We start from the raw sequence: 143,101 nt of genomic DNA, 5'->3' as shown, positions 1-143,101 counted from the left end.
ACCACATATCATTAATGCTTTATACCTATAATCATCATTATCGTTTTCCCAACCGGGTCGGTGCTTAATAGGCCTGAAAACGGTGAAAGGAAAAGTAGGCAGAGAGAAAAGCAGTGCAGGGCTGTAGTACAGTATAATAAAGAATAGTGTAGGGAATTTAACAATATCCTGCTAGTGTTGAATTGGTGAGCCATTAGTCGCTAGGTAATTAATACCCGTCAGCGATGCATTGTCGTGCTCCGCTCCCCCTGTGCGTACTGCCTTTCTTCTGTTTCAGGCCAATTAAATTATGACAGTTCCGCCGGTGGGAAGCGTCTTGTTAAAATTAAGGGCCTGAGATGCGCACAGCAGACACCTTTGATAAACACGCCCGGTGCTCCAATTGGCTCTGACAGCAATGCTACTACTCTACACAGCACATAGAGAGGGGGGGGGGGGGGGGAGACGACGACTGACAAATGGAGGGAGAGGTAAGCAGAGATAATGTGTCTGTTCTAGCTGCCACTTCTACAAAACACTATGAGATGTTGGATCTGATTACAAGCCCTGTAACTTTCCCTTCCAAGTTTTTACTCTAGGAGACACACACACACACACACACACACACACAGAGATAGACTGGCACGATGTTATGGGACATTTATGAGCCAAGACAGACACGGAATACTGAAGCCTACTCACTGCCAGCGATGTGCGGGTACTTGGACAGCAGAGGGACAGACAGAGACAGCTGGCAGAGAAAAAGATGAGACACCACGACAGATAAGAGAGAGAGAGAGAAAGGAGAACCAGTGGATTGAGAAATAACTATCTTGAAAACAGTATAGGCTACAACAGAAGGTAAAAAAAGATCCTTTAGGATTTTAAGGATTCCGTGTTCCTTTAACGATTACCTTTATCGATTCCTATAGGGAGGTTCCAAATGGACATTATGGACAACATGATGGAACCAAAAGGACCCTGGACCCATTTGGACACTCTCAGTTATTGGTGGTCCTTGAAATAGAGTATGAGAACCACACAGACGTTAAGTCGACGTACAGTTCCGGAAACGGTTCCTGAGATGGTTTCAAATGTGATGGAACCGATTCCGGTTCCCGATCCCAAGTTCCCAAACCCAAAGAGCAGAAGAGAATACTTACAGTTTACACGTATTCTTGGTCGCACGTCTGTGTCGCTGGTATAGCCATTGTACAAGCTCACATTGAGACACGTTGTGAGCTTTGAATTGATTGCATAATTCCTAGGCCTGGCCTATAAATGGAAACAAGACAGCAAGGACTGTTTTTGGTGCTATCCCTGTGTTGGACTGCACGCTGTTACGGTTTTTACATTCCGGTCTCCGACTCTGTCCTAATAAACTATTCAATCAATCCAGCTTGTAGATTGTCTATTTTTGGTACAAATCAGGCTTTGGAGAAGTAGAGTTGTAACTCACTAAGCTGAAACGGACAGCTAAAAAAGAAAATCACACCCGTGTGAAGTGAGGGGTGCTCTTATCATCATACAGTACATCTCATTCCGGCCAAAAACAGAATTTGCGTCCTCGCTTTTGTCTTCAATGTTTGTATTTACACACTCAAAACGGCATGGCAATGGCATTCAATGTTGGCGTTTACACGAACACTCAAAGCTGGATATATAGGAGGGGGGCCAGCTCCCCTCAAAAATAAATTAAAAAAGTGTTTTAACAGAAAAGCGTAACGGATGTGGAGTCCATGAAGATGGATGAAACGGAGAGAGGAACGGCAGGGGGGACAGAGAGAGGTAGAGTGAAGGATGCAGGCGGGGGGGCACTTCTCTGCCAACATACGTCTCCATGCATCCATCCATCCAGACGTCACACTGCGCTGCCATCTGCCACACACACACCCCCCCCCACACACACACACACACACACACACACACACAAAGTGGTGCTCCAAATAACTGGAAAACACTAAATGGACGGAAATTCCACACAATGTCTATTTTCAAAATTCTACTATAATGGCCCTCAAGTGTAGTAACACACACGTACGCACGCACACACTCAGGAGGAATAGATGAGAGATAATTAGTGTCTCCTGACACTGAACAAATAGGCCTATCTGGGGATGAGATCCTGTTCGTTGTGACAAATGACCTGCGTGGGAAAGGAGGGGGGTTGTATGAGACGGTGACCTCACCATAACAGAATCATGACATCATTTAGGTTGGTCTTACACAGGGGGGGGGGGGTTGTATGAGATGGTGACCTCACCATAACAGAATCATGATGTCATTTAGGTCGTCTTACACAGGGGTCATCGTCGCCATGCTGGCTTATGGTGGACATTTTTGTCAACGTAAAGTTTTTGCCACAGACATTAAAAAGGAGTGGACAATATTACCAGAAACGCGTTAAGAGCTAACGCCAAATGCCCATAACGGGTCCGTGACTCTGAGAGTGTACTAATGGGTCCATTTGTACACTCTCAGAGTTAGGGGGGTCCTTGCGAATAACACATTTGAGAACCACTAGTACTCGTTGGAGTCCTAATATGCCATAGCATCGTACAGTAGCTAATCAGTGTCATACTGTACATATTATGAAGAACACCTGGAGACAGACATTCAGTAATTGGGTCAAATAAGAACATAATATAATGGTGTGTAAAAAAAGAAAATCTAAAATGTTCCAGACAAGACCAAGTCTTTGCCACAGACACAATCCTTAATAATAACTCAGGTAAACTCATGACTCTACTCCTGTAGCAGTGAGTAAGCTACAATACTGCCACCTTGTGGCCATTTGCAACCAGTGTAAATGGAGGCAAGTCTTGCTTAAAATAAGGCTGCCAGACTGGTTCTGGTGTGGAAGACATGCATGAATGTCTTAAAGACTTTGTTAGTTTATTTTCTTAATTATTATAACACAAACTGCTAAACCAGTAAGACTCCTAAGGGCGTCTTGCTTGGTAATATTTTAAAATATATTTTCTTGAACGGAAATGGCAGCTTCCTTACTCAGATTCTGGGAGGTGTAGTTCCACCGTATATAGCATTCGGAGATTGTAGAATAGTTGTCTGGCTACTCAAGACTAGGGAGCGCTTGTTTTAAAGCGAACTTTAGCCGAGAGAGGCACCACCGAGCAGGACAAAGCGAGCGAGTCACTGTGACGAATGTGCGAAGCCCCCCACCCCCCTAGTTCCTGTACCTCCGACATGTCTACACCGCCCGTCTCAGCCTATTATTGTTGTATATATATATTAAATCCTCTTGAGTCCCATTGACCCCGCCGGCGGGGGCAGCGGCTGTCCACCTCTGAACAGCGCTCAGCGGGTCAATGGAGACCCAATTGGTCTCCGGTTCCAACTGCGATGTATCAGATTTTCCCCCTGGGGTTTAAGAGTTTGTTAATGTCTGCGATGTTGCGGATTTTCCCCCTGGGGTTTAAGAGTTTGTTAATGTCTTGGACAGATACCGGGGATTCCTATTAAACAAACATGTTGTCACTGCTGTTGCATCTTACTGGCTCACCTGCCAGTGAGGAGCCCCCCCCGGGAGGACACATATCCTTCGTCCTACTCCTCCTGGTTCTCACCTGCCAGTGAGGAGCCCCCACTGGGAGGACACAGCCTTCGTCCTACTCCTCCTGGTTCTCACCTGCCAGTGAGGAGCCCCCACCGGGAGGACACAGAGCCTTCGTCCTGCTCCTCCTGGCTCACCTGCCAGTGAGGAGCCCCCACCGGGAGGACACAGAGCCTTCGTCCTGCTCCTCCTGGCTCACCTGCCAGTGAGGAGCCCCCACCGGGAGGACACATATCCTTCGTCCTACTCCTCCTGGCTCGCCTGCCAGTGAGGAGCCCCCACCGGGAGGACACAGAGCCTTCGTCCTAACTCCTCCTGGCTCGCCTGCCAGTGAGGAGCCCCCACCGGGAGGACGTAGACTCGTAGAGCCTTCATCCTACTCCTCCCGCCACACTCTCCTCCTCCGACAGGTGCCGCTGCCCCAAACTGGACACAAGAAGTCTCGACAAAAACACAGAACACGTAAAGCATGCTGCCCATATACAGAGATGTTTTTTAATCACATTAGAAGAAAAACAAAAATAACAAATTTCCAAATAAACACAAAGAGCATTGAAGCCTAGATTTACGTTCCGTCACACAACCGGCGTCGCACGGCAAAAAAACGACAGACCTACAAGCTCACGGCGCGTCGCGTCCGCGGCGCGTTGTGAGCTTGCAGGTCTGCAGTTTCTTTGTCGCGCGATACCGCACTGTGCGACGAGCCACGAATCGGGGCTTTTAAGAGTGCATCAAACGAGAAGTGTCTTGGTTAGGGTGTAACCACATAAACAGTCTTTATTTATATATATATAGAATATGTATATATTTACTTATAGAACCAATTATCCCAACTTCTACAGCCGTGTACAGCCTCTGATTGTAAAACATTAATATACCAACGTCCCCTGGGTGAGAGAGAGAGAGTAGAGAAAGAGAGAGCCAGAGTGAGATGGAGAGAGAGAGAGATTTCTTCTCTCAACAGTCATCATATACGTTTAGAAAACCTATAAACCCACAGGCTGCTTGGTTTCTACAGGTTTGTACATCAGTGATGTATTTATGACCATTACAAAAATAGGAATATAGCTGACCGGGGAAAGGGATGCAATGGGGGGGAAGGGGGGGGCTTTATGGTCGCGCTGATGACGGCCAATCAGTGGCGTGCACTCCCCAAGATCAGGAAGAAAGAAAATCTGCCCCGAAGAGAGAAAGGAACAAACAAAGAACACGTGCACCCCTTCACCCGCCCTGGGATGGGACGCTATCCCAGAGTCCTCTAGTGCTGTACAGCCATCCAGCCCGGGGGAAAAAAGGACATCCGTCATCGGCAGACAGGACTTAAAATGACGTTCAGGATTTATTTAAACCGTAAGAATTTAAACAAAAATCTTTAGAAAACAACAGAAGTACATTAATAATAAAACAATCTACCGGTAAACGGGGTTAGTGCATGGAGTGCAATAAGAACCAGGGAGGAGATGAAGAGAAGATGATGTCGGCCGGCTTAAGAAGCACGATTTATACTTTGCCGTAAGACGACGTCACTTTGCCCAATTATTAGCGGGTCTACTAGCGAGTAGGACTTGTAGCTCTGCTGTTTCAGGCACGCGGCACCGCTGTACGTATGTGTTAGGTCAACAGAATAAAGAAGGGGAATTGGGGGGGGAGGGGGTGTTAAGACCGAGCACAAAGTCGTGCCGCCACAGTCCTCAATTTGGCTGCTTGTTAGTGCGAGAGAGAGAGAGAGAGAGAGAGAGAGGACGAGAGAGGGTCAGAAGAAGATGAGGAGAGGTGCAGGGGGTGTTGATGGGAGTAGTGGCGGTTATTGCTGGGGCGTATTTTACGTCGTCCCCTGCCGGAGTTGCGGCGGCGGGGGAGAAAACACGAACGGGGGGGGGGGGGCGAGTGAGTGAGAGAGAGAGAGAGCAGGTTACTGCTGCGGGTAGTAGGGCTGTTGCTGGGGGGGCTGCTGGGGGTAGCCGGGGTAGGGCTGTCCGGTGGGGGGCGTTCCGGGGTAGCCCTGCTGTCCTGGCGCTGCCTGGTAGGGGTTGTAGCCCATGGGTTGCATCTGGTTGTACTGGCCGTAGGCAGCATAGGGGTTGTAGCCCATGGGCATCTGGTAGTACCTGTAGACACGCACGTACACGCACACACACACACACACACACACACGACAAAGAGTAAGTCAAATAGGAAATATATTTGAGGGAGACCCGACAGGTGAATGGTTAGGGTGGATGCCACATGGGCTCCTAGTTACGCCTATTCTCTCCTTTAGCTTTGAAATACAAAAATAGGAAATATTTTTGACGAAATTCAATTAAAAAAAAAAAAGTTCAAATGGCCTATTTGATCATCACAATATCAGCTAGACGGACTGAACGCAGTACAGTGCACACCTCCACAAACAGGATGCAATTAACCATGCACAAGATACCGTGAGTTTTATTGCAATTCTTAACCCTGCACCGTATGCCATGAATTTAACCCATTCTGACCGGGCACCCATTTTGGTGTTGGCATCATGTTATGCTTTAGCTATTGAAAAATAGCAGATCTACAAGCTCATATCGCGCCACCGAGTGGCGCGCTACGAGCTTGTAGGTCTGCTATTTTTGAAAAATTCGAAGAACGACTGACATTTTTAGAATCTGATCTCAGGTCAGAATGGGTTAATCAGACCAGTGTGTGTCCCGTGGAAACCTCGTATGAATCTGATCTCAGGTCAGAATGGGTTAAATGTCACCTATGTTATACTGTAGGTCCGTGACAAACCGTGATCTACTGAACAATATCTTCTGGGCTGCGTTTGCAAACAGGCAGGAAGGGCACGCACCGACATTGCAGAGGTGCTGACCATGGAGCAAACGACTGAAAGCCACGATGCAGACAGTATTTCACGAGAAAGCAACAGTTTCAAACCCAACAGGTCTTCTTTATTAAAGCTGGATTTGCAACAACCTTGGGTTGCGTTGTTATCGTGCCAGTCAGTGATTATGATAATAGTCTCTCTTGAGCCAGACTGGTGCCTCAACACAACGTTCAAATGCTTCCGTCACACAGTCTGTGCAAAGGAAGCGTATCCATGTTCCCTGCTTACAACACTAACCCCCTTTGATAAGCGCCTACTGTATGTACAGTAAGTGGGGAACATAAAACTCGGGGGACATAGGGATGACCCCGCTGAAAACGATCAAGGGGCAAAGTGGATGTCCCGCCCCCCCTCCCCTGTAAATCAACTTAAATCGCCAAATAAGAATTAGTCGACATATATAGCTTGATGCTTATCAGAAATGGGAATTAAAGAATGTTTCAAAGATTTCTTTAAATTTTGGAAATGGCAAACAGATGACACCTTCCTTTCTGGGCTTTCGTGAGTTATAGTTCCAGAACCCCTACATAGCATTCAGACATTGTGGAATAGTTGTCTGACAAGCACTTTGAGCTGCATTTATGTATGAAAAGTGCTATACAAATAAAGTTTATTATTATTATTACTAGTGGCTACTCGAGACTATTATGATAATGACCACATGCTTTGTAATAAAGGTTAATTATAGATAAGGTTCATCAGATTGGGACGACACTAGTTATATTCCCTCACACGTAGGGAAACACACCAGCTTTCCAAAGGCCATACCTTACGTCAGCGGCACTCACTGGCTGGGGCCACCCGGTGTAAGGGTGGTGGACCCTTACGCCTCTGGAAGAGGAGAGGTAAGGAGAGGGGTAAGGGTGGTGGACCCTTACGCCTCTGGAAGAGGAGAGGTAAGGAGAGGGGTAAGGGTGGTGGACCCTTACGCCTCTGGAAGGAGAGGTAAGGAGAGGGGTAAGGGTGGTGGACCCTTACGCCTCTGGAAGAGGAGAGGTAAGGAGAGGGGTAAGGGTGGTGGACCCTTACGCCTCTGGAAGAGGAGAGGTAAGGAGAGGTGTAAGGGTGGTGGACCCTTACGCCTCTGGAAGAGGAGAGGTAAGGAGAGGTGTAAGGGTGGTGGACCCTTACGCCTCTGGAAGAGGAGAGGTAAGGAGAGGGGTAAGGGTGGTGGACCCTTACGCCTCTGGAAGAGGAGAGGTAAGGAGAGGGGTAAGGGTGGTGGACCCTTACGCCTCTGGAAGAGGAGAGGTAAGGAGAGGGGTAAGGGTGGTGGACCCTTACCCCTCTGGAAGAGGAGAGGATCACTTAAATGTAGATCAGGGATTCCCCAACACCGTTCTACACTGCCCTTTTCTCAGATATTAATACCTGCGTCTCTATAATAACTCCACTCCTGTTCTGTTTCTGGATCCATATTTGTGTGGGTCTTCAATCAGCTTCCCATCAATGCACCGTCTTCTCCTTCATCTGTCTCTCCCAAAGCCTACATCCTTCCTTCCTTCCTTCTCTTTTTTATTTTCATCCCATGATTTTGTAACCCGTTTTTCACCCGGTGCCAATTGTCTCTAAGCTGTAATCCTGGGCGCTACTTACTCTCCCTCTGCCAACGTGGGGAGTGCCCCGAACTGAGCTCATGCATCCTTCAATGCATGAGGAGTGAGCAGGCCCCTTCTTATCACCTGACAGAGGTATACCGAAGAAACTCCCCCGGTACGCGTGGAAGGAACACCATATTCCAAACCAGTTTGTTTCCCCTCCATCAGGCTGGCCAGGGGGAGGCAGTATAGAGACCAGGATTACTGCGTGCTTTTTGTGAGGGTACCTACCCTAGGGGGACACGGGGACAACAGGGACAACTTCTCCTTCTCTCTCTCTCTCCTCAATTTCTCCACCACCAAGACGTCCATCTAATCCACCAGCTGTAATAATGACCGTACCGTTACAACATGACGACGCACACCTTAGAGCTTAGAGCAGTGGTTCTCAGCTGTAATAATGACCGTACCGTTACAATATGACGACGCACACCTTAGAGCTTAGAGCAGTGGTTCTCAAAAGTGTGTGCCATGACGTGCAAGTCCATGGCTTTGATAATATTTGGACTTCCGTTCAACAACTTAGACCCTCTGTTCTTAGTAAGACGGACCATTAAAGCTCCTCGCCAAAAATAGCCCAATCTACAAGCATACAACGCTCGATGCGTTGTGAGCTTGTAGATCTGCTATTTTTGGTGAATGTTCCCCCCAGAATAGGGATGCTGGGGTTCAAGTGGAATAAATGAATAAAAGTATGAAGTTATTTTCAATCGAGTAACTCTAGCGGTTGTCGCCATCTAACGAGATGGCGACAACTCCTAGGCCATTCTTGAGTGAGAGAGCTTAAATACCAAAACCAAGCCTGAAATAACCTGCATGACTTCTTCCAGTCAAACCCGACAAACAGACGGAATGAAAATGTGGCTTCTGTCCATCTGGTAAAAACCAATAAGGAGCACTGTAGTTACGTAATCCTAAAATGAGTCCCACCCAGAACTAAACCATACACAGACGCACTGCGGGTTCGGCACATGGAGCGGGACACGTGTGTGTGTGTGACGGGACAAACTTACGGGGCATATCCCTGGTAGGTGGGATACGGCGGTCCCTGCGCCTGGGTCATGGGGGCCATGGGGGCGCCCGTGGGAGGGGCGTTGGGCGGAGGGTTGCCGCCGGGCGCTGCGGAGGCAGCCTGTGGGGTGATGCTTGGTGGAGGCGGTCTGGCAGGAGGCTGGGGTTTGGACAGGGGCTGCTGCTGGGCCTGCAAAACACACACACACACACCATCAAATTATTGGCTTAGGAATGAGACAAAAAAAAACAAATATCTTCGAATTCAAGGCTTCCATGGCGTGAGTAATCGACAGGAAAAAAGGCTTTTGGAGGTGAACATTCCTTTTAGTTTAAACTCTACTTGGACAGATTTTTTCTGGCTACACCAACACGGTTTGCTTACAATAACTGACCAACAAGCTTGTAAATCTGCTATTATTTGGCTAATGTCTTCCCCAGAATAATATGGACGCTGGGGTTCAAGTGGTTTGCCAGACAAATTACATCTGGCCACAAAAGATCACAGGATCTACTGGATATTGAGACTATGACACACAGTGTGGCTTCCCCCCAGTAGGCTACCTTCACATTCAGTAGATCCTGTGATCTTTTGTGGCCAGATGTAATTTCTTGGGGTCTAGTAGGACTAAAAATAAATCGCTATAACTTATAGCTATATAATTTAGTATACATATTTAGCCCCATGCTCGAATGCCCCCGTGTCAAAAACAACTAAAACGAAAGAAATCAGAAAATGAAACAAAAATTAACAGTCATTTACTCATCTTTTACTTTCTCTAATAACAACCTAAAGCATGAACCTTGGTTGAAAAAAAAACGAAAGTTGTCCTTTAATGAGATAGCTTGTCTGCATTAGGTTAGTTCCTCCTTACAAAGACTGTCCTGGGTGCGGGGGTGGGTCCGGGGGCGGCGGCCATGTTGCTCTGGTAGGCGGGAACGTTGATGGACGGGGCGCTGGGCTCCCGTGCGATGCTCTGCTGCAGCTCCCTGGTGGACAGACAGCAACACAACATCAGACAGCTGCTCAACCTTTAGGGGCTGGTAGTACACACATACAAACACACTGCTGCAGCTCCCTGGTGGACAGACAGCAACACAACATCAGACAGCTGTCTGGTACACACATACAAACACACTGCTGCAGCTCCCTGGTGGACAGCAACACAACATCAGACAGCTGCTCAACCTTTAGGGGCTGGTAGTACACACATACAAACGCACTGCTGCAGCTCCCTGGTGGACAGCAACACAACATCAGACAGCTGCTCAACCTTTAGGGGCTGGTAGTACACACATACAAACACACTGCTGCAGCTCCCTGGTGGACAGACAGCAACACAACATCAGACAGCTGTCTGGTACACACATACAAACACAAGAGTGTTCTAATGGATTACGTACTTGAGCAGTTCATCCCTTTCTGTCTTGCGAGCGAAGACGATGTCACTGCACTTATTTTGGAACTTGAGCAGTATCTCTGTTAAGCCATTGTAGAACTGGGGGGGGGGGGGTAAAAAGAACAAATAAATCAATACATAAAGTAGTAGCAAGTCAAGAGTGACCACAAAGGGCAACCCATGGGTATGGTGAGAACAATTCTTCTGGAGACATCGATTTTTGATCGACCAAGATACCTTGGTGCCTTCGTGCAGATTGTTGCTGATCTCCACGTAGCTGTCGTGGGCGGCGGCCAGCTTCTTCAGCACCTCCTCTCTGGCGTTGGCCTCCGTGTTGGACTGCTTCAGGCTGCTGAACTCCTGGTGGGACGTCTGAAAGGGAAGGGCACAGTCCATGTTTAATGTCAGAAAGGGAAGGGCACAGTCTGTGTTAAAGTCAGAAAGGGAAGGGCAGAGTCTGTGTTTGACCAGCCCACGTGACAGCTAGCTCACACCTAGACATTCTTTGTCTGGGGTCAGTGGCTGAAAAGCATGCTTTACCAATTCTGACTGCAGGGCTGCAACGATCACTATAACAATAATGAATTCCGATAATCTCACAAATGTTGTATGTTTCAGTTATTTGTCATATCTGCCCTGTTTTTTTATTATTACCAGGCAAACAGAAATGTATTCTTTATTTATATGTTCAATGCCAAAAACACAAATTGTTAATTGCAATTATTTGTGTGACAATTAATAGTCAACATGAATTTGTAATGGTATAAGCCCTGTGTGTGTGTGTGTGTGTCTGTACCTGGACTTGTCCCAGCAGGTCCTCTTGTGTGCGGAGGCTGGCCTGTACCCTCTGGTTGTGTGTGTGTGTGTGTGTACCTGGACGTGTCCCAGCAGGTCCTCCTGTGCGCGGAGGCTGGCCTGGACCCTCTGGTTGTGTGTGTGTGTGTGTGTGTGTGTGTGTGTGTGTGTGTACCTGGACGTGTCCCAGCAGGTCCTCCTGTGCGCGGAGGCTGGCCTGGACCCTCTGGTTGTGTGTGTGTGTGTGTGTGTGTGTGTGTGTGTGTGTGTGTGTGTGTACCTGGACGTGCCCCAGCAGGTCCTCCTGTGCGCGGAGGCTGGCCTGGACCCTCTGGTTGTAGGCGCCGTAGAGCTGGTCGAGCTGCGACAGCGACAGCTGCTCCTCGTTGATGGCTCCGTCCTGGGACAGCGCCGTCAGGAAGCAGGAGGACATGTCAAAGGTCACCGCCTTGATCTCCCCCTCCAGCACCTCCCGCTCCCGCTTCACCTCGTCCAGCTGGGACAGCTGTGCGCGCAGCACGTTCACTACCTGGAGAGGACACACACACACACACACACGGTCAGGGAAAAGATCATTCTCTCAAGCAAGACAACTCTTCCATTATCCTTAAAACGCTACTGAAGAGTAGCCTTGTAAAACGTTCTGCACTGCAACGTTCGTCATTTCAGAATTGCGATTTCCAAGCTAAGCATCCTAAATATGAAAAAAACTCTTTATAATTAATAGCATTATTAGAACCTTTTTTTAACCAGTAGAGACACATGTCTTTTATCCAAGAATTAACTGGCCAGGTTACAAAAGACTAGTCTTGCGTGGCCAGAATGTTGCCTCCCACAATGTTCAAATGCTTCCGGTCATTTGAACATTGTGATAAAGCGATAAAGCGAATGTTAAGCCTCCTCCCCAATTCCGTTTTGTCTTTACAGTCACGCAAATGTATCCCAATATAAATCACAATCATCTAAGCATATATATTGTAGCTTGCTGCCTTAGCAGAAATGGAAAATAAAAATATAAGAAATGTATTTAAAAACATTGAATGGAAATGACGAACAGATGCCAGCTTCCCGTCTGGGATTTCAGGACTCCAGACTCTACATAGCATTTTGGAGATTGTGGAATAGTTGTGACTGCAAAAGACATAAGAGGACTATAATGTAGCCTCATGCATTACAAGGCGTCGCAATGCAATTAGCACACAATGCAATTAGCACGCAATGCAATTAGCACACAATGCAATTAGCACGTAATGCAATTAGCACGCAATGCAATTAGCACGTGTAGAACGATTCATTGTTTCGGTGCACGACTCTGGCACTGAACGCTAATGAATCTAAATAAATCAGACATAACTCTAACAGCTAAATATCTAATCCTAACCCCAACCTGAATTGTAAACCTCTGAAAAACATTTTTGACCACAAATCAAGCATTTATCTTGTGCGGACCAGCTAAATGGGTTTCCCAATGTCTCTTTCCCAAATTCTACGACACTTGCTGGGACATTTGGCCCTCACAAGTATAGCAATACAAGTACACACACACACCTCGCTGCCCTGCAGGGTCTTGGTGGGGTTGGCAGAGGGGATGGCAGCTACCAGCTCGTTCTCTGGTTTGCACAGCAGGGCGATCATGTCACAGTGGGTGTTGTAGCGCTCGCGCACCATCTGGTCCGCCTGGGTGGCCTTGTCCAACGCACCGCGGAAGTTAGTGCCCTCTGGAGGACAGGTGCAGAGGGGAGGAGGAGAGGAGGGGAAGAAGAGATGAGAGGAGAGGAGGGGAGGAGGAGAGGAGGAGAGGAGGAGGAGGAGGGGAGGAGGGGAAGAGGAGGGGAAAAAGAGGAGAGGAGAGGAGGAGAGGAGGGGAGGAGGAGAGGAGAGGAGGGTGGAAATGGTTTACGCTGCAGTTATGCATGTCGTATCGCACTGCACTGATGAAAGAAAATCACTAATCACACTACTATGCTAAAGTTTTATGCGTGTGTGTGTGTGTGTGTGTGTGTGTGTGTGTGTGTGTGTGTACCTGCTCGGAGGGGCTTGTAAAGGTCTCCAGACGGGGTTCTGTTCCAGCGCTGGCTGAACTTGGCTCTGAGGTCGCTGTCTGTGGTCTCTTCATCATCCAGCATCTTCAGAGACTGATGGACAGACAGACACACACACACACACACACAGTGCTTAGTAACAGTCAATCCGCTCCACAGTAGGGGAAATGATGTTCTCCTCTGATTGAATGTAAACATAATAATTCATATCTTGCTACACAATTTCTATTTAAATACGGGTCGCGCACACAAGACCTGTGTTGGGACCTGTGGGTACAACGCGTGATCCCGCTGCTCTTGGGAGGAGTCCTGTGAAATGCCCTGCAGTGTGTGATGCCTTCCCTTGTCGGCGATCAATCGCGTAGTGTGAAATACTACACTTCACCACTTTTCAAACTTTCTTCATATAATTGGTACGGTTACGGTGAACTTTTGAGGGTAGAGCGGCATGTCAAGGTCAAGACTTGTCGTTTGTGAAAGTCAAGGTCCTCACGCACTGCCAGGAGCGTTTGATTGGTGCAATTAATCTGCATTAATTCAAACTGCTGTTTGTGTGACGTGTATACGATTCACGACACGACATCCGTCACGCTCCAGGTGTGCTAACGACCTCTAGGCTCAACTAGAGGCCATGACAGGAACTCCAGATAAAGAGAGCTACCATCGAGAATGATAGTTTCCTCAAACATTCCCAAAACAGTAGAACTTTACATGAATTAAAAACTAAATCCAATGATTTTTTTCAGTAATGTCATGAAGGAAAAAAAAGACAAATCAAAGAAATTCCATAAATTAGAACAAATATTTAAGAAGTAGTAGTGAGAATAGATGATCTACAAGCTCACAACGTGGCGCAAAGCGACACGTTGTGGCACAAAGCGACACGTTGCGAGCTTGTAGATCTGCTATTTTCACTAGTTTGGGTCCAGGGAGAATATCTAATTTCTGATTTAGGTCACCGCCTGAAAGGTTTAGGAACCACTGTGATAGTGCATACCGTGTGTGTGCATGTGCGTGTGTGTGTGTGTGTGTGTGTGTAGCACCACCTCACCTCATCCAGGATCTCTCTGTTGCGGGTCAGCAGTTCCGGCAGGTCTCTGATCAGCTGTTCGATGCTCTGCAGCCCTCCCTGCTGGACGACGCCTCTGGCCTTCTCTGCGATGGACTGTGGGATGGAGTCTCCAGACAGGTCCTCCAGGGCCGCGGGCAGGTTCAGGGACGCCAGCACCCTGTCACGCCCACACAACAATATCCATTAGACCAGCACCCTGTCACACCCACACAACAATATCCATTAGACCAGCACCCTGTCACACCCACACAACAATATCCATTAGACCAGCACCCTGTCACACCCACACAACAATATCCATTAGACCAGCACCCTGTCACACCCACACAACAATATCCATTAGACCAGCACCCTGTCACACCCACACAACAATATCCATTAGACCAGCACCCTGTCACACCCACACAACAATATCCATTAGACCAACACCCTGTCACACAACAATATCCATTAACCCATTAGACCAACACCCTGTCACACCCACACAACAATATCCATTAACCCATTAGACCAGCACCCTGCCGCACAACAATATCCATTAACCCTCGTAAACCCATTTAGACCTGAGCTTGATTCTACAAATGTCTTCTAAATCCTGACAGTTTTCTGAAAAACCCCATGTTTCTATGTCAGTCGCTCTCAAACTTGTTCATGTTAAGGATCCCCACAATTATATGTAGTTGGCCTGCCGACCCCCCCCCCCCCCCCCCCCCGCCATCTCAAAATATGTTGTTCCAGGCACCGCCCAGAAGCAAAGAGAAAACGTTTCGCTCTGAAAAAATATATTCAATCCTTTCGCACAGACAACAATATCCATTAGTACCAGTAACGCATTTAGACCGGCTGTCCTTTCGCACAGACACAACAATATCCAGTAGTACCACTAATGCATTTAGACCGGCTGTCCTTTCGCACAGACAACAATATCCAGTAATACCACTAATGCATTTAGACTGGTGTTAAAGAGAGCTGGCTCTCAACACCCTCTACTCCTGAACACTGGTCTACTCCTGTTTGCTAAGCAGTAGTAGGGAAAGATGAACACTGGCAGGCTGTCACTAAGAATTAGGTTGTTAAATCAAACTAAATTTACCCCACGGAGTCACAGGAAAACCACGGAAAAAAACCGGACATACTGTATTATTGACTAATCAATAACACGGGAGACCATCGTAGATTACACTGAAGTATAAAAAATAGGTTTATTCAAGTCAAATCAAATTAATTTACAAAATAGTGAAAAGATAGGAGGCAGAGGACTCGGTGAGCCTGCAAAAATTAACAAGCGCAACTCCCTATTCTGGTTATCTGGCTGATAAAGTTTAGAGGCGCGCAAGCAAAAGTCTTCTGGCTGAACAAAGGCAGATTCATACTTTTAACACCTCGGTTTTCAAAAGCATCACGTTTAGAGTTACGCCCCATCCAGGCGTGCTCATATTAAGGGGCACGAGAGATCTGTCCAGCGTGAACGCGTAAAGGGTCCATTCAGTTCATTTCTAGCCAAGGTCAACAGCGTGAACGCGTAAAGGGTTTCTCCAGTATAATTCTGGGTTACTTCAGTTCATTACTGCTGCTATAGGAGAAACACAATATACAGCGACTGCAATAATGTAATGAATGCATACAGATTCAACCCATCGGCTGCCTTGCAAAAAACACTGTTTCATGAGTATAATACATGTGGGGTCAGAACACATCATTTAAAACAGTATTAGAGTAACACGATAGGTGAAAGTCATGTGCATTGTGTCACACGAGCATAACATATGTCCTCGTTACTGAGACGCTCAGGGGTGGAGATCTTAGGGGCCATACTGGCGTCACTGGTTCGCCACTCACGACAACCGTCCCTTAAGACCGGCTGCCGCGGCAGTGTTACTTTAAGCCAGGAATGCACGCACGTCTCCTTGTAGTCTATTTCGGTACTTTTCCAGATTCACTTCTATGACATTTTTCAGAAAGCTTATAGGCTTTTTAGTTTTTAAACGTTATCGCCAAGGTTCTATAACCGTAACTGAGAGAAAATGTCTGCAAAAGCAGAAAGCCTGCACACTCCAGACTAGATGAAAGTCTTTTGGTGCCGGGCTCGATAATGCAATAGAAGTGAAGACATAGCCAGCACACAATGCATGTCCTTGTGAAAATGACATGTATTGTGTTGGCCAGAGCATACGAGTGGAGTGGAGTGGGAGTTTGATAAATAATAACAATAGATTATTCTATTGTACCCCTATTCCAGCGACCAGGCCATTGAACAAAGTCAAAGTCAAAGTCATATGATTTGTCACACACGTTACCGCAGTGAAATTTGTTCTCTTGGAGCGGTGAGCCGCAGCCAAGGAGCGGTGAGCTGCAGCCGTGCCGCGCTCGGGAATCATTTGTTTGGTTGATTTGAGCCCCCAATCCAACCCTTTGAGTGCCAAGCAGGGAGGCATTGGGTCCCATTTTTACAGTCTTTGGTATGACCCGGCCGGGGATCGAACCCCAACCTCCCAGTTTCAGGGCGGACACTCTAACCACAAGGCCACTGTCTGGCCACACAGACAACCACACAGAGGGTCAAACACACACAGAACGTACCCGTTGCAGAGGTTGAACCACCACACAGAGGGTCAAACACACAGCGTACCCGTTGCAGAGGCTGAACCACCACACAGAGGGTCAAACACACACAGAACGTACCCGTTGCAGAGGTTGAACCACCACACAGAGGGTCAAACACACAGCGTACCCGTTGCAGAGGTTGGTGGCCTCCCTCATGGTTCCCACCAGTCTGTTGATGGTCTCCGCCTTCCTCTGTCCGTACACGCTCATGGACTGCTGCACGGCCATGGGAACCATCTTCTCAAACAGGTCTGGAGGACAAACGCATTGGATGAAAAGCTGAATACAATCTGACACGACTGAAAATGTTTGTATGTCCTAATGTGACTATGACTTGTGAAACAGTGTCAAAGGAGCCCCTCACACTAGCCTGGATTCCTAAACAATTAACACAGTATGTAAAATGATGACGTTTTTAGTAATATTGCTCCTCCTGTTCTACATGCTGCCAACCAGGTGAAGAAATCACAGACTGAGGCTTTAACTTTTGCTTTTATGAATCATACGAGACCATGAGGGTTTGATGGAAAATTATTCTAGTTTGACCACGTCAAATGCTCTAATCTTTATAAAAGAAATTACCTAAAATAGCCCATCTACAAGCAGGCATTGAGACGAGCTCTCAAATCGGGGCAGCGGTGGCCTAAGGGTTAGAGGAGCGCCCTTGTTGCCGGTTCGATTCCCCGGATGGGCAGGAAAAATCTGGGTGGGGAAGTGATTGTCATCACTCACCCAACACCACTGAAGTGCCCTTGAGCAAGGCACTGAAGCCCCAACTGCTCCCTCTGGAGCTGCTTAGTGACAAACAGTATAAGACTGTGGCTGTACTGGTCAGCTCCCAGGTTTTAATGTGTGTGTGTGTGTGTGTGTGTGTGTGTGTGTGTGTGTGTGTGTGTGTGTGTGTGTGTGTGCGCGCGCGTGTGTGTCTGTCTGTTTCTATGTGCAGGGCGTTGCTGAAAAGGAGAACCTGTGCTCAGCTACTTCCCTGGGTAAATGAAGAATTTAAAGAAACATCGCTTGTAGATCGACTATTTTCGCTGCGCAACACGATTCCATAGAAGACATGCATGGCTTTGGCAACACTTCTCAAAGCTTGTGTGACCCGTGATCTGAGCATCTTACCCGTGAACTTCTGGCTGAGGGGGGGCGTGATGGCGGTGGCCTTGACCAGCGCTGCCTTGCCGATGTGCTCCAGGTCCTTGACCTCGGGCACGCGGTCGTGGTAGATGAAGTCGTTGTCCTTCTTGGCGGCGGCCAGGGCGCGGTTGATCTTGTCGCTCAGGTCCTTGACGCTCACATACTCGTCGTAGCGAGACGCCACCGTCTTCACCAGCTCCGCTGCGTGCTGCGAGGGGAGGGATGAAGTCAAATTCTACCACAGGTCGTTTCGAGGAAGCAATCTGATTGGTTGAAACAGCCTTCTAGCCGTGGGTTAAACCAGCACTGTTCACCACCTAATCAAAACAAAGATTCAGCTGCTCTGTTCTCCCAGAGCGCTAGCAAACTTGGTGGCTAGGCTAGCTAGTTTCTTGTGAAGGTTGTGGTCGTAGTGACTACATCTGTCATTCAAAATATATATTCTTTCAGCGATTTTAATAGTTTTAAGGGTAACTGTGGTAGAATTGCAATATTACACTTCAGTGATGCTTGCGGAACTCGACTCCGTCTCGTTCCTGACCGCATCACTGTCGTGGCAATAATCACGTTAACCCACACCCTCTCGTGTAATATTGCTTAAATGAAGCCCTCCCAATTCAAATGGAGCTTTATTGGCATGAGAAAACATACTGAATGTTTACATTGCTAAAGCAAGTGTAAAAATATAACAAAAACTGTTGAAAAGTATATACAGTTGGAGGGGGTACAGTGAGGCATTGTGTAAATAGAGCAATTGCGTCGTTATATGTATGTAAACAAGTTTGAATTTAAATAGTATACCAAAAAAAAGCCTCAGATATAAAATGTGTTTAAAGGTAGCAGCTCTGTTTACATGTACAGTAGGTCTAGCGGTCTACCCTTCTACAATTAAGGTCCTTTTTTTCTGATTTTTAGCAGCGTTTTTCCCATCTGTTTTCCGAAAAACACGTCCAGTCTGCAAGAACCTTTAGTCTTAGTCATTGTAGCTAAGTTTTTTTAGGGGGGAGGGGATGTCAGTGACGCGTGATTATGAATCCCACCAACGTTCTAGGGTAGACCCGCCTCACCAAGTCACCATGTGTCTGATTGGCTCCCGGGAAGGCATAGTTTTACTGAGGTTAGGCCGTTCAGGTTAGGTTTAGGGGGTGCATACTTAGTTTAGACTAGTCATTGGTTAAGGTTAGGTTTAGGTGTGCTGCCCCGTGGGAGGTTAGGTTTAGGGTGAGGGTTTGAGATAGGTTGTAGTTGTAGGACTAATGACTGGTCGCAAAAACGAGAACTGTCAATCACAACGACTACTGGCCAATCACAGCAGGGCTTTCCTAGAACTGCGGCGGGATACATACAGTAATAACGTGTCAGTGACAAAAGGTATGTCGTCGAACATGTTTGGTCATAGTTTTAGTTGAGGAGATAAACACTAGTGCGGTGGGGCGTACCTGCAGGCGTGCGATCTCCTCTCCGAAGCGTTTCTTCTGCTTGGCCAGGATGCTCTGGTGCAGCTCGGCGTTGGCCTGCATGATGCAGTGCTTAGCCGCCAGCACGGGCAGGACTTCCTGAAAATAAAAATACTGACCAGGGAGAGCCAACCACAGAGCAACACACAAACACACACGACACCAACACACACGGATATATCCACACACACACACATACACACACACACGCGCGCAATGGCAAGGCAAACCACGAAACGGCACGGCACACAGACAGCGAGGATTAAACCACAAATGACACGCCACGGAAGCACAAAAAACAAACAAGCACAAGCGGTAAGGAGGAGTGCACGTACAGCCACGCGCACGCGCACACACACACATGCACACAATCACCACCACCACCACGAGGGATGCATAAAGAAAAGGAAGACAGCGAGAGAGAAAACAGAACAAGGCCATGAGTGTTTAACCTTTCAGCAACATCCGCTCAACCTGCAGCAAACGTTCCGTGGCCCTCTGCTTGTGTGCGTGCGTGCGTGCGCGTTGTGTGCGTGCGCGTTGCGTGTCAGCGTGTGTAATAATTATATTCACATCCGTTTATCAGGAAAACAACGTGAATAGAGGCTGAATTTAAAATGGTTTGTTAAAAAGCAGGAAGTGGTTTTCCTGTCGTCCGTGACCTGGGAACGCCACAGATCATTGTTTACAATGTAAACAATGATCTGGGGCTTCTTCTATTCTTGTAAACTTTATTCAATTTAACTGGATTCAACCACAGCAGCGCTGTGTGTGTAGCCTACAGGCGACTGCCCGGATATAACGTTACTGAGTCTGACCATTGTTCTCGTTACCCAATGTGCATCATTTCCTAATTTGAACCTACCCCCAAAGAAAAGGAATTCCAGTTTCACAGGCCTTACTCGAATGGTGGTCAAGCATCTTTACAGTATCAACTTGTTCTAATTGGTCTAAAAGGTGTGTGTGTGTGTGTGTGTGTGTGTGTGTGTGTGTGTGTGTGTGTGTGTGTGTGTGTGCGCGCGCGCGCGCGCGCGCGCGCGCGCGCGCGCGCGCGCATGCGCATTGGCCATGCTGTGAGAACGTCGTCAGCAAGCCGTTATCAGAATCCAGAACACCTTCATTAGACGCTACCAAACAAAAGACCCCGCCTCCCCATCAAGGGTGGTGAGAAAAGATCGAATCGCAATGCAGTTTTAATGGTAATCATCATAACAGAGACCCAATCAGAATGAGGAGGACAGGACAGCAAACAAAGAGACCAATGAGGACAGAGAGAAGTTGTGATGGGGACAGGCCCACGCCCAGAGTGCCAGGCTGCTGCAGTGCTGCACTTCATCTCAAATACACACATCACACAGTATGTACTAATGCACAGCCAGTCGCACACACACATGGACGCTCAAACATACCCAGAGCACCTCTGCACTGAATGGGACATCAGACTATTGATTGGTCCGAGTAGGTGAGATACTAGGTGTTGTGTCGTTATTCTGTGGGCTGATGATGGCTACTATTTGTGGCCGATAAAGTATAGTTTTTGACCGTGACGGAGGCGAGCTGTCTCAGGTGAACTTGAGTCATCACCGAGCGAGTTGCAGTGCTGAACGTTGTAGAGACTGCATGGTGTTTTGTGGACATCAACCCATAGAATAACGACAAAACACTGTACTGGTAGGTCAGTATCAGTATTTCACCTACTTAGACCAATCAATAGTGTGATTAAACGTGATAAATGTCCCATTCGGTGCATTGACCCATTTGAAGGCGCTGCCCAGACTCTCAACAACAATGTTGAGATATCCCTTTTTTTAGTTAGTTAAAATCAAATTCAAACGTTTTTTCAAAATAATTCGATTAAAAAAAAAACAATAATAGTGAAAATAGCAGATCTACAAGATCACAACATGTCTCATTGCAATGTGTTGAGCTTGTAGATCGGCTAGTTTCACTATTCTGTGTGTGCGTGCATGTGTGTTTGTGCGCTGTACATACCTTAGGAAGATTCTCTTTGTACTGACATTGCTTGAACGCGTCGCCATAGAAATCTGCTGCCTGATTGGCTAACTTAGCGATGCTGGCATCTTTCATTTTGTCTGTTGGAGAGAATAAACAAGAATACACAAGAATAAACAAGAATAAACAAGAATACACAAGAATACACAAGCCAGTGTTGGAGTTGCAAAAAGGCAAGCGTATGTATTTTACCACTTTTAACCCGGCATCCATATTTTTGGGCAAGTCATTGTAGGCAAAATCTTAAATAATCTTCCCCAAACTAAAACAATAGGCAATCTACGTCACGGTGATTTAAGAGTTTAGTTGTACAATTTGTTGTACGATACAAGTATATAGGTCTTAGTTTGAACGATGTGCTGTGATTTTATGTCGACTTAGATAGTATTGTAGACAGACGTATAGCTCGTTAGAGTCGTTACGTAGACAGCACTAGAATTGCATTTTATGTAGTCATAGCACTTTATAGTACACATGTATATTGTATAATATATATATATATAGTCTGTATAGTTGACATAGATACTCCACTATTACGTTCTTAGTTTAACTACTTTTTATATTATGTGATTTTGTTTTGTTTTTGCTTAAATGTAAGTCGCTCTGGATCAAGAGAGTCTGCTAAATGCCTAAATTGTGCTGTGGTTTGATGCAGGTTTATTTGGCTGTATGGACATGTGCACATACAGAATTATGATGATTATTTGGATATGGACATGTGCACATACAGAATTATGATGATTATTTGGCTATGCACATGTGCACATACAGAATTACAGCACAACCTCTCCAGTCTTTCAGAGCAGCGTTTGGCCGTGTTGCGCTGATGTGTTACTACAGAGCTTTTACATTCGCTAAACAGCAGTGAATGCAACTCACTGTATGGCCACTGCACAAATTCACCACCACGTGGCTGCGCTAATCAAATCCAACCGAGAAGGCCATAAACTGTAGACATAACAGACTGTAAGACTTCTTAAGTGCAACACTGGCACACAAGGGTGAGATGTCTGCTGTGGTTGATGTCCTTGAAAGCCTTTTAGCAGCAAGGACATAGTAGTCGACGGCCCTGATCTAATGTACTGACTGAGTACACTTTACAGAGAGTCTACTTTTGAGCAGACATTAATAAATAAATACAGACAGACATCGATGCAGTCAAACCCTTGGCCTGTAACATTGCTGTAAAAACCACTGCAGGAGGAGGTTGGAGGCTCTACAACTCCATGCAAATATTATTCTCAATGCAAATGTTGTCAGACGGCACGGCTATCTCCCGCTGTCAGAAAATGAAATGCAGTTGCTTACACACTATTCGACGTGGGTGGTGTCTAAATTCCCCTCACAAAACGAACAGCTTTACGAAATATGTTTTATACCAAATAAGTTACAATACACAGCCCAGAACAGTACCGTCCTAGTTCACAGTACTGTCCACATCCACAAGTGTGCCTTCCAAAAATCTTGTTTTTAGGCCCGATTTCACAGGAGGAAAAAGTTGGTTCCATGCAAGAGGTTGATGCCAACAATAGTTGTCAACAAGTTGAATGATATATAACATTGCATCAGGAAGAACCATGTTGTACCGTACTACTGTACTGACTGACTCATCTGATTATATCTCTGTTCAAAGTAAAAGAAAATGTAATCCGTCACGGAGCCGTGAAATATGAATATGCCTCATAGGCACGATCCTTTTCCTCCTTTATGAACACTCCATCAAGTCTCGCTTAATAATACCGCTGCCATAGCGCTATCAGAGCTATGCTTTTCCCACGACGGGAACCAACTTCCCTCATGCAAGTGTCCTATATTAACCCATTCAGACCGGGAACCCATTATGGTGTTCAGCATCATGTTATGCTTTAGCTATTTAAAAATAGCAGATCTACAAGCTCATAGCGCGCCACCGAGTGGCGCGCTACGAGCTTGTAGGTCTGCTATTTTTGAAAAATCGAAGAACGACTGACATTTCTAGAATCTGATCTCAGGTCAGAATGGGTTCATCAGACCAGTGTGTGTCCAGTGGAAACCTCGTATGAATCTGATCTCAGGTCAGAATGGGTTAATAATACCGCTGCCATAGCGCTATCAGAGTTATGCTTTTCCCACGACGGGAACCAACTTTCCCATACACATGCCACAACAGGCTGAAGCGTGTTGGACTTCTCTTTGTGACCGTGTGAAAACCACAGTGGATTTGAACCCACAACCTCAAGTGGTGGTGGGCAGGGACCTCTGCGCCACCCAAGCGCCTAAACTGTGACGTAGTGTGTGTTGTGTGTGTGTGTGTACCTCAGGTGACAGTGTGTAAACAGTGTCCTTGTAAATGTGTGTGCACGTTACCTGAGGTGACAGTGTGTAAATGTGTGTTACCTGAGGTGGCTTTGAGGAAGACGACCTCCTGGGCCTGGGCCAGCATGATGCTGCTCAGGGTGCCCACGGTCTCAGGAGAGATGTCCATGGTTGGCTCCCTGTTGAGCGCCGACAGCACTGTGTCCTTTATGTGACCGAACGCTCCGCTGGCCAGCTACACACACACACACACACACACACACACACACACACACACACACACACACACACACACAACGAAAATAAACTCCTAGTATAAACCCAATGATCTGACCAAAGTCACTGAACACTTTGCGGGTTTTTGCATAACATTATAATGTTCTTAGTTTGATCATAAGACCCAATTACTGAATGTCAAGTCTCCAAGGTTTTCTTCAGACACTGATTTACTCTATACAGTATGTACAGTATGGCACATTTAGGAGTACACATGACCCCCATAACTCTGAGAGTTACAGACTCTTCACGTGTTTCTGGCATTTTTCTCATTTGTATATCCATGAAAAAATGTAATTCAAAACAAATGTCCACCACAAGGCAAAACATACCAGTGTATGAAATAAATTTGAAACCATAAGAGAAGCTTCGAAAAAGGTAATGGCAGATAACAAACCTATTAACATAGATTTGTGGAAGACAAGTGGCGGTAAACGCGGTATAATAGCATTACAGTAAAGTATAAAGACATGCCTTTCTGGCATCGCCTAACACACGAAATCTGTTATATCTGGCTTACCAACATCATAGCAGTGGTAACATTGGTTTATGATTTCACAGATGTATAACTACAGCATATCCAACACAGATACAGCAGGCTTTATACCAAGGCTCTCCACGCAGGCACATTAAAAAAAGCTACACAGGTATATTTGACACCCATTCAAAATATATTATTTACTTATTATATGTCTGAAAAACCAACGACATCCACAATCGATTAACTAACAGACAAACTCCCATCCTGCACACACTGCAGAGTGTGAGAGACCCATCATCACACAGTCAGCGTTTTGCTTTTCTGCTTGCCTTGTTATGGTGTTATTATTCTCTGACTGGTAGAATCTGTGGATTACTGGATTCTATGCAACATTGGTAGATACAAGGCAGTCGCTTCAATACAATGACTTTGTAAAGTTGAGTTATCAATGCTAAAGCCTTGGCTTTAGCATTTAATTGGTAAAAAAGTTTTTAAGGTCAACCGCACCAATGCAACTCCGTGCACCTGCCATTTGTGGATAATGGTTGCAAGGAGTTGCATGGTGAATCATTGGTGCGGTTTTGGCTTAATATACAGCAAAGTTGTCATGGCTAAAATCTATTTTAAAAAAAAGTGTCGTATAGATTACAAATAATGGAAATATTAAGCAAGATGAAGTCCCTGACATGGTATTCGTTTGTTTTGTATAGATCGATACCTGGTAGAATTTGTTTGCAGCCTTCAGTCCTTCATCGCTGTCCAGGTTCTGCTCTGAGGCGATCTGACTGGCCAGCGCTGCTGCATTAAACAGCACACACGTCTTCTCATAGCCCAGACTGGCCAGAGCTAAAACACACAAGTACACACATTAGCAACCATACATGCCATTAGTGATGCACAATATAATCTGTGGCATATCGAAATCGGCCATCAAAATGCCATTTCAGTATCGGATCGGTTTCAAAACAATTACATTAAAATCAGATTATTTAGACAGATATTGATGACGCAATAATAATGTGACCGTCGATGGCTTTGTACTCACAGAGCAGCCAGTCTTGCCTGTCTCTGTCACTTTTGTTTGTGAATTTCTAATGTCTGAAGGCAGCAGAAGAAATTTTCAAAAGTGTCTACTAGTACATTTAGTCTAGAACAAAAGCCAAATCCAAAACATGCCTGCAATCCCCCTAGGGCCTAGGCTTGTTTCCATTGTGGTTCCAGAGTGTGCGGCTGCGCACACGCACGCACGCACGAACACACACACACACACACACACACACACACACACACACACACTTTTCAAAGGCCTAGTGAGACACACCCTGAAAGTGTGCAAAGTTTGCAGAGTTACATGCAGTTAGTTGACATACTTCAAATCATAGACATACATAATATAAAAAGGCTAGATGGCTCAAGGCAGAGTCTCTGACGTAGTTCACCCGGCAGGCATCTTGCTGAGGGGTTATACAGTACAGTATGTTCTATGGAAGCTCAAACTAAAATAGTCATAACTCGCTCAAATCTTAACGGAATTACAAACGGGTTGGTTTAATACAAACGTTATCAACGTGGCTATGATTCATATAAATATGTGGACCTCTCAGGTCTATAACAAACCAAACCGTTTGAAAATTGGTTGAAAATTGAGCAAGTTATAGGTTATTTAAAAAGTATATGCCCCATAGACACAATGTTATGCTGCCCCTCGGTAAGATGGCCGCCACATAGCAAGCAACGTCGCTCTCATTGGCCAGCAGCGCGGGTGAGCGATCTAGCTTTCTTATATATATATATATATATATATATATATATATATATATATCTATGCTTCAAATTACTTGTTCTGTGCTAGCAGTTATACAACCACGTGCTGTATTATTATGTTCAGGGTTCTGTATGTCAGATACCGACAAGATGTGTTCACGCCTGAAACAAAAGTATGACAATGTTGCTAGATTCCCAATCAGTGAGCTACCTGTCCGTCCATGTGACTTTTGTTTACAACTTTTGGTTCATTATGTAATGTGGCAGTGACTGAGAACCATAAATCTTTGTTTGGCATGATTCAGATCAGGTGTGATAATGCTCTAGTCTAAACCTCCCGCCTGCTGAAACGGAAGTAATCTGCCGACACATGTGTGATCACAGACCATTCACCGTTCACGGTAACAAGAGAGGACATGGCTTACTGAGCTTGACTGAACCTCCAAACAGTGACCCTTTGTCGAACGCATCCTTCCATGTGAAGGTTAGGCACAGCTGCAGAAAGAAAACAGAGGAGCAGTGTTGATTTTGACAGGACGTTTTGAATAAAACTACATTTAGTTATATTTAGTCATATTTTAGTCAATTGAAATGTTTTAGTTTTAAAATGTATTTCGCCAGGCCTTTAACCCATTTTGGGGGCGGGAACACCTTTTGGTCTTTTAAACATTATGTTATAATTTAGCTATTGAAAAATAGCAGATCTACAAGCTCATAGCGCGCCACCGAGTGGCGCTACGAGCTTGTAGGTCTGCTATTTATTATTTTTTTATCGTGAAAATGTGGCGCAGAAGACATTTTATAAATTTCGACGTCAGGCCTAAATGGGTTAATGGACTCGTAATGCTTGATTCACTTGGTTTGCATACTGAAAATAGCGGATCTACAAGCTCACAATGCACGTTGTGAGGACATGGTGTTCCCTCTCCAGTTGAACAAGTCTAACACACTAGCAGACACCACCTGATCCTTTTACCTGGTTCTCAGAGAAGGGGAACTTGGGTTCGACAGCGCAGAGCTGGTCATAGTACCTGCGGGGAGAAGTGGAGAACAACGTTCAGACTCATCATCAGTATCTAGTACCATTTATTGTGCTTTCCCAGATTACAGATAAAATAAAATAACAATGATACAAATATTACAGAGCAAACTGTGTGTGATAACTCAAAAGCTGAATATATATACAGATGCTGTATGACTATGACATAACTGTTGTGGTTTGAGGAAGTTCTGATGATTCAGAGACACATGCCAGTGCGTCAGCAAAAGGTGGTGCCAAAGGAAAGTGCAGGGTCAGCTCAGCTGTGAGCAAAGCACTACTCAGCTTTGACACGGAGCCAGCGATGTGGAAGATTCTATTCTTAGGAACAATATTTAGAGGATTGTGTTCTTAGGGAATCCTCCTTTTCCAGTTGATCAACCCCCAGTTCTACTCCCGTCTCGAGACTAGTACACACGTCGTCGTACACAATGCTACGCATAAATAAAAACAAAGACAGGCTTTGTGTAGGTTTTACAGCACTAGGCCTTGTCATCAGTGGCATTCCCATCTGGGCATGCACAAATGCACAGCGAGAACGAAACTTAGACGAGGTGCGCCTGTGTTCAGTGTGTTGGTAAATAGATCGAGGGGGGAAAGTACAACATCCCAGGGGCCAAACAATGGTTACCACGGTGACACAATAGCTGTCTGTCTGCTGGGTTGTGAAAGGCAATAGGGCCGGTCTCCATGGCTACCTGGCACATGGCTGGTTGGAGGACATGAGGAGAGCGCCAAGGAGCTACAATGCTAACATTGAACAGTGACGGCCCACTGAGTTGCACAGCTATGCAAGCGTTCACTTCCTCCCTCCTCAGCAAAGTGTAGCCTCTGACTGCAAATGTTCTGGCATCTGCCAAGTACCAACCCACACCTTACAGCAGCAGGGAACGCCACTTATGCTGCTCTCCTGCATATCAACTATGGCAGCACTCAGCCACTTCAACGCATATCGCAAGTTGCTGGTGTAGCGTTGTTCCATCTTTTACCACCAGGGCGACGGTACATGGTACCTTCTCTGCAGGCTAGGGCCTCAAGATCGTTTGTTCCTATAAGTATAGGACTTATGCACAAGCAGGCCCCATCTCAGTTCCGTGCATAAAGTGTGATGTGATGCCTCTTGGAACTATGACTGGTGGCCTTCTGTTGGCATTGTTTCTTTATTGTCAATGTGCTGTGTGATCTGTTTGTTTGTATATGTTTTCTCTTTCTGTATCCCTGATGATTGCTGTCACGCTGTGCACAAGACAAATTTCCGAAAGGACAAATAAAGTATCTATGTTGTTGTTGCAATAATGAAAGTCAGTCTAATCTTAGTTGACAGCCGGGTGGACAATATTACCCCTTAGCACTGCAGTTAGAAAGTAGCTCACAGTGGAGAGAGAAAAATCTGAGATGGGCTGGGCTCTCTGCCTCTCTCTTACGAATCATGTCAACCGGTGGATCCCTGTGCCAATGCCAACCATAGGAATGAATCACACTGGCCACAGAGAGGAAAAAGTTCGGAGCAAAGTCTTGAGCCGTGCTCATGTCATCATCTCTATATAGAGTGGGCCTGGCTAATAAGTCACACAACGAATGCTTGACTTGTGTCATTTCTGAGTTAAAGGACCCAGGCTTGCACTTATAGAGGGCACTGTGTGTTCGGTTCACCAGTCTTTTGTCATTTCATGTCTCCAGGCCCGAGACCATAAGAGCCAAAGATTTGTTAAACAAATCCAAGTCGCACTTCCGTCACATTGCTCTATGCAAATGACAGATGATGAACTTCCCTGATACCTTTAATGTGTATACATGTAAGCCAAGGTAATTGACACCACAGTTGATTCACATAATGCTCTTTCTGTGGCCAATGCCTCCATGTAGTCTGGCTCTCATTGACATCATGTAGATCTCTAGCTAGCAAAACCATAATCTGATTACAATGTAGACAAGCTTGTGAGTTGTGGCACTTGTGTTAAGACATTATGCTTGATCAGATGCTTGTCTGGGCTAGAGGTTTCGTGCTATATGGCCCTAAATGTTGTCAGTATCTTCTCAGAGAGCTATTATGAGCTGTTTAACGTCATAAAACAACACTGGGGATTCAGAATATTGGCTTGACTTGACTGAGACACAAGACCACAGGCATTTTACCCTGGGTACTTGTTACAAATGTTGTCATAACACTGACAAACAAGTCAAATTGGTGAGCTTTTGAGGTCAGCAGGCCGGGGGTGTCTTTAAATAAAATATGAGTCATATGGTGGACACTGGAACAATGCTGAATGCTTTCTTCCGAGAAACGGGGCCTATTTACACCGATATTGATAACCCAATGAATACTGTGACTCCAGAGGTCGCTGTGAACTGAACAGAGTAGACTGGCTCTCCTGTGTGTGTGTGTGTGTGTGTGGTCTCTACTTCACACTCAGCCAGGTGACACATTTACACTGTGTAGATAGATCACCAACCCCCTAATAAATATATTTTTGGAGTAAACTCCTAAATCAAAATGACAACAGATGTTTTTAACGAGATTATTCCATTTTGTTATTTGGTTATTCAGATTTGAGGTTTTGGTGTCATTGGCCACAAAGTAAACAAAGGACAGACGTTCAAATGAAAACGGTCTCTATAAGCCATAACTCATTTCAACACGTAGTCCGTAGATATGAGGATTCGATGGCTAAAAGCATGAAATTACAGCTGTCACATCATGTAAAATGTAAGAAACGCCACAGCACACATCTCTAGTCTGGACAGTCACATAATTCGATAGGTCACAATGCCGGGTGTAAAAGACCAGTGTTAGCATGACTGAACTTGGAGCTAACAACGTTAGCAGCCACACTGTCTAGTTAGTACTCAACTAGCCCCATAATATGGTACCTCAGTCCCTGAGCGTAGAGACTGAGGTGCCATATGGGGCTAGTTTAGTAGTCAACCAACAACAAACAGCTGGCTTGGGGCGCGGCGGCGGCAGCTCTTCCACCGCAGGTGTAGTGTAAAGTAAAAAGGGGTGGCATGCGGCTAGCTGGACTTAGCGACGCGCTATACGGTCGTTACGATACGGTGTCTTGACAGCCTGACCTGAGCAGGATGTCCAGGGAGCTCTCGTGCTTGTCCAGCGGCCTGCCCAGCGCGTTCTTCCGCAGCTTGTTGAGCTCCTCCACGGCGTGGACGTACTCCCCTTGCTCCTCGCCAGCGGCGTACGTCGTCGTGACAAATTTCGACAGCGGCTTCACCAGGTCCACCTCGGACGACTTCTTCAGCGGGACGGAAATAAACGTCGCCATTTTCGGTCCCGCGACGACAACAACAACAAAAAACTAAAACACGGCGACGTTTAAATGAATGAGGGCTCAGCTGGCTGGGGGAGAGAGACCGAAGGGAAACACGGGCTCGCGAAACAAACACGGACAAAAACAACAGTCACAGCAGCGCGAGCGACCCACTTCCTGGTGTGTCTGCTCTGCTGCTAAGGAACGTCACGTGACGTCATGGTGGCATGTACAGAGAGAGGCATGTAGGGGTCGATTCGCTTTGCAGGTTGCACATCCGCCCCGGGTCTAGAGCGGATACGGCTCTAGCTCTAGACCGGATCCTGCCATTTGGGAAAACCCATAGGGGAAACCCCTATGGGAAAACCCAAAGAATAGTCTGTGACCAGGGCGTCACCTAAGGGCCAGTAAGACTAGCCTGGCTAATAAACCAGACTTGCCAACGGCTGATTCGGTCTGGCTTTTTATGTCAATGTCATATAGACATTGGTAGTTGAGCTAATGTGTAATGATATACGTAAATCGATTCAAACTTGTAACAATTTTGAATCTTGATGCAAACGGCAACGATAAGAAAATGCAGGATCTTTGTAAGATAATTGATAAGTCTACTTGCTACTGTATTGAAAAGATTTGAATCGTATGTTTTTCAGACATACAGATAAAGTAAATGCTAAGAAACCAAGTACTTTTCAACGGAATAAAACAATTCAACCACGTTTAAATGACTCAACCAATATATATTTTTTCAAACACAGAACTCACTGTTCAACATACAAATACACAGGAGTAAGGCCCATTCTTTTAAGAAAACCATTAAACGAATAAAAGTGTATGTAAAAAAAAACATTGTGGAAAGGTTTTAGTCCTTGGCAGCAGCTTAAGGGCCGATTCATACTCCTATTTTAGAGCCGAATAAAAGTCGGTTCGGCGCTGTAGAGCCTACAATTTGACGTCATTTGAGGTTCGGGGGGGGACCGTCCTAAAGTCGGCTCTTCGGTGCTACTGAAAATTTCTGACGAGCCGAAATCATTTCGGCACTACAGTGGTAAAATAGGAGTATGAATCGGCCCTAGCTCTTCACGCTTTGTCTTGGCGTGGTTGAGTTCTAATCCTCTTCTTGACAGACTTCGCGGATCATGTCCCACACAATTTTGCTGTGCTCAGGCGCAGTGACATTCTTGGTGACGGGGTGGCCTTTGTTTTTTTCCACAAGTGACAATATGTTTAATTTTGCCGCACAATATGAAAACAGAAAATGCACAAATTCCTTTAGTAGAAGGTGTTTGGTCTCTTGGTGAAGCGGGGCTTGTGCTGGCGACGAAGAACCCTGTGGGGCAGAGGGAACTTGATCTTGGAGTCGTGGAACTGCTTGACGGCAGGTCTGCGACACTTGTCGGCAGCAATTTCAAAATTAGAATAAGACCAATAAAATGTTTTTATCAATACATTTCTGTATTATAAATCCAGTTTGATTAGTCTTATTCTAATATTTTAAGATACAGGTTTATATTGATGCACTGAATGCTATAATCAAGATGGCTTGAAACCTTTAACTTCTATCTATCTATAAATTAAAACTACAACCCTTCCACTATATGTTTTTACATGCACCAACACAACAGGGGTTACAAATAAAATAGAAGTTTGTCCTCTCCATGGACTGAAAGGAGGCTTAGGGGAGATTCACACTATGGTCCAGGATGCGCACTCGGGACCACTCCCGGGTTTGCATCGGGACCGATTGAAGTGTACTTGGATACGGATCACTGCAATGTGAAAGCATTGAATGCAGTTGAATGAAGTGTACTCTGTTACGGAAGAATTAAGGCCAATGTGAATCATGGCCAGCGGGGACCAGGCAACCGTATTCGGGAACAGTCCAAATCAATCACACTCAGTGTGAATCCCCCCTTAGTCACCCTCCATGCAGCAGACTAGGAGGCAACTCACTGCTTGGCATAATTACTAAATAAAAACACAATTAGTAACCCTCGCTCAAAATATTACAAATAAAATCTAATTATATTATTAAAGGACCCTAACTCAACATAAAACAAAACGATACATAAACAAATGTATGCTGAAAAGAAACATGTTAGTCATGACATGACTCAAAGTAAACACAAATAAGGTCATAAACATAATATCGCACACAAAAAATAAATTGTGCTGCAGACCCCTAGCGCTGCTTAGCAGCGAGCGGAAGACAGGGCCCACAGCCAGTGTTAGCTGGCTGTGGGGCAGATCAAGAAAAGACAAATAAGGTCATAAACTAAATATCACACACCAATAGCAAAAAAATAAAAAAATAAAGATCAGACCCATCTGAAGTGAGTGGCGCTGTACTGTACAAGCCCTCCTCCCTAGCCTGTGTGTGTCTGTGTTAGGCTGTGCAACAGTGACACTTGGTGGTGAACAAACACTATAACGCTATTATCTAGCTCGGACACAGCCACACACATAGCTGTCTAGTGTCTATAGGTCTATAGGTTCCAGTACAAACTGTACATGTAAAGGGATTTTCCCCTGTACGTGTCCTCATGTGTAATTTTAGATTACTCTTTTGACTACAGCCCTTGCCACAAACTGTACACATAAATGGCTTTTCCCCTGTACGAGTCCTCATGTGTGCTTTTAAATCCCGATTATAAGTACAACCCTTGCCACAAACTGTACACGTAAATGGCTTTTCCCCTGTATGAGTCCTCATGTGTACTTTTTAATGCCCCATTCAGAGTACAGCTTTTGCACCACTCAAAAACCAACAAAACAATTGTGCTGCAGACCCTTAGCGCTGCTTAGCAGCGAGCAGAAGACAGGGCGGTCGGGCGGTGCATTAGCTGGCCACATGTGGGGCAGCTCACAAGAAGTACAGCTTGTCGGCCAGCTGGATGGACGGCTCGGCATGCAGATGCTGGCCAGCCAAGAATGCCAGCTTGTGGGCATACCTGCATGGTGCTGGGACACGCACGGTCCCTGGCCAGTTCCAGTACAGGTGGCACATCTTGAAGGTCAGCCTGATGGGTGTACAGAGGAAAAACTTTTTTTTTAGAGCGCGAAAGCGGTTTGCATAAACAGGGTTCTCATACATGTATCACATTATATGTTAAGTAAATACAATGTTCATATTATTCAACTACTACTATGACATGTAGTAGATGTTACTTGTAAACACAGTAATATTGTAGGTTCAATCAACAAAACTGCATGCCTATTGGTTCTCCTTACATTTTAGTGGGTGCTTTTTTAAATTGGAAGACAAAACATGACAACATCCATCATGTGATGGATTAAGCCCCACACCACCAGACAGGAGCAAACTTAAGCCCCACACCCCCAGACAGGAGCAAACTTAAAAGGTAAATTACCTTTGCAAGTGGTCTGGTGCGAGGTTGGCTGTGTTGTACACACAGACGTAGTGTGTAGGCAGCCCACAGCCCTGGCGGATTGTGTGAGCCATCAGGAAGAAGTCCACCCTGGGTTAAAAAAAACAAAACAAAGACTTTTTAAGGTTGGCTTTGAGCAACAAGGGAGGTGCAGTGGCTAACTAACCTACGACTCGGCTCGCTGGCAGAATTACTTGTATAGCATAAAAATCAGTTTAACCACGTTAACCATGTACAGCCCTTTGATCCACTACTAGTTCCAAATTATAGATATATAAGAAACATATTAAAGAAAAGGACCAGGGGACCGACCAGTCCCTGTGGGTCACGGTGTGGTCCAGAACGGTGCCAGGCGGAGGGGACCCATAGTGGTTCCCGCTGATGGAGTACAGGGTGGTGCTGATGCGTTTCTGGACCACCAGGAAGGTGAGCTTGGGCTCGTAGTTGGGGAAGGTCTCGAAGCACTTGAGGAGCTGCGGGATCTCGTAGTGCTCCACCGCGTTGAGCTGACCGTCGCCCACGCCGTCTCGGAACACCACGATCTTCTCCGGCAGGCTGTGGTTTATCTGTAAAAGTAATCCATAATCGATTTATATACCGTTATGTGACATTGAATTGGCCCTTGGGCCCTTTCGTCACTAAAGCTTAGAGGGTTATTCAAGTAAAGCTGCATTTATTTTTTCTTTTCTTAAATGTGGTGATCTCAGCGCTCAAACTTTCCAGCTTCATAAATCGCAGCCTTACGCGATATCGCAGGCACATATACAGGTCCATTAAAGTTGCATTCTTTGCAGAATATGTACCACCTAATGTTTCACTGCTTATATCTGTGTGTCTGAGGTGCAGTAGTTTTACCTCATAGTACTTCTGGAGAGCAGCCAGGAAGCACACCCGGAAGCCACTGATGATTTCCTCTGTGGCCGTCTGGAAAATGACCCTCGAATACCACTGTGTCATGAGGCTGGAAGAGAGAAAACAATGGACAATTTTTTAAATTAATATTACTACTTCTTAACGTCTACATAGAAATCATAGAGGAACCCACTTGTCAGTTTACCTGTTGAGGCTGGCCACAAAGCCCATCACAGACTGCTTCTTCTTGCTGGTGTCGTGGTTCACGTCAACTCCAATCACCATCAGTTGTTTCTGTTGTTAACAGATGAGCCAGAAGGCAAACATTTTAATATGTTCGTGTTCGGTCACGTTGGCATGCCAAATGAAATGTCTAGAGGAAACCCCGTCTTATCTGCACAGAAGGACGTGCACCAATACTCATAGACCACCTTCCTTCTGCACAGAGTTAAGACAGTAGGTGGAACACACTCTAAAATTGTTCAAACTGTCGACTACAATAAGTTAATAAGATAAGAACTCACTGTGATCAGATCTCTTAACTATTTGGAACCCTAGTATCGCTATTCTGGGGCTAACATTCAGGAATCGTAATAAGCTTGCAACGAGCCAAAACGCAGCAGACAAGACTCTGCGGTAAGAAATCTCAAAAATGCTTACTAGAGGGACATTGACGGTCCACAATGCTCCCCCAAGTTTGCAGTTCATCTGCAGAAGGATCTTCTGGGCAACACTCCTGAGTTTCTGCGGTTGGGAAATGGTCCTGACGTTGATGCACTGCAAAGCATGCAAAAAATACAGTCAAAAAGCTGACACCCAAACTCAGAACTTGCATAATATGTACTGTAGGCCATCTGGTCCTTTAAAGTGTTGCCACACCTGGGACGGCACAGGTCTCTGTATACAGCAGAGCTTCTTGATGGCGCTGTAGAGGTCATCTCGGTTCCCTGTAATGATTGCAACGACCAGCTGCACATTGGGCTGGAGGAAAAGAGACAGCATTACTTTAGGCATTGGAAATGAATACCTTATATTTGTGTCCAATTTTGTCAAAAGTTGTTGAATTGTTAGCTATTAACGGTGAGGAATAACACAACAGTGTTGGTATTAGGGATTAAATTATTGCTCTATTACTTAATGAATTACATTTGTAACGGCAACGATAACACACATGGCAATTCTTTGTTATGGTTGGTTATGGTAGACCTGTCATTCTAGACCTATCAGATTTATCATACATGAAACATAATAAAGAATTAAAGTAAAAAGCAGCAGCATCCGTAGTTCTTGGAAGCAGCACTAGAGGGCGTTATAACTCAAATAATTGAACTCCTAACTGGTTCTTTGGCAGGGTTGGGAGGATACCTCACTGGTGAGATGAGAGTGGATGGTCTTCACGTAGGTCTCAGTGCGGTCATCCCTCAGTTCCACCCGAACAGGCTTCTGTAGCTGAATTCCCATTGGTTTGCCCACCTTGAGGAAAGTGGACACTAGTTCCTCGGCCTGTTCCGCCGCACGTCGGGGGTAGAATATAGCCCAAAGATTCAAGGGGACCTGACATGAAAAGTCAAGGGAGGTTACATTCAGGAAAATGTAACCTAGAAGTACAAACATCTACACATCATTCCGGTGTGGGAATCTGGACCCGATTGTAAGACTGACCACACGTCACACACTTACACAGCTGATGACGGATTCCCTCGTAACCTCTCTGGACCAGCACACGTCGGGGCCAGTGACAAAGGATGCCGTCTGGAGACAGATGGTCTCCATGGGCAGAATCCTACCTTGGGTCTAAAAACAACACAGAACACACACACACACACACACATTACACAATGACTGCTGCAACCACAAGAAAACAGATGCATCAGCGTCTACAAGAACACACTGCAAAGTGTTTTTGTACACTAGCCCATTTAGACCCGAGGACTCATCTGTGTCACCGTATAGCTTACCAATTTAACCATTATTTTAAACTTTAGCTGTTGAAAAATAGATCTACAAGCTGACCACGCTTGTAGATCTGCTATTTTTCTTTAATCGTGTGCAGATCTTTGAATATATACTCGCTTGGTGGAACAACACATTTTCAGATGGGGGTCGGTGGACAAATCCAGATTATTTTGGCGGTCCTTGACATGAATGTCATGAGAAGTATGAGAAGTACTGACATACAAACATAGGTTTTTCAGAAAAATGCCAAATTTAGAAGACATTTGATAGAATATGGTCCTCAGCACAGGGCTAGTATGCCAAGTCAAGTGTTACCATCAGGATCTCTGTGCCAATGCCCAGTCCCCATCGAGCCAGCTCTGTCAGGGCCTCAGGGTTGCTGTTGATGTTTTTCAGCAGTTGCTTTATGGACTGTGTGTGTTGGTCAGCGCTCACGTTGATGTGGATGGTGAGGTCCTGATGGGACATAAGAAGCAATGTCGTGGTAAGAAATGTATTAATCTAAACTTCTAAAGAGTTAAGTCTTAAAAAGACAAAAGAGTGGCCGACACACACCGATAGCCAAAGTGCCGATTATTTATTTGGATGCAGAGTAGAATAGAAAACAACGTTTCGGCAGGTACAACTGCCTTCTTCAAGAAATGTATTAATGCCAGGGGGAATTAATGCTGTATATACATATTGAAACAAGGTGTAAAGTGTATTCAAATGAAATAAGTCAGTGCGCACACAATTGTCTTTTTACACACAGACACAGAGCATACAATACAGTTTTACCTTCATAGCACGGAAGTCCTGCCTCATCTTGTCAGGAATACCGGTCATGAAAGCGAGCTCAGGGACAAGTAGTATCTCCCCTGTAAGGATTTGCTGCAAAACATCAGAATGTTCTTGAGTAAATTGTGCTTTGCATCATAATTCCGTTACATACAATAGAATGTATTGTCTCGTTTAATAAACGTACTCACAATGACAAACCAGGTTATGAAATTTGCATAAGAAAAAAGGAGATTCTGGAGGTTCTGTTTCAAATACAGTCACAAGAGGGCAGTCTGTTCAATGAGGTCACACTGGTAAAATTTAATTTCTTTGTACCTTCCCTCCAGGCTTGGACCTTTCCTTGGGCCGATGGACAAGCATGGGCTGGTCCATTTCTTTGATGGTGATCCCGTAGTTCTTACTGTTGACACAGCAAGACAACAAGTTACAAATACGGGACATTTTTAATAATGTATCAGAGTTCAGTGCTATACAAAGAGACAACTTTTAAAGGAAAAAAAGGGTTTCACTGCTGGCTCTTTTAGTGAACATTTGGCAAAAAGAATGCAAACAATCAGTAAAAATAGAAGATCTACAAGCTCACATTGTCACGGTGCAACTTGAAAATCCAACTATTTTCAGCAAAAACATTTGATTTAGAGGGGGAAAAAGGACAACAAAGCGGGCAACAAAGTTGGACACTTTAACAAAGTTTTTACCTTACTGAAATTATAGAGATTTGACCAGATATTGCAACTCTCCAACTAGGAACTGGATATCTATTTACACTAGTGTACAGTACATCACTGCAGTGTTTTCAACTATGTTGGGGGGGGGGAGCCAGCTGCAATGGGAGCACTTTCTGACTGAATAATGAAGTGAAACGAAATAGAGTCTCACGCTTATAATAAGCCTCACCTGTAATACTCCACGAAGCTGGTCTCGCTGCCGTCGGCCATGGTGAAGGTGTCTTTGGGCGACTTGTCCCACTTGATGTCGTCGATGCGGTAGGTGCGGTTGTTGTAGCGGGTGATGACGATGGCGCCCAGCAGCTCCTTGGTGCAGTCGTCCTGGAAGCTCTGCGTGCTCTGCTGGTAGAACGCCGTCCTGAAGAGGAGTGGAAGAAAAGGACACAGGTCACAGCAGGTCAAACCGCGTGGCAGTGGAGGTCAGCCAGTTCTTGGATATACTGGCCATATTACCCTGAGGACGCATCCGTGTCACCTTATAGCTTTTAACCACTTTTAACCATTATTTTAAACTTTAGCCGTTGCAAAATAGCAGATCTACAAGCTCATAGCACAGCACCAAGTGCCACGCTACAAGCTCGTAGATCTGCCATTTTTGAAATATCATGAAAACGTGTGCAAATCTTTGAATATATATTCTTTCACAGCGAACGTTTTTTAACTCAAATATTTGCTTCTGGGGAGGTCCCTGAAACAACATATTTTCAGATGGGGGTCTGTGGCCAAACAATTCTGGGTGTCGTTTACGTGAAATAGTTTTGAGAACCACAGACATAGAAACAGTTTTTTTTCAGTAAACCGTCAGGATTTAGAAGACACTTTGTAGAATCTGGTCCAGAACTAGCCAAAAGAGAACTGAAACGTAACATAAGTCAGACTGCTGTAATCGTTACCATTACAATGCTATACAATGAGTAATAATAACTGAGTGGACCAACATGACATTCAGCACAGAGTCGTTGCGCAGAACTTTGTGGGACACGTCCACCGACAGGTACAGGCCTCCATCTGTGTGTTTGATGCTGGTGGCGTAGCCTGGCCAGATCTGCAGTCTGCAACCACAGAGAAACAAAACGGGTCTGAATAGGACACAGCGGCCGAAGCTAAAATTTTGGCAGCAGTCAGAAGAACATCGTTGGAACAATTATCATTTTGTTAAATATACTATTGAAAACATCAACCTCAACTTAAGATAAGCAAACAAAAAAATGAACGCTCACCGATGTTTTCCCAGAATGACTGCGCTTTGGGGATCATAGTGGTTACGTCCCACAAGTTTCAATCCTACTATCTTCATCAACCTGGAATGAATAAGAGAGCGTTAAGTGCCTAACTGACAAGTAATCATGAACAAGTCAAGTCAGAATATCAATGATGGAGTGAGTGACTGCTTATCAATGTATCAGATGTTCTGTCAGTTATGCGGTTCAAATGTTGTTGTCGCCTTTATTTTATTTATTTTTTTATAGACAGTAGGCTCACAGGAAATGGGGAGAGAGATGGGGGGGGAAGACATGCAGTAAAGGCCGTCGGGATCAGGAGTCGAACCCGCGGCACACTGCCAGACTGGATTACCAGCCAAGGTGCCTGGACCGCTGAGCCACGGCCCAGGTTCAAATGTTTTAATTGTAAGCTTGATTATAGTAATAAGCTGCTCCAGTTAATTCTGCCAAAGGGGCATTTAGGATTTAAATGGCAAATGAACTGGTTTCATAAGTGGCTGTGTGCAGTGGCTTAAAACGTTGAACTGAAGTATTATGCTGAAACAGTCTCGTCAAAAAGTAATTTAAACACTTTCCCACATTTATGCATTAGAAACGAAACCCTGTTGTACCTCCTCAGCACCACGTTGTAGAAAGGAATGCAGAGGTCCGAGTGCGGAGGCAGAATCTTGGTCATCTCAATCTTGATCGTTATTTCCTGGTTGTCAGTCCTCCTCTCGCTCTTCAGGAAAACCACCTGCGTGAGGGGACACGGCAACACGTGGTCAATGTTCGTGGACAACTTCAATCGTTACATTTTCACTTTCACCACAGGGGTGGTTACAGAGACAACTATGAACTACCAAATTGTCACAATCACATGCAAAACTCCTTCCTTCAAAGATGAAATGGTTGTACACACCTTCTCCATCTTGACAGGCAGGTAGAGTATGGAGCCATCAAAGGCCACAACCTCCCCTGTGGTGGGGCGGTGGTCTCTCAACATACCGAACCGCATTCCTATCGACTCCACATTTGGCCTGAAAGGTGATTTGGGAAAAGAGTAAAGATTACTCGACCTCACACAGTCAATGGTGTGCCAACTTCTACTAACCAATTAACAGCATTTCAGAATCTTAAAGATAAATAGAGGAGAGAATGTCATACCAATGGCGGCAAAATGGTTTCCTCCAATTCTATTTAGCACTATTTGCAGATATACATGTCAGCCCCATATTCTGTTCCATGTGAAGGATCAAGTGCAGAAGCCTGACGAATCATTCTATTCTACATTTGGTGTTATGTGTCCGCAGCCAAAAACTCTGTGGTCACAGTGAACCGATAACAGCAGACACTCGGCACGGGATAGATTTAAACAGAACTGTACTGTGGTGAAGGGCTACTGCTACAGACAAGACACAGAGGTAGGGTCCCACTTACTTAAAGGTGACATGGTACTGGTAGACGGCCTCATTTTTGCAGCAGATTGGGATTTGGTTGGAACCAATCGTCACAACGTTTCCTTTGGTTCCAATCTTGTTAAGTGGCTCACTGGTGACAGCAAGAGGCACAAAAACCATGCAATAATCGAAAAAGAAATAACGCAGAGCAAACTACATAGAAGCAAGTATCTTTTGACATTAGCGTTCTATTGTAGGGTGGGGCAGAGCGGATGTTAGTGTCCCATCAGTTTAATCACAATGCATTGTCTCCCCCCCTTATTAGTAGAAACCAGTATCATGACAAATCTGAGACATTTGTAGGATAGTAAACAGTATGACAACTATTTCCACTTTTCAAAGTTACTCAAATATGACATACGTTATTGATAAATGATTTACCGAGTTGCCTCCATTTTGAGTTCTGTCTTCGTCATGACTTGCCCAGGATCATCTGGGGTACTACTATCTTCAGACAGGGCAACGGAGGAACTGTCGTCTGGGGCATCTTTAGAGGGAAACAGGGGACACGGTACAAAGTTAGTTTATATTTAATTTCAACAACTATAGATGAAATCATACAGCCGAGTTATCCTTTTACCTTAAAATTATTTTGCGAAGTGTAAATGCTCAAAATTAGGGCGCAAGAATTTCTATTTGTTTTTCTAAATTATTATTTTCTTATTGTATTCCTCCTGTGAATGATTGCACAGTGTAGCAGCGTACCTGTATAGACGGAAGGCTGAGGGATTGGAGGTGGTGGTACATCTGAGGAAGGCGCTTTGGACATGATGGGCCCAGGGGACAGAACTTGAGTGGGTCCTCTCCCCACGCCCAGTGGAGGCATGGCTGCTCTGCCGACCCCTGGCATAATTCCTCGCCCAAGGAAACTGTTTCACAATTCACAACAATGACAGTTAGGCAATGATGGAAGAACATGTTCTTCTGCAATTATTTTATTGGCAGCCTTAGCAAGCACATGAGTCAACTTGAGAAAATATTAAATTACTGGGTTTTGTTGAGAATCTAAGTAAAATCATTTGTAAAGCAATTAAGAGCATTATTGACACTATAATCATTTTAATTATTGTATTTGGTCATTGACAACCGTCTAGATAAATAACACATTTTGGGTGGGAACCCCTTTTGGCGTTATCATTATGTTATGCTTTAGCTATTGAAAAATAGCAGATCTACAAGCTCATAGCGCGGCACCGAGTGCCGCGCTACGAGCTTGTAGGTCTGCTATTTTTGAAAAATCGAAGAACCACTGAAACATAGCTTTTTCAGAAAACGGTCAGGATATAGAATCTGATCTCAGGTCAAAACGTGATGAAGACCAGCGGTGTACCTGGTTCCTCTGCCCATCACTTCTTCTGGCTGTCCAGGACCAGATAGGACTCCCACGGGTGCAGCCTGCTCCTTCGCCTCTGCTCCAAGATACCCGGGTGCCTCCCCCCCCCTCCCTGCAACACAAATCAAAATCCACGGTAAAAAACTAATGGTGGCGAGAGCTGCTCAAACAAGAGTCAATTTTTCACAGGAGCAAATCACATACTTTCACACACATCTAGAAATTAGGCGTATGCACAGAGGTGCGTAGGCCAGTGGACATCAATTAAAAGCAATAGAATACACCCCCGCACACTGCATTTGCTCGGTACATTTTCTTATTTAATGAAGCAACGTTTCAGGCATGACCTTAAATGAAAAAGGTTGAGCACCACTGACATAGAAACATAGGTTTTTCAGGAAACTGTCAGGATCCTCATGCCTGAGGGAGGTCCAGAGGGACCGAAACGTTGTTTCATTAAATAAGAACATACTCAAATACACAGTGTGCGGGTGTATTCTATTGCTTTGATTAATTAAATACTAAAATTATTATTAAGCGTCTCCAATATATATTACACTAACACTTTTGTGAAACTCACCTACTGGTGGGCCTCCTCGCCCCCATGACGTCTGTAAAGGCTCAATGCCCATACCTCTGAACATGGCTACGAGAGCGGACCCTCTGCCATGCGTGGGGACGTCACCCTGTGTGTGTGTGTGTGTGTGCATACAGAAAAAGATGGAGGAAAATAAAGCAGTTATAATAGACAGGACAAATTAATTTCACATCTTGTAAAACAATAAACTGACTGACAGATAAGATATAAGGGCTGCACAATCACTCTCGTCTTACACTGCTCGTCTTAATGCCGGCAGGACTCCCTCTAGCGAATCCCACGGGAGGCCCAGTGGCTAGAGGGTATCCTCGTCCAATTTGCACGGGGGGTGAGCCTGTGGGTAGAGGGGCCCCTCGCCCAATTTGCACGGGTGAGCCCGTGGGTAGAGGGGCCCCTCGCCCAATCTGCACGGGCAGTGCATTGGTGGGTAGCAGAGGGGTTCCTCGTCCAATTTGCACTGGCAGTGAATCGGTGGGTAGAGGACCGGCCCCTCGCCCAATTTGCATTGGCAGTGCGTTGACGGGTAGAGGGCTCCCTCGTCCAAATTGCGCTGGCAGGGCACCAGCGGGAATAGGGGCTCCTCTCCCGATCTGCACCGGCAGGCCACCGTTGGGAAGAGGGGCACCCCGCCCAATCAGCACTGGCAGGGTGTCGGCGGGCAGAGGACCCCCTCGGCCAATTTGCATTGGCAGAGAGTCGCCAGGGGGAGGAAAGCTTCGGGCCCTTCCAATGCCGGCCCCTTCGGTCAGGAAGGGCAGGCCTCTGGCGCGTCCGACTGGACCGGGCTCTTCGGTTGGAAGCCCTCTGCCCAGCTGCTGCTGCCAGGGGAAGCGGGTGGCGCCCGGGAGTCCGGGGAACGAAGGCTTCTTGTTTGGATCCATTTAAAAAAAAATCACTTGTGGTTTTCTAACAGAAAAAAAATAAAGGAGGGAGGGGGGGGGTGAATAACATAATTAACATAATTGTAACATACAATAATTATCCTCTTGAGTGTAAAATGAAACCAAATGTACCCTCACGGTTAAATTGTTAAACATAACATCTGCATTACTTAATTTAAAAGAAGTCTACACAATTAGAGATTGCAGAAGAATTTATATTTTGATCAACGTTTGCCTTTTATCTCTCCTATAATGGTACGTACCACATCAATACAGCATGGAATTGGAATTGGATTTGGGAGGCTAAACCGTGGCTCAAATGCCCAAACAAATAGACCTCAACATGAAAAAGATTGAAAAATGAAAACCAGTTTTAGGCCATTCGAAAATGGCATAATATAATAGGCCTCTATTCAGTCAGAAAGGCAATGGAGCCATGCATGATCGTCCCATTTTCGGAAAATATTGACAAATGTCAAATAGTCTCTGGTCCTTGTCAAAACATGCTAGCTTCATGCATGTCCTCGGCGTGATGGGTAACAAAGTTATGCACACCTGATAGGCTCAGAGACGGGTGCGTGGGCAGGGCTCAAAGTATTCAAAACAAAAGGCACATAAAGTGCTCGAATACCCGCACACCGTCTGCACTTAAATATGAACAAATATGAACGCTTTTATTAAGCAACGTTTCGGTCAAAGACCTTCTTCATGCATTTCGTGTCCTCGACGTGAAAGTGAAAATGAGTCAGAGCTGGAGGCCTGGAGCCACTGTATTCACTTTTCCTGTACCCCCGAGGCTCACCTTTCTGTGGCTTATTAAAAAGAACGACATTAACAACTTTTAAAGTGGCTCTACAATCGCAAACTAGTTATGTTAACGACGTATTTACCAGCATACTTACACCGTTTATTTACCTCGGTCCATGACCCACAAAATGATCACCTGCGCCACAAGCTAATTATTGCAACACGACACACGTGCGCTCAAACAAGGCGAGGCGAGGCTCTCAATTCAAGTTACCACTGAAATCAGCAAACCAAAATGAAGCTTTATACTAAGTTTACGTCGTGATTGTTTACAATTAAACGTACCGATAGACTTTTGCAAATGGTTTGGCATAAAATTAACAAAGTCCGAAGGACAAAACATACCTTAATCTTTCTTTCACTCGATGGCGAAACGTCGTCTTGTCGTGTTGTCGTTGAGAGAGAGACAGAGTGAGGGAGAGGAGGAGTCTTCGACTCATGCTCCTTTGGTCATTGGTCATTTGGTCATTGGTCGCGATGGTACAGGCCGGGAACGAGGCTAGCTATTGGTTTACCGCACCTGTCAATCTGTGTCGTCGTCGTCGTCAGCTATATTTCTAAATACGTAGTACCACGGTGTCACTCGCCAAACTTCGCCACAGCCCAAATACACAGTCAGGCAGTGGTTAGTATCGTTACCACTTACCAGACTGTTAGTCAACTCAATCTAAGATTTGACACAGTTGTAGCCTACAGCTGCTGAGGCAGCCAGGACAACACGTTGAAGTTCAAGTTCATCTCGGTTAACTTTGTAAAATGACCCAACTCAACAGGGAGTTCTTCCAATGTGTTGTCCATCACACTGAGGTGTTCAAGCTTACTCAGGATAAGAAGGAAAGAAAGAACAAATTAATAGATAAATGTTTGACTGTGATCTTGCCCTAATATATGTTTATTAGTTATTGCCTAATGTTGCATTTGTATACAAGGACTAAGCCAATTGTGAACTAGATTTGATTGAATATCATTTGCATACTAAGAAGTCAAATGATTTGGGTCACTACAGAAACTATACATTGCAATTGTTCAAGTTGCAATGTAATGGGGAAGGGCCTACAACAAGTAACACATTGGCGATTAACAAAATGTATTTCCCTTTTTATGTTGTGTTGTGTCCAATACCTGAAAAAGAATAGTGAACTGAACTGAACTGAACATGATAATGCCTACCTTTGTATCTCCCGTGGAAGTCTTTTAATCTGATTGTGGTTCAAATTGAGAAGAATAAGATTTGGCCAGCCACCTGTAAAGCATTGAGTGTTTGAATGCATCTACTGTTTATTTTTAACACGGCTCACCACCTTACATACAATACATACTTACATACTTTGTGAAAACATACCTATCACCTCAGGCAACACTGTTGTAATTTGGTTCCTGTAGAGATGGAGTTTTCTCAAGGACCCCAAATGACCCAGGACAGCTGGAATCTCCTTTAAAGCATTATTTCCTAAATTAAGCTCTGAAAGCTGGCAAAGAGACAAGAGATTTAAGCACTTATAAGACCATTTTATACTTTGGTCTTTGGCTATTCGAAAATAGACGAAGCTCGATCGTCAACAAATTGAGATATTTAAAAAGAATCCTGGAAATGTTGACATGCTCAAAATAGGGACGCCATGGTTAATGTCGTTGTACACAACATAAAATTAAATATTAAGACTCACGTGCCGCAATGACAGAAGTTCAACAGGCAAAGTTGTAATGAGATTATTGTTGAGCAAAAGAACAGTTATGTTTTTTAATCTCGAAACCGAACTTCATACATTTTCTTTGAACTCAAATTAAGAGAAGTTGAATTTCCTTGTAATGCTCTAATAACTAGTTTAGCCATATTAACAGGACGTTTTTAACTTTTTACACTAGGTTTCCATGGATATGTGATGCTTTGAGACCTAAACTAAGCAGTTTGTCCAACAACAGTGCCATCTAGTGGCAACTTCTGGATATGGAATATTTAGCTTTTCTTTGTATCCAAGTACGGTATATAATATTACCATTAGTCAGGGGATATTATCAGAAAAAAATCCAATCTTAGAAGAAATTCCTTCAAAATAAATGTTTTCACCAATTTGTTTGATTGAAATTCAATAATTCAGTTTCCCTTAGTAGGGGAATCTGTGACAGATGCTGAAAGTTGGGGAACCATTATAAGTTAACCTATCCAGGCAAACCGTTAATAAAGTATTAAATCAATCAATCATATTATGGCAGCTGCCCAACCTACTTCAACAATGTATTTCGTTGTAGTGATGACGGTGATGGGGGAAAAAAACAAACAGCAATTAGCCAAAGAGTCTCTCTTCAGCTCATATCAGATTTTATTGTCGTTTATTTTCAATTCCACCCCAGCCCATCACTGCACAGCATTATCAAACATTCATCTATTTTTACATTCACTCTGCCTGTATATTCGTATATATTTTGTTTAATTTTATGACAGTGTTGCTTTGCATTACACGTGACATGACGATGCGATGACAAATCATTAATATTATATATTCTTTCTTACACAATGTGATACACAGCCAATGAGGAACAAATATTACTAAAACGTCATAATTGTATATTGTGTTAATGGTTTACAGTTAGTTATTTGTCTCTGTCATTTATCACATCAGTTGTACATACAATATACAAAGGTTTATGTTATACAGTTGACCAAAAAGGAAAGGGAAACAAGATTCAAGGTTGATGACAGTTTTCTAATATTTATTATCCCTTACCAACCAAATGTTTGCCCCTACCCTGCATGGACATGGACCTTTCGGACATACTATTCTAAATATGGTTTCCTCTTTTGTTAAGCAACATGTGGATCCAGAAATCAGGAAAAAGGGGTACCGAGGCCCAAAAGGTTTTTAAGATTCTCAAGACAGTTGAGAATAGGTTATCTTTTAACACTCGTGTTGTTCAAAACAGTCATGAGTAGCAAAACTCCTGTTTTCATAAATGCACATATTGTTTTTAGTAATACTGGGGATGATCGTGATACTAGAGGTTCCAGTAATGGGCAGCTTGTGTTACCTCGCCCAAAATAGAACTTTCTAAAGAGATCATTTATTTATAGATCATTGACACTTTGGAATAACCTGCCTCGGAACCTGTGTTGCATTTACAGTAAATTAACGTTTAAAAATCTAAAATTCCATTTGATACAGTGAAAGTGGGGGGGGGGGGGGGGGGGGGGGGGCGTTCACACTCTCACTTGTAATCTTAGCAATTTGTAATATTACTCTCAATAATACTATTAATATTAATGTCAATATCAATAATAATTTTACTACAATATTATGGTCTCCTCTTGTAGGCAGTATTTTTATCATATGTAATGTTTTTACTGGTTTGCAGCCTGCTATTCATTTTGTCTGCACCTCTAGACCTTTGGGTTCTAAAGAGTTGGCCTTAGTGCCACTACCTACAATTATAATAGAGTCCTTAGCTTTATATGCTCTTTATGCTGATTGCAGCCATATTCTGTCAGATGTGGTGGGCGTGTCTCGCTTATTTCCCTCATTGCAATAGAGCGCAGCAGTCCCGCCCCCTCTCAGAAAAGCGAGTGGCCCAGGAAATGAAACCCCAATGCATTCTTTCATCGGCACTTCGAATATAAATATATATATATAAATATAAATCATGACAATGAACACAATGTTTTGGGACGATCAAATCATTAGAAAGAAGAAAATAAAGGCAGGAGACAACACTATTTGTTTTGTTTTTCGTCTTATAAATTATTTGATCGTCCCAAAACATTGTGTTCATTGTCATGATCTGTCATGATCCGAATTGGCTTTGTCCGCGGCGTAACCGTCTTTAAATAAATTATATTCGAAGTGCCGATGAAAGAATGCATTGGGGTTTCATTTCCTGGGCCACTCGCTTTTCTGAGAGGGGGCGGGACTGCTGCGCTCTATAGAGCTTGTTCCCTGTTGACCTGCCCATATGTTGTTGTATAATTAAATATAACACGCCTACCTGATGCTTTGTACTCATACCTGACGAAGACCCACACGGGTCGAAACGTTGTACCACCAATAAAGACATTTTCCCTGGGAGCAGTGAAACAGTGTGCGGCCATCCCTTCCTTTTCAATATAATAATGACAATTAGTATTAATTATACTAATGATAATACTTAGTAATCATAATACTGATAACAATAATAATATTATTATTATAGGATCACTTTTTCTTTTATGTGTGCACACATATACACACCCATACACATATATATGATATGTTTATGAGACAACGCTAGCGTGCGTGGGGCTCCACGTTTTCCACAAATCGCAGAATTTAGAATTGGAACGTGGCCATACGTGGTTATTCGTTTTTATATATCGTCTTAAATCATGTGTTTGACATTTCCCGTTGTTTCAGACGTGCACATGTTGCCGGTGCCGCGGACGGTGTGCGAGAGGCGGGGGAAGGGCAGCAGCATTAGGAGGAGGTCCAGTCGTGTTCACATGCAGAAGTCATCGAGTGAGGGAAACCCTGGCACGCACCTGGAGGAGTCGTCAAGTGAGGGAAACCCTGGCACGCACCTGGAGGAGTCGTCAAGTGAGGGAAACCCTGGCACGCACCTGGAGGATTCGTCAAGTGAGGGGAAACCCTGGCACGCACCTGGAGGAGTCGTCAAGTGAGGGAAACCCTGGCACGCACCTGGAGGAGTCGTCAAGTGAGGGAAACCCTGGCACGCACCTGGAGGAGTCGTCAAGTGAGGGAAACCCTGGCACGCACCTGGAGGATTCGTCAAGTGAGGGGAAACCCTGGAACGCACCTGGAGGAGTCGTCAAGTGAGGGAAACCCTGGCACGCCCCTGGAGGAGTCGTCAAGTGAGGGAAACCCTGGCACGCCCCTGGAGGAGTCGTCAAGTGAGGGAAACCCTGGCACGCACCTGGAGGAGTCGTCAAGTGAGGGAAACCCTGGCACGCCCCTGGAGGAGTCGTCAAGTGAGGGAAACCCTGGCACGCCCCTGGAGGAGTCGGGCGCTCCTGGAGAGTTTCTGGAGGCCTTGACGGCGAGTCCCATTCGCCCCCCGGACGGTGACGCCAGGCTCCAGAACGAGACACGGCAACAGGCAGCTGAACCAGAGCCGTATGTTGTCGGCTCCAGAGGAGGGGGACCTCCGCTGCCTCAACACCTCGCAGGTAGGGATGTACCAATGAGTTATTTTGGCCCATATTGATATATCAGATTTAATGAATGCTGTTATGGCCGATAACCGATTAAACCGATGTCGATATGATCTCATTCTGTATTAAAAAGTATAATTTTGTCCATGACAAAAAGGATTATAAACACTGAATTTGTAAAAGGCAATGCCTCTTTATTCCAAAACTAGGGATGCACTGGCGTTATAATTGAGATGTATCCCCACATAGACGTATTGGGATATGTATTACTAGTGTGTAGTATTTTTATTTAAAAATGTTCCAACTTGTTGTCACGGCCTGCGAAGGTTGAGAGCCACTCTGGTAAGAGCATGTTATAAATACAATATTGAAGATGTAGCAGTGTGATATTAGAATAACATAAATTATTATTAACTGCTACATCAGCAGTGGCTGGAGGGCTTTTCCCTGCTTTTCCATTTAGTGTCAAGTAGTACTGCCTTAAGCTCTAGTCTAAAGTAAGCAGTATCTCCCCAAGTGTGTGTTCCATCTAGTGGGAGCGGTAAAAAAATGAGGTCTCCCACTTCATGGAAGTTCAAATCCCAGGTAGGACATGAAACTGACAGAGCTTTAAAGCCTGATTTATACTCAGTTGTAACACCAATGTCGCACGTTGTGGAAAACACAAAACAGCTGAACTTTAAGGTACACAACGCGTGCCGATGGCGATGGGACACGTTGTGAGCTCATAGATGGGTTCATGTTGGCCCGCGGCAGGCAGCGGTACACAACCAGGTATAAGCAGCATTATTATACCATGTATCTCTACATCACACACACGCCGATTCTGTCGTCTCTCAGCTGTCGTCTTCGTTGGCGCCGTCCTTAAGGCCCTCCACAGAGTTGTAGTGCTCTCCTAGTCCGTAGGCGTGACGCATGTATCTGCAGCGCAAGGACAGGATTTATCAAAGACGATTCTCCAAAACCCTCTTTTACGACACTAACGTATGTGTAAAGTCTGTGGTTTCTCCAACAGTCCAACCATATAAAACCATATACAGCAATACTTCTGTAGAGGTCCTACTCGACCACAGTGTACATTTCTCAATACAAGAGCAGGTACACCACCTTCAACCACCACACTCGTCTTAATTATATCGTAGGTCAAAATAACTTAAGTTATTCGCTAAAATAAGTTATGGATCGCAGGTTTAATATTGCTAAACATGAATTTTTATTTTTCAACACATTCCCACATAATAATTAAGAAAAGCGGCACACTTGAACAAAGATGAGCTCTTACATAAGGGTGATGGGGGCCTGTTTGTACTCCTCTCCGATCTTGATGGCAGGCGAGTCGGCCTGGATCACCTCTATTGGCTGCTGGAGGACTTGGGTCAGAGCTCGCAGCTGGTTGTTGGTGGAGGGGAGCACAGAAAAGCAGGAGACATGATGGCTCATTGGAAGGACATGATGCAGCGGCGACGTAGAAGCCAAAGCACAAACGACACCATTTGCATCACCTTGCTTGTATTGTAATGCTACGCCTGTGTTAAGTGCGTGTCCCACACCAAAAAAAGAATCCATATCTACAAGGTCACCTTAAAGATCTGCTACCGGGACACCGTTTAGTATACATTAGGCGTAACAGAGATGGTAGCCTGGCTCCAGCTCTGCAGCTACTAATTTACCATAAACAAAACTCGAGTTATTAAAAAGCACGATAATCCAAGGGCTGTCAAACTGAGAACACAGTATTTCTATTAACATGGTGAAATCAAATCTGTCTGTCTCGCTGTCTAAAATGTGTTGCTGGAGCGAATCTCACAAACCTATGGGACAACCAGCACTGAACTAAATATCTTGTGTAAACTGTCAGTAGGCAAATTCACATTTTCTTTTTCCCCCACACTTTATACTTTTAAAATATCTCTGTTGTCGGTCGGGCAGACACCAACTACTGGCATGTCCAAAATATTAACCAACTCATTTCTTAACTAATATTAATTCATGTTTTTAAACAACACAATACTGCCACATCAAAGTTGGTATGGCAACTTTATAACTTTATGGCTTTGTTCTAAAATAAGAACTCACTTCTAGTTGCCCGCCCCAAGCTGCTGTGTGCTCCGCGTCACTGCAGTATTTCTCAAACTCATCTGGGAAACACAGAGAACATCTCCATGAACTCACACACACATACTTTGTATCGTCTATATTTTGAGCAGTTTCAAAAACCTCATTGCTAAACACCACCGCTGCAGCCTGTGGCAAACAGTAAGATAAGACAATATCCAAATCAACTGTTGTGTTAATTTCCTAACTCCGACTAAAACTATGACGATTCTTTTTCTTCCGTCGACTAACTTTTTTCACTGACAAACAAAATATAAGCTAAGATAGGATGACTAAAACTAAGACTAAATACAGTATATTGACAATTTCGTCAACAAATATATTAACACAATTTGTGCCCAAGACGTAGACGTCCTAGGAATTATGGAGGGAGGGACTAGTAGAGAAGAGATCCAGTAGAACTAAAAGACACTTCATTTTATGTTTGGGTGTTACGCTCTGAAAATAGCAGATCTACAAGCTCACAACGCAACACATTGTGAGCTTGTAGATCTGATATTTTCAGTATGTGGCCAAGTGTAAAATCAGGCATCAAGGCCCGACAAAAACTCATAAACCAGACGAAAACCGAAAAAGAAATTCAGATGACTAAAATACGACTAAAAACTAAGTGGAATTTTATTCCAAAGACTACTGCTGTTGTCTTACCTGCTGTGTACATGTCACCAGTGTTTGTGTTGGTGAGGAAAGGGAGGAAGTCATCAGCATGCTGTCTCATATGTTCAGCAGTGCGAGACCGCAGTTCCTTCAAACTCAGAATCTAGAATAGAATAGAACCGGGCAGGATATTAACACATTTAGACCAGAGTGTCGCCTTATAGCTTTTAACCATTATTTTAAACTTTAGCTGTTGAAAAAATAGCAGATCTACAAGCTCATAGCACAGCACTGAGTGCCGCGCTACGAGCTTGTATATCTGCAATCTTTGAAAAATCATGAGCATCGTGTGCAAATCTTTGAATTATATTCTTTCACAGCAAACGATTTTTTTTTTTCACTTAATTTTTATTGAAGGAAGAACAGACAGACAAAAACTCAACTAACAAGACAATACGGGAAAGAAAAAGACAAAAAAAGACAAAAAGTAAAAGAAAAAAGGCTACATTTTTCATATTACAATAAACATTCAATGAAATATCGCAGCAAACGATTTTTAACTCAAATCTTTGCCTCTGGGGGGCTCCCTGGAACAACATATTTTCAGGTTGGGGTCAGCGACCAAAGTTCATATAATGTTTGGGGTCCTCGACATGAAAAAGTTTGATATTAAACCACTGACATAGAAACATTTCAGAAAACGGTCATGATTTAGAAGACATTTGTAGAATCTGTTCTCAGGTCTTAATGGGTGAAATCAACACGCTGTCTATCTAGCTCAGCAAACTGTGGCAACTGTAGATGTGAGAATATTTCAGGGGTTGACATTAACGGTTGCCCGAATGCCCGTGGTTAAGTAAATACATTTATGTTTGTGCAAGTGGAGTTTGCTTTCAGGTTGCCTGACGGGCAAGTGCATTCCGTCTTCATCAAATATTAATGGCTATTTATGAATAACAATGCTACCTTTTTACAACTACAACAATTGCACTCATTCTGTGAGAGTCTGTCGCCACTCTGCAGTTATCGATTGGATTTAGCATGAATTTGTTCTACAAGCACAGGTTTTACCCATCATTTTGTAATGGACAATCTACTTTGTCCATCTACTACAGGCAAGTGCCTCTGAGACCTCCGAGACCAACTGTGTAAGACTATAGATATAGATATTCTGTCCAGTTTTTAACATGTTATAGCAATTAAATGCAGCACTATACGCAGCATCAAATATAACCTAGAATATGTGCAATTGTGTATAGAGAGTTGAGCTGCATGGCTCATCAAAGACCTTGACCCTTTTTTCTCTCCCTAGCCAACATTTTGTAAACATGATATAATAACCCTCCCCACTCATTTCTGTATTTTGCCACTGCAATTTTTGTACTCGAGTCGAGTCGAGTGGCTCACCTGCAAGTGAGGAGCCCCCACTGGAAGGATGTAGCACCTCCGTCCCACTCCTCTCGTTCAACACTCCCCGATGACAGGCTGGTACCACCCCAGCCCTAGGAGTCGCTACTAGTGCAAGACCCCCTTCCCCTCCCTGCTTCCTTCCCCCTTCAACACCAACCTGCGTAGAATCAGTAAGCCCGGATGCACCATAGTGGATTCGAACCCCTAGACTCTGTGATGGTGGAAAGGTACTCTACTTTAGCCGTACCTGTGCTCGTTGGGCCAGCTGGTCTTGGACGGCGCGGTACATGCAGTGGCCGTCGGACGAGATCTCCTTGATCTGCAGCTGTCTCTGGGTCAGCTTCTGGGTCACTTTCAGGCCCTCCTGGTGCCTCAGACCCTGCAGGTTGTCCACCTCCGCCTCCGCTATGCGCATATCACGCTCCCTTTCCTGGGCCGCTCTCTTGTCCTGGAAGAAATTACGCATTTCATTTTGTAGAGAGCCTCCCAGCTCAGTGACAAAAACAATGTGAAACTAAATAAACTGCGACAAAAAGGCTGGGCGCAGTGGCAAAGTGCCCGCCCACCACCGTCTGGGGTTTCCAATCCACTGCGGCTTTGCACAATTGGACTGTTCAGTGACCTAAAAGGTTAAAACTATTTCTATCCACGTTGCAATGTTATGGCGTGGCTCTGCAGGGGTCTAGCCTCCTTGAAGACGGGCCTGTTTGTGTGTCCGACCAGCCATCAAAAGTGTGACTCCCTCACTACCCACTTTCAAAACCGGACCTGAACACAGCTTCTAGTAGCTTGTCAAAAATAATTTATTCTGTGACGCGTTGTGAGCTATTTTCAAAGTGAAACCAAGTGTTAGTTGGGAAGGAAGGGGGTTTACGATCTACTTTCACCAGCAAAACAAAAGTTCAGTAATGAGTTCAATATAAACATGTAATATATTGGATTAAGAATCGGCCGACATGACCCTGCAAATAATCGGATATCGGTGATCATTTCAATATCGTGCATCTCTACTTAGAGCATAAGTGGTTAAAAGGACATGAAGTACATCTCACCCGTCTCTTCTGGGCCTTGGTGACGCGCGGCTGCTTGCCGTCCTCTTCTTGTTCTTCATCGTCGTCTATCTTGGCGGACTCCACTCCATTGATCACCTCTTCCACCTGACCACATGGATTAAAGCCATGAACCACTGACTCCACTCCCTTGATCACCTTTTCCACCTGACCCCATGGATTAAAACCATGAACCACTGACTCCACTCCATTGATCACCTCTTCCACCTGACCACATGGATTAAAACCATGAACCAGTGACCACTGACAATGTGTGATTTGTGAGAAAGTAGGAAGGGAGACCTCCTCTCCCGCACACATACACTATAGCGCTGTTTCCTAACACAATATGTAAAATTATGTTTTAGTAATACCGTTCTTGTTATCAACCAGGGGAAGAAATCACAGATTTAGGCTTTAACCTTTGCTTTTACATGCAATTAAGGAATATTATGGAAGATGCTTCTGAACATATTGCTAGTCTGACAACTTCAAATGCTCCAATCTTTTTGTTTATTTATATAATTGAAAATATGCAACATGCTTCCATAATTTATTTAAATTTTTATTCCACCATTTTGCAACACATTTTTTCACCCATGTTCAATTATCTACTTTAATCCTGGGTGCTACACTTCCACTGCCAACCTGGGGAGGGCAGAAGACTGACCTCATGCTTCCTTCTATGCATGAATAGTCCAAGCTGCTTCTTTTCACCTGACAGGGGGAGTTTCCCCAGCCGGATGTATCGTGGAAGGAACATGTTATTCCAACCAGTTCCTTTCCCCTCCATCAGGCGCCCCGGCTGGCCAGGGGGAGGTAGTTTAGAGACAAGGATTAGGATTATTGCATGTTTTTGTGAGGGTACCTACTACCTACCCTAGGGGACACGGTCGGGGAGAACATGCAAACTCCACACAGAAAGGCACTTTCGCCAACCCCACTTCGGGTATGGGCACTGATGGAGCGGAGGAGAGAACACGCCCCCAGCGCCCACAGCGTCCCTAGCGGGAATCGAACCCAGGACCTTCTAGCCGGGAGGCGACAGCACTACCGACTGTGCCTAACATGCTTCCATAATGACTCCAAATGACTGAAATCAGTCTGAAATCAGTTGTGGTGACTGAAAACACAAATCCTCCTGGCCATATTGCGGTGCAAAAATAAAAAGGGGAATGTATTGCAACAGCACAAAACCAAGAAAAGACAACAATTTTCGCAATAATACGATTATCCAAAATATATGATTATTATCAATATCGCCCAGCCCAAAGCGGTTTACCTTTGTGTCGTCTGTACATGAGACCTGTCCCACCTCCTCTTGGTGTCTGCTTTGGAGTTCATCTTCTAGCTTGGCGACGTCCTCCATCAGCTGCTTCCTCCTCTTCTTGTCGTTTTTGGGGACAGCATTTTTCATGCTCTGGATCTTAGCTGTAGAAAAGAATGCCAGCACTCACACTATTATATCCAGTAGGATTCTTGTTTACTTTTGAGTGGTGCAACCACTCCAAGGAACAGCAATGTCCGTCCTAACCTATGTGACTAGGAGTACCAGTAGGGGCAAAAGTGGCGATGTTGTGCCAGAAACAGAGAGAGAGATAGTGTTGCACTGGTGCCTGCTAATTACAGAGAGAGAGAGAGAGAGAGAGAGGACTGGGGGAGAGGGGAGAAGGGAGTTGCACCACTCAGTTCACACAGGTGTGATTTTTTATTTTACATTCCACAGACCTCAAGACAGAGCGCTCTGGCCAGGTTCAGGTGTTTAGACAGATATCTTGTGTTGAAAGTTGCATGTACTTGCCAGGAGCAGGTGGGAAACCCTTAAGCAAAATTCCAATACCCAAAATCTCGGCCTCTCGCTCACTCACACTCGGCCACTACAGCATGGCAAATTATGGTGACCTGCCGAAATATGTGACCATCTTGTGGACTGGCATAACATGAGGATATGAGGATATGGTTTTCAATCAGTGGTCCGGGGACCACCAGTCAGTGGTCCTTGAGCGGGTTCCAGGTTGTCCCCTGCTAAATGATGGAGGAGGACCAAGATCTTTAATTCTTGAGAGCGTAAAATGAAACCAAATGGTTAAATTGGTTTAATGTTAATTACGCTCTCAGTTAAATTGTTGTTAAGCATCTGCATTACTTAATTTACAAGAAGTCTACACTCTATACAATTATAGAACGTATAATAATTGTTATTTTGATCAATGTTTGCCTGCCTGTTGTCTCTCCTAATGGTACAACAATGCAGAGTTTAGCCCTGAAACTAGCCATGGTTCACATGACGCTCGTACAATTCATGACAGTCATGTTTCAGGTCAGGGCTACCCTGAAACATGACTACTGTATGTGACAACCATGGCTAAGTTTGCATGTACACATACAGCATGGAATTGTGGACAAAATCTCACCGAACGATAACAATTAAAGTATTGCGGCTAAACGAATCTCATCAAATGGTGGTCCGTGGCTCAAATGCCAAAGAAATAATGGGCCTTGATTAGAAAACCACTGACATATATTGTGTTTTACTCATACCTTGCAGATCCTTCTTCTCTTTGCGGTGTCGCTTTGACAGCAGCTCTTCAGCAGTCTCTACCTCAGCATCCTCCATGACTGACTGACTCACTCAGTGGATCAGATTACACACGATAACAACAACTATGATGTTCCTGCACTATCATGCAGCCTGTAGAATGTCACAAAAACATCGAAACATGAAGCCCATAAAAATAAAAACATGTAAACAACGCGTCTATCTCAATGTTGATTAACGTGTGTGTGCGTGTGGTGCGGGACCGGGGCCCAACTGCTCTTCTTCTTCTTTGTTTTGCTTCCGGCAGGCTGTACACTGGCGAGTGTAATGCTGCCCTCCACAGGCGAATGGCGATGGGTTTACTTTCCCTACACTTTTGGAAGAGGCCCTGGTCTGCCAACATATTTTAAGAGTAAAGAGAACCTACAGTATATACTGCAGCTGTCCAGCAGACCAAATATTATTAAATTAAATTTCAGAATGGTAGACCTGAGGCCTACCATACCATTGCGTGGCACATCTATGCACGGAATGTCTATGTTCACAGGTGTGCGACCTAGAGGGCATCTGAGCATGGCTGCCTGGCACTACAAGTCTTACACTAAATGTGTTCGGGAAACCCAGCCATTACCTTTAATCCACCCGACACTGAAACATAAAATAATCTATCTTCATAATAACAGTACAACTATACAGTACATGTATATGTAAATTGTATATATGTATATGTAATTTGTAAGAGTAGTCTACTGTGGTTACTAGTTGTTTTATGCGTAAGCCGTGGCTGCATGATTCTGAGAGTGATGTAATGAAGATATGTAACAATGCCAGGGTATAACTGGCTTTTGATGGTGATGTAATAAAGATATGTTTCAGTGTCGGGTGGATTAAAGGTAATCTACCTGTGTGTAAACCTACCTTTACACACACACACACACACACACACACACACACACACACACACACACACACACACACACACACACAGTTGGACTCTCACTCAGGTTCTCCTTCTGTGACCTAATGTTGTTTTCTAACTAGGCTGGGTCACTAGCCTGACACTCAGCCTGAATTTTCATTTCGTTTCAATCGCCTGAACATACATTTTTAATGTGGCTAGGGATTTAGGGGCTGGAGCCAGGCTACTGGGTCACAGGTCATATGATTAAACGTTTTAAAATAATTGTAGTAGAGTAAAAGTGTACTATTTGCCTCTGAGATGTAGTGGAGTGGAGTGGCAGTAAAAGTATTTAAAATTGGAAATACTCCAGTAAAGTAAAAAAAAATGTATTGAGTATAGTACTTGAGTAAATGTACTTAGTTACTTAAATTGAACTGGCATAACACCTTCTATCGCGGAATCGCTGAAAAGCCAAACATATAGCATTGTTGCGAACACCATCAAGATGGATGGGCTGAGTGAGGTGCAGGGAAGTGTTTGGATTATGGAACCTATTACTGTATATTTTTACAAACTTTAGACCGAATGTGAGGTAAGAGTCTCTAGCCGGTGACGTATGGGTTAGGTTGTGTCGGCGTTAGATTCTGGAGGACGGGGGCTGTCGCCTATCCAACATGTGGGCCTTCAGTCTGGCCCACTCAACCAGCCTCTGGATGAAGCCTTTCTCCCGGGTGAGGATGTGAGCCGCCCTCTTCATCTTCTCCTCGTTCCTGTCCAGGTATTGGAGGCCCTCGGCCCGCAGCAAGGCAATCTTCTCTGGGCGGCTCTCGTCCAAATCGATCCCCTCGCTCATGATAGGGTTGAAGCGGAAGTAGGTGTCAGGAGGAAGGAGGACATTCAGTATGGTGTGGATCGCCTCAGTGTCTGTGGCACTGCTGATGACATTGTCCAGCTTGGTCTTGAGGCTGATGGAAGCGCTCGGCTTGCCGGGGGTTATGAAGTGGCCCGTTCCCACCGACACAACGCATTCCACAGGCGTGTTGGGCCACAGAGTCTTGCACTCATCGATAGCCAGTGCCGTGGGGTTGTTCATCAGCAAACCTCCATCCCCGTGCATATCGCCCCCCAAGGTTAACTCCTCGAAGTATCCAGGGGCAGCTGTCGAGGCACGGATCGCCTGCCACAGCTGGTGCTGGCAGCCTCCTAGGTAGCTGGAGTGTACCCCGGGCCGGAAGTTGTAGTTCCTGAACACGTAGGCCTTAAGTGGAGTGCCCCGGTTCACTATGGTGCTCACCGCTGCCACCTTGGGGCATTTGGGGTTTCTTGACGTCTCCACCATGCGATCACTGCCCACCTGTTCCTTGAGGGTGTTCTCCCAGGTCTCACTGCTGTAGAAGGCGTGGTTCCAGCCCATCTTCATCCTGCCAATGATGGCGTTCTGCTTGAAGACGTCGGGGCCCAGCTTCCTGTATCGCTCAATACATTCGTCCAGGGAGAGTTGGTTTATGCCCAACATGAAACCTATAAGTGCTCCTGTGCTGACACCACAGATGTAATCAAACTGCTCATAAATTGGTTTTCCTGTCAGGAATTCCAGCCTGTGTAGAGTCTCAAGGGCAACCAGTCCTCTTAACCCTCCCCCGTCTATGGTCAGAATACGTATTCCCCGGCCTTTCACAGGGTCGTTGTATCCGACCAGACTGAGTGCCTGTCTTACTGCTGCCCTCAGATCTGGCTCACTGTCCTGTCTCAGACGCAGCAGACATGCAATCACATTCTCCTTGACTGCCACACCACAGGTTTCTGGAAACTCCATCAAGTGGGAGTTTAAGTCCTCCACCATGTTGATGTGAACACTTTCATCTGAGGCCCTCTGCATGAGTAAATGGACCAGACACCGGGTTTGATTGTCCACACTTGCCCGGTCAAGTTTCTTTTCCCTTTGCAGGAGCACACTCTTGCCTTTATCCTCTTTTGCCTTTTGCTCTTCTGTGACAGTGGCCTCAGCAGCCAGGTTTTCTGGCTTCTTCTCAACAGTATCTCTGGACGCTGTTGCCCTGAACTTTGGGATCAGAGGAGCAATGTAGCTGCCTATAAAGTTCTGGTCAGACTGAGCTGCTTGCTCAATGCCCTTCTTTGGTGAGGATGGGGCGCTTGTCGTACCAGGCTCTGAGGCCAATTTATCAGTCTTTGACACAAGGTCACTAGTTTGTTCCTTCTCCCCCTGGGACTGTGTGGCGGCAGGTATGGTCTCACTTCCAGTCGATGATGCTGGCTTGTCGTCCAACCCTCTTGTGGTACCTTTTTCTTTAACAACGGAACCAGTGCGCCTTATCTTTTTCCCACGGCCACTTGCAGATGCAGCAGTTTCAGTTGCCTGGAAAAGGTTAGATAAAGTTGACTTGGGTGTAGGTGTTGCAACAGTGGCGTTTGGAGGTGAATGGTAGACAGTAGGTGCGTTTATTGTCTCTCTGTCCTTTGACTTAACTTCAAAGCTGGTCTCAACCTCCTTGTTCGCTTGAGAAGCATTGGGTTTGAGTCTAGCAATTTTAGAGAGGAGTTCTGTTAGGGTGTTCCTGATGTTTGACATGTATTGTCTTAGACCGGCAGACCAGCGAGAGGTCGACGTTTTCAAACATCTGACATTGGGGTGGAGTCTGAGCAGCAGTTTCGCTTCCTGACTTCCTTGAATCTGTGGGTTCTGGAAGTGCTTCCACTTGAGATAACCAAACTTGTGGCTAAAGGGCTGCTGTACACAAAGACTGTAATGAGGATTTACAAGTGATGATTTCAGAAGCTGAGCTTGCAGGTGCCACATATCAATGGCTCTGCTTACTTTCAGCACCCATGTTATTGGAGCCAGTCTGTAAACCATTGCTTTATAGGCCAATAAGGTCAGCTGTTCAAAGGGTTTATTGTTCCATCCAAACAAACATTGCGTCTAGAAGATCATAGAAACATTTCAAAGAAGTTCATTCATAAAAGTGTTGGTTATGAAGATGGGCATGGGTGTTCCACCTAGCAAATGATTTTGAAATATCTCCCATTATCAACCATGTGACGTCAACATTTCATCATCGATTACATCACCATCATCAAACATTCCATTTTTGACTCTATGTACAGCTTTTGTCCCCACACGGCTCATATTTGCCATTGACAATGAGAGAAATTAGGTCGTATGTGCCACAAATATGACGTACATTTGTGGCAACACAAACATTAAATGCCATTGATAATGAAGGGAAAATGTACGTCATATGTAGACGAGCAAATCGGCTAACCAATCACAGTTTATGAGATGATGTATGATGATGTATAATGATAAGAGCGCCCCTCACTTCACACGGGTGTGATGATTTTTTTAATGCACCAAGTCTCTGTACGTCTGTACGTACGTGTAACGTGTGTAATCCACGTAACTCGGGAACAGTTCGCCCCACCGACTTCAAATTCGACACACGCGTTCCACACCCCCACAGGGAGAGCAGTGCCTGGTGTCGAGTCGGGCAGACCCCACGTATGTCCAGAACCGCCACGCCTCTGCCCGGGATCTTTACAGGGCCCATGCCCAGGGTCCATCCATATATGGAGCCTCTTCTGACATCACAACACTCCATATTTGGGCATGCCTGACACAGAACTCCATAAAAGGTACACATACAGAATAACTGGGTGGGGCATGCATTCCAGGTTGGCCAGAACCAGCACACAAGCATCTGCCCGGGCTCTGGACTTCATCACCCCTATATCTCCATATATGGAACTGGCCTGTTCTGACATCACAACACGGCACCTCTCTAGTTTAATAAAATATAAGGATTTTATTACTGTGTAATTGAATCCATATAACAATGAGACAAATCCTCAGTGATAATAACTCTGAGAGTCAAAAAAAGGACAGGGTCTAATAACTATACTATTACTATATTGTTGTATGATTAGTATTAAAAATAAATAAAATAAACATATATATATATATAGTTTTCATAGAATCTCATTGTCACAGTGTTGTGGCTAGACGCCCTGTGTGTGTGACGTGGCACGGGAAAGGGAGGGGTGGTGGTGGTGCGATGGAGGGGTGGCGGAAGAGCTTCTTGTTTGTGTTTTGGTTCTGAGGGGAAGTTGTTGCGAGAAGAAGAAAGAAAAAGGAGGAGAGAGAGAGAGACGTCGGTTCAACATCATCGGGGCTTGTTGAGGAGGAAAAACATTCAATAAAAAGTGTCTTCTCTCTCCCCCATCATCATCATCATAACGACAACTGAACAACAACATAGGAGTCGATATTTTAGATCGTAGCGTCCGTACCGTGGGTTGGTTGGATCACTGGATCTCTCTCTTCTTCTCTCAGGTACAGTGAGTACAGTAGTTGTCAGTTCGATCCTTGCTTGTACAGCAGCTGCTGCCTGGCAGGCAGTGGCTTGCTTGCTTTGGGGCTAATAATGGCAAAATAAGTAAATAGACGATCTACAAGCTCACAGCGTATCGCGGAGGCCAAGCGCTGTGGGCTTGTAGATCGGCTATTTCCCCCCGCGCGCGACGCCGTCTTGCGGACGAAGTGTAACGTTCGTTATTATGATGTGGCTTCTTCGTACTAAATAAATGTGTGACAAGTCACAACAATAACATACATACACCGCAGCAGGCCAGCAGCACAACTCTAAGCTAGCGAACGAACGCTCGTTTCGTTTGGTTGTTGTGTTTCGGGTTGTTGTTTTATATTGTGTCTTCGCTTGGGTATTTTTTATTTTTTTATATTCTTGTCTTGTCTTGCCTTAAAGGCTCCGAACCGGGACGATCGCAGGACAGGACGCCCGATCCCTGTTCGGACAGCCTGGGTCGTTTTTAGTAGGCTTGTTTGTGGCTAACGAGCTAGCTAAATAAAGGGGCAGTGGTGTGTCGTTGGAATCGGTGACCTGTCGAATCGTGTGACTCCAGCAAATGCAAAAATATGTACTAGTCTTTTGGTCGTTCTGTCAGCATGTTAAAATGACTAAACTATACAATCAAAACTGGATAATTTCCCTATGTAATCGTTTTTCAAAAACAAAATGCTATCTAAGTTGCAAAGGCTCAACTTATGTAACTTAGATAGCATTTTATGTAGACATTTACCAATGCCATGTTTTGATCTTGCTTACTGTAAATCGCTCTGGATAATTGTAGAATGTGACATGACTGTCTGACAGTCTGTCACCTAATAAAAGATAACAATGGATTCGATTCTGGGGAAAAAACACAGGCAAACTAAACGGTGCCCCCGGGAGGCACCGTAATTGACAGGTCTCCATTGTGTGTGTAACGGTGGAAGCGGGTCAGTTCAGTGGGTGGAATGCTAATGATGCTAGCGACCTGAACGTCTGGCTGCTACACCCCGAACCAGAACAACAACATCCCCCTAAAACGACTTTGTTTAGCCGTCTAGCTGGTCAACGAGACCGGGGGGACACCGGGGACCTGTCGTTTTTTGTTGACATGTCAGCCTGAATGTGTTACCGCAGTGTGTAAAGTTGTAAAACTCAACAAAACTTTTATATTTGTATTATAGTCGCCTATTTTAGCAAGCTAGGTCGCTAACGTCACTAAAAAAACAAGAAAGCTAATATGCTCAAAACAGTTTTGGGTGGAAAATGGCGTCCTCTGTCCAAAACCAAAACACATAATATGAATCTAATCTAAACCTTTAGTGAGTTGAGATGACTGCATTCTTTTAACTGCCAGATGTTGTGGTGTTTTGGTCAGGACAGCACTGCAGTAAACATGTTGACACTTGACAGTCAGTTGACTTGTCAAGTCAACAAACAAACAAGGTTGTTAGTTTAACAGATTCAAATCCTCAAATGGATGCATAAACTTCTATTTGTTTCCTCTCTGAGTTGCAAACGGATAAAACTCATCTGTGTTTTAAATACTTAATTGTCTTCCAGTCAACAACAAAAGTTTGGAAAGTAAAAATGTAAACAAGCGTATGTCTAATGAGGTCTTCCTGTTGGAACTTGAAAATCGATTGTCTCCACTTACAGTACATCACAAACATTCATTTCTCCTAGAGAACCCTGGTGATGTGACAGCTATTTGAATACATGGTGTCAAAAGTCAACAATGACTGGTGCTTGTTTTGTTCTTTGTACAGCAGAGCTGTTGCCACTGCTGTGACATCATTTAAAGGGCTCTGTGAATTTGAGCCAAGCCACTTGCACATGTGACAGACATAACTGCAAATTACATTGACAAAAATACTGCTTTTTGGGAGTTATGTTTGCAGAGAAGCTATATAACTATCTTATTATATACTGTAGCAGAGTAGGCCTACCTCAGCATGAATCCCCAAAGCCTAATGTCTCCCCTGGCCAAGGGGGATTCCCTCCTGGGCCAAGCGGTTTCCCCATGATGCAGGAGGAGACCCAGGTTTCAATCTTTGGTGTTACATGTACGTGTATTAAAAATGTAGTGAGGGGCGCTCTTACTGAGGAAAATTATATGAAAATTATGTCTTCCCGGTGTATCGCCTATCGCATATATACACACACACAACATATCAATGTTTACCGTATGTTACGCAATGTTTGTGTTTACACGATCACTCAAAATTGTCCATTCATTGTCAATGGCATTTAATGCTTGTGTAGAACAAAGTTTGTGTACACTACACACACACACCAAAAGCTGGACGTAGGAGGGGATAGCGCCCCTCACAAAGGTATAGCTAGCTCATAAGCACCCTTTAAGAACCCCTTTGTGTTCACAGAGCCAACTACTTTGCAGGGTAACCCAGTTGCACTTATGTAAGGGATAATATCTAGCTAGGTGGTCACCTAGCCAGATATTATCCCACTTATTACATGGATACCTAACATAAATTAATAAAATTTGACCCAAAACACAACCAAAAAAGTATCCCATAAGTGTCCGCTGGCTGTATCTGGCGTCTGCCCAGCTGCAGGGCTGGAGCACTGTAGGAAAACAAGGAAGTGAGTTGATCAAATAGAATCAGTTTTCGGGTACTGCATTGTCTATTTCTCGCTCAAATGTTTTCAAACGGCAGTAAATCAAGCGGGGCGCAGCCGTTGCTCAGTGGGTTTGATTGGGCAGTGGAGCGGTCTGTTATCAAGAAATATAACACTGCTGAATTCAGTGATTCACCAATCGGAATCAAGCATTCAACCAAGCCATGTAATAATGCCATAGAACAGATAGATATACGCATGCATTACGGACTGGTGTCCTTTGACATTGCTATGAATCATGGACATGTCAGTTCTTGTTCTATACATTTATTTCTGTGGATTAGGCATTAGCCAGTTAGCCACACACTCCTCCGCCTCAAGAGAACGGCTGTTTGATGGACTCATTTTGTGTTTATTTTGACAACTTAACCATTTGGTGGAACCTAACCTTAGTGAAACATGGCAGATTACCAACTAGGCCTACTGTGTTTCTCTTACCTTGTTTGTTAGAGAAGTAAAGAGAGATCCAGCTCTATCCTTGTTCTTGATGGAGGAGGAAGGGCCAGATAAACATAAAGTCACGACATTCAGGTTTCGCTTTAGAGACAAATTGAACAAATCTGACTCATGACTCATGACAAATTGTTTCCTCCTCCCCGGAGAAACTAAGATATCTGCCACTCTTTCTATAACGGCTCAGTGTCGTGGGCGGATTAATGCACATAATTACACCCTAAACAAGTTACTAGACAATGGACTGTAAGAATGTATGGCATGTAGGCCGGCAGAGGTAGCCTACTAACTAAGAAACAATGATAATGGCCTGTAGTGCTGTGGGTAGATGAACTGAACTGCCCTCTGTTATGTGAACATGGTGGGCTCACCCATAAGCACAGAATCATGTTTATTATTACTACATTCTATAAATTCATGTCAAATAAATAGTTCTAACTGCATAGGCCTCAAATTATGTCACATCATGGTTCGTTATTTGCCCGTTATGCTCTCTGTAAAACATAACGTGACAGCACAGCGGCCAAATATTTTGTGTTGTTTCAAATGCGGTAAGGTACCACAGTATCTGCCACACAAAGCAGGAAGGAGCTTGTTGGCGTTGCCATTAGTTGCAGAAGGAATGGCTTAGATTAGAATGATAAGAGTTCTTTAAATAAGAAGAAGGGGGAGAAAAGGTTGTCACTGACTGTTGAATGTGACAAGTTAACTGTAAAAACCCCACTGTCACCGTCAGCCATCCGTTGTTGCACACAATGTCAGCTATGTGTTTTGTTTTCTTTCCGTAGGCTCTTGCAGCTGAAGTCCTGATCGTGACACACAGGACCCAGGGGATCTGACGAGGTCATGGCCAACCGGGGAGGAGCTACGAGACCCAACGGACCCAACGCCGGGAACAAGATCTGCCAGTTTAAGCTGGTGCTGCTGGGCGAGTCGGCCGTGGGCAAGTCCAGCCTGGTGCTCCGCTTCGTCAAGGGCCAGTTCCACGAGTTCCAGGAGAGCACGATAGGAGGTGAGCTCCACGCTGACTGGACACAGCCTGCTGACTGGACACAGCCTGCTCCCAGGGCGGTAGAAGCTTCACTGTCCTGCTACTAACAGATTTTGGCCAAATTCAAAGTCTGACGTTAATATCGGTAGAGGGCGCTAAGTCCACGGGTTCATGTACTTTTTTTGGTCTCTTTTGAGAGTATGTTTTGCACTTCGTCCGTGTGTGCGTCCATCTGTTACCAGATAATCTTCGGCACCGTTAACTCGGGCGATGCCAAATTTTGCACACACACACACACACACACTGGATGCCAACAACGAACCTCTGCCCCAAATGTCCACATTGGCCTATTATAGTGCCACCAGGAGGCCACACCCTGCCTGGCCTGGTGGAGACATGTGCCCCCGTCCCCATCAGGGGATTTAGATCGCCTCATATACTGTATGAACTGTGCTTGAAAAATATACAAATCATCCCAGCCGTTTCACTCATATGGACATGAAGAATCAACAACTGACTACAAGAAAACACTAATGTTACTGCTGCAGAATTTGTTACGTTTTCGCCAGAAACAGACTATGAAATATGAGTTACTGACCGTCATAAACCGTCATCGGCGCGCTATACTCACTGGGTGTCTGCGGGTCCTGAAAACGTCTTAAATTCATATTTATTTAAAAGTAGCCAAAAAGGTGTTGGAATTGAAATTGTCTTTGAAGAAGTGAGGTAGCGGTCTGCATTCTCTGTAAGAAAGCCAAGGTAGCAAGCGAACGGCTTCATAGTTAAGGATCAATGGCTTATTCACCGTGGTTAAAACCTGTGCCTATAGCCTATGTGTTTGCTTTTCTTGCAAGTTTGGTGTTAAATTTAATTACAGCCTAGGTGGCGTTAAAATTGCTAAATTAGATTTCCTGATGCACACGGACACCCTGAATCACCTAACCATATCCTGCTTTTCCCAAAGTCAACATCCGAACCACAATGTGTATTGCCAAGTGAAACGGGATACTGGAGAGTGCTAGGGTGTTGGTTCATTCATTGACAAAGTTACAGCCACTGCGCACGGCATTGTGAAAGAGTACTTGAACCACACTTTGTTTTCTGTCCTCAGCGGCCTTCCTGACCCAGACGGTGTGTCTAGACGACACCACGGTCAAGTTTGAGATCTGGGAGCGGGTCAGGAGCGCTACCACAGCCTGGCGCCCATGTACTACAGAGGGGCCCAGGCCGCCATCGTGGTCTACGACATCACAAACGAGGCATGTCTACAGCTCAAACCTGTTGTTTCTACATACGCATTGACCCATAAAGACCCGAGGCCGATTCTACAAAATGTCTTTTTCCAAGTAGTTTTCTGAAAAACCTGTTTATATGTCAGTGGTTCTCAAACTTTTTCATGTCAAGGACCCCCCAAATTATAATGTATTTGGCCGCCGACTGAGTGACGCGATATGAGCTTGTAGATCTGCTATTTTTGAATAGCAGATAAAGTATAAAATAATGCTTTTTAGCTCAAATCTAAAACATCAGACTTTCCCAGTCTTAATGGGTTAAGAATTCCTTTCTTAGCTTTTGCTCTTCAGCAGAGCACATCAACGTATTTAATCGGCGCGTACGATAAACTCAAGACTCAAGACTTCTTATACGTTGTATAGAAGTCTATACAACTTCTATACAACGGCACACCACCAGGCGGTTTCCTGTGAACATTGGTGGGTAGAAATGGCAAAAATGCAATTCATGCAAGAAAACTGTTGCGTGAAGGGGGAGTGATACCAGCATCCCCACGAAGACTAATGCAACATGGTATGAAAAACTATGAATGAAAGTGAAGCAGTGCAGTGTATTCCACTGTTTGAGTAATGGCTGCTGTGCGATGCCAAGCCACAAACCCCTGTCTCCCTGTCTTTACCCTCTTTACCTGGCTTTGACTAGTCAAGGTAACACTCCCTATCGAAGTGAACATGTCTATTAATTAGGGAGACCAATAACAGCCTTAGTTTTAAATGAGTTTCATTTATACAATCCTTCCAAATAGTTAACATTTACGAGTCTAACCAAATCCCTTAACGAGACAAGCAAAAAGAAAGGTTGGCAGAAAGGAAAGGTTGGCAGAATGCCACAGGGCTGTCGGCATGTTTATGTTCATGTTCAAAGACTTACAGTGGAGACCAATTGGTTTAGCTACGTTTGATATCCAAGCAATTGTCTGACGCAAATTTAACGTGTGGAATGATTTCATTCCAAAATGCCCGAGGACAAACTGTTGCTTATGCTCAACAATAACATACGTGTAATGGCATCAATCAATTTACCATTTTGTAAACAAACATTAAGTCTAGATAAGAGGGAGAATCCTATTTTTAAATACGGTATTTTAAAAGCATTTTGGAATTAAACTCCCATGTGTTAACCAGTAGTCAGGTCTGTACACATACACAGTTGATAACTGTAGGGACTCGGGAGGGTGACCGGGGCCCTCGGGATTCCGAAAGTCATAACAGACATCATCTTCCCTCGTAATAATAAAATAAGTGTTCATTCTTTTCACGTGATTTAGTTTACACTCCCAAGACATTAGTGAGAAGAAGTATCTCGCCAAGTTGCGTGTATTGATAAAATCCTAAGGATATCCATCCCTAATACCAACGCTGTGCGTTTTGCCTCTGTTCAGGAGTCCTTTGCACGGGCCAAGAACTGGGTGAAGGAGCTTCAGAGACAAGCTAGTCCCAACATCGTCATCGCTCTGTCGGGCAACAAGGCTGACCTCGCCAACAAGAGAGCCGTCGACTTCCAGGTCAGGACAACTTTTTTTCTTTCACTGAGTGTGACCCCATTTGATCATACTTGATCGACCCAATGCATGATACTGGCTCAACTTGACCTTGACCTGTTTGAGGTTTCCATGTGGAGAAAGGTGTGTAAAATCGGGGAGGGGGGGGGGCCCGATGGACGAAGGCTAAAGCAGCCCGACGGCGAGCCGCAGGTTCGACTCCCGGGCCTGGCCCTCCTTGTCTACTGTATTATCAAAATAAAGGATAGTACCTGGTATTTGTGAAAGTACCAAGGGAGCTGAGGCGACACCAGAAGGTGACGTGAACTGAAAACTAGCTTGCTGATATAACTTCATGTAAGCTCCTGACTTTTGCTAAACGTTAACTAGCCATTGTAAATGTGAAATTAATCAATACTGAACTGATTACTGAGCAACCATGGCCTATTTGTTGTCTAAACGTTATCAGAAACCGCCATTGTTCTTCAGCTCTCTCCTGTGCATGAGGCTTGGATGTTGTTGATCTGTGATCAGCTACATTGAGGTGGTAGAAAACCTGATAACTGGTACCAAACGCAGTGGTGAGTTGAGCCTGTACCACGCAGTGAAAAAGCTCATAGCGCGCCACTCTGTGGCACGCTATGAGCTATAAATATTTGAGAAATAAATATTTATTTCAGAAAACTGGAGGATTTAGAAGATTTTTTTTTAATTTCGATGTCAGGCCTAAATGGGTTAAATAGGTTTTACTTTCATGTACCCTTTCGACAAGCAGCTCTGGCTGTGACTTCCTTGTCTTCACCTATTTGAAGGGGGAAAAAATAAATAAGCCCTTTGCTCCTCTAGGAGTCTAGGGTGCATAGGCCGTTGATAAATGTCCTCCATTTAACTCCATGCACTTTTGTCCACAATATGAAAGCGTGGTACTGTATGTGTGTGTAATGTGCGTGCGTAACTGCGTATGTAGTTTGTGATGTAATTGCCGTGTGTCGACAGGACGCCCAGTCGTATGCAGACGACAACAGCTTACTGTTTATGGAGACGTCGGCGAAGACCTCTATGAATGTGAACGAGATCTTCATGGCCATCGGTAGGTGACTCCTGCCATTTGAGCCTGTGGTTGCTGTCGGGTGGGATGTCGGTGGCTGTCGGAGTTACACAGAGAGTATTAGCAAAAAAGTAATACAAAAAGTGAAAAGACTGGCAAATTCAAAGCCAACAGCACAGTTAATTTTTTTTTAAACAAACCCTGCTCTGAAATCATAACTGATAAAGAGACCAGTAGGAAACCACAAGGTGTGGAAATCCTTTTTTCTTTAAATGCGATGACTGTTTTAACTTTATTTTCTCTGTCATGAGACCATTGTCTTCTCATGCAGTGCAATTTGACGATACATTTTGCCGTGCACTGCAATTCTAATTTATATTACCATTGTTACGGCCTCCAAACAATACAACAACATCAGTGACTCAAATTGGAGACAACACAACATAAAGCATAAGACACCACAAAATGGGAAGATTTAACGGAAACGGAAACAGAAACATAAAGTAACTCAATGCAGGATACTTTACCAAAATTATGAAACAAAAAGTGAGGCCTGCAGATGCTGGTCAAACGCAAAAGAATAGAGGGGGGACCAGGCCACCCCTATAGAGGGTATGCACATGACATCATCGTACCTGGAAGTTATACAGGAACGCCCACTGAGTGGCAAAAAACTACTTTCTGGCCTTGACAGCCCATTCATCCAAACAGAAAAGTCCTGTCTGATTGCATTAAACAATGTTAAACTCACCAATATTGCAGCTGTACGAAAAGCTTGAATTATCCTCTATCTGCAAAGTTTTTGTTTCATAAAAATCCACCATAGAAACGTTATGAGATACTTTCTGTCAAGAAATGCCCTGCATTTGATTATTTTTCAATTTTTAAGAGTGTCAAGAGTTTGGAAGTGCTTGTTTTCAATAACACAACATTTTGTTGTCTCCTGCATAATGTGACATTTAGAAACAGGACGGTTGAGTGATTTCCAACGAGCGCTTCCAAACTATAACACTCCATGCTGCTCAATGTTTTGCCACTGAATCTAGATGAGTGTCCTGATGGGAAAATCATGCATGTGCATACTCTCTATACTATAGAGGGTTATTTAACAAAAAATAAATAACTGAAAGCCTAAATGATGAACAATGTGGGTTTAGTGCTGTTGCTGGGTCTGTGTATGAATTGGAACTGAAGCCAGCCAGCTTTTATAGCAGTAGGGCTGCGGCAGGTGATCATTGGGGAACCTGCTGCAGGTGTGCCAGTCTGAAGAGGAGAGACAGTGGGGGTTGGGAACAGCACAGTAATTGAGTGAGTGATGATGTCATGGCCACACGTCACCCTACACACATCATGCCCAAAGCTCGTCTCTAATGCACACCCACAAGTGGTTGTTTATGGTCCTGGGTCATACCAGGTCCAATATGGCTGATAAGGACATAACTAACTGGTTTATTGCAGTCATAGCATTTAGAAACTTGAGGACATGTTTGTTTATTTACGGTGACCTGAGGACACACCCGTGTCACATTATAGCTTTAACCACACAAGCTCATACAAGTAGAGATTGGCAGTATTTGAAATACTAACTATGTAATGCATTCGGTTTTTTTGGCCTTTTAACTAAAATATTTGCTTCTGGGGGGTCCCTGGAACAGCATATTTTCAGATGGGGTCGCCTGCCAAATACACAATTTTGGGAGTGCTTGACATGAAAGAGTTTAAGAACCACTGACATGGAAACATACGTTTCTCAGGATTTAGAAGACATTTTGTATAATCGGGTCTAAATGGGTTAACTGATGTTAATTTCTGCCCTTCAGCAAAGAGACTGCCTAAGAGCGAGCCTCAGCCTACAGGCGCCAACAGCGGGCGGAACCGGGGTGTGGACCTGACGGAAGCTGCCCAACCAGCCAAGGCCCCATGCTGCAGTACCTAAACGTGAAGAACCAACCCCCCCCCCCCCCCCCCCATCCCCTTCGTTTCCTCTCCTCCTCCGAGCCCAGTACAGTAGTAAAACTAATGCGACCGATGCCTCGAAACGCCACTGCGTTTACTCCACCCAGATCCCTTGGCGTGCAAAATGACAAAAGGTGCCCTCAGTCAAAACCCACACCCTCCTAAACCCATCACACTGACTTCTTTAACATTTTACCCCTCACCCCTATTGCCCCCTTGTGATTCTACTGTTGCTCATTGAGACCTAGCGATCATCCTTGCCTCTCTATAGCTTCTTTCCATATAATTGTTATTACTGATGATAACAGACCCCCCCCCCCCCCCCCCCCCATCTCCATGTGTTGGTTATGATGAGCAGATTTGAGAGGCAGGCTCTGAGTGGGCTCGTTATCTGTTCTGGGATAAACTAAAGACTCTGTCGCTGAATCTTTACTAACGGTCTTTTCTTTTCTTCCTCTTTTTTTTTAAACATTTTGTTTCAATTGTTTATTTTTGTTTGTTTGTTTTCTATGTTGGAATTATGGGTGCATGTGTAATTATGAGGCCTCAAAGAGAGTAAAGAAAAATAAAGTTTTTAACTTCTGTCTTCAGTAGCACAGAGAAGAAGAAGACAAATCTGTCAGAGAAGATGACTAGAAGAGGAGTGAATTGTTGTACGTGTGAGAGAGTGAGAGAAGATGGGGAAGGAGGAAGAGTTCCATAGCTCGCTCGCTATTTATCTGCAGCTCGGGGGGGGGGGGGGAAAGAATAACTGAGACTTTTGACGGCAAGGTTCTCTCTGTCTCCATCTCTCACACTCCCTCCCCCTCTGGTTTCTTTCTTACAAGTATATCTGTGCTCACTGCTCATCCCCCCCTCCCCCTCCTCCTAGTTCCTACTGGCCTCCCTTCAATGTCCAAGGTCCCTTCTGTTGGGCCGTGCCTGCTTTTTAGCTGTCCCCTAGTGGCATCGTGCAATGTCTCACAGTCACAGTATTTGGATCTGTGACTTCAGTGTCTGCAAAGGACCAATAACGCAACCCTAACTCCACAGGGTTGCGTGGGGTTAGGGTTAAATGGCCGATGCTAACCGCCTCAACTCGGAGTGATTGCGGTCGGGTCATTGCGGGTTATAGGTCACCAAGTCGGCTCATTTCTCATATCGTCTCCTGCCGTGGTTCCTGGATTATGCAGAAAATGTGATGGGCCAGGCTTTTTTTTGTTTTCCTTTTCTTTCAGGCTATTTGGGGTTATTTGTTTTTACACCCAGTGGCAAAAGACGGGTGATGCTATACTATAGCGAGCGTCGAGCAAGGACCTGCATTATCTTAAGATCAGTCGACGCCGACATTTGTCAGCCTCTCCAAGTTACAATCTCCCATCATCTTAACATTAGGAAGTGCTTTAGACACATTGGTTTGTGTCACCCGTGAACAGAGTGGACCCTGAAATCCATCCGTAGACTCGCTCAAACATATAGCCCACACCGATGTGCACGTTAATGACTTGATCTCTATTTTCAAGCTCGCAACGTGTTGTGTGATGTGACACGTTGTGAGTTTGTATATCACTTTACCCAGGTTTTACGTTTTAATTATTTCCCAGAGCCTATCCTTTCCTCGCTGACTTGTACATCATTGTACATAACGAACACACACACACAAACACGTATACAACCCGTTAGAGCACTTCCCGTCACTTAAGTTCCTATAGCCAGCCTCAAACTCTCACAACAACCATCATCATTATTGTACAGATGACAAACAAAAATCCCACAGCTGGTCAATAACTCTGTTCCACAGGTTTCTGTCTTACTCATGCCTTGCACTAATGACGCTCATGAATATATCTTGTCATAATTACAGCCAGTGTGATATAAATATATATAAATATATAAATAATAAACTGTAAATAGGGTGTTGCAATGTAGTCTACTTTTTTCGATTTACAATTGACAGGACTAATAATGCTTGCTAGGGAGTTGTCTAGATAATCATTAAAAAAAAACTGTACAGTTCGCAGAAAGATGAAAAAACTGCCTCGGTCTGGGTATGGAATTTTGTTGCTGATCTCTCTCACCTTTTTTTTTTTTTGTATTATTTTTCCCTTCCCACAAACAATTGTTAAATTATAATCAGTGGTGGTCTTTATAAATGTATGTAGTGTTATTAACAAATGAAATGGCATTTATTTAGTGGTATGTCTTGTACCTTTTTTTCAAAAAGTAGAAAAAACAAAAACTATGTCCAAACGTTTTGGTTTTTTAACATTCTTGACTTTTTTCCGCACTTCGCACTCCCCCCCCCCCCCCCCCCCCCCCTAGTCGGACACTCCTCATAACTAGAAGTGATCATCCAGAAATCATGGAGTCACAGGAATATAAGACTAACTATCGGATTGCCGTGTCTGTCGGAAATGTTGCAGGAACAATGCACAAACGTTTAGCCAGCTTGCTGGTGCATCAAAGAAATTAAACAGTTAACACATTATGTACTTCATGTTTTATTTTGTATTATTTCTGCGCCTCCCCCCCTCTTTTTTTTTGTTTTGTTGTTGCTGTGGACACTTAATTACAGCCGAAACATTTAAATGCAAGCATTTTGCAGTACTGTTATGTAATGACCAAATAAATACTGAAATAAATTTGATCATATATTATTGTACTCATGTTCATGTATGTATGTCAAATTGCGGAAATTACGAAATTGCGGAAATTGAAAATTGCGGAAATTGCGGAAATTGTGGAAATTGAAAATTGCAAAAATTGGAAATTGAAAATTGCGGAAATTGCGGATTTTTTTTTTAAACACTCAGCAATTTGCTAATGTTTCCCATCCTTTCCGGTAAATACAACACATTGAGTAGGGCACTGCAGGGAGTTGAACCCTGTTCCGGTAAACCAGAAGTCCGACACCAGTGCCTTAGTTTTTGTGTTGTTCATTTACAGGTCCAGGTGTGCGCCTGTGTGTGTGTAGGTGCACGCTTCAATATAACCCATCGTTTTTTTCATTTTTTCCAAATCCTCAAAAATGATGAAAAACGGCGTGCTATAGTATATATTTTTTCATGTATCCCCTATATGGGCTACTGGCCACATGTGGCCCCCACCTAGCTTCTTAATTTTGATCTCAAAGTGCACCAGATTGAAGCATTTTCATGGCAAATTTACAATTTTTTCTGGACCCCCCCCCCCCGGCGTGGCAAAGCAGGAGGGGGGGGGCCTCAGAAAAATATGTTGCCTAGGGCCTCAAAAGGCCTAGAACCGGCACTGTGTATGTGTGTGTCTGTCTGTGGTTATATGTATCCGCAATGTGTCCGCAGCAAGACTCCAGCTTGTCTGTGGCAAATCTTCACATTTTTGTTTTGTTTTTTTACATAACATGATAATGTTCTTATTTCATAAGACTTCAGAGATCTTCAGAATATGTATGACACTGATTTACTATGGCACATTAGAGGAGTCCATAATAACTGCATGAGAGTTACAGAATACAGACCTGTAAATGTCATTTAATGATCTTTATCTTTATGTAACTGGTAATATAATTGTGTGTTGATTTGTATATCCATGGCAAAAATATAATTTTGACAAATGTCCACCACAAGCCAGCATTGGTGATGACCTCTTCACTGTTAACCCCTTTTGGTGTTAGCATTATGTTATGCTTTAGCTATTGAATGCTATTTTTGCTAACGACTGGCTGGAGGTTTTTCAGAAAACTGTCAGGATTTTTAGAATCTGATCTCAGGTCAAAATGGATTCTTCTCTCATGTTTGGTCTTTGCGGTTGCAGTATAGGTGATGACAGAGCTGGGGGACCTGTCCTTCAACAGCACGACCCCCTTCTCTATTTTAACTTTTGACCTGCAGGTGTTTTATTGATAAAACATAAAATATTTGGTATACTTAACGTAACACTATGAGGTTTGAACAGATATATTTCCCCCAAAGCAAAGACTTGTTTTTATTGTGATCATGTTGCAGTTCATTTACAAGTTTAAATGCTGTTTAATATATTTAAGCCAATCTTTGGTTACTCGTTTTGGTGTTTGGTAATAGGGCCCATCATGGTCATACCAATACAAATATAATTGGTTCTTTTCATTGTTTTGAACAAGATTGTAGGTATTGTTTGTTCCAAGATAAAGTGATATATGGCTGAGTATTAACCACCTATCTATTCACCTGTGATAATCTGTTCAATATCTCTTCGGTCTTCGCATTTTGTGAATGAAGTCTCAATTTGTAACTTAATCATTAATCACAATGTTTTTGTTCATTGAGGTTTGGCCTTATAGATGGAAATGTGGCTTTTTACTGTGTTTCCTTAATATTTAGACTAGTTGTGTAGTCTGTTACAAAATACATTTGTAAACGTTTCAAAAATAATACTGGCATTTTTAGCTTGCGGCCCCATTTGACTTTTGGAATTTTGCCGAGTGGCCCCTGATAAGCCATCCTAGGTCGAGTAGCCCTGCTATATATAGCTCATCATACCACACACACACGCAACACAATTAAAGAGGTCTTTCAGATTCCATTTGACCTTGAGTTTTTGTCACAAACGGTGCGTTTTGTAACCTCTCTCCCGCGAGTTCTCTGTGGTGGATGATGATGATGATGGGCCTATCCCACTTTGAGTGAGTCCCCTAGTGGAGGAACAGGGGGCCTACAGCCGTATAAAAAATAAATAAAATAAGGATGAGCGCCATGTCTGATCCTCCGGTTGTGGAATAGAAAACACAGCCGGACACCAGAGAACCGAGCATTTCCCCCCGGCCGGGGGATCATCATCATCCCATCCCGTGTCGCCGGTTTCCCCCTCCCCCTCTCCAGGATGGCCGAGAGCGCCGGGATTCAGCAAGGTTCCCCGGCCATCGGAGCCGCGGGCTCGGTCCCGGCCGCTCCGGGAGCCGGGGCGACGGAGGGCTCCGGCGCCGCTGTGGGCTCCGCACGCATCGCGCTGAAGAAGGCGCAGCTCCGCTGCTCACCTCGCCCCAAGAAACTGGAGAAGCTCGGCGTGTATTCCTCCTGCAAAGTACGTTCTTTCTTCCCATTATTATTATTATTATTGTAATTTTTGCATTTTTCAACTTGTTCTTTATAATGTGTCGTATTTTCCGGGGGCTTGCGTTGCAATACTTTTTTTTTCTTTTGCAAAAAAGGAAAAAAAGGGGGCAAAGCACAGCACAGCAAAGGAAGCCATTGATTGCCGCACTTCATTTTTTCCACTTTTTTTTGCATTTAGCTAAAACACGAGACAGATTTATTAAATACCGCAATCGATTCTAATTCTAATATATGCATACATTTATGTATTTCTCGCATGCATCGCTCCAGTGTGTGTTCGTTAAAATGTATCAGTGGTGTGTGTAGGGGGGTGGGGGGGTGGTGAACCAACGTAAACAGTGTCTTTCTTGGCGCTCTGTCACAATCATCTGCCGTGTCACACATAAAGAGCAACAACAACAACCGCATAACTGTTTCTTCTCCACTTGCAGGAGTGACTGTGTTGTAGTCGCACGGTGCTAGTAAATTTATTTATTGGGTTTGTTGTTGATGATGATCATTCTGCAGAGAGAGAGAGAGAGAGAGAGAGGACGGTGGTGGTGGTGCCTTTGTTTTGACAGGGTGACAGCTGCCGGAGGGGCGGAGTTTGTTGTTGTTTCTAGGCGCATGCACGCAGAGGGCCGCTTCCAGCTGATAGTGACAAGGCCCTCACAGAGCCCCACCCCCCTATGGGGGGAGGAGGGGGAGGGGGGGGGGGGGGGGGGGGGGACACTGGGCCTGGCTTAAATAACAACAATGAATGTGTTATTGAAAATAATAACACATTTATATTATGTCAGAGACTCTCAGTTCTCAAACTTTTTCATGTTTTTGCTTTTAGGGCCAGCCATATTAACTCAAGAGTGTACAAAATGTGTCCCATCATTTGTACACTATACATTCTCTTGACTGAGTTTCAGATATACCTCACCTGTAAGGGTCAATTGGTTCCACATCCAAACGATCAAATATGGTAGCAAATGGACCTGTAATTTGGACCTGTTTTTGACCAGGGGGTTTCTACTATGGAAACCTAGGCTAGCCTCGGAAACCTAGGCATAGGCACCTTCATTTCTTTAACCACAGATAACTTGAAGATCTTTATAATCTGTAGCTACTAGGGGATTTCTCGGTCCGGTAGGATGTTAAAGTTAGTGTCATGTTTCCTATTTTGTAACTGAAAAAAAAGCGTGATTGTAATAAAATGAAAGTGTCAGTTCCCCAGATGACTGGGGGTTTATTTATATATTTAAAAGCGGCATCCCCCGCGGCCCATTTAGAAATGAACACCTTCTACGTTGTTCTCTCAAGTCAGGAACGCCTCAGTGACTCATGTTACTACACAGTATATAAAGCAAATTTGAGGTTTTTCAGAACACTAAGAAGACGTTTGTAGAATCTGCCTCAGGTCTAAACGAGTTAATAGATACTGTATGTATGTATGTTTTAGTTCATTAATTGTCTGTACGATTCGTTTACCTGACGTTAAACTCTTCTTCCCGGGCAGGCCGAAGGAGCCTGCAAGTGCAATGGCTGGAAGAGCCAGAACCCCCCTCCGACCCCCCCGCGAACTGACCAGCAGTCCAACGCCGTCAACCTGCAGGAGCCCTGTCGAAGCTGCTCACACACCCTGGGTACGTTCATGACCTCTCCGTCTGAGACGTCTGGGGGAGATGGGCCGAGTAGGGGATGAATAAGAAGATGACAGGAGAGGGAATGAGGAGAGGGTTTAGGTAGGGAAATGGAAGATGATGGTAGGATGTTAGTGTGAAACTGATGTGCCAAAAACACCATTACCGTAAATCATCAATCAGTTACTTTTGCGCGACAATGAATCATCAAGTAAAATGTAATGGTCGTGCCAGCCGTAGTCACATGCCTTATTTGATTTCCATCGCCTTCCTTTTGGTCAGGTGACCTGACCACGGGGCGAAGCCATCGTTCCTTCACTAGGGCACCCCTCCGCCTCCGCCTTCTGCCCAGTCAACACACACACACACACACACACACACACACGTCAATGAACATGCTCGGGCAACAGAGAAGAATATTAATAGATGGAATGAAAATAACACGACGCTTGCGTTTAGAAAAATCAGATATCACCATTTTGTAATTAATGCACAGAACGCATTTGTTTCTTTGTCCATGTTGTTGCCTATTGTGCTGTAACATTGGGGGGATATAGCCTCTAATATTAGCTACACGGTACGGTAGGCCTACATTTCTATCTATCTTTGAAGAAAGAAGAAAAAAAAACAACAACAGAGAAATACATATTGCTATTTCAATGGAATTAGGTGCATGTAGCCTAGAAGGGGGGGGGCATATAGACTCTAATATTCGCTACACAGTATATTTCTATCTATCTTTTGAACAAAATAGAGATAGATATTGCAATTTTAATGTAATTAGAGACGGGGGAGGTGGAGGAGCGGGGCGTGGTGCGCTGCCTGGGCTAGTGTACTAGGAACGACTGCTTCACGACCACGTGACCCAGCGCAGAGAGAGCGCAGTTTGTCTGACCAATCAAAGATAAGTCTGTCCTTAGGCAAGGCGTTGTTATCACCACACATATCAATAATAGCCAGAGGACGTTTCCTTCCCACTGCCCTGCGTCTCATGTCTAATAGCCAGAGGACGTGCCCTTCCCACTGCCCTGACATGTCTCATGCAGCCAGATTTGAGCCAAGAACGGGACAGCCTGACCTGAAGCATTCTGTTCTCTGTACACGTGATCCCACTCGGCTAAAGATATCAGCCCATTCCTTCCTTCACTGCAGCATAACACTCATCAAACTGTTGAAATCACATCGCTCAGCCCGTGTTCAGGCCTGTAGAGCAGGGGTGTCCAAAAGGTAGATCACAACATGACAGGTCCCTAAAGAATAGTTAATTTAAATATAAACAATTTTTTGCATCTGCCACATCTGCAACTTGACATAAAAAAGCCTGTCAGCTCAAACCCACAACAATACTTTGTTTTCAAGAGTGTTGCTGCGCCCAAATACAAAATCTCAAACTATTCCATTTCTCCCTTCCCATTCCAATTGTATTTGTTTTACCAGCGTCGCTATTCCAAAGTCATTTTCAGCAATGGTATTATAATCTTTTCAGTGGGTAGATCTTGTTGAGTTGATCATTTTGAAAGTAGCTCTCAAGTTAAAAAAAAAAAGTGTGGGCACCCCTGCTGTAGAGTCACACTCATGTTAGCAGTATTACATTTTTAACAAAAACAATTACATTCATTAGATTTCTACGCCCTCCCTTCTGGACAGGTGACCACGTGACGCACCTGGAGAACGTGTCCGAGGAGGAGATGAACAGACTGCTGGGCATCGTCCTGGACGTGGAATACCTCTACACGTGTGTCCACAAAGAGGAGGACGCCGACACTAAACAAGTCTACTTCTCGCTCTTCAAAGTAAGAGCGCTGCCTGCCGCGCCAAAACTGTTCCTTTCTTGCTAAACATGATCACTTGAACAAATGCACGGTGCGGTTGTACGTTACCGTTATTACGGTATTATTATTATTATTACTATAAATATCCATATTATAAATTATCACAGAGGCATTTGTTTGTCGCCACAAGCTTGCCAAATGCATATCAGCCTGCCTGACTTTGGCTTAACAGGGCAACATTGAATGCATGGCGATAATTAGTTTATATCACCGATCCATAGCGTTATTTATTCAATAAGCCAACGAGAGAAAAAAAGGTTAAATTGAAATTTGTTGTCCACCCGTCTGTCTATAATTATGCCCATATATGGAGATTTCTGGATCTGTCTCTCTGTGTCCCTTTATTCCTACATATGAAGTTCTGTGTCAGGTATGCGTTGTGATGTCAGAACAGGCCAGCTCCATATATGGACACTGGGCAGGGGTCCTGTCCAGTGGGTCGGTGGGGCGAACGGGATTACAGCCGCACACACGTACGTACAGACAGACGTACAGTACATAGACATGGTGCATTCATAGATAGATAGGACTCGAATGGAAACAAGACCGCAACGATGGTGCTAGACCAAGTGTCTTGACTGTATTCTATAGTGTTTACATTTCTGTCAAATAAAGTACTCTCAACAACAATATAACAATGTTATTGTTATATAGCCTAGTCCTGTTGGGATTTACTAACCGTGTCGGGAGAGCGTTCGCTGAGACCACAAAAGTTGTTACTGGCTTGTTGCCTGTATCTTTTTGACGGTAACAAAGTCATATGTTATGTTGCCGATTCCCGGCGTTCTGTATTTTGGATCATTTTATGCACAGATCAAGTCCAGTGTCTCTTCTGCGGTGACTTATGCCAAACAACCATTCAGAGGTTTTAGGTACCCTGTGTTGGGTACCTTTTTATCAAATACAAACTACTACTTCTTTTCAAATGCGCTTGTTAGGCGATTGATGCTCACCTGATTGCTTCTCTTCTGTTTGGTCATCAGCTGCTGAGAAAGTCCATCCTACAGATGGGTAAACCCGCATTAGAAGCACAGGAGAGTCCTCCCTTTGAGAAACCCGGCATAGAACAGGTACGTTTTCCTGCACAAAATCCACACACATCATTTAGACAACTGCACAAAAGTCTCCATATTACTTCTTAGACCCCTTTTACACGAGAATGGTGTTCATGGAATACGGCAAAATAAAGTATTGTTTTGCGGGTGTCTTTTTAGACGAGAACAGCGTTTTTAGGGGGTGAAAACTCAACAAAGTGAAAACACCCTCCAGAGTGGAAATCTTTGAAAACGCTGTTCCTGTCTCCATGTAAACAGGCAAAACGGTGAATCTGCAAAACTTGTGACATCATGGCTCACAGCGCATAATTATGTTACATTGATGCAGAGCCATAATTATGTGATATAATATTTGGAGTTCCTACAATGAGCAAGCACTCCCTCCTCGCCTACAAAGCGCCGCTCATCGGCGATGGTGAATGTGAAACCATGATGTAAATAAAAAGGCTTGTGATAGGCGGCAGCAGCGTTTATGTATAGTCTAATGTATGTATAAAATATAACCATCCCGTGGCGCGCTCTGCCTGCATGCCTCTGGGCTGCCTGTCAGCCTGTGTGTCACTCGATGCGGTTAGTAGAAACCAGGCAGAGACGGCCAAAACTCCGTTGTGGTCTGGACTCTGGAAGTGTCATTCAAAACCCTGTTTTTTGTTGCGTGAAGGGGGGAGCTACCTAGTTCTTCTTCTCGTACGTGGGTGACTGGTCTATCTGGCAGTCCGTTACTGCCACCTAGCGACATTATAGTGTTTTCATAAAGTGTGCGTTCTCGTGTAAAGGGTAAAAAAAAAAAGAGAACGCAACGGGACTTTACCGTTTTCTCTGGCGACCGCTCTCATGTAAAGGTGGGGTCTTACTGTGTTGACCAATCAGGGGGTGAACAACTTTGTCCAGTACAAGTTCAGCCACTTGCCGTCTAAGGAGCGCCAGACCATCGTGGAGCTGGCCAAGATGTTCCTGAACCAGATCAACTACTGGCAGCTGGAGACGCCGTCCCAAAGACGCCAGCGAGCGCCCACCGGCACCGACGACGCCGCGGGATACAAGATCAACTACACCAGGTACCGTACCGGCGCACTTCTACCCAATTTAAACCATTTCACGTTCATCGACTGCTACAATTTACAATTTAGGCATTTAGCAGACGCTCTTAATCCAGAGCGATTTACATTAAGCAAAAACAGAAGCATGGCATACATCACATATATAAAAAGTAGTTATCAAGAAACATGTATAAACTAAGAACGTAACAGTAGAGTATCTATGTCAACTATACATACTATACTATATTATACAATATACATGTGTACTATAAAGTGCTATGACTACATAAAATGCAATTCTAGTGCTGTCTAATACTATCTATCTAAGTCTACATAAGGGGCTAGGCTAGGGCAAGTGCTACGGGCCATGGTGGAGTCTGAAGAGGTGGGTTTTCAGACTACGGCGGCAGTTGGGGCAGTCAGCTAGGTATAAAGTGCTTGGAAGCCATTATCGGTAATATGGCCGAATGGTTCATCAAAGCACCATGTCCCGTAACGGAGATGTCCCTATAGTTTTCTAACCCTGTGACAAGCCACTGACTGAACTCCGTGAACCCGTTCACTTTTCTCCTTGTAAAGACCTCATTTACACTTTGTCGTATGACGTGTCACTCGCCGTGAATAACAGATTTTCAAGCATACGGCGTAGCTTGAAAATGTGTTCTTTTCTTGGCCTCGCATGACAGCCTCAGCTGTCACTTAACGATTTGATTGGATTATCTCCCTTTGTGTGGATTTGTTCCCTATGGCAGACTGCTTTTCTTTGTGGATCTACCATGTGGAGTTTACCTGTGGAGTTTTGCCTTATGTCTGTCTAACCTCATGTACACACCTGCTGCTTTTTATGCTGTGTTTCTTTGACATGTTTTCTGTTTTCTCCTCTCCTTTTTAACTTTCCTGAAAAAACTGAATGGTGGACATACACACACACACACACACACACACACACACACACACAAAGAAAACGTCACCCCCTTTTCTTTGCACCTGTAAACGGGTGCGTAGCGTTAGTCCGACGTCCCAATAATGATCCGACACCCATAAATCCGACTACCCAATATTTCAACCATAGAGACCCATACGAACCCTATCCCCAAACCTTAACCCTAATCTCACATGGAAGCCTCTGGGAGTCTTAACCGGCCACGTAGTCAGACTAATGGGATGTCGGACTAACGCGTGCGTGCCCACGCCCCACCTGTAAACGTGTAATTTAACATTAAAATGTATTCTTGCTTCCAGGTGGCTGTGTTACTGCAACGTGCCTCAGTTCTGTGACAGTCTGCCGCGGTACGAGACCACACAGATCTTCGGCCGGACGCTGCTGCGCTCGGTGTTCACCGTGATGAGGAAACAGCTGCTGGAGCAGGCCAGGCAGGAGAAGGACAAGCTACCTCCTGAGAAACGCACGCTCATTCTCACACACTTCCCCAAGTACGAACAACTACTCACTCCTATACTTACACACCTGCGTGCCGTTACACAGCCTCTTGTGCAGCTGACTTAACCCATTCTGAACGGGAACCCATTTTGGTGTTAGCATCATGTTATGCTTTAGCTATTGAAAAATAGCAGATCTACAAGCTCATATCGCGCCACCGAGTGGCGCGATACGAGCTTGTAGGTCTGCTATTTTTGAAAAATTCGAAGAACGACTGACATTTTTAGAATCTGATCTCAGGTCAGAATGGGTTAATCAGACCAGTATGTGGTCCAGTGGAAACCTCGTATGAATCTGATCTCAGGTCAGAATGGGTTAAGCCCCGTTTTATTCTGCGTTCGACAGACGATAGTGTTGCACATAAAACTATAGACGATGTAATATAGATGTTGCAAACGCTGTGAATGTTGTAGATTGGCCATTTCCACAATTAGTTTTAGATTTATTTAGAACATTTTCACCTATAATGACCGAAATGGGTGTGCCAGGTTGAAAGTGGTTGGCCTATGTTGTGAAAAGTGGCTCAGGGCCTCTGCCCCGGCCAAGGGAGGACTTCCTTCCCAAGTTACTACTGGTTAAGATGTTAGTTGGCTTTACTTCAATTTACAATTTGGGCATTTAGCAGACGCTCTTATCCAAAGTGACTTAACAATAAGCAAGTTAGACACATACAGTACATCAATGCAGAGAGACAGTGTGTAGTGCCTCAGTAAGGTAAAACAAGAACCTAGTGTCATTCTAAAGTTTAGACAATATACTATCAAAATAAGAATCTGTACATCGAAGCTATTGGATAGCAGGTAAACAATGAACGTAGTAGCATCTGTCTAAATAACATTGAACCTTTTAACCCATTCTGACCGGGCACCCATTTTGGTGTTGGCATCATGTTATGCTTTAGCTATTGAAAAATAGCAGATCTACAAGCTCATATCGCGCCACCGAGTGGCGCGATACGAGCTTGTAGGTCTGCTATTTTTGAAAAATTCGAAGAACGACTGACATTTTTAGAATCTGATCTCAGGTCAGAATGGGTTAATCAGACCAGTGTGTGTCCCGTGGAAACCTCGTATGAATCTGATCTCAGGTCAGAATGGGTTAACCTTGTGGACAAAAACACGACGAGCCTACGTAACTGTGGATGTTTGCGTGTCAGGTTCCTGTCCATGCTGGAGGAGGAGGTGTACAGCCAGAGCTCACCCATCTGGAGTCAGGACTTCTCCTCTGGGTCCACAGGGGGACAGATCCCCATCATCCACACAGGTGAGCCTCTCATCTGGGTCCACAGGGGGACAGATCCCCATCATCCACACAGGTGAGCCCAAAGGAACCCACTGGGTCCACAGGGGGACAGATCCCCATCATCCACACAGGTGAGCCCAAAGGAACCCACTGGGTCCACAGGGGGACAGATCCCCATCATCCACACAGGTGAGCCCAAAGGAACCCACTGGGTCCACAGGGGGACAGATCCCCATCATCCACACAGGTGAGCCCAAAGGAACCCACTGGGTCCACAGGGGGACAGATCCCCATCATCCACACAGGTGAGCCCAAAGGAACCCACTGGGTCCACAGGGGGACAGATCCCCATCATCCACACAGGTGAGCCCAAAGGAACCCACTGGGTCCACAGGGGGACAGATCCCCATCATCCACACAGGTGAGCCCAAAGGAACCCACTGGGTCCACAGGGGGACAGATCCCCATCATCCACACAGGTGAGCCCAAAGGAACCCACTGGGTCCACAGGGGGACAGATCCCCATCATCCACACAGGTGAGCCCAAAGGAACCCACTGGGTCCACAGGGGGACAGATCCCCATCATCCACACAGGTGAGCCCAAAGGAACCCACTGGGTCCACAGGGGGACAGATCCCCATCATCCACACAGGTGAGCCCAAAGGAACCCACTGGGTCCACAGGGGGACAGATCCCCATCATCCACACAGGTGAGCCCAAAGGAACCCACTGGGTCCACAGGGGGACAGATCCCCATCATCCACACAGGTGAGCCCAAAGGAACCCACTGGGTCCACAGGGGGACAGATCCCCATCATCCACACAGGTGAGCCCAAAGGAGCCCACTGGGTCCACAGGGGGACAGATCCCCATCATCCACACAGGTGAGCCCGAAGGAACCCACTGGGTCCACAGGGGGACAGATCCCCATCATCCACACAGGTGAGCCCAAAGGAACCCACTGGGTCCACAGGGGGACAGATCCCCATCATCCACACAGGTGAGCCCAAAGGAACCCACTGGGTCCACAGGGGGACAGATCCCCATCATCCACACAGGTGAGCCCAAAGGAGCCCACTGGGTCCACAGGGGGACAGATCCCCATCATCCACACAGGTGAGCCCAAAGGAGCCCACTGGGTCCACAGGGGGACAGATCCCCATCATCCACACAGGTGAGCCCAAAGGAGCCCACTGGGTCCACAGGGGGACAGATCCCCATCATCCACACAGGTGAGCCCAAAGGAGCCCACTGGGTCCACAGGGGGACAGATCCCCATCATCCACACAGGTGAGCCCAAAGGAACCCACTGGGTCACACACATCTGCTATTTTCAACAACAGAAAGGAAAAAACACAGGGAAAAAAAAAGTTACAAATTCGGAAAGTTTTGGAACACAAATCTGGTGCAGGGGCACAAACTATTCCCCATATCTAACTGAATCTAGAACAAAGCTGAATCAGAAATTACTGGATTACTGCAATTAAAAATAATCCCGTTATGTTAGTAAACGTTACAAAAAAAACATTACCCACTGAGAAAAGTAACTTACGTTATCCGACAATTAAAACCCATTTTCGAATCCTTACGCAAGTTGGTTATAGTAAATAGTAACGCCCAGTGCTCAGGACGGAGATTAAGGATAGAGATTTATGAATGAATGAACCATTGTAAAGCGCTTTGAGCACTTGGAAAAGCGCTATAAAAATGCAATTAATTATTATTGATATCAAAACCGATCTCCACAGGCTGGGAGCGTCTGTTGGGCAACATTCGATGTAATTTCTGGTTGGGAAGTCATCCAAAATGTTTCCCCCCATTTCAGACCGAAAGTCTTAAAACGTGAATAACTCTTGATCTAAATCATTACGTCCAATTCTAAGCAAAGATTAGATTAGATTTAATGGTCCTAAATACCCCCGGGCGTTCGTGGTGTTAACTCTGTGGTCAAAAACAAGAATGATCCTCTCTCGACATTCAACAACACACTCTTGTGCACGATCTGAGTGCAAGTATCGAAGACTCAGAGGTATATTTTAACAGCTGCCTCTATGAAAATAAAACACAGGCTCATACAGTAGAGTAGGCTGTCGCTGGTCCCATGGTCGCAAACCCGCGACCATGGAAGTGGTCGCGGGATTGCGTAAGGACGCGCTGTGATTGGCCAGCCACTCACACACCCCTTTCTTCAGGCAAGAGACATGCGTCAGATCGCGTCAGATAATCCCCACATAGCCTACAATAACTTCCGTGAACCGAATTATCACAAATAATATTTGGCTGTGGTAGCAAACTGGACATTGAACGTATCCTTTATCCCCGTGTTGGAGTTCTGTTTTCTCTGAAGTTAGGGTCAAGGTTCACTCCGCTCGTATGACAGTTCTCGCCCAGGTGTTTATTTCTCCTTTGAAAACAAAACACCTGTGGCTGTGATCACACCTGAGACACAGCGTGCTCCCTGGCTGTCTTCTGCCCTCCTCTCCCCCATTGAACAAGGGCTGTCTCGTCAAACCACGTGACTCCCATTGAAAATGCATTGCGAGCCGCGCGACACACAGAAGAGACACCGAGGAGGAGACCGCTGTCTCTCAGGTGTGAAAAAGGCGCCTATAAAAAAGTGTCAACTGTGTTTGTTTGCTTTGTTGTAGTGATCAGTGCGCCCCCCCCGGTGGCCAGGCCGCTGTACTACAGCACCAGTCCTGTGTCTGTGGTGGACCCGGCAGGGCCGGCGTCCAGCTGTGGCACCACTGGCAGTGTCAGTCCTGCCAGGAAGACGGCCTCTGTACTGGAGCCAAGCCCAGGTAGGACCCCCCCCCCTTATCCCATATGATATCCTCTGTACTGGAGCCAAGCCCAGGTAGGACCCCCCTCTTATCCCATATGATATCCTCTGTACTAGAGCCAAGCCCAGGTAGGACTCCCCCTTATGCAATATGATATCCTCTGGACTGGAACGAAGCCCAGGTAGGACTTATCCCATATTATATCCTCTGTACTGGAGCGGAGCCAAGCCCAGGTAGGACTCCCCCCTTATGCAATATGATATCCTCTGGAGCGGAGCCAAGCCCAGGTAGGACTCCCCCTTATGCAATATGATATCCTCTGTACTGGAACCAAGCCCAGGTAGGACTCCCCCTTATGCAATATGATATCCTCTGTACTGGAACCAAGCCCAGGTAGGACTTATCCCATATGATATCCTCTGTACTGGAGCGGAGCCAAGCCCAGGTAGGACTCCCCCCTTATGCAATATGATATCCTCTGGAGCGGAGCCAAGCCCAGGTAGGACTCCCCCTTATGCAATATGATATCCTCTGTACTGGAACCAAGCCCAGGTAGGACTCCCCCCTTATGCAATATGATATCCTCTGTACTGGAACCAAGCCCAGGTAGGACTTATCCCATATGATATCCTCTGTACTGGAGCGGAGCCAAGCCCAGGTAGGACTCCCCCCTTATGCAATATGATATCCTCTGGAGCGGAGCCAAGCCCAGGTAGGACTCCCCCTTATGCAATATGATATCCTCTGTACTGGAGCCAAGCCCAGGTAGGACTCCCCCTTATGCAATATGATATCCTCTGTACTGGAGCCAAGCCCAGGTAGGACTCCCCCTTATGCAATATGATATCCTCTGGAGCGGAGCCAAGCCCAGGTAGGACTCCCCCCTTATGCAATATGATATCCTCTGTACTGGAACCAAGCCCAGGTAGGACTCCCCCCTTATGCAATATGATATCCTCTGGAGCGGAGCCAAGCCCAGGTAGGACTCCCCCTTATGCAATATGATATCCTCTGTATTGGAGCCAAGCCCAGGTAGGACCCCCCTCTTATCCCATATGACATCCTCTGTACTAGAGCCAAGCCCAGGTAGGACCCCCCTCTTATCCCATATTATATCCTCTGTACTGGAACCAAGCCCAGGTAGGACTCCCCCCTTATGCAATATGATATCCTCTGGACTGGAACCAAGCCCAGGTAGGACTCCCCCCTTATGCAATATGATATCCTCTGTACTGGAGCCAAGCCCAGGTAGGACTCCCCCCTTATGCAATATGATATCCTCTGTACTAGAGCCAAGCCCAGGTAGGACTCCCCCCTTATGCAATATGATATCCTCTGTACTAGAGCCAAGCCCAGGTAGGACTCCCCCCTTATGCAATATGATATCCTCTGTACTGGAACCAAGCCCAGGTAGGACTCCCCCTTATGCAATATGATATCCTCTGTACTGGAACCAAGCCCAGGTAGGACTCCCCCCTTATCCCATATGATATCCTCTGGACTGGAACCAAGCCCAGGTAGGACTCCTTATGCAACGTGATATCTACAAAAAAACTGGTCTACCAGGTTCTAGCAGTCAGGAAGGATCAGAATTAGCTTTTAGTTATTTATAAATCCATTTGAGGAATGTTCCCCCACTGTCTGTCAGCTATGCTTTGCTGGAATATTGCCATTCGCTGTACTGTACCCGCTCCCAAACATGGCAACACTTATAAGTTCCAAAAATGCGTTCAGAAAGAACCAGATCTGCTCTTCAGAATCAGTATGAATGGCCCACAGTAATCACGCTGAGTCTGTTCTTTGGATCTGTTCTTTGCAGATTCTGTTGATTTGTACCGTCATTGCTGTTAGCCTTATTCATGTGTTATGTTATTTTTTGTGTGATTTTAGTGCATTGTCAAATTTATACTGTTCCATTTATTTTGTGCTTTTTCTGGCCGATCTTCAAGCTCACAACGCATCGCGACAAGGTGTGACGTGAACTTGTAGATCTGCGATTTTCAATACTTTTGCACGACACGCATAGGACGGAATAGGCCATTCATTTGAGACATTGACGATGCTTGCGTGCGTGTGTGTTTGTAGTTGGGGAGAAGCGTAAGCTGTCGGAGCCTGCTGTCTCCCAGGAGGAGAACAAGAGGCCCAAGGTGGTGGGAGACATCCCCATGGACCTCATCAATGAAGTCATGGCCACCATGGCGGACCCCGCTGCCATTCCAGAGGTACACACGCACACATGTGCGCACGCACGCAGAGACAAATAACAGAGGGCACTGGAAATCCCCTTCCTATTCACTTGCATGGAGTTGTGCAGTGATGTCACCTCCGTGCGCTACCCTGTGCGCGAGCCCATTGGACGAAACAAGTTTTGCTCGTTCATGTGTCTGGCCCCAGCCGTAATACCCATGTTGTACCCATAATCGACCCCAAAAACATCGGATAAGGTCGGGTTCGGGCAGAATTTGAGAACTCTAATAACCTGAATTTATGCTCCTCTCCTCTCCTCTCAGACCAGCCTGCTGTCGGCACACTCGGCGCGAGACGAGGCCGCCCGCCTGGAGGAGCGGCGAGGCGTGATCGAGTTCCATGTCATCGGGAACTCCCTCAACCAGAAGCCCAACAAGCGCATCCTCATGTGGCTGGTGGGCCTCCAGAACGTCTTCTCTCACCAGCTGCCCCGCATGCCCAAGGAGTACATCACTAGGCTGGTGTTTGACCCGTGAGTAGTACCGCACGCACGCACAAGCGCACACACACAGGTTTTTGGGTTTTTTTGGGAATTGATTACATGACCTGCACCTGCGAGTGCAGTTTGTAAAGCCAAAATATGTCTATAAAATCTTAGGTCAGTAACATCATGTTAAATACTGACACTTTGCTCGCTCTTATAAACAACCCACTAACTGTGAACAGTGAGCGGCCATTTTCAGAGGAAACATTTATTCATTCATACTTCTCCCAACAGGAAGCACAAGACTCTGTCGCTGATCAAAGACGGCCGCGTGATCGGAGGGATCTGCTTCCGGATGTTCCCGTCGCAGGGCTTCACGGAGATCGTCTTCTGCGCCGTCACCTCCAACGAGCAGGTCAAGGTGGGTCACCTCCAACCAGCAGGTCAAGGTGGGAGGACCGTTCCTGCTTTTCACCCTGCTGGTCAACATGTCCGAGAGAGCTGGGGCGCTCGGGTTGGGGCAGGGGCAAAGTTACCTGTCCGAGAGAGCTGGGGGCGCTCGGGTTGGGGCAGGGGCAAAGTTACCTGCTCTCACCACTGTGGAGAGAGCTGGGGGGCGCTCAGATTGGGGCAGGGGCAAAGTTACCTGTCCGAGAGAGCTGGGGTGCTCGGGGTGGGGCAGGGGAAAAGTTACCTGCTCACCACTGTGGAGAGAGAGTCCTCAGTTATTCTTCTACCCGTTGGCCGTGCGCTTCCCGGCGCCCCGTCTCCCCGCACCCACCTCCGAGGTGGACAGTCTGGTGACACCAAGGTTACTCCGTGGTGGTAAATAAATATTGCTCAGTGTTGGCATTGCCTTGGGGGAATGCCAATCCGGAAAAGGCAACCACAGTAATGTACGGAGCCTACTGGCCGTGTTCGCGGCAGGGAAGCCGGGGCGGGGAAGGTCATCGAATAACTGTAGGCAGTAACAAGGGACTGTACACAGAGAATTGGAAATCAATCACCAGAAGAGAAGGTTTCCGTTCAAAAATAGCAGATGTACAAAGTACAAACTGGCAGTGCGCTGTGAGCTTGTACATCTGCTTGTATATTTTGCTTTATGCTAGAGTTAAGCTTTTATAGCTCAAATCTAAAATGACACGGACTCTTTCCCGCTGTCCGACCAGTCAGCATTTGACATGTGACTATGGTTCTGTTGTCTTGTCTGCCGGCAGGGATACGGTACACATCTGATGAACCACCTGAAGGAATACCACATCAAGCACCAAATCCTCAACTTCCTCACCTACGCCGACGAGTACGCCATCGGTTACTTTAAGAAGCAGGTCAGTGTGTGTGTGCTGCGCTGTCTGTCAGGGCGCAGTTCAGTGCCTTGGATCTTTCTTTCTTTCTTTTTAATAGATAGATCTATCTATCTATCTATCTAAGGAACTTAAATGTATTATTGACCTACACACAAAACAGAAATGTAAAAACGATCTAAGAGATTCCGTAGATAAAATGGAAATAAAATAAACGAATACTTAGTGGAAAATAAGCAGATGCTGTAGATCTGCTATTTTCACTAGTTTGGCCCGGGGGAGACATTTCTCCTTTGTGTCTCTGGCTAAAACGTTTGGGACCCACTGACCCCACCCACCTCTTATCGTCCTACATGTCCTGCTGGAACACATGCTGTTCTTATTTACAGTAGTGTGTGTATGTTCTGCATCTGCATGCATATAATCACAGATATACAACTCTTTGACTCTCTCTCTCTCTCTCTCTGTATTTATTCTCAGGGTTTTTCGAAAGACATCAAGGTAGCCAAGGCCAAGTACGTGGGCTACATCAAGGACTACGAGGGAGCCACACTAATGGGCTGTGAGCTCAACCCCAGCATCCCCTACACAGAGTTCTCTGTCATCATCAAGAAGCAGAAGGAGGTGTGTGTGTGTGTGTGTGTGTGTGTGTGTTTGTGTGTTAGAGGTTAGCTCTTGGGCTTTGTACTGAAAATAGGCGATCTACAAGCTCACAACGTGCCACGATGTGATGCGTTGTGAGCTTGTAGATCACCTATTTTTGTCTTTAGATCAAAATAAAAAAATTGGCATTCATAAAATCAGCATCCTAAAATGTTGATGTCCTTCCAATACAAACATGTGCGTTTGTGTGTCTGTGATTGTAGCGTTTGATAGATTTTTTAAATTGACATAAAATCATCGTCTTTTCGGCTGGGCTGGCCGAGCGGTCCAGGCACCTAGCCTGACAGCGTGCTGCGGGTTCGAGTCCCGATCCCAACAACCTATGCTGCGTGTGTGTGTCCCCCCCCCCCATCTCTCTCCCCCTTTCCTGTCTAACTACTGTAAAATCTATCAATAAAGGCAAAAAGCCCCCAAGAAATATCTTTTAAAAAAGTTTTAAAAACAAATCATTTTCTTTCAAACGTACCTTCTTCAGATCATCAAGAAGCTGATCGAGAGGAAGCAGGCTCAGATCAGAAAGGTGTATCCTGGACTTTCCTGTTTTAAGGAAGGCGTTCGGCAGATTCCCATCGAGAGCATTCCTGGCATCCGTACGTAACGTCTGACCTCTCTCTCTCTCTCTCGCCTGTTTTAGCATACAGAGTAACAAAGTACATTTACTGAAGTACCGTACTTATGTACAATTTTTAGATATTTGTACTTTACTTCAGTATTTCCAATTTCTAATACTTTTACTTGTACTCCACTACATCTCATCTTAAGTTACTAGTTACTTTGTAGAGTTTATTATTACAAAACATACATTAAGCACCATATACATTTCGGCCATTTGAAAACAGACTATCTACATCTACAGGCTTGGCGATCTGCTATTTTCAAAAGTACTTTTGGTGCTCCAAGTACATTTTGATGCCAAAACTTTTGGCTGTATTTCCGTGTTGTCCGGAATTTAAGACGACTGATTATAAGACGACCCACATTTTTCAAGACTCATTTGTGGAAAAATAACATTGAATGTCAAATAGTCTAGTCCCCCATTATAATATGACCCTGTTTTTAGGATATTTCCATTGGAAAAAAAACATAGTCTTATATTCAGGCCAATAGGGTAAAACTTTTACCTAAGTAAAATCACACCCGTGTGAACTGAGTGGTGCAACTCCCCTCTCCCCCTGCCCCTCTCTCTCTCTCGCTCTCTCTCTCTCATTAGCAGGCAACAGTGCTGCACATATATCTCTCTCTGTTTCTGGCACAACAGCGCCACTTTTGCCCCTACTGGTATTCTAAACATAGTAACAGTCACATAGGTTAGGAGTCGGACATTGCTGTTCCTTGGAGTGGTTGCACCACTCAAACATTGTGAGTTGACATCACACATTGTGAGTCGACACTGACATCTAGTGGCAGTTACGATCAAGGACTTAAATGGGTCTCTTCATGTCAACAGGTGAAACTGGCTGGAAACCGATAGCTAAAGGGTAAGTTGGGTGACCACCATCTCCTCTCTTGTCTGTCGGTTTCACGAAACGTCCCCAAAGAGCCTCCGGGTCGCTGCACACGTTTGAGTCTGCAAGGGAACTAGCAGCGCCCAAGGTTTCTAAATGTGAGGACCCCAGTGCGCCTTGATATTTGGCTGTGTGTGTGTGTGTGTGTGCTGGGGTCCCGAGTGGATCTACAACCTCACAACGTGTTGCAGACAGTGCAACACGTGAGATTGTAGATCCACTGTTTTTCTTGCGGAGACACCCGGACGGAACGCAGCCAAGTATAAGATCACCCTTAAGTGCAGTCATGACTCACTGGGCTCCATTTCCGTCACCGCTAAACCCCTTATCCCTAAACTCCTTTGCCTTTTTTTTTTTTTTACTATTTTGAAAAACATTTTTGAATAGTTCAACTAGCCAATCTAGATTGACACGTTGTGAGCTTGTAGACTGGCCACTTTTAACTATTCAAAAATGTTTTGCAAAATAGTAAAGAAAAAGGCAAAGAAGTTTAGGGATAAAGGGTTTAGCGGTGACGAAAATGGAGCCCATAGTCTCTTGATTAGTTTCATGACTAAAGATGCGGACCCAGAGGTCAATACTTTCTATTTTGTTCTCCTCTCAATCAAAGCCGTCATCAGTCCAAAACCAATCATGAATTACGATTGTATTCATAGGGTTTGCAAGTTTACAGACAGGGAAAACATATACCGGTATAGAGCATCGGCCCCTTTCATGACCACGAGAGACCCGGAAAATAAATAATTCCCTGTTCATTTTCCTCATAGACTTTTCAGAAAGTATTTATTTAAAGACGTTTACGCCGCGGACAAAGCCAACTCGAGTTGTGACAAATCATGACAATAAACACAATGTTTTGGGCCGATCAAATAATTAGTAAAGTAAAAGTAAGTAAAACAAAACAAAAAGTGTTGTATCCTGCCTTTTTTTCTTCTTTCTAATTATTTGATCGGCCCAAAACATTGTGTTTATTGTCATGATTTGTCACAACTCCAGTTGGCTTTGTCCGCGGCGTAAACGTCTTTAAATAAATACTTTTTTAAAATTATTTTCCGGGTCTCTCGAGGGTGGGGGACCCCCAAGTTAACCTCCCCATAATACAGAAAAGAAAAGAAAAACTGAAATCCTAATATCTTTAGTAGGTTTACATACAATATTATGTCACAATTACAGTAGTTTTCTAACTACCAAGAGAACTATAAAGCTTCTCGTGTTTATCCTACCTTTGCTGATGTTCTGCTGCTCAGCTTCATGTTGTCTGTCTCTGTAGAAAGGAGCTGAAAGACCCAGAACAGTTGTATAGCACTTTGAAGACCATCCTCCAACATGTGAAGGTGAGTCCCCTCACCTTACTGCACGCACGCACGGACACACAAACGCACACAGTCACACGGGGGGGCGCACACACACACACACACACACAACTGCCCAGGAATCGAACTCTGGCACGCACACACACACACACGCGCAGACTTTTGTCTTACCAGGTGGGTTTGTGTTCTTCAGAGTCACCAGAATGCCTGGCCTTTCATGGAGCCTGTGAAGAAAACGGAGGCTCCTGGTTATTACCAAGTCATTCGCTTCCCCATGGGTATGTATGTATGTATGTATTTGGTTAAAATGGGTGGGGTTTTAAAAAAGGCAAAAGCTTGCTCTGGTGCACTGGCCTAAAAGTGGGTCCTTAAAAACTGCTAAAACGTCTGAAATGTATGTATGTAGGTATGTATATGTATGTATGTGTGTAGTATTTAAAAGGGGGGGCTTTTTAGTAAAAAGCCCAGCCCACAAAACCTTCATATATTTAAAACAAATCCAAAATAGGGTTACCAGTGAAGGGCAAAATGCCTATTCACTGGGGACTATGCAAGGCAGAGGCGTCCACCCCCCTGAGTCCAAGTTAAGCTAGACCGCATACCTAAACCAATGTCCGAAATGTCCTCTAAAACCCAAGGGTAAAATGGATATAAAAATAGACAGTAAGTATGTATGTATGTATGTATGTATGTATGATGTATGTAGTTATATGTATACTCTACTACAGGAAACCCCCATTGTATGTATATACTGTACTGGAATACTACCTTGTGTGTTTTAACGGTGCTTTACAAAATGGTATCAACAATGTACTAGGGCATTAAGCAACTAAATCCACTAGTCGACCATGTTGGTACTAGTTGAAATACAAATATTAGTACAAATATTTATTTCCCCCAAAATATATATATTTTTTTACATAATAGGTAGTTAAACAACTAGTCAACTAGTCGACTAGTAAACTAGGCAACTAGTATGACTAGAAGTGAATGCCCTACCATGTCCGCTGCGTTCCTGCTCCCTCAGACCTGAAGACGATGAGCGAGCGGCTGAAGAGCAGGTACTACACCACGCGGAAGCTCTTCATGGCGGACATGCAGCGCATCTTCACCAACTGCCGCGAGTACAACCCGCCGGAGAGCGAGTACTACAAGTGTGCCAACCTACTGGAGAAGTTCTTCTACACCAAGATCAAAGAAGCAGGCCTCATCGAGAAGTAAGAGGAACGGCACAGAGGTGGAAGAGGAGGAGGAGGAGGAGGAGGACGTGATGGTGGCCTCCGGGCGCCAAAGAGGACCATCGGGGTCGTCCTTTCCTGCTGTCGGGATGTCGTGACGAAGAGGACGATGAGGTGGATCAGGACCCGTAACGCATCAGCAGACCGAGGAACGGGATCGACGGTCTGCTCTCGTGGACCCCCGACTGGCCGATCAGCAGCGTCGACTTCTGAAGAAGTGTCGATCTGGAATCGGTTGATATTTACTTTGAAGAGAGAGAGAGATTGGAAAGGATGAGTGAGAGTGGAAGATGGAAGGTTTTCTTTGACTGATACGGGAAGATTGAAAATTTGCCAATAACATACAGTAGTAAGTACAGTAAAGGTCTCATAGGAAGTGATGACAAACAGGAGGTCAAATAACATTAAGTAGAGCGCTTTGCTTGTCTGCATTGTCATTGTGCTAGATCAGTGGTTTTCAACCCTTTTCATATCAAGGTCCATTATTTATTCAGCATGATTTGAGCCACGGATCACCATTTGAGGAGTTCTTTTACCTCTCAGACCCAAAACGTGGGTCAACTGTACTGACGTCGATAGCATTAGGAGAGATAACGGGCAGACGTTGATCACAATAACAACTCTTCTACATTCTCTAATTGTGTAGACTTCTTGTAAAGTAAGTAATGCAGATGGTTTAACAATACTTTAAACTCTTGAGAGCGGATTTATGAAACCAAATTCATTTTACAGTTAAAGATCTATAAGGGTCTGTTTGGTTACCAACTCTCCCATCATTTAGCCCCAGGGACCACCTGGAACCCCCTCGAGGACCGCTGGTGGGCCCCGGACCACTGTTTGAGAACCACTGTGCTAGATGCTAAAAGGCAGCATGAGCTGAGGGTATGATGCGAGGTGTACAGGCACACGTACCGTACACCTCAACGTTCTTACAGTCATTCAGCTGATGCTCGGTCCAGATGGCAGGTGGAGGGTTCCACCGTCTTGCGGCGAGGGGCAGAATGCATGCCTTGCTGATGGACACGCAGTATATAGTCATTCCGTGGATCTAGCCCCGGCCGCGACCTTCTCAGTTACTCTTAACCGCTGGGTTTCTCCCCGTGCAAAGCCTCTCCCTTAAAAGGGCCACTTCACCCCTTTTGCAACCAGATCTTATTTTAATTATGTTTGGGAGACAAGAAACACTTTCGTGGGGTTTTTATGTGTGTAATATGTGTTTTTAGATATTTTAGTATTTCAAAGTGCCAGTGATGTCATGCACTGGACACCGGTCTCACTCCCTTCCTGGACTACATGTTGTCTCAGTAAGACAGCCCCTCTCCCTCTCCACAAGGTGGGGTGAGCGCTGCAAAGCATCATGGTCATTGTAGTAATCCAGCAGTGAGGAGACCAGTGTCCATGACATCACAGACACTTTGAAATACTAAAATATCTAAAAACACAAATTACCCACATTAAAAAAAAACCCAGGAAAGTGTTTCTTGTCTACCCAAACATCATTAAAATAAGATCTGGATGCAAAAGGCCCAAGGGTCACCCCTTTTTGCAGTAATCACCCCCTGGCCTCACATGTTGTGTCATAATTATAGGCAAACATTTCTTTTTTTTAAATAGGGCTTAACATGGTTGACGTCTTCAAGTGTTCTTTCTGGTCTTGTCGTAGCCTACTGTCCTTGGTTTCCTTAGCGTACATGCCTCTTTCCTACTCTCCCTCTCTCCTTTTGACTCAGGTAAAAGATAATGTCACACGCCCACAAACCACATTTGTACGGAGTCGTAGTTTTTACAAGTTTGTTTGTTGCCCGTGAAGAACTGGACTGAGAGATCAGGATTTTTTCCCGTCTGTCTCTGGTTGTTGTTGAGTCTGTTTCCTAATTATTGTCACGCTGGAAATGGTGGGCTATTGAATTTTGCGATGCCGAGATGTCACTGTATTTACATTCAAAACTATTTTCACTAATGATGATAATAATAGCCTTCAGGACACGTGACATGTAACTTAATCGATTTAGACCTGAGGACGATTCTACAAATGCCTTCTAAATTTAAACAGTTTTCTATGTCAGTCGTTCTCAGACATTTTCATGTCAAGGACCCCCAAACATATACAGTATGCAATTGGCCACGGACCCTCATCTGAAAATAGGTTGTTCCAGGGACACCCCCCCCCCCCCCAACCCCCCAGAAGCAAAGATTTGAGTTAAAAGCGTTCGTTCTGAAATAGATTTGCGCCACATTTTCACGATTAAAAAAAAATAGCAGATCTACAAGCTCGTATCGCGGCACTTGGTGCCGCGCTATGAGCTTGTAGATCTGCTATTTTTCAATAGCTAAAAGTATGACATAATGCTTAAAACGCCAATAGGGGGTTCCCGTCCTAAATGGGTTAAAATAAACAAATCTAAAACACTCAAAATTAAATATATACTATTTATATGCTATTTATTTTTGTTGGTAAAGCGCAGAACAGCTACCTCTGGCATCACAGAATTCCATAATTCCACAGGTCACCCGTTTCCGTGTAAAAGCTTACTGCATTACCCCATCGTGTGAGTGCAAAAGCGTCTGAGGTCAAAATCTGTCTGTTACTAGAGTTCATCCTGCCAAAAAATAAAAAAATAACTACACATATTTTAAATTTGTACAAATTTTAACTCTTTTAAAGCACTTAAAACGGCTCAATGTATATTTATAATGTAAATATATACATATATATTTTCTTTGTTTCAAAACTCAAAAAGCTCCTTTTTCTTTCAATAAGCCACATAGGGCGACATTTGATCATCAAAATGCACTATTATTTTTTTAAACAAGTATTCTTTAACATGGCAAAAGAGCAACTTTTTTTTCCTTCAAAATCCGTTTGAGATTTTAAAAGACTATTGCTGTTGACTAATGGCTAACTTAATTATCTAGAGTTTATTCTTATTTATGTGCTGTAATTTAAAAAAAAAGAATAATGCTTAAGAAATGGTCTTAATTTATTCTGTCTTATTTTGTGTGTATTTGCTGATGGAGATTGATACCTTTGTACTTTGGAGATACATGAAAAGATATTGTGCAATACTATGTAGTTTTGCTGTTTTGTAAAAATATGTTTGTACTTTTCAAACTTTAGGAAAAAAAATCTGGATTTTTTTAAAAGTCTGGAAAAGCTATTTCATGCTCTTTGTACTATTGGTTTTAATGAATAGTATTAGCCTATTTTCTAGACTGAATAAAATAGAAGCTCAAGTAACTTCTTGCCCTTTCTGTGATTGATTCCATTTTTGACAGCAGTGCTTTTGTTAGTATGTTATTCACTAACATAGAACACAAATTAACTTCCACAATGTGGAAAGTCTCTCTCCATGACCACATAGAAATTCACAGCATAGCCCATTAGCTGACAGGAACACAGCCGGGGCGCCTGATGGAGGGGAAAGGAACTGGTTGGAATAACGTGTTCCTTCCACGCTCTATGTTCAACCAGGGAAACTCCCCCCTGTCAGGTGTAAAGGAGCGACTTGGACACTCATGCATGAAGGAAGCATGAGTTCAAGTCCGTTGCTCTCCCCAGGTTGGCGGAGGGTGTGTACAGCCCAGGATCACATTAGATAATTGACACAGGGGTTAAAAATGTGTTACAAAATCGTGAAAAAAAGAACACTGTTGTGTAACCTATATAACACGGAAACTCCTTACTGTCCCCCACTGGCCCCGATGTCAGGCCCTGTCACATACATACATGATACAGATATACTGACTGACACTGACCATGATACCATTACTGATATAGAGGGTATGCGTGTGACATCATCGTACCTGGCTGGAAGTTATGCGGGAACGCCCACTGAGTGGCAAAAAACAACTTTCTGGCCTTGACAGCCCCATACATCCAAACAGAAAAGTCCTGTCTGATTGCATTAAACAATGTTAAACTCACCAACATTGCAGCTGTACGAAAAGCTTGAATTATCCTCTATCTGCAAAGTTTGTGTTTCATAAAAATCCACCATAGACATGTTATGAGCTACTTTCTGTCAAGAAATGCCCTGCATTTGATTGTTTTCTAAGTGTCAGAAGTGCTTGTTTTCAAAAACACATGTTGCTGCCTCCTGCATTATGTGACATTTAGAAACAGGTGGTTGAGTGATTTCCAACGAGCGCTTCCAAACTCCAACACTCCATGCTGCTCAATGTTTTGCCACTCAGTCTAGATGAGGAGGGCGTGTCCTGATGGGAAAATCATGCATGTGCATACTTGACCATGATTACTGGCCATGATACTGACATCAGTATGTTGTCAGTAGTATCACATCGTCAGTCCCTGGTGTGGTAAGAACCAGTTGGTGTGCAAGCTTTGAAATAGCATGAATTTGGGTAAATGACTTGACACTTATTTTGGTGTTTCCATATGGTTTAAGTTTAAAAAGGGACTACATTTGAAAATGTTGGATATTGTGCAAGACGGCATTGACCCCATCCAAAACTGCATACAGACATTTACAGTACTATTTAGAATTTAATTTATTATGCCAAATTACTTTTTTAGTATGTCCTAAAACTTTGTAGCTTACTAACTGGTATGTCAGATTCATACTAAAGTCAGGCCCCATCCAAAATTGCCTAACATACTATGAATTATGATTACCGGTAAATGTATTTGGGATCGTCAACCAGGACTTGGAAATAAACACCCAATCATGTAACGATATTTAAAAAGACAAATTTATACTTTTATGTTAAGAGGGGAAAATTATTTCCTATAACAGTTTTGTTTATTTGTGCTGTTGGCACCTATAGCCGCCTGCGGCCTGGCCTAATGGAAACCACTGTAATTATGAGTGAATAGAACAGTGAGTGAAGGGGTTTGTGGGGTCATTATAGACTGGGCTGCCTTGTTATTTGTTGTATACAGCCATAGGTTCTCAAAGTGTTGTCCTTGAGTGAAAGTCCAAATTGAACAGAACTAAATGGTGCATTTGCACACTCTCAGACTCAGAGTTAGCACTTTATAGTGTAGATTTGGGATTGCAGATATAGAAAATACCTTCCAATGGGTGTCTGTGGCATCAAATTGGGAGTCCTGAAGTTAAAACAAATTAAATAAAATTAAATAACAAAACTCCAAGGAATTACAGACATCGGTATGAAGGCAAGGTTGAGCAGCTGAACTGGAGCCTCGCTGTGAGGGGACGGTCCAATGCTGCCACCTCCTGGCAGAGGCTGAAACAACAGGTGGCGGCTGGTCTGTTGGTCTCTCATAGGTCTGGTGTCAAATGGTTGTCAGTCATTGATATTTTGTCGTTTAAAACAAAACAAAAGCTCTATATTCTGATAATCATTGTAACACTAACAATGTAACAGGAACAGGGGTCTGCACATCTTCCCAGCACTTTAATGAACATAATTTCTCATCAGAAGAGAAGAGATCCCATTTTATATTGTTAGAATTATTTTTCCTGCACATTTCTTTGCGTCATAAATTCCAAGTTAACATTTATCCTACTGTATGAGTTCTCTGCTCTCCTGATTGGATACAATTCTATCCTTAACTAAAATAATATTTTCTGTTTTCTAAAGAGCTGGAGAGACTGAACGAACATGCTAGCAATGATTACCATCATAACACATTTTTTTAATCTGATTAACTGTTAATCAGATCAGACCAATCGATTTAGTTGATTATAAACTAACAGCCTACACATTCTTTCATGTTGATATAATTAGGCTATAATAAAATAAAACTGTTTCTCGGTCAATCAATTAATTAACCTACAAAATCGAGATTCAGTAATTGGTTTTTAAACATGGGTTTTGATATATGTTTTGATTAGCTGCCCAGCCACAGTGTAGTGTGTGTGTGTGTGTGTGTGTGTGTGTGTACATACTCTCGCATCGATGGTAACTTGTTGTAATCCACCCTCTTGGTGCAGCGGGAGGGCATCAGGCGTGGCTGGCCACAGGTGAAAACGCCAGAGGTTTCAGGGGACGTATTTGTGACATCACAAAGACCCGTACCCCCGATGTCAAGCCCACCTGAGGAACCGTGAGGGAGGAGGAAGTGATCTGGACCAGGGGTTACCAAATCTTTTCAGCAGAAAACCAAGAAACATTTGGTGTCTCCTCCGGGACCCCCCAGAGGACCTCGAGGGGTGCCCCCAGCAAAATGAGGCACAGTTTAAACACGTACACCAATCTCCAATGCTACCAACGGCGGTTGTGAAATGGCCATTAAAAAAAAAAGAAAAAAAAAGAAAAGGGTGACAAATATTCCCTTATGGCACAAACCCTTTTCTAACAGAGGCCAAATACTTCTATAAATAAGGCTTTGTGCATAACTGTAGTAACGGGTTTCCAGAAAGTGGCAAAACCATTTTCTCATAGCTTCGATTGGCTCGGTAGCAGATTTAAACTGAAATGACATAAGGTGTCATTTAGTTTCCCCATTCCAATCTGCAGCCGAGCAATGAACAGGGGGGAGAGGAAAAAAAATAGTATGTCAACTTCTGAAAACCTGCAGGGCTACAGTTGTGCAGAGGTAGATAGTAGTCAGGGCGAGGGGTATGAAAACCTTTCAGAAGAACCATAGACTTTTTTTACACACCAGTGGTCAGCTCAAGTGGAAACGTGCAGTTAGTGCATAGAGCAGGGATTCTCAACCTTTTCTGGAGAAGGGCCCACTTGGAAATCTCAATAGCGTCCACCAATGAACACGGCAGCCGATAGAGGTAGTGGGCCACGATGCCGCGTTCATTTTAAGAGCACATTAACTTTAATGACCAATCGATTGCATTCCGCCTCAACGGAACTAACCCAGTATAACATTTATTGGCATCACTATGAAACCAGTCCCCAGGGTTTTAAAGAAGATATCGTAACTTATGATTATCATTACAATCTTTAATGTTTTGCCAATTTGCTGGGGCATTCGGCTGGGTAAGAGAAGAGTCGCAAGTCAAACATGTCAACACATTGATTTGACCATGTATGAGGTTGACTCATTTGACCATGTATGAGGTTGATTAAAGGTTGACTCATTTGACCATGTATGAGGTTGATTAAAGGTTGACTCATTTGACCATGTATGAGGTTGACTCATTTGACCATGTATGAGGTCGCAACAGAAGACAATGAGAGGCACCGGTCAGAAAACCCTAAATGGTCTCGGGATATTTCATTAAAGCAAAACAAAAATGTTTAGTCCCGAGACTTGTTTTAGGTTTAATCCCTTGAATCACATACAAGAGGTTAGATGGGGATACAATTCATGAGATAATACAATAATATTCACAGTGATGAATCTAAAGAATGATTCTGATCTCATGTTATTTGCTCAAATAAAACAGCGTTAACTATGAGTAATTTCTAATAGGGTGTTTATTAAGCAACAAAAGGGGTCTCCATCTCTTTAGTGACGAGACAAGACAACTCTTACGGTATAAGCATGGAAATGCATTTTGTTTATTAAAGAGATGGAGAGAATCCTGTTACTTAAACGAACACTCCAAGCTCTACAGTCATAACTCGGTCTTCAAAAAAAAAAGGAAATGGATATGAATTTTTAAAAAAAACTTAAAGACCTTAAAATTGCCTCAAACAAGCCTTGAAGTTAAAAAGAATCACTTTTAAAAGTCCAAGGAATTACAGACATCCAACAAACGACTCATTGTATTTCTGAAATGGCTGCTGAGTGTTTGTGGATTTTCTGTTGGTGGATTTTCTGGAGTTCTGCACACTGTGCACAGACCTCCTAGCACTGCTAGCAGACTGCTGCGCAGACCTCCTGCCCCTGGCAGACTGCTTGAAGATCGGCGAGCTGAGGAACTGCACGTCTGTGAACTTGTCTCCACGCCGGAGTTTCCTGGAGCGATGGAGAAACGAAAGGACAAAGATGAGACGCAGCCGGACAAGAAAAACAAATCATGTTTAACCACATGAACCCCTAGCATCCATATTTTAGGCATTTAGATTTTGTTATTGGTGATTTTCATTAATATCATTACTTAATTTTACAAGAAATAGCACCCAATGGATTTAGATTACAATCAATGTACGCGTTTGGATTAGCTGTGTTGGTTGTACACTGCAAATCTAAATATTGCGCTGCTCTCAATTCGCACCAGCGCCACAGATAAGACGACCAACAAGCTGGTCTTAAGTTGGCGCGCCAAGTCTGTATGGAAGACAGGTTGGCGCCCAGTGTAATTTCTCAATGACACCTCCATGCACAAAGTGGCATCTAGAAAATGTAGAGCGCATGAGTTTAAGCCAAAGTATAAAATAAGGTTCAGAGTGAGTAAGGCAAGCGATATTTGGTTCAAACTAAAATAATCTGATAGTAATCATTGCTATAGTGTTCAGTAAGAGGGTCTCCCTGTCTAGTAAACAGAAAATACATTTTCAGGTGGGTTGACAAATTTCAGCCAATCAGAAAACTTGTGTTCCAGTTCTAATTGTGTCTGCTCATTTCTTTGTGCCATCTCTTCCTATTTCACTCGGTTATCCTGCGAGTTCTCTCCTGAAAATTAGTATCCCTACCTGAAAATGTAGAGCTAGAGACCCGTTTCTGAACAAGTTGACTATTGCAATGAGTACAAAAGTACAGAATATAGCTATTTAATACTTATTTTTAGCACAGAAATATCACTTATGTCTCCGTGTGTGTGTACGTACTTCCCCAAGGACGGCTCCTTGTAGTCCACCGTCATGGTAGAACGACGCTTGCGCGGCTCCGCGACGGGGGTGGAGCACCGCGCGTCTGAGGGGCGGGACTTGCCGAGCGAGAAGTCGCGATAGGCTGCAGGGGTCAGATGATTGGTCACGTCACACAGACTCAAGCCCCGCCCTGCCATCCTGATGCCGAGCCCGCCTGAGGAACCGTGAGGGAGGGGGAGGGGAGGGAGTGAGGGAGGGAGGGAGGGGGGAGACCACAGGTGAGGGGGGTGAGTTTCTAGAGACACTGGTTCCCAAAATATATACACCGGGACCCATCTTTAAGTCATGGGTAAAAAACTAAATAATATTTCTCATGACGGCTCCGCCAACAATAACTACTAACATAAAAAACCCACTATCCCAGTGGGTTTTTCTCTCTCCATCCTTTTATCCATGATGGCATAACGGCTATTTTGACTATTAAATATTGCTCAGCAAGTAAATCCAAAAAGATTTGTTCAGTTTGGGCCCTGGTCCGGGACACGCGTGCCAAATGTATCTTTTGGGTCCTGAGTTTAAACGTTTGGGAACCAGCGTTCTAGAGACAGTTTTACACACCAGTGACCAGCTTAAGGGGAAACGTAGTGCACAGTGAAGTGTATAAAGACAGGGTTTCAATTAAACCAGTGCATAGAGAAGTGTACACCAGAGTTTTAAAAAGGGGAGCAATTGTAAAGGAGAGGTCAAAACGAATTAATTACAAAGATACTCCAGAACAGGGGTGCCTTACCCTTTTTGCAGGTTTTGGCCCTCTGGGGCATCTGGCGGGGAGGGGTCTCGACGTTGGGAGGGGTCTCAGCGGTGGACAGGGAGTCTCCGAAGCTGGACAACACCTCCTCTAACCGTCTCATGTCAGCCTCCACACCCGGAGTGACTGGGAGCTCTTCATGCTCTGCAATATAAAACACACAATTTATTAGGTTAACAGACGTTTTGTTTAAGCCATACCAAATGGGACAGGTGATCAATATCAGAGATGGGAATATGATTAGTGACAAAACAAATAGTGATACACAATATATAAATTGGTAGCATATAGAACGGTAGCATATCGAAATAAATCGGCCATAAAAATGATCTGTATTGGATTGGTCTCAAAATAATAAATAAGGCCTCTGATAAGCAATTTTGTGGGAAAGTGAAATGGCTGTACTATATTATACTACCCTTGGAAGTTGGCACATCAAAACTCATCACCAATATGGATGTAAATGTGAGCAGCGGGGCCAGCCTACGAATATATATATAAATAATTAACCCATTCTCACCAGGTGCATTCCGTTCCGGGGAGACGGACAACACCTGTGCGTTCCGTTCCGGGGAGCTGGACAACACCTCCTCTAACCGTCTAATCTCAGCCTGCACACCTGGAGTGACTGGGAGCTCTTCATGCTCTGCAATATAAAACACACAATTTATTAGGTTAACAAACGTTTTGTTTAAGCCATACCAAATGGGACAGGTGATCAATATCAGAGATGGGAATATGATTAGTGACAAAACAAATAGTGATACACGATATATAAAATCGGTAGCATATAGAACGGTAGCATATCGAAATCGGCCATAAAAATTATCGGATTGGTCTCAAAATAATAAATAATAATGAATGAGGACTCTGATAAGCAATTTTGTGGGAAAGTGAAATGGCTGTACTATATTATACTACCCTTGGAAGTTTGTACTATATTATACTACCCTTGGAAGTTAGCACATCAAAACTCGTCACCAATATGGATGTAAATGTGAGCAGCGGGGCCAGCCTACGAATGAACCCATTCTCACCAGGTGCGTTCCGTTCCGGGGAGACGTTCTCCTTCTGCCTGGTCGCCCTGGAGGGCCGCCGGCTGCGAGTCGGCATGACCTCCTTCTGCTCGGACAAGCGGCGCGTCTTGTGTGGAACGTAGGGACTGTCCTCGTCCTCCGAGTCGGTCGAGGGGTCATCCGGCGTGGCCTCCATGGAAGGTCGTTTCCGCGACGACCTTTCCCGGACGGGCGTAGCTGTAGCCGCCGGCTGACTGTTGGCGTCGGCCGGCTTGCCCTTGAAGGGCGTGAGGTGAACCCCGTCCTCGCAGTCGAAGTCGAACGTGTCGTTGAAGCCCTGCGAGGAGGGATGGGCCATTAGCTTTTAGCAGATATTTTAGTTTATAATTAATAATCATTTTGGAAAAAAAAGCCTTGTTATGATGAAGGCTGCAAATTATATCAGTGTACTGTTTTCTATGGAAGCTTTCAAAAGAGTCAACAAGTTGGAACATTTTTAAATAAAAATACTACACAGTAGTAGTACATAATTATGCCAACACGTTGATGTTAGGATATGGGCCAACATCTCAATAACGCCTGTGCATCCCTAGTTTTGGAATAAAGGAGGCATTTATAAGCCTTTTTTCAGAATAGACAGAAATACTTTTTAATACAGAACGAGATCATATCGACAACGGTTTAATCGGTTATCGGCCATAACATCAATTAATCAAATCTGATATATCGATATGGGCCAAAACGTCTGATTGGTACATCCCTACCTGCGAGGTGTTGAGCGAGGTGTTGAGCGGAGGTCCCCCTCCCTTGGCTGCCCGCGTGGCCGACCGGTCGCGGCTCTTGGAGCGGGCTCTGGGTTCGCGGCTCTTGGAGCGGGCTCTGGGTTTGGGATTATCCCACGGTTTCTTCAGAGGGGCCCGCTCCGGCTTGCGGCCCCTCTCCGGTTTCCGAGCGGGCGCTACCGGGGCCGGGACCGGGGCCGGCGTGTCCCGCGGCTGCATGGCCTTCCTGCGTGGTTGCTGCCGACCTTCGGGTTTGGCCTCCGATGCGTTTTTGCGCCGTGGCGGCTCCAAGGAGCCGCCACGGACAACAACACACGGCTCTGGTTCAGCTGCCTGTTGCCGTGTCTCGTTCTGGAGCCTGGCGTCACCGTCCGGGGGGCGAATGGGACTCGCCGTCAAGGCCTCCAAGACCTCCAGAAACTCTGCGGGAGCGCCCGACTCCTCCAGGGGCGCGCCGGGGTTTCCCTCACTGGCAGACTCCTCCTGGGACGCGCCGGGGTCACTCGATGACCTCTGCATGTGAACACGACTGGACCTCCTCCTGACGCTGCCGCCGCCGCCGCCACGCTCCGTGCTCTTCCCCCGCCTCACGCACACCGTCCGCGGCACCGGCAACATGTGCACGTCTGAAACAACGGGAAATGACAAACACATGATTTAAAACAATATAAAATCTAATAACCGATTTGACACACACACACACGAGCGCTGTCTCATAAACCATTAACACAATATAAAAATATGACGTTTTAGTAATACGTGTTCCTGATGTTCTACATACAGCCAACCAGGTGAAGAAATCACATTGAGGCTTTAACTTAAAATAACCAAACATGGCACATCTACAAGCTCTCAATGTGGCGGCTGAGAAATGTCATCCATGCAAACATAAATATGGCAGCAACGTCCAGCAAGCAACACATCCAAGGATATTTTTCATGTTGTACGGATATCTTGTCACATGTGGATGTCAAAAATTAACTGATGAAATCTCCATGTCAGATTGTCAGATCTATCAACAATAATTGCGATTACAGATTTAATTGTGTTTTTGGCATTGGCCATTAGGAATGTATGAATAAAAAAAAAGATACAACTAAATTGCAATTATCTCAAAGAATTGCAATTGGGACGATTATAGAGGGTATGCACGTGACATCATCATCAAACCGGAGTGGCAAAAAACTACTTTCTGGCCTTGACAGCCCATACATCCAAACAGAAAAGTCCTATCTAATTCCATTAAACAACGTTAAACTCAATTTGCCTGTCGCTTTGCCATTCACTTTATGCATGCGCATACCCTCCATCTATATGAAACTTGTGACAGGCCTGTTGGCGTACCTGCAGATGTGGCCACAGGCTCACACCGGAGGGGCTCGGTGAGTCTCGGGGTGCTCTGGAGTCTGTCAAATTAGAGGAGAGGGGTCATAAAAAAAGTCTGGCGTAATGGAAGCCAGAAAATATTACAAGTTTTAAGTTTTACTAGTCGTCTCATTTTTTTTAATTACCTGGATGGATCCCTGCCCGCGGGCTCAGCGGTGATCTCCACAGGTCCACTCTGTGCATTGGAAATACATGGCAATGTTTCTTTGCAAGTTTTGGCTGCTAGGTTATTTCCACATTAAAATGAGGTCAGGTCACATACGGTACGTTTGGCTCCCTTGTGCAATAAATACGTATGCACCGACTTACTTCCTTGTGCTGGTAAATCGTGTCGCGTGGCCTAGAACCTCAGCATGCAACACAAGCACATTTTATTGAAATCTGTACGGTAGAGATGGGGCCCCTGAAATCTGTACGGTAGAGATGGGGCCCCTGAAATCTGTACGGTAGAGATGGGGCCCCTGAAATCTGTACGGTAGAGAGGGGGCCCCTGAAATCTGTACGGTAGAGATGGGGCCCCTGAAATCTGTACGGTAGAGATGGGGCCCCTGACATCTGTATGGTAGAGATGGGGCCCCTGACATCTGTACGGTAGAGATGGGGCCCCTGAAATCTGTACGGTAGAGATGGGGCCCCTGAAATCTGTACGGTAGAGATGGGGCCCCTGAAATCTGTACGGTAGAGATGGGGCCCCTGAGAGCCACACAGTAGAGCCCTGCATCAGGACCCAACGCAAATGTTGCGGGCGCGGGCAAAAATTTAAATACCTGCGGTCAGGAACAGGCCGCAGTCAAGATAAAAACAGACGTGCTCCGCAAAATCCAGAAATTAACCAGATACAGAGCTTATTATACACTAGCAATATATGAATACTGTATGTCTGAGAAGAACATAATTTGGACATCGCACATGTGTAGTCTTTCATTCTCATGGCTCACGCTGCAACCCGTGTGCGCAGCTCGTTGCGGTGTCCATGACATGTCACAATATATATAAATAACATAATAGGCCTACCTATATTATGTCCCATCAAAATAATATAAACACTTTCTCTCTATCTGAGAGAAACTCCACACAAATAAACCACCCCTCTCTCGTGCACGCCTGCTCAATCTCACTCAGTTAGGGACTTGATGCTAGAGAGTAGGCTCACCTTGGCCTTCTGCTCGCTCAGCACCCTTTTGAGGACGAGCAGATGTCCGAACAGAGCCTGGCGGTCCCCCTTCAGCTTCAGGTTGATGTCGCTGAGCTGCCTCACCTTCTCCTTCTCCCCCTGCAGAGCTACAGCCAGCTCCTTGTTATTGCCCTGCAGGCCCGTCAGGATACGGTCGTCTGGTGGTGGTGGTGGGGGGGACACGCATTCAACATGGCCAGATTATGCACTGAAATGTTGGTGTGGGAGGCTCCGTTGGTTACACCAATGCTTACCTACTTAATAAAGTTATAAGTCATAATGTATGCATACACAAATGTGAGGCAAAAAAAAGTGTTTTTATGATCGATATACATCATGTATGCATGCAATGCAATGCATGTAGGCAAAATTAATGATATTCCTACTGCTGGTTTTGTTGACCAGTATCCGTCGTCCTGGCTTGCCGCTCTTGGCTCTGTCCACCAGGGTGGCACGACGGGCCCTTTTCTCAACCATCTTGTTTTTAATGTCCTCTAGGCTGTTCTTGAAGGACTTCTTCTGGCCGGGTTCCCTGGTCGCCATGGCAGCTGGTCAGACAGAAGACTTTACTTTAACCCATTCTGACCCGAGATCAGATTCATACGAGGTTTCCACCTGGACACACACTGGTCTGATGAACCCATTCTGACCTGAGATCAGATTCTAAAAATGTCAGTCGTTCTTCGAATTTTTCAAAAATAGCAGACCTACAAGCTCATAGCGCGCCACTCGGTGGCGCGCTATGAGCTTGTAGGTCTGCTATTTTTCAATAGCTAAAGCTACATGATGCTAACACCAAAATGGGTGCCCGCCCAGAATGGGTTAAAAGAATGCAGAGTCTGTTGACATTTTTAAGAAGTCACTGAAAACATATCTATTTCGTTTGTATTTTGAGCTGTGATTTGTCGCTTTTAATTGATTGTTTTTTACTTTGTTGTACAGCACTTTGTAACTGTTGTTTTGAAAAGTGCTTTATAAATAAAAATGTACTTACTTTAACCACACACACAAATACACCGCTACGCAAATGTTCTACAAAAAAACTAGTAACTAAAAGTTTTCAAATAATTGTAGTGGCGTAAAAGTACAATATTTCGATCCGGGATGTAGTGGAGTAGAAGTAAAAATATTGGAAATAGTACAAATATCTCAACATTGTACATAAGTACAGTACTTGAGTAAATGTACTTTGTTACTTTAGTTTACACCACTGCTAGCTACAGTTAAAACTAAGAGAGACCGAGGTCACACGTTGCATACGGATGCCAGGAATGCTCTCGATGAGTCGATGGGACACACAATTGTTTTCTTTCTTCATTTTTAGACCCTAGTAACCTTAAAGCTGACAATAGGCGATATACAAGCTCACAACGAGTCACATCGTGAGCTTGTGCACGCACACACCTTCTTGACGATAGAGAACTCTAGGGGATGCTGGGGTTGAGCTCACAGCCCATTAGTGTGGCTCCCTCGTAGTCCTTGATGTAGCCCACGTACTTGGCCACCTTGATGTCTTTCGAAAAACCCTGAGAATAAATACAGAGAGAGAGAGAGTGTCAAAGAGTTGTACATCTGATGATATGCATGCAGAACATACACACAGTACTGTAAATAAGAACAGCACGTGTTCCAGCAGGACATGTAGGATAATAGAGGTGGGTGGGCCCTGGGATCAGTGGGTCCCAAACACAAAGGAGAAATGTCTCCCCAAGACCAAAACTAGTGAAGATTGCATAGATTATGAAGTCAGCGTCAGCCAGTACCATGTTTTCCCAATTAAATCTTACGGAAGCAGTACTGGGCATGTGGACTCACTGGCCACAGGCTGACTAAATAAGCAATTTAAGCCTGATTTAAGCAGTCGTTTCACTCCCCCGTCTAAAAATGTTAAGTGCCTGTCCTAGGTTTATCATAATAGCTCGTCAGAAATAACTTTACTTTTTGGAAACGATAGCTACTGCAAAAAGGGGTTTTCAACACCGTTCTTGGAAGGCTCAAACCCCTTTCTACCAATGCAGGGATACCTCTATACAGAACCTCTTCTCTGTGCTAAAAGCATAAAGGCAGGTTCCAATTCCAAACAGAGCTAGAGTTGTACCTGTCATTGTCAACGAAGTCCACGATCACAACATCAGAGGGAGTTCAACAAACCACATGCAACCCAGATTCAGGAACAAACAAGGGACTAAATTATTTGCGCTAGTATGCCACCAAAATGTGGAACGCCCTACCAACTGTCATTAAGACATGCGAATCCCTTGGCTCTCAAGGGCACCTATAGGGACGGCTGTAATTCGAAACTGACCCCATAACATTCAAATCCCCCACCCACCACTTTCCCCCCTCCCTGCATGTTTCTTTTCCCCGTTTTACCTCTGATGATTTCCCGTTTTTGGTATATATATATTGGTGTATATTTGTACTTCTCTAAATGTTATGAATTGAACATGGTGGACCTTATTGTAAACAAGTGTAATGCTTTGTGGTGTGTCCACAGTTAACAGTTGTGCTAGAATCGTACTGTAATTCTGCAATGCAATCTGTTAAATACTTCACAATCAAAGAAATGTGAATCCCTAGACTCCTTCAAAACCACCGCCCCTTTTTCTAGAATGTAAACGTTTCTCTTTTATCTTACTTTCTTAAACTGTATGATTTCCTTTCTGCATAGCAGTGCATATTTTTTAAATGTCCGTCCTGGTGAATTGAAAATGGACGACCGTGATGTAAACACGTCTTAGTGCTTTTTCTGGTTTTATCCTCGTAGTTGTATTGACCTGTACTTTTGTTTGAATTGAACTGTACCCGATAAATACCCATGATTGATTCTACAAACGAATGAAATGTTCAATCAGTTGTTGTAAACAGACGTTGGCAGTGACGCGAGCACAACAAGTTAGCATGCATGCTAAGTTAACTAAGTAGTCACGCCACGCCAAACAAACGTACCTGTCTGTCTCCTTCCGCAGAACGTCGAAAAACAACCGTTGGCGTCGACCGGTGACAGGAGTACTTTACAGTTTACACCGAGAAGTATGGTAGAGACAGAGAAATAAGAGTCAAGAGACCTTTGTTAGTTAGTAATATGTTTCTTCTCTCGCATACACACTAGCACATCGTCTCGGCCGAGGCTCGCCGATTCAAAATGTGCAACTGGCGCAGTGACGCTGCCTGATTGGTGGACGTTTAGTAGTAGTACGCTCTCAACGGCCGGCGCTGATTGGCGGAGGACACGCAGACGACAGCTTACCCCAGAGTAAACTAGTATTGATTGATTGATTGAAATATTTATTAACAGTTTGCAGAATTACAGTATATTTCAAGCACAAACTCAATACAAAGACTGTTAACTGTGAGTGGACGACCCAATTAAGCCTTACACTTGTTTACAACAGGGTCCACATTGTTCAATTCATCAAAACATTTAGAGACAAACAAATAGACACTTCTATGTAGTTAAAGAACAGAACAGGAATTCATCATATAGGAAGCAAAAAGGGGAAAAATACATATACAGTGTGGGGAAAAGGGGGGTAAAAGAAAAAGAAAGACAGAGTACACAACACCATGCGTTGATGCCATGTGTGCACAATGTGCAGGCACCCAACACCACGTCCATACAAAAACATAGTACAATCCAGATAAAAGTATGAGAGTGGCGACACGACTATAGTTCCACTTCCAAACATTATTTGGAACTATGCTACCCCATTGAGATAGAATGAGCACTTTACCGAACCGTCTTGCTGCCTGGCTGCCTTCAACCACACGATGGCGAGCTTTCCTTTCTCAGCTCAAAATCTGTATTTATTTTATTACAGTAGTTTTCAACCCTTTTCATGTCAGACAAGGTTAATTATTTATTCTGCATTTAAGCCACGGACAGCCATTTGATGACTTTTAGCCTATAGTATCCAGTATCTCCTCACTGGTCAACAAAAACACATTGAAGACCCTAACAGGAGCCCTCGTACAAGGTTTCTTCGACTATGCATTCACCTCCTGGTACCACAGTACCTCTAAGGCCCTTAAAACAAGGCTTCCCAAAACAAACTAGTCAGGCTACTATACTTGGCCTCACTCCCCGAACCCACCTCACCCCTGCCCACTTTGACAGGCTGGAATGGCTTAGGGTTGACGACAGAGTACAGCACCTTGCAATGGGTCTGGTCCACAAGATTCGCTACACCAGGGGTCTGCGACCTTTTTTAAATGAAGTGCCATGTTTTTATTTTCTAGATCGTCAGTGTGCCATATCAACATTAATTAATTTTAATGACACTACGTGACAAATTCCAACATATTTTGCTTGTCCACAAATAAAAAGTTTTTCCTTATTTTTTTATCTTTCACGTTGTTATAATGATCATTAGACTCAGGGCAATAAGTAACAGAGTTCAGTTTTAATGAATGTAGAACGCAGGGTGTAATTTACACACAAATGAGAGGGACTTAATTTATTTGACTGCATTATTTAAAACCAAAAATACTCTCTCACACACTTGCCAGTGTGCCAGTGATCACCATCCTTTGTGCCAATGTTGGCACTGGTGCCTAAGGATGCCTACCCCTGCGCTACACCACCAAGATACCCATGTACCTTTCTAAATACTTGCTTAATGTCAACGAAGTCCACACACCCACAACACCAGAGGGAGTTCAACAAACCATGTCCAACCCAGATTCGGCACAAACAAGGGACTAAATTCATTTAGTTCCTAAGCCACCAAAATGTGGAACGCCATACCAGCAGTCATTAAGACATTAAGACAAAACTGCTCTCAAAGGGCACCTATGGACGGCTGAAATTGGAAACTGGCCCCCGTAAAATCTGAATCCCACCCACCCCTTTTCCCACTGTATATGTTTCCTTTCCCTTTTTACCTCCTCTATGATTTCCTGTTTTGACTATATAGTTGTCTATATTGGTACGTCTCTAAATGTTTTGATGAATTGAAAATGGTGGACCCTATTGTAAACAAGTGTAATGCTTTATGGTGTCGTCCACTCACAGTTAAGAGTTTTTCTATTGAGTTGTACTTGTAATGTACTGTAATGCGGCAAACTGTTAATCAATCAATCAATCAATCAAAAAGCCTCTCAGACCCAAAACGTGTCTTTAGAACATTTTGTTGTCTTTTAAATGATAGAAACAGGTTGATCAAAATAACAATTCTTCTACATTCTCTAATTGTGTAGACTTCTATCTATAAGGGTCCATTTGGTTATCAACTCTTGCATCATTTAACTTTAACAGGGGACCACCCTGGAATGCCCTCAAGGACCACTGGTGGTCCCCGGACCACTTGTTGAGAACAACTACCGGTATATTACATCAATATGATATTATTAACCATGCACTGATAGGCTTATTACATCATAGGCCTTCTCTCTCTCTCCTGTCAGTCTTCACTTGAAACTATCAATAAAGGCAGAAATGCCAAAAACTAATCTTACAAACAAACAAGCCAATACTTTTGTACTTTGAATACAGGTACTTTACACTAATGCACCATTAGTGTAAAATGTTATTAGATTTGTTAGCTGCGGCATGTTGAACGGATGGAGCAATACAAGTATTTATTATGCTACCAGTTAAGCAGTGTTAATGGAGGGAAGGAACTGATTCATATAGTGCTGGGTGGGGTCAAACCTGAAGAAAGTTAAAGCCCACAAAGGAACTAGGACATCATACTTTAATATTAATACGCACACGCACGCACGCACAGAGAATACATAAGGTATGCATCAGAGCAGTCATTAAGGGCCTGCTGTGAGGCGACAGGCAGCCATAACTTTAGGCCTGCAGGTAACCAGATGGAGGAGGAATAGAAGGGATCCTATTAGTATTTATAGCGCTTAGTCGAGGGTCTGTCCAACTCAATTGGTTAAAGCGTTCACACCTTCACAGTGGAACGCTCAGACCACCCATTGCAGTAAAACACTGGATATAGCCTACAAATGTTAGTCTACCAGTAAGACGCCCTGAGGGCGAGAAGCGCACACATCCGCCTGGGTGACGGCAGACTTTTGGGCGAGCGCTGGCGCTTTGGCATGGGGTCTGACCGATCAATGATGGGGGTGAATCAACATTTGGGCTTAACACCCAAACTGCCATGATGGACGGTCTCCCGGGGGGCCAAGTTTAGTTTAGTTTATTTCATCATCTTCACAGTAACAATACAACGTATTTGTCAACACAAGGTTACAATAACATAAATGGAGGTGATCAAAAGGAACAGGCTGAAGCTGAAAGCTTATAAATGCCTATCCTACGAACAACAAAAGAAAAAATCCTCAAGTGGTTACAAAAATGGAAGGAATTGCAATAAACAATCCAAACAATTGATTACCATATAAGAAGATTCACAAACCAAATGACAAGGGTGACACATAATGGGGGGAGGGACTCAATCTGAGGTAACTGGATAAAAGGGATGAAACGTGTGCATCTGTATACTGACCTGACGAAGATCCGTCAAGATCGAAACGTTGTCTTTTTTCAATAAAGTGATTCTTTACCAAAAGAACGGTGTGCGGGCCCTATACCTCCTTCCATGATTGCCTTATTGGCCCTGCACCCACTGTCGAGGTGCGTGTAAATAGGTATGCCCCAAGAATGAAGGCGGCGCCATCGACAGAAGGCTGATCAAAGGTGTGTCATGTCAGGTTCAATAATGGTACCGTAGAAAAGGTTTCCTTCCTTGTGCCGTGCCGTGCCGTGCCGAGCACTGCCCCGCGGTGTGAATATTGATGTATTATTTATGGAAGGAGGACTATCAAGCACAAGCTGGGGGTGGGGAGAGGAAGTGCTATTTATGGCATATGGAAGGAAGAGGGATAGGATTGAATATGCAGCGTGCCTGTGTGTGTGAGTGTGAGTGTGAGTGTGAGTGTGAGTGTGAGTGTGAGTGTGAGTGTGTGTGTGTGTGTGTGTGTGTGTGTGTGTGTGTGTGTGTGTGTGTGTGTGTGTGTGTGTGTGAGTGCATGTGCACGTGCATTCGTGAGCGTGTGTGCGTGCATGCAGGAAAGAGTGGTGGAAAAAGTATACTCACATTTTTCACTTAAGTAATACTGGTATACTGCAATATAGAAATACAAGTAAGACGAAATAAAAGTCCGGATTTCAAAATGTACTTGAGAAAAAGTACCAAAGTATTGGCATCAAAATGTACTTAAAGTACCAAAAGTAAAAGTATTCATTGTGCAGAATGTCACATTTCAGTTCAGTTTTCAAATGTATAAAAATATTTTGAAGATTATTTTTAAATTGGCCGAAATGTATAGCCTATACTATAGGGTTGAAGTGGATAATGTATAGCCTATACTATAGGGTTGAAGTGGATAATGTATAGCCTATACTATAGGGTTGAAGTGGATAATGTATAGCCTATACTATAGGGTTGAAGTGGATAATGTATAGCCTATACTATAGGGTTGAAGTGGATAATGTATAGCCTATACTATAGGGTTGAAGTGGATAATGTATAGCCTATACTATAGGGTTGAAGTGGATAATGTATGTTTTGTAATAATTATAATCCAAATCTACAAAGTAACTAGTAACTAAATAAAAGTTTTCAAATAAATGTAGTGGAATAAAAGTACAATATTTGGATCCGAGATGTAATGGAGAAAGTAGAAGTAAAAGTATTGGGAATTGGTAATATATACTCAGTAGTGCACAGCAGTGCACATACCTCAACATTGTACTGGTAAATGGTAAATGGTGCATTTATATTGCGCCAAGGCGCTTTACATAGATTGTGCATTACATTCACCCATTCATACACCGATTGTGGCGGAAGCCATGCAAGGTACCAACCAGAACATCGGGAGCAATTTGGGGTTCATTGTCTTGCTCAAGGACACTTCGACATGTAGACAGGAGGAGGAGCCGGGATTCGAACCGCCGACCCAGGGATCATTGGACGACCTGCTCTACCTCCTAAGCCACAGTCGCCCCTTAACCCATTCTGACCTGAGATCAGGTTCTAAAAATGTCTTCTACATCCTGACAGTTTTCCATTCTGACCTGAGATCAGATTCTATAAATGTCTTTATATGTCAGTCGCTCTTCGATTTCTCAAAAAATAGCAGACCTACAAGCTCATAGCGCGCCACTCGGTGGCGCGCTATGAGCTTGTAGATCTGCTATTTTTCAATAGCTAAAGCATAATATTAATGCTAACACCAAAATGGGTTCCCGCCCAGAATGGGTTAAGTACAGTACTTAAATAAATGTACTTAGTTACGTTCCACGACGGGCGTACGTGCTGGGACATCTTAAAGATTTACTAGGTGGAATTAAAATGACTAAACTTTCCAACTAAATGCTTTACGTGATTCTCCAGCCGCCGTAGGCTGTATAGGAAGAGTTTAAGAAAACCACCGTGGCTTCGTTCGTGCACCAGACGGTACCATAACCAACACCGGGGGAATGAAAACCTAATTAAATTAACTGCCTGCTATTGGATTGTGGTACTGGCGAACAAAACAATCAGCCACATCCACATGCAGGCAGCACTGCTCATTAGAGACAGACACGCCGCTCAAAGGTCTTATCCTCAGCCGTCGATAATTACATATGAATAAGTTAGAGGTGCCGAATGAAAGTGCACTGTGGAAACTGCAGATTAGTTTTGAAACCTTTCTTGGGGTTTAGTTTGTGGCCATTAAACCCCATGCGTGCAACGTCCGTGTACTTACAGTACTTTTTAAACATTTGTTTGGGATTTGTTTGATTTTTGCTTTGATTTCTCCATGAAACGACAAAAAAAAATCATTGCATTTTGTTATTAATTCATGATTTATTTTGCTTTTTTAGGGATTTATTGAAATGTGTAATATCCCGGGATCAATAAACATGTAATAAACATGTACACATGCTTGTAGTGCGTAGACACATCTTTATCAAATTGACAGACTACATTTTCAGCTTCTTAAGTATCATTTCAGTATAACTGTCTTACTTTCTTTTTTTACTAAAGTCTAGTTTTTATATTGTATTTTCAGATAATTCTTTCCCCCCACACCTAGCTTTTGTTTGCCGGGGGGCTCAAGTGGTTAATCAGAGCGTGTGGATAATAAGTCCAGCGTGGTTGTGTGGATGACATGCAGCGTGTATTATACGGAAGGCAGGGAATTTATGGGGCGCACTGCAGCTTCAATCAAAGCAACGACTGCAGGCACAGATGAACAGCACTCTGCCTTTTTCTACTCCATAAACACAGCATCCTGCAGCATGCAGCCTTTATATCTACTGGCACCCATGCATCATTATTAAGAGATCATAAACTGGCACAATCAGCCCACCAAGACACCCCCACGACCCTCCCCCGTGTTCAGCCAGAAGTCTACAGTGGGCCAATGAGCAGGTCAGGTCTCCTCTCACAAACACCACCAGATGAAACGCATTAGCTGTAATCTGCTGCACTGGCCTCGCCACATATAACGGCCCGAGAATATACAGCCCCTGCTTTCTTTTAATGTGGAAAAACGTGCAAAGCCAAACTAGCCCTAAAATTTATGATAATGAAATCATAACGCGCGGGGGCAAATAATCAGCCCCCAAAGCAAACATTAAAACGGCTCAGAAAATACAGGGATTAAGGTTTGTTTTATGGGACCTGGCTTGACGTCAGGACTTTAGCCTACAGATACGTCCCTCTGTAGAAGGAGGAGCCGCCTACATTCACTTCTATTAATAGCAAATATTCACAAGCAACGATCACATATCTTACATTGGACTAGCGTGGTTGATCGAGCACGTATAAATGAGTAGCTTCAGATGAGATGCGGTGTAAGCATACAGTTCATTTGTCTATAGTGCTTAACCACATGAACTCTAGCATCCCTATTCTGGGCGTGTCATAACAGAGCATTCCATTCAGCTAAAATAGCAGCTCGTGTTGTGAGCTTATACAGTATAGCTTTCGGCTATTTTCCGTGTTTGACATGCAACAACGTGTAAGTAGTGGTGAATGCACACATTCTATAGACTATAACAGTCGTCAGCATTACGACCATAACATCCTGCTGGTGTCGATGTTCCAACAGTACATGTAGCCTCAACATGTGTGTGTCTGTGTGAATGTGGTGGAAGGTGGTTGGGCGGGACGGCATGGATTCTACTCCTCCTGTGCCTTCTAGAGTGGGACCCTGCAGAGATGCATCTGGCTCCATGTTGCCTTCTAGCCTGCACCTGAAAACCCAGCTCCATATCTAATTTCACCTCGGTCTCTTAACATTAACATTGGTGTCCCTGTTACAAAAACAAACATGATGTGACCTTCATGGTCATCATCACATCTAGGGTGTCAGGAAGGGGTACATGGTGAAGTGTGAGGGGGTGAGTTGGAGTCTGAAGAGGTGAGAGAACTGCACTGCTGTCACCCGCTTCAGTTCAGATCTAGGCAGCTGTATATAGGCTGCCTTAACACTGAATGAGATGGAGGTGTTTATTCCCTGGTCCAGTGTGATGTATATATAATACGGTACGGTAAATCCAGGTTTCTTGGATGAGGTGGCTGTAACGGTGCAGAATGACGATGTCTCCGCGTAGATCATCGCCGAGCGCTGGCTTCCTGTGGGTCGACGGGACGGATAGCCTGCTTCCTGTGGGACTGAGAAGCAGAGAGAGATACAGATAGAGCGTTCTTTTCCTAAGCAATCAACCGGGCCTTATCGTGCGTATAAATCTCAGGCCTCGCAAAAAGGAGACAGTCGCAATAAGCAAAGTCATTGCAAAGCTATAGCATTACATAATATGATTCACTGACTTTAATGAACTCAATTCATTGGCCTCACACTTTTCCATTTGCAAGAATGGCGGGAGTGGAGAACAGGTTGAAGTTTCACTTCATCCCGTGCTCGAGCTGAGCACATAGAATGTTTATGTTTCTCATCCTTATCTTTAGACGCACAGGCTCGCTGTTTTAATCATTCATGAATGGCAACCTCCTGCACAGCTCTGCGCCGTAGCTGTGCTCCCCAGGTAGGACGGAGGAACCAAGAGCCCTCTGGGTGTCTTTTGTTTTTCTGACACATTTGGTGTGTGTGTGTGTGTGTGTGTGTGTGTGTGTGTGTGTGTGCGTGTGTGTGTGTGTGTGTGTGTGTGTGTGTGTGTGCAGGAGAGGACATGAGCGTGCTATGCATTTCTATTGTATGTGCAAGGAGAGACAGGTTAGGGAGAGAGAGAGTGCAGATGATACCCTTTGAATGTACTGGAGAGAGAGAGAGAGAGAGAGAGAGAGAGAGAGAGAGAGAGATAACAGCATAAATATGACAGAAACTGAAGGGGAAAGATTAGCTAGGGAACCAAACGGCCTCTGCCTTCTGACAGCCTGTGGAATATTAAGTGCGACGCTGTTCGACTCCCACACACAGATGTTCACAATCACCAGACAATTAATGAGAGCATGTGACGTTGCCGCCATGATTTTCAGACGACGAAGATACAGTGACTGATTGGATGACAGTTGTCTGGATTGTCCAATAGAAACATTTGCTTTGGACGGCGCGGAGGGAAACGGGAACGAATATTGCCAGTTTTAATATCGCAGGAATCCAGTCAGCGTCAGGAGCTTCGGCGTCATTTGGCTGATGTGAAACAGCAAAGGAAGAAAAACAAGTTTTTTTTTAGGCGCTGCTAGAAGGAGGGTGAACTTGCACGACCGCTGACTGCGCTGGCCGCTGGGGACACAAAAGGCCCACAACAGTATGCTTGGGCACACAAAAGGGTTACAACAATGAGCTCATGCTAAGCCCAGTGTTGGCTGCTCACAATAAAGTCAACCGTGAAAGGGAGGTTGTGTTTACCATGTTTTATTCCTGAACCAGAGACACTCTCATAGAGCCAGGAGACAGACTGACGAGGAAATGAAGCCGAGAGCACAGGGGCAGAGCTGTGAACCTTGAGTCGAGTCAGACTGAAAAACAGTGCCAATCAAAAATCGAGACTTCACTCAAGACTGCAGTTAAGGCTCAACTTGCTTGAAGCAAAAACTTGGAAATGTATCGCCATCACAGGACTATAGTTTACTTTAGGCTTTACTGCTTCGCACACAATTCTGCCTTTCTGTAGTGTTTGTTTTGGAGTAACCGTGGCGATGTTTGCTGGGCAATGCCAAACTGGCATCGATTGTCCCATAACGGGGACGGGTAGAGCTGCAGGAGTTGAGACTTGTCTTGGACACGAATTGGACTTTAAGTTTAAGGCTCGGTTTTCGGGTTACTTTTAGACTCGTCTTTACTTGGACTGGCACCAAAAGCCAGCAGCTCTGCATGCATAGAGGCAACCTGTAGACTCACAGAGGTCATGCGCGGTATCTCATAACCACAGCAGCATAGTGGTTTGGCACCTGTGCCATGAGTACACATTATCTATACCCTCACATTCTTTTCACAGCGCTGTGTAGCAGGGCACAACGGCAACTACTTAAATTAATAGATGGGAAACAAGCTTATATCCCGTAGAGTACACGTAGAGTATATATTAAATCCCTATGACTAACAGTCCTCCTTAGTTCAGTGGCACAGTAGCTAGGCTGCTGCAGTTTAGACAATCAGTACAGGAGTGCTGAACACGTTACCTCTGAGCCTTCAACAGTAAAAAAAAAAATCAATTTCCTCCGAAACAGGAGCTCCGCTCCGCTAACATGAGCTTCACGCACACAGCCCAAGGTTAACGTGAAGCTCATCAGCTTCACGCACACAGCCCTGGGTTATGTGAAGCTCATCAGCTTCACGCACACAGCCCCGGGTTAACGTGAATTTCATCAGCTTCACGCACACAGCCCCGGGTTAACGTGAATTTCATCAGCTTCACGCACACAGCCCCGGGTTAACGTGAAGCTCATCACACTGACAGACAATAAAGTTGTGCAGAAGAACATTCCTCCTGCACTGATTTATCTCTGAGAGCTAAAGCCGGCATGGAGGAGGGGACGACGAAGGATTATCTGTACTCTAAGTAATAAATAATTGGGAGAAAAGGCTTCATCTGAGGCCAAATACAGGATATGTTTTTTTTTTTTTACATAAACTCTTATTTCATTTTCCCTCTCAGGAAAATACCTGAACGGGTACCAAGGAGAGATTATTGTATACGTGATGTTTCAGTGAGTGTGTACGGAGGGGGGGGGGGGGGGGGGGGGGGGATAAATGGTTTTTAGATAGGAGTGAGAGTACACAGTGAGTTATGGCTTGACTCCTCCTGTCGCAGGTCCATCTGTCTGTGTTCCTCCTAACTCAATCTGGATGAACTTGTGCTCCATGAGCAAAAACAACAAGCAAAAAAAGGAAAGGAAACCAGAGCGGGTCCAGCAACAGCCCTGCAGGCTAGACGTGGCTCTCTCTATGACATGTCTCTGACGTATGCAGTGGCCGAAAGTACGTACCTTTTTAATTGGTACAGATCCCTAAAAGTTGGTTCGGAACTGGAACCAAAAAGTACTTCTTCTTGCCCTGTAGTGGGAATCAAAGTGGCCGTGTCACTATTCAGGTTGGAAGATGCAGATGTGATATAATAAACTATCGTGAAAAATTAAGAACGGAACCAGTTCTAGGACCAAAGACAGACAGACCAACATTATTACATTGCTCCCGTTTATGCATTTTATTCAACAAAGACACCGTTTGGCAGAAACAATTAGAATCACCACTTTTCTTTTTTTGAATAAAAAGGACATTTGTGCAGCTGTTCAAAGAGTCAAGCGGGAATATTTCTGTTTGTTTACGGAGTTATTTATTGTTGTCCTTCAAACAACATATCCGTCTAGTCCTGGAGGTCTACCGTGAGTCCTAGTCCTGGAGGTCTACCGTGAGTCCTAGTCCTGGAGGTCTACCGTGAGTCCTAGTCCTGGAGGTCTACCGTGAGTCCTAGTCCTGGAGGTCTACCGTGAGTCCTTAGTCCTGGAGGTCTACCGTGAGTCCTTGACAGATGGAATATAATTATGTTTCTTTTTTTTGCAATCGGTGCGAGCAATGCATCCACAGTATGTTTATTGGAAAATAATAAACATCTTGATCAAGCATGCGCTGATGTACAATCTCACGTGCGTGCACACGTGAGCACGCACGCACGTGCACACACACACACACACACACACACACACACACCACGTGCACGTTTCCTGCCTTCCACATACACTGCAAAATCCTGAGCATTAACATTTTTTATACTTAGGTCTTACAGCGAATAATGAAAATAGCAGATCTACAAGCTCAAAACGCGTGTTGTGGCAAAGAAATTTGGTGTAGACGGAAAAAAAAACACGGTGCATGTACAGTTGCAATTTAAGATTATAGAGGGTTTAAAAGATGCCCCGACACTGTATCGGTATCGGAAATGTATCGGCCCTTATTTGGTCATATCGGTATCTGCAAATATGCCAGTCTAACCACACCTCCGACACAGGGGTAAGAGATTGACACTATAGCAGGTACATAAAATGTTGGGGCATGTGGAGTTTGCTTTGGAGTTGCCCAAACTGCAAGACAGTGCACATTTGAATGAGGAGTCTGCTATAAACACAACACGAGATATATAGCTAGATAGCTATAAACACTATTCTCTTTTTGTATTATTATAAATTAGAAATTATTCTCTGGTATCGTTATTCGGTATCGGCTAACACAGAAATGGTGGTATCGGGATCGGATCGGAAACGAAAAAAGTGTAACGGGACATCCCTAGTTTAAACTATGGTAGGGTAAGTGATATCTTTTGGTTAAAAGTACAAACAGGTCGGGGCGCCCGCTGGCCTAGTGGTCCAGGTGCAGGCCAAATATAGGCTTTGGCCTGACAGCGCGTCGCGCGTTCGAGTCCTGCTCATGACGATCCTTGCTGCATGTCTGTCTCTCCCCTTCTCTCTCTCTCTCCCTCTTTCCTGTCTATCTTCACTTGTCACTATCAATAAAGGCAAAAAGCCAAAAACAAATCTTTAAAAAAAGAAGTTCAAACTGGTTCAAAGGTTAAAGCACTGTATTCTGATTGAGTGTGTGTGTGTTCAGAAATAGGAGTCTCCCTGTCTCTCCAGCTCTTTAGTAAACAGAAAATACATTTTCAGCCAATCAGGAGAGAGTACTCATGTATCACTTTAAGGGCTCTATTTTCGTTGGAGCATTCTAAATACACTATTGCAATGCATTGGGGAAGGGGTGTTCCCCCACTAAAGTTGGTATTTTGGTTACCTGTCGAATCCCTAAATCCCTAAAGCACCTCCGTTACCCGTTACATTATGCATAGGTGTGGTTTGGGCGTTACAATAATGAAACCAATCACCGTGCCACATATGTTATGATTTAGCTATTTATGAAAAATCGAAGAACGACTGACATAGAAACATAGCTTTTTCAGAAAACTGTCAGGATGTAGAAGACATTTTTAGATCCCTTATCATCCGTTGCCCGTTATGCCCAGTGCTATATTGCTTCATAGCCTTATACGGTCTATACGGTCATAGCCCATGGAAGAGTGATGCGTTGCTGCCTTGAAGTCTCACTTGTGCTGCACCCCCCCGTGCAAGTCACAACTCGCTCAGATCTCACTATCTTTTAAATTTCAAAGTACTACGTAAACTACGAAATTCGGGCTTTCATTTGGTATATATCGTGCATGTAGGATGTAGCAATTTAGGGGAAAGCGTGCCAACACGCCCATGACCACACCAGACCTCTAGGCGCAAATACCGGTGTCGGCATAATACTGTAGATAGCAGGTGATGCTGGACCAAAATACCATTAAGGGACAGAGCAAGCTCCTATACTTTTGGGCAGCGGCTGACTTGCGGATTCTGATTGTGTCTGCTCATTTCTGCATTCCCTCTGCATGTTCCCTCTCCTGACTGGATAAAATTAGTATTCCCCGACTTGAAAATGTTTGAATATATTAAAGATAATCAGGACTAAGTTTAACAAAACAAATTACCGCAAGGAAGGAAAGAAAATTATTTATTTTTTACCCCCATGGAACCCAAGGTAGGGTCGGGCTTTGGCAGAATTTGAGAACTCTAGTTTATTGAGCGTTAAATTGACATTCAGGGTCTTGCTGTGCAGTGCCAGTGATCCACGCCGTCCTTTCTGACAAGTCAAAGTGTTGACAGACGGGACGAGTCATCCCGTCTGACACGAAAACATTAACAAAAGGCAGGCGGCACGCTGTCGGAAGCGGACCCAAGCTCCCGGGAATGTAGACATGAACTCCCGGAAGCGCACCGGAGCGAGGGCGAGGCCGTAGCCGAGTGAGCGGCCGCGGCGAGAAGCGTCGATGCCTGCTTCTGCCGACTCAACGCCATTCAAGTGACGGTACGCATCGATAGGTTTGGAATCATAATTCACGTCGTCCTTGTTGACGTTACACGACTCGTGACACCTGTTCTCCCCGTGTCCCCTAGGGGTAGGTACCCTCACAAAAAAACATGCAGTAATCCTGGTCTCTATACTGCCTCCCCCTGGCCAGTCGGGGTGCCTGCTGGAGGGGAAAGGAACTGGTTGGAATAACGTGTTCCTTCCACTCGTTCCGTCCTACCGGGGAAACTTATCACCCTGTCAGGTGATAAGAAGCGGCCTGCTCACTCTTCACGCATTGAAGGATGCATGAGCTCAGTTCGGGGCTCTCCTCAGGTTGGCAGAGTTTAGGCAATTGGCACCGGCAGGAAAAATGTGTTACAGAAATCGTGGGATGAAATACAAAAAAAAAAAAAAGATGTTGCACGACTCGTCACCACGGTACGACCTCGGAGTGACAATGCGCTGTCCTCTCCTCTGATTGGACGGTTCGTAGGGCCCGTAGGGGTCAGTAGGGCGAGAACAGGACGGGCGCGTGGTGCGCCGTGCAGACGGGCGTGCTGGCGGGGGCGTGGTGGTGCAGCAGGGCCTGGGGGAGGGGCTGGGCGCGGAACAGGGCGGGGCCGGCGTTGGAGGCGGGCCGCAGGTGGAAGGCGGACGTCAGGGACGACATGGCGGCGGCGACAGACAGGTGGCGCTGCAGCAGACAGGACGCCAGAGGCTGCTTGGTCAGGAGTTCCTGCTCCTTCCTCAGGGCCAGACCAACCTGATGGGCAGCACACACACACACACACACACGCACGCACGCACACAGAAACACACACACACAGACACACACACACACGCGTGCGCCAAAACACACACAGACCGACACACACACACACACACACACACACACACTAAAATGTATTTGTCGACTATAACTAACTATATATTCACAATTTTGTCAACAAATAAAAACTAGACCAAAATGTTAGGGAGGTTAGATATACCAACAGTCATTAGTCAGACAAACCCGTCATGCGGGATAAAAATCACCCGTACTGCAGGTTAAACATCACCTGTGGCTCCTGATATGCGTGGCGGGTTAAAACGATGGTGTCTGACTACCGGTAATGGTGTCTGACTGTTGGTAGCCGCTATGTCTAACTAAACACGACGCCATCAAGGCCTGCCAATATATATTCTGACGACACAATCAACTATAGACTAAAAGTAAAACATTTCAGATTACTTAAATATGACTAAAACTAAAATGACATTTGATTTGATCAAAACAAAATGTAGGAAGTCTGGCTCTAAGCATAATTTTAACATTACTCAAATACTAAACTCAAATGCACGCCAGGGTGTACTTTCTTGGCTTCTCTCTTGCAGTGGACCCTGGTTCTGCTGCTGTGTGTATTAAGAAGAACTTGAACAACATCCAGACTTCCACGTAGCGAGGCTGTGGAAGGCTGCCCGAGAAGGACAGTCCCTCGGGGAGTTCCTGACAGCGCAGGGAGGGAGTTGTCTGAATACAAGCATGTGCTGCTGGCTGCCGGCCTCCGCGTTAATAAGCAGCCCCTTTCTGAGAAACGCTGACCGCCTCTGTTTTCTGTTTTGTTTCCTTTGGGGCCTAAAAAACAAACTCCAAGGTCTCCTCTGCCAAGACTTCTATCTCACCACCCACAAGCGGCCGTGTTATGTTATGCGTACAGGTTTAGTCTGTGTCTGCCATGATGAGTACAGCTCCTCATCCGGCCAAAAAGCACTAGATCTCATGGGGCTTTAGTTTAGACTAGAGCAGTGGTTCCCAAACTTTTCGAGACACAAAAGAGAGTTTAGACGTTTGCCCAAATAATAATAGTAACAACACCAACACCAACACCAGAAGAAAAGGAGGAAAAAATGGACAAAATGGGCCCTTATGTAACTCCGAGAGTGTATACGAATGGAACCAAGTGGACCCTTACGGTTCCATTTGGTTCCATTTAAATACACTCTCAGAGTTAAATAAGCACAGAGTATTTTACAGTGTAGACTGGGGTCCCAGAGATTTGAAATGCTATCAGATGCATAAAATGCATATCAAATTGGGTGTCCTTGAAATGAAGAAGTGTGAGAATCACTGTTATAGAGCCACATCATAAAAATCATCTCTTTATATGTGGGTCCCTGGCATTTAACTTTTCAAGTGGTCCGCGGTATAAATGTGGGGGTCCTTGGCAGGAAAAGGTTTGAGAACCACTGTTTTAGAGGTTGCGTGCGGTGCCAGTTCAGCCTGTCATGTCACTTTAGCTGCGCTGGTTGGTCTGATGGGAGTGTGATTTGTTTATTTAATGGTGAGGCCTGCCAGCAGCAACTGTCATATTCTCTGCCAACTCCCTCCCTACACGGTTCAGGAAATCTCAACAAGACTAGATTGCTGTTTGCCAGGCAGATCCTCCTTGACAACAGTCATGTTTATCCATTCATTGAATTGAATTGTTGATCAAATGCAATTTCCTTGTTTTCTTCGTGAATAAGTAACCTGGGCATGCCCCAGTTCAGCGTGCTGTTGGGATTATGAGTGAATCTGTTGGTGAACTGTCATGGGCATTAATGTCTTTTTGGGGAAACTGACTCACTCTATTCTGAGAACTGCCCTTTTTTCTTTTTTTCTGGGGGACTTTTGCACTGAACAGCCCGTAACAAATGTAGTGTTCAAAACATCTGAGTAGTATTTATTTCATTGTATTGCCCAAGACTTATTGCTAAATAAAATACATAAATAAATAAAACGAAATCCTTCCTTTCACATCTTAAGAATGAAAATGAAAGAAGGTGCGTTCTTTCATATTGTGGGGAAACTCGAACTAAGATATGATGACTATCCAAGTATGCAGTCAGACCTTGGATATTAAGTTCTCATGTTTTTGGCTTGTTGTTCTTGACCACAATGATGCAATACAATAAAATGCACCTTAGGTATGTTATTTAAAACAGATGCTATAGGTTCATTTGTTTACCTATAGATTATTATTTTGACAGCATATTGTAGAACAGTGGTTCCCAAACTTGTTCATGTCAAGGACCCCCAAATTGACACTAATTAGCCCGCGGACCCCCATTTGAAGAGATATGCCAGGGACCCCCATAAGAGAAGACTTTTACAGCTCTAGCAGTGATTCTCAACCCGTTTTAATTTCAAGGACCCCCAGTTTGACATGCATTACTCTACGGATCCCCATTTAATGGCATTTCTATCTCTGGGACCCCCAATTTATATTGTAAAATCAATGTTAATTTAACTCGCGAGAGTGTACAAATGAAACCAAATCCATTTGTACACTCTCTCAGAGTTACAGACACATAAGGGTCCATTTGGTTACAAACTATCATTTAGCTGGGGGGGGGGCCCCGGAACTCCCTCCTGGACCCCTGGGGGTCCCCGGAGCCCACTTTGAGAACCACTGTTTTAGAACGATGCCATACTGTAGGTTCCTGGCTACCCGCCAGGCTGCGATCCTAGTTACGTTTCCTGAGGCACTACAACTACACTGTCTCTGCATTTGATGTACAGTATGTTGTTTACCTAAGTCTCTCTGGACAACAGCTAAGTCTCCTATGTAAATGCCCACATTGTAAATTGTATGGTGTTGAAAATGAAGATGTCACTATCGCACACAGGCCTTATTATAGTAACCATCTGCTGATCCAGCCAACAAGTTTGAGTAAGTACTGTACTTTCGAAACAATGTTACAAAGTGCCGTACAAATTTTTGGACACAAATCAAAGTTAAAAAGAAATTAACATAATAGTGTAAGGAAACAACATGGGAAAAATGTTTACGAAACAAATATGTTTTAACCCGCTCTTAAAACTGTCAATTGACTCAGCATTTTTTAAAGCCAAAAGGTATGGCGTTCCACATTGCACCACTGCAAAGGCGCGGTCGGTCACCCTTTGTTTTGAGCTTGGTTGCAGGTATTTCTAGAAGACCTTCAGAGCGTCAGAGGACCTGAAAGGTTTCCCATTGGTCTTAGGGGGCGGTAGGTCAATAATATGAAGACCTGAAAGGTCTCCCATTGGTCTTAGGGGGCAGTAGGTCAATAATATGAAGCAGAGCTAGTGTAGGCCGAGGCATTCTCTGTCGCAAAACCCTGCGTGTCGACTGAACTCTGAGTGAGTGTGTTAAAAATGGACCCTTATGGATCCATTTACTCTCAGAGTTTGCTGCGCAGATTGCCGCACGGGAAGGATGCCCCAAACTATAAACACTGTACCCTAGTAGTATTAGGCCTCACTCAGACCTTCGCATCTAGCATACAACATTGTTGGATGCTAGATGTAAACAAAGGGTAAGTGTCAAGGCCGCCCCAATGCATTTCCAATGGAAGTCACATGGTTTGACACAACGTTTTTGTTGTGCGGCTTTCGGCTGTGTTTCGACTGCCCCCCCTCCCCCTCATACAACAAAAATGTTGTGTCAAACCATGTGACTCCCATTGGAAATTAATTGCGAGCTTGCACAGGTAAACAAGTCTCATGCATCAGCTATACATCAATCTGTTGCAGGGCTGGACTGGCCACAGGGCATACAGGGCATTTTCGCGGTGGGCAACGACCGTTTTTTTTGACAGGCAGGCAGGCCAATAGGTGGCAGGCCACCAGGAAAGGTCCAGGCGTGCTGCCATTCTGCCAGTGCCATCATGATAATTTCACTGTACCTGTATCAGTGAGTTACAAATAAACCCTCTACAAAGGGTTGTGTAGTTTGTATCATTTAGGCCTACTGTATGTTGTTCTGTAAAAGTGGTGGTATTAGGGCTTGTTTGTTTGTGTGTGTGTGTGTGTGTGTGTGTGTGTGTGCCGTGACGGAGCGGGCGGTAGAGTTTCTGCTATCTGCGCGCTGGCTGTGGTGGGCCGGTCTGGGCCAAATTCACCCGGGCTGAATTTTTGTCCCAGTCCAGCCCTGATCTGTTGTGACCGTGTGAGTGAAGCCAGGGTTTCTGGTTCTACCATACTGGGAAGTTAATTGAATCCACCTGGTGTCCTTGTCTAACTCGTGTTGTTCAGCGACCCGGGGTGCCATGTGGGTGCAATTAGCTTCCAGATGGGAGAGAGAAGCAGCCGCACCGGGTGGCCCAGCCTGGGCACCAGCGGGCAAATACACTCATTCTTTTTTAATCGTCGAGTCGCACCTGATGTATTTTGTTATTACCGGTAAATGTGCTTGAGTTTGATTCATTGAGAAATTTATATACTTGGCTGCACGGTGGTGTCGTGCACCAGCCAATGGACTGTTTTGGTGCCCGGCGCCAATATAAATCAGTCATTAACCCATTCTGACCTGAGATCAGATTCATACGAGGTTTCCACTGGACACACACTGGTCTGATGAACCCATTCTGACCTGAGATCAGATTCTAAAAATGTCAGTCGTTCTTCGATTTTTCAAAAATAGCAGACCTACAAGCTCGTAGCGCGCCACTCGGTGGCGCGCTATGAGCTTGTAGATCTGCTATTTTTCAATAGCTAAAGCATAACATGATGCTAACACCAAAAGGGGTTCCCGTTCAGAATGGGTTAAATGGACGACGGTGGGCCTTTTTATGACTCATCACAGCCCGCGTTCCGCCCTGCGTCTCCCTCACAAGAACCCCCTGCAAGCGAAGGCCGGAAGTGGAGGATAATTTCCTGGGCCTTCCTGTTTTGACGATGCCAGGCTAAGATATAGGATGCCCAGAGGACAGCTCAGGATTGCTCCGTGTGTGTGTGTGTGTGTGTGTGTGTGTGCATGTGCGTGTGTGTACAGTACTGTATATAAATGTGAGAGAGCAGGAAAGCCAACCACGGCACGGCACTCACCGCCTGCAGGCTCTGGAGGCGCTGAGGGGGCGTGGCGTACGGACTGAACTTGGGCTTGGCTGGTTTGCCCGCCGCTCTGTCCTTGTGTCTCCTGCTGCTGATGTGCTGGGGGGGGAGGGGGGGGGGGGGGGGGGGGGGGGGGAGAGATTACATTAGTTTCTCTTGACTACAAAATGTTAAGAATGTCATTCTTAAGATAGAATGTTGTTTAGACCAATGCCTAGGTTTGATATTTGCCATTCATGTGTCACTATTAATTAATGTTCGTTCCTGCACTTAAAAGTTGTGAGTTGCTCTAGGATAGAGGGTCTGCTAAATAACTAAATTATAATTAGACAGACAGGCTACCAAAGAGAGAGAGAGAGAGAGAGAGAGAGAGAGAGAGAGAGAGAGAGAGACAATACAATACAGCCACATCTCTTAACCCATTCTGAACGGGAACCCATTTTGGTGTTAGCATCATGTTATGCTTTAGCTATTGAAAAATAGCAGATCTACAAGCTCATAGCGCGCCACCGAGTGGCGCGCTATGAGCTTGTAGGTCTGCTATTTTTTTTAAATCGAAGAACGACTGACAATTTTTAAAATCTGATCTCAGGTCAGAATGGGTTCATCAGACCAGTGCGTGTGTCCAGTGGAAACCTCGTATGAATCTGATCTCAGGTCAGAATGGGTTAATAAAGCGGTTGAGGGACCTTAATGTCCATCCTCTTATTATTAGGTGGTACTATATTCATTTTTAACTAAACGTACACAATGAATGGCACTATGTCAGAGCACAGAACCCTGAGTCCTGGAGCACCTCAGGGCTGCGTCAGCTCACCTGTCCTTTTAACTCTGTATACAAATGAGTGTAGAAGTGGCAACCCGAACAATTACATCATTACATTATCGGATGATACTGCCATCTTACTGTTGTAGCCCTTCTGGATAAGGATAGGGATTTAGCCGACTACTTTTTAGAGGTACAGAACTTTGTAAAGTGGTGTGACGACAACCACCTTATTCTGAACGTTAAGAAGACACAGGAGATGGTGTTTGACCCCAAGAGTATTGGTGACCACAGGCCTGCGGTCAGACAGGCAGATAGATTGATTTGATACACAATACACAGAGTATCGTAAGCGGTGTTGAGTGTTCAGCTGTGTTTGCTTCGAAAAGTGCCAATGAGCGCATGAAGGAATTACAGGGATACCAGTAACCAGTGACACAACGCTACTGCTGCTCATTGCGTCGCCATGTGAACGGTGGAATATTCATAAGAAGAAGAGGTGGCTTTCCATTTCCAAGTGTGTTTTGGAGGGCAGATGGCTTTACGGATAGCAACACACAGAGATCGGCAGTGAAACACTGAATATGCATGAACACCTGGGCGAAAGTTAACAGCAGTGAAGTAAGTACGATACACAGTCCTGATCACAGAACACCACGGCGGAGCTTGTTTTGTTATACGTCACAACCAGGGGGGCAGTCAGACAGATATTTTGTGAAGCCACTAAGGAAATGAAAGTTCATATAATGGCCTGTTGTGGCGCTGTCATTGGGCTCAAAAAAACCCATAGCCCCATAGAAGTCCATGTATTTTGGCCCAACTTCACCTAGACTGTATTACCTTAATAAACATGGTCATGAATACTTTTTGCTTCCAGTCACTAGTTTAAAGTCTCATTTCTAATGTCATAATATTCTTTTTGGAAAATTATGGTCCCATTTATAAAAAAAATGACCATAAAAGTTGCGCATGTTCTGAGGGGCGTGGCTACCGTTACAGTCTATGAACGGGATCCCCCACCCACTCGAGTCAAAATATAAACCAACAAAGAAGAAGGGGGGAAGTCCCGCCTCGTTGTGTGGGCCAGCCAATGGGCCAGCTGGGCCCAAACGGATCTAGAAAGATGGCGACTTCCAGTGCAAGGACTGACAGGCTTCATTTTATGTTCATGTTAGACCCGCGGAACACTTTGTCCATATTTTTTACAGTCTATGGTCACAACACAGAGACGTGTAGACAGGGGGAGCCGGGATTCGAACCGCCGACCCACGGATCAATGGACGACCTGTTGCTCTACCTCCTGAGCCACAGCCGCCCCCAAAAAAAAAAAAAAGTTAAAATATTAAATCTTTTTACCGTTCCGTGCCGTCTAGCAGCAGGTTTTGCCGTTTGCTGTCTAACACTTGCCCGGTTCCATGTGAACGATGCAGCATACCACTTTCTCATTATACATTTTTAAAGATATATTTTTAACCCATTCTGACCGGGAACCCGTTTTGGTGTTAGCATCATGTTATGCTTTAGCTATTGAAAAATAGCAGATCTACAAGCTCATAGCGCGCCACCGAGTGGCGCGCTACGAGCTTGTAGGTCTGCTATTTTTGAAAAATCGAAGAACGACTGACATTTTTTAGAATCTGATCTCAGGTCAGAATGGGTTAATCAGACCAGTGTGTGTCCAGTGGGAAACCTCGTATGAATCTGATCTCAGGTCAGAATGGGTTAAAGATATAGTGTTACACACAGAAGCTGTGAAACATGTTACGGTGTTACGGTAAGGTCCTTTTAGCTCTTGCTGTGGAACAGAGCCATAATAACAGGTAATGGAGACACTTTGGGACACGATGGGACGACGTGTAGACGGTGTTTCTCAGCCGGGGTCGTTGTGACACAGCTGTGGGAAATGAGACATTTCCACACGCAAACAAGGTCAAGGCACCCTGTGATTACCCAGCGGGGGTGGAAAGAGTACAAGAACAGATTCACATTTAGTAGAAAAATGTTGCATATTACAGGAATTATAACCACTTAAGACTCACAACAGCTTGTAGATGTGGTATTTTGGGGGAAATGTTTTGACTATAATTGACTAAAAATGTATTTTCTGAGTGAAACGAAAAATCAGGCTAGCCTGACAGAAAAAGATGCAAGTTTGGTTCGTGAGCACGACGACATTTTCTGCGTGTCACTCGCCGTCTCCCTCTCCCTACTTCCTGTCACTCCTCAACTGTATACCGTTCAAATAATGGCAGAAAAGCCCCCCAAATAAAGCAGACAAACTTAAAAAAAAAATAGTTCATGGCCCACAGTTCAATCGATTTAGTTTTAGAACACTTATAACATTTATTATTAAATAATGGCGAGACAAAGTAAAACAATGCCACAGCTGCCAGCGCGTTTCGGATCAAAGCCACGGCCCACCATGCAGTGGACCTGCGCGCTGCAGAACCAAACAGATCTCAACGTTTTGTTCTGACGCTGATGGAGGCTTTTTCTACGGGAAACATTTGTTTCTACTGAACAGTGTGCCTTTGATCTCTTTTTAAGTTCGACCTGCTCTACCTGCTTATATCGCTGCTGTCGGGCAGAATTAACCTCCTATAACGCCATATTGGAACTTTTCGTGTTTCTGTTTCCCCGTGAATTAACGCCCCACTTGATCACACAAAACATCAAAAGGAGCAGATCCACTTGAAGTGGGGCGTTTTGGACAGGTTTCCAACCCAACAGAGACGATATATACTCTCTACAGAGGAACACGGGATATGTTTGCTATGCGACGATAAACCTCTCCAAAGAACACCCGTCTCCAGCTGTGTGTAATTATAAGGAATGCGAACGCTCCTATCTCGCTTATGTGTAAGCAAGATTGCTTGTCTTGAAAACTACTCCAGTAAAACGTGTCTCCTTTTGAAGACTATAGGAATTTCCGTATGAATACCAATCATTCTCCAGTGATTTTCTTTAATTTCGACTTAAGATTGACTTTGGGGGGGAAGGTGTTTTTTATTAATATATTTTTTTATCCCACGATTTTGTAACCCATTTTTCACCCCTGTGTCAATCATCTAATGTGATCCTGGGCTCTACACACCCTCCGCCAACCTGGGGAGAGCAACGGACTTAACTCATGCTTCCTTCATGCTTGAGTGTCCAAGTTGCTCCTTTACACCTGACAGGGGGGAGTTTCCCTGGTTGGACGTAGCGCATGGAAGGAACACGTTATTCCAACCACTTTCCCCTCCATCAGGCGCCCCGGCTGGCCAGGGGGAGGCAGTTTAGAGACCAGGATTAACGCATGTTTTTGTGAGGGTACCTACCCTAGGGGAAGGTGGTTTTAAGCAAACTTAAACGGATCGTGAGTGTGATGTAAAAGCATATCTGGAGGCTACTCTGCAATTCTTACCTTTCAAAAGTTACCTTGGTACTAAATTTAACTTTAGTGAAAGCTACATGACCACATGAGTTACTTATTTTCCATTATTTTACAGAGATGGAATGAGAAATTTGGGTCCCAAGCCAACAAATATCTGGCTGATGGCTGATATCTAATCTAAGTCTTTATTTTTATTGTGTCAGAATTGGAATTCAGAACTCAACAGAATTGTACAGTTGACATACTTGACAGCTACTCTGTAGAGCGTGCTATTGCGTGCGCTTTCTGGGAAGAGTTCACTTAGGAATGTGAATCCATTGTCGTGCAATTTCCAACTTTCAGTGCTGCGTGCTCAACTCTTAATCCTAGTCTTTCAGTGTTTGGGTGGCCAAAATATATGAGCACGAGAAAAAAAACACTCCTTGGCCTAAATTCGGCCATAGCCACTTGCCCAAATGTGCTGACCTGACCATCACATTTGTGAGGGTCATAGCGTGTGGAAGGAACACGTTATTCCAACCAGTTCCTTTCCCCTCCATCAGGCGCCCCGGCTGGCCAGGGGGAGGCAGTATAGAGACCAGGATTACTGCAGGTTTTTTGTGAGGGAACAATGGGAGAACATGCAAACTCCAGACAGAAAGGCCCTTTCGCCAACCCCACCCAGGGTATGGGCACTGATGACGCAGAGGAGAGAACACGCCGCCCAACGTCCCAAGCAGGGAATTGAACCCAGGACCTTCTAGCTGTGAGGCGACAGCACTACCGACTACGCCACCGTGCGCAGTCTCAGAGTGGATGTGCGCGTCGCAGGTGTGCTTTACCTGCTTCAACTGCGTCTCAGAGTTGACGTGCGCGTCGCAGGTGTGGTTTACCTGCTTCAGCTGCGTCTCAGAGTTGACGTGCACGTCGCAGATCTCACAGTGGAACGTCTTGTTCTGCAGGCCGGTGTTGGACACCTCCGGTGGGGCGGCCGCCAACTTGGCCTTGACCCCCGACCCCCGGGGGAAGGACTTGATGGCTCCGTCGCCGCTGCGCGCCTCCAGCATGGTCTTGTGCTTGGTGCCTGAAATGAGACGGCGAGGGTCAAGGAGAGAGGGTCAAGGAGAGAGAGGGTCAAGGAGAGAGGGTCAAGGAGAGAGAGGCTCAAGGAGAGAGAGGGTCAAGGAGAGAGAGGGTCAAGGAGAGAGAGGGTCAAGGAGTACAAAACTCCTTGGGATTCCCAAACTCCTTCAGCTCAAGAGAGAGAAATCTTGGGTGACTCGATTCCGCGAACCCAAACGTACAAAAATAACACTGTGAATGAATCACTTCTTAAGCCCTATTTCAAGGGTGTAGCGAAAAATAGCCGCTCTGCAAGCTCACAACACATCCCGAGACATTGAGAGCTTGTATGTCTGATATTTTAGCTTTATTTGAAATGTAGAAATTCTGGATTTAGAAAATGTTTTCTTCTTGTATTGTTTTGGAGGTGTATAAAATCGTGAACCAGTTCCGCCATCCAACAATGAGTCTCAATAATACACTGGAGGGTGTGCTTTACCTTTCATTATATCAAATATTACTTCATTATCTTCCCTTATTTTTACAATACTGTGTTTTCTCTTAACCTTTTTTCAATACAGTAGCAATTTATGACTAAAAACGTTTTATTTTCTTTATTTTATCAATTTAAATTGTCACCAGTTCTAATCGATTTTTATCGATTGACGATAATAAATCGTTACATGTATGCCTACTAGACATATTGTAGTCACTTTATCTTTACATGTACAGCATATTGTACAGCATATTGAGGAGCCTTCGTCCTACTCCTCCTGCCCAACACTCCCTGCTGTGCGCCCCAGCCCGTAGGAGTACATGCAGTGACAAATATCACCCTCCCCGCCCGGCTTCACTCCCCCTGAACACGGTTCGCACAGACGTCCGACAAAAGCCGGATGCACCGCGGTAGATTCGAACCCACAACCTCCGTGGTGGTGGGCGGGGACTGTAGAGACCGAGCGCCTACCAAACTAGTTGTTCGTTAGCGTTGCTGCTGTTGCCGTTCATCGTTTTGTAAACTAGCAAAGTGCATTTCAAATTGGTGTTGTTGTTGTTGAGTTGATGTTGAACCGGTGTGAACCGCGCAGGTATGAGACCTGAATACTGAATATAGTGTACCGTCTCACCGCTGTTATGGGCCTGCAGCTGGGAGGCAGAGTTCACGGCCACCTTGCACAGCGAGCAGTACAGGAGACGTCTGGCCTTGTCCTCCTCTGACTCCGTCGTCGTCTCCGCCTCTGGCTCCTCCTCCGCTTCCCCGTCACGCTGCGTCTCCCTCTCCTCGGCTCCCCGGGGGCCGGGAGGCAGCGCGGGCTCGCCGGGGCCGTTCTGCGACGTGGTCTCGGCCGCCGGACACGCCGCCTCTGGTGCAGTAGGAGGCGCTGCTGCTGCTGCCTCTGTGTGAGTCACAAGCACACACAGCACGAACACAACGTTAATGCGAAAAGACAAGAGCGTGACATGAATGAGAGAGGGTGAATTTTATGGAAAGAGCAAGACATTGTGTGTGTGTGTGTGTGTGTGTGTGTGTGCCCGCATGTGCGACTGTGCGTGTGTAAAAGAATGTGTGTGCATGCCATGGCACGCACGCGTGTGCATCTGAGGAGGACAAAATAACAAGAGCCAAAGCTAGACAGTGCACTGGAGAAGAGAAAATTGGATTTCTTTTTCACCCACTTTAGGCGGATACGGTAACAGCTGCACCCCCCCTCCCCCCCCCAGGCCCCCCCATACCCACTCCATTCATCACTATGAGAGAGAGAGAACAAGAAAAGACAGAGAGAGAGAGAGAGAGATAGAGAGAGAGCGAGAGAGTGCAATTATTTTATGATCCCTGTCAAACTCTTCTAATCTGCCTAATAATCAGTGATTTCCCCGGGGCGTCTTGGTGCGCACTTTCCTCCAAGTGTTTAAACCAACAGCGCCGGTGCAGAGAAACAGAGGGAGGAGGCTTCGTCTCCGCTATCGGCTGTCAAGATTGGAAGGAAGTGAAGGAGTGCCTGCTCCCCGTGGAGGAGCGGGAGCGAGCGCTGATTTAAGGGCCTCGCTGAGTGATAACAATGTTTATCTCTGCCGCGTCGAGAGACGTTTGTTAGCCAGCGCTCCTTCCCCTGCTCTTAGGGGGGGCGATAAGGCCCCCGTGGTGGAAAGAAAAAGAAAAGTCATCTTCAGAGGGACAGGCCTCGCTTGCTCTCTCAACTGACTTGCACGACGATGTGGCTTTACTCTCTATCTCCTTTTCCATCTCTGCTTCTAGAAAGAAATCTCTCATTATTAGTCATTAGCCAAGCCGAGCTGTCTACTTGTCCATACGTCTGTGTGGCGTGTACACCTGCCGCAAAATCTGTCTTGGACTAATCTAATATACGGCAACCTTCCCCGTGTTTCTTCACTAGTCCGATCCGGAAGACACACAGTTTGCCGGCCACTGCTACAGAGCTGACAATGAGGTTATATCTTCCCTTCTTCTCTGGAGTCCTGCCTCAGAGCAGACCAGAGGTAGAAAACTGTCGTTCCCTGATGTCAGTCTGGCGTGATATTGTGAAATCCACGACCGCGGTCTAAAAATGATGAATGACAGTACTGCGTGTATGTCAGTCTGTCTACAAAGTTGTCCACCAGAGGGTGCTAGAATGTCCAAACAATGTGGACAAACATTGGATGGAAAACATAGATAGAACTACAGTTGAAGGTTGGTGGCCAACTGGCCATATTGTTGTGTCCTCATATTACGTTTCAAGTTTCAAGTATATTTGAAAAACATCATCGCATAACAATATGAATTATGAATTATGATTAAGAAGACCTAAACTAGATGTTCAGTTGTAGCCGGGTCCGTCCTCGTGAAAAGGATTTAGTCAAAACTCACACAATGACAGTGTGATATCGGGCGGGAGTGGCTCAGAAGGAGGTCTTGGAATACAAAGATTCCAGGTTCGATTCCAATTTGTGTGTGTGTGTGTGTGTGTGTGTGTGTGTGTGTGTGTGTGTGTGTGTGTGTGTGTGTGCTCGCAAGCTACAGCATAACAGCTGTTTAGCTCATTTAAAACTCATGTACTGTAGCTTAAATGCACTAGGTTGGCTTGAAATAGAAGCATTTGCATAATTGTTCACAGAATTGCTACTGGTGTTGGAAAGGGGTCTTGACAGTTGAAATGAAAGAAAACCTCTGCCAATTGTGGGGTTTATTATAATCTAAGGGTGGATGTGCAACCAGCAACTACAGCCCACTTTGTAGACGCACAGAGACAAATACAAATAAATATATTACTATTATTGTGTACAGTATATATTTATAGAGTTTATAAATGTTATGCCCCCATATGTCGAATCAACTAGATATTCAGTTTACCTCATTCATAATCATAAGCTAAGGCCTAATGATACAATCACCATCTAACGAGAACATAATTAGCAGGACTATTTGTCCAGTGTGGGCTGGTTCAAACCACTTTGCTCTGAATCAGTGCTGATTTGTACAGCAATTTAGTTTTGTAGTTTATTCAATGTTTCTTTGTTTAATCTGACCAGAAAGCACATAAAAAGCTAAAAATGGATGAAACAATTACATTACCGGATGGCCCGCCCAGACTACCGGCAGAGTAGTTCTGGAGCAGCGGATTGTGTGTCCCTGGTTTTTAGTGATTTACGATTTAGGCATTTAGCAGACGCTCTCTTAACCCATTCTGACCGGGCACCCATTTTGGTGTTAGCATCATGTTATGCTTTACCTATTGAAAAATAGCAGATCTACAAGCTCATATCGCGCCACCGAGTGGCGCGATACGAGCTTGTAGGTCTGCTATTTTTGAAAAATTCGAAGAACGACTGACATTTTTAGAATCTGATCTCAGGTCAGAATGGGTTCATCAGACCAGTGTGTGTCCAGTGGAAACCTCGTATGAATCTGATCTCAGGTCAGAATGGGTTAATCCAGAGCGATTTACATTAAGCAATAACAAAAAGCATGGCATACATCACATATATAAAAAGTAGTTCCTAATGGGATTGAATGATGGAGGGTAGCTACTGGGACGTAAGTCGGGACTTGATCACCCCGGCTGGGTCACCCGAGTGAGGGGTATGACGTTACGAGACCCTAAACCCCGAGGACCTTGGCATACATCACTGAGGATACGGATAGGGTTTTATTTCTTCTGTGTACTGCTGTAACGTTTTATTGCCGTTGTTTTACTCCAGTTAAAGTGCCTCTAAACTGATGCATTGCCTTTTTATATTCAATTGGAAAGCACTTATTTGTAACTCTGTTTTGAAAAGCGCTTTATAAATAAAGTTTATTGTTATTATATTATTATTATACGTCCCAGGTGCATCCATGCGATGTTTATTTAGTACATTTCTGTATTTACTGTATCTGTGATAGGCTGATTATATGTTAGTCTTGTTCCCGTAAAACTCATTTGATAACGTGTACTTGTTCTGACCCCCAGACTTAAACCCTGGGGATAGAATTGGTTATCTATGTAAATGCAGATTCTTTTTTTGTCAGCCTTCTCTGCCAAAGGCATGTTGGTCAAAAAAACACTTTCCTTTTTCAATTTCATGCATCGCCTCCAAAGTCCAAACTGTTATATATCCAAAGAAGTCGTACCCTAATCCA

The 143,101-nt window shown here is 44.7% G+C and overlaps 9 protein-coding genes across 16 annotated transcripts in view; 2 read left to right on the top strand and 7 right to left on the bottom strand.

Moving 5' to 3' along the window:
* Positions 1 to 4,016: 4,016 nt before the first annotated feature.
* pdcd6ip (programmed cell death 6 interacting protein) lies at positions 4,017 to 30,839 on the bottom strand. 4 transcript variants are annotated; one of them, XM_080787692.1, is made up of 19 exons: positions 30,464 to 30,839; positions 27,329 to 27,383; positions 26,778 to 26,847; positions 25,307 to 25,434; positions 23,913 to 24,066; positions 21,516 to 21,616; positions 19,506 to 19,637; positions 18,052 to 18,274; positions 17,057 to 17,180; positions 14,305 to 14,482; positions 13,235 to 13,346; positions 12,760 to 12,929; positions 11,492 to 11,740; positions 10,654 to 10,788; positions 10,421 to 10,515; positions 9,892 to 10,006; positions 9,019 to 9,206; positions 7,176 to 7,238; positions 4,017 to 5,661 (listed from the first exon to the last, which is right to left on the bottom strand). In XM_080787692.1, exons 1-19 carry the CDS (start codon positions 30,667 to 30,669, stop codon positions 5,466 to 5,468), a joined length of 2,694 nt encoding a protein of 897 aa, XP_080643818.1. In that variant the 5' UTR covers positions 30,670 to 30,839; the 3' UTR covers positions 4,017 to 5,465. The 4 variants fall into 4 exon arrangements, with proteins under 4 accessions (XP_080643818.1, XP_080643819.1, XP_080643820.1 ...); XM_080787693.1 differs by having other exon boundaries at positions 19,506 to 19,622; XM_080787694.1 differs by lacking the exon at positions 7,176 to 7,238.
* Positions 30,840 to 32,967: 2,128 nt separating this feature from the next.
* Positions 32,968 to 41,841, bottom strand: piwil2 (piwi-like RNA-mediated gene silencing 2). Its single transcript, XM_080788323.1, has 20 exons — positions 41,727 to 41,841; positions 41,403 to 41,508; positions 41,002 to 41,112; positions 40,484 to 40,601; positions 40,194 to 40,318; positions 39,580 to 39,660; positions 39,298 to 39,411; positions 38,529 to 38,717; positions 37,947 to 38,031; positions 37,629 to 37,718; positions 37,167 to 37,307; positions 36,576 to 36,689; positions 36,261 to 36,449; positions 35,775 to 35,876; positions 35,556 to 35,672; positions 35,101 to 35,189; positions 34,899 to 35,004; positions 34,356 to 34,609; positions 34,026 to 34,133; positions 32,968 to 33,674 (listed from the first exon to the last, which is right to left on the bottom strand). The coding sequence occupies exons 1-20, from the start codon at positions 41,788 to 41,790 to the stop codon at positions 33,518 to 33,520; spliced, it is 2,460 nt and encodes an 819-aa protein (XP_080644449.1). The 5' UTR covers positions 41,791 to 41,841; the 3' UTR covers positions 32,968 to 33,517.
* Positions 41,842 to 45,330: 3,489 nt separating this feature from the next.
* LOC308331750 (uncharacterized protein) lies at positions 45,331 to 48,721 on the bottom strand (the record flags this gene model as incomplete). The annotated part of the gene is made up of 4 exons (XM_080787240.1): positions 45,331 to 45,456; positions 45,990 to 46,109; positions 46,308 to 46,398; positions 48,639 to 48,721. 4 exons carry the CDS (start codon positions 48,719 to 48,721, stop codon positions 45,331 to 45,333), a joined length of 420 nt encoding a protein of 139 aa, XP_080643366.1.
* Positions 46,975 to 57,749, bottom strand: otud6b (OTU deubiquitinase 6B). 2 transcript variants are annotated; one of them, XR_013965670.1, is made up of 9 exons: positions 57,490 to 57,749; positions 56,231 to 56,379; positions 54,952 to 55,056; positions 54,147 to 54,347; positions 52,541 to 52,652; positions 51,854 to 51,915; positions 51,060 to 51,166; positions 49,305 to 50,698; positions 46,975 to 49,225 (listed from the first exon to the last, which is right to left on the bottom strand). XR_013965670.1 is itself a non-coding variant. In XM_080787764.1 (8 exons), exons 1-8 carry the CDS (start codon positions 57,563 to 57,565, stop codon positions 50,614 to 50,616), a joined length of 897 nt encoding a protein of 298 aa, XP_080643890.1. In that variant the 5' UTR covers positions 57,566 to 57,749; the 3' UTR covers positions 46,975 to 50,613. The 2 variants fall into 2 exon arrangements, 1 of the variants encoding a protein (XP_080643890.1); XM_080787764.1 differs by having other exon boundaries at positions 46,975 to 50,698.
* A 1,276-nt stretch (positions 57,750 to 59,025) lies between these two features.
* On the bottom strand, positions 59,026 to 61,957 carry LOC308331749 (calcium-independent phospholipase A2-gamma-like; the record flags this gene model as incomplete). The annotated part of the gene is made up of 2 exons (XM_080787239.1): positions 59,026 to 60,695; positions 61,909 to 61,957. The coding sequence occupies 2 exons, from the start codon at positions 61,955 to 61,957 to the stop codon at positions 59,026 to 59,028; spliced, it is 1,719 nt and encodes a 572-aa protein (XP_080643365.1).
* A 523-nt stretch (positions 61,958 to 62,480) lies between these two features.
* On the top strand, positions 62,481 to 73,353 carry LOC308332096 (ras-related protein Rab-5A-like). The gene is given in 7 exon segments (XM_080787732.1): positions 62,481 to 62,739; positions 66,637 to 66,860; positions 67,951 to 68,006; positions 68,012 to 68,098; positions 69,514 to 69,636; positions 70,609 to 70,702; positions 72,481 to 73,353. Coding segments are annotated over 6 exon segments (642 nt in total). The 5' UTR covers positions 62,481 to 62,739; positions 66,637 to 66,694; the 3' UTR covers positions 72,597 to 73,353.
* Positions 73,354 to 77,296: 3,943 nt separating this feature from the next.
* On the top strand, positions 77,297 to 100,600 carry kat2b (K(lysine) acetyltransferase 2B). Of its 3 annotated transcripts, XM_080787829.1 has the most exons (18): positions 77,297 to 77,632; positions 79,151 to 79,277; positions 80,922 to 81,067; positions 82,090 to 82,176; positions 83,032 to 83,219; positions 84,444 to 84,635; positions 85,799 to 85,905; positions 88,534 to 88,686; positions 90,754 to 90,890; positions 91,179 to 91,387; positions 91,634 to 91,760; positions 92,557 to 92,667; positions 93,124 to 93,267; positions 93,782 to 93,896; positions 94,754 to 94,784; positions 96,082 to 96,145; positions 96,318 to 96,402; positions 97,152 to 100,600. In XM_080787829.1, exons 1-18 carry the CDS (start codon positions 77,432 to 77,434, stop codon positions 97,343 to 97,345), a joined length of 2,418 nt encoding a protein of 805 aa, XP_080643955.1. In that variant the 5' UTR covers positions 77,297 to 77,431; the 3' UTR covers positions 97,346 to 100,600. The 3 variants fall into 3 exon arrangements, with proteins under 3 accessions (XP_080643955.1, XP_080643956.1, XP_080643957.1); XM_080787830.1 differs by lacking the exon at positions 77,297 to 77,632 and having other exon boundaries at positions 79,168 to 79,277; positions 80,896 to 81,067; XM_080787831.1 differs by lacking the exons at positions 77,297 to 77,632; positions 79,151 to 79,277; positions 80,922 to 81,067 and adding an exon at positions 81,467 to 81,579.
* Positions 100,601 to 104,607: 4,007 nt separating this feature from the next.
* Positions 104,608 to 114,405, bottom strand: LOC308332447 (uncharacterized protein). Of its 2 annotated transcripts, XM_080788351.1 has the most exons (12): positions 114,118 to 114,405; positions 112,573 to 112,694; positions 111,555 to 111,716; positions 111,148 to 111,326; positions 110,120 to 110,169; positions 109,953 to 110,014; positions 108,591 to 109,234; positions 107,848 to 108,163; positions 107,331 to 107,456; positions 106,793 to 106,954; positions 106,021 to 106,216; positions 104,608 to 105,208 (listed from the first exon to the last, which is right to left on the bottom strand). In XM_080788351.1, the coding sequence occupies exons 3-12, from the start codon at positions 111,709 to 111,711 to the stop codon at positions 104,989 to 104,991; spliced, it is 2,112 nt and encodes a 703-aa protein (XP_080644477.1). In that variant the 5' UTR covers positions 111,712 to 111,716; positions 112,573 to 112,694; positions 114,118 to 114,405; the 3' UTR covers positions 104,608 to 104,988. The 2 variants fall into 2 exon arrangements, with proteins under 2 accessions (XP_080644477.1, XP_080644478.1); XM_080788352.1 differs by lacking the exon at positions 107,331 to 107,456.
* Positions 114,406 to 126,761: 12,356 nt separating this feature from the next.
* The window catches only part of LOC308331911 (zinc finger protein 385D-like), a 58,726-nt gene continuing 42,386 nt past the window's right edge, over positions 126,762 to 143,101 (bottom strand). Inside the window, exons 5-8 of the mRNA XM_080787452.1 lie at positions 139,608 to 139,877; positions 138,312 to 138,502; positions 133,292 to 133,396; positions 126,762 to 128,224 (exon numbers count right to left, since the gene is read on the bottom strand). Coding sequence (XP_080643578.1) covers positions 127,967 to 128,224; positions 133,292 to 133,396; positions 138,312 to 138,502; positions 139,608 to 139,877 — 824 coding nt within the window. The 3' untranslated portion in view covers positions 126,762 to 127,966. The remainder of the gene's footprint in view (positions 128,225 to 133,291; positions 133,397 to 138,311; positions 138,503 to 139,607; positions 139,878 to 143,101) is intronic.

Source organism: Protomyctophum bolini, assembly GCF_963924005.1.
Source record: "Protomyctophum bolini genome assembly, chromosome: 17".
Lineage (NCBI taxonomy): Eukaryota > Metazoa > Chordata > Actinopteri > Myctophiformes > Myctophidae > Protomyctophum > Protomyctophum bolini.
This window is presented reverse-complemented; position numbering and strand designations above follow the sequence as displayed.

Excerpts from the sequence above, each read along its gene's own strand:
- piwil2 (XM_080788323.1), bottom strand. The coding sequence starts at position 41,790 with ATGTCCAAAGCGCCTTCCTCAGATGTACCACCACCTCCAATCCCTCAG. Across the intron at positions 41,509-41,726 it reads TCAGCCTTCCGTCTATACAG|ATGCCCCAGACGACAGTTCC; the intron begins GTACGCTGCTAC and ends TTCCCTCTAAAG. Across the intron at positions 35,877-36,260 it reads ACTCTCATCTCACCAGTGAG|CCCAATGTGCAGCTGGTCGT; the intron begins GTATCCTCCCAA and ends CTTTTCCTCCAG.
- LOC308332447 (XM_080788351.1), bottom strand. The coding sequence starts at position 111,711 with ATGGCGACCAGGGAACCCGGCCAGAAGAAGTCCTTCAAGAACAGCCTA. Across the intron at positions 108,164-108,590 it reads CCTCGCTCAACACCTCGCAG|GGCTTCAACGACACGTTCGA; the intron begins GTAGGGATGTAC and ends CCCTCCTCGCAG. Across the intron at positions 106,955-107,330 it reads CCCGGAACGGAATGCACCTG|AGCATGAAGAGCTCCCAGTC; the intron begins GTGAGAATGGGT and ends TTTATATTGCAG.
- pdcd6ip (XM_080787692.1), bottom strand. The coding sequence starts at position 30,669 with ATGGCGACGTTTATTTCCGTCCCGCTGAAGAAGTCGTCCGAGGTGGAC. Across the intron at positions 27,384-30,463 it reads TCCCTGGACATCCTGCTCAG|GTACTATGACCAGCTCTGCG; the intron begins GTCAGGCTGTCA and ends TTCTCCCCGCAG. Across the intron at positions 10,789-11,491 it reads ACCTGCTGGGGCACGTCCAG|ACGTCCCACCAGGAGTTCAG; the intron begins GTACACACACAC and ends CTTCCCTTTCAG.
- kat2b (XM_080787829.1), top strand. The coding sequence starts at position 77,432 with ATGGCCGAGAGCGCCGGGATTCAGCAAGGTTCCCCGGCCATCGGAGCC. Across the intron at positions 83,220-84,443 it reads TACAAGATCAACTACACCAG|GTGGCTGTGTTACTGCAACG; the intron begins GTACCGTACCGG and ends TCTTGCTTCCAG. Across the intron at positions 94,785-96,081 it reads TGGAAACCGATAGCTAAAGG|AAAGGAGCTGAAAGACCCAG; the intron begins GTAAGTTGGGTG and ends CTGTCTCTGTAG.
- otud6b (XM_080787764.1), bottom strand. The coding sequence starts at position 57,565 with ATGGAGGATGCTGAGGTAGAGACTGCTGAAGAGCTGCTGTCAAAGCGA. Across the intron at positions 51,167-51,853 it reads CTTGGGGCGGGCAACTAGAA|CTGCGAGCTCTGACCCAAGT; the intron begins GTGAGTTCTTAT and ends ACCAACAACCAG. Across the intron at positions 50,699-51,059 it reads CAGGCCCCCATCACCCTTAT|ATACATGCGTCACGCCTACG; the intron begins GTAAGAGCTCAT and ends CTTGCGCTGCAG.